The sequence below is a fragment of the Vanellus vanellus genome (assembly GCF_965231255.1).
Source record: "Vanellus vanellus genome assembly, chromosome: 3".
Taxonomy (NCBI): Eukaryota; Metazoa; Chordata; class Aves; order Charadriiformes; family Charadriidae; genus Vanellus; species Vanellus vanellus.
In genome coordinates, this window is record NC_138907.1 from 88,654,635 (window position 1) to 88,798,813 (window position 144,179).

The following is a 144,179-nucleotide window of genomic DNA, read 5'->3' on the forward strand; positions in this document are numbered from 1 at the left end:
AGCTTCACAATTTATGTTATTAGTTAAAGGGAAGAAACAGCCATTAACTAATAATTTTTCTGGTTTAATGTCATTGCCTGCACATTTGGGGATTAAAAGCCACACACCATTGGGGCTTGCTTCTCTTTATTTCCAAATATTTTACCCTCCAAAGGTGTGAAAGTTGGATGGCGTGGGCTTGTCGTGCATTGAGTGAGGTTAGGGGAGGGGAGGCTGCAGGCAGGTGGCAGGGGACAGCTGTGTGGAACACTTGGCTCCACGTCCTCTCACAGATCAGCGAGACATTTGGCTGGTTTGCTGCTCCCTTCCATTTGTCAAGTGTAGTAGCAAGATAAATAGGTGAGGTTCAGGAGAGTGGAGGACTATTCAGCATTCCTGCTGAAACCATCTCACTTTCTGCTGCTTGAAATCCCCGCATACAAACACCACTACACTATAGGTGCCCTAGCTTGGCCTCTGGAGTGAACAACAGTTGGATTTGTTTACCCCCAGTCTTGATGGATGAGAGAATTTTTTGTAACTGTTCCACTGAGATCCTAAGAATTCCAGCTTTGAGTTTTCATCGTTAGGTTTTCCAAGTTCTATGTTTAGGCAGTATAAAGGCCAATAAACGACTCGTCCTCCTTAGCCTCTTAATTTGCCTGGCAACATGTAGAACTAGGCCCTCCCTTAAGTGCAGCAGGAAGTGTTACTGTGTCTGCAATTACAGCAATTGGAAAATACATGACTCCTACCCTCTCTGAGGGTATTTAGAACAAGCCTAACCTAACCTATCTTATATACATTCCTGGATAAAGAGCCTGGTATAGTTATAGGTTCTTGTAATAGGACTTACCCCTTCCTAGCACAGATTTGGTTTATGCAAGTGATTCAATCTTCAGAGCTGCAGGCTATCATTTTCAGTTGTTTTGAATAGGCTGAAGTGCCAATGCAACCAAGTGGGAGCATCTGGATTCTACTGACAGCTGAATGCATGCATGAAGAGCAGCACTTAAATGCCTCAAATAGAAGGAAAGTGAAGTCTGTAATCCTCTCAGTCAACTGAGGAAGTCTGGGAGTTTTTTGGAGGTAAATACAGTCTTTCACAATAAACCAAGTAATCACCGTTCAACTTTTAAGTAGGTTGGGAGGGACACTTTTCTCTAACTGCAGCCCTTTCCTAGGTGATAAGACTGACCTGAAGTCTCCACCCATACTGTTGAAATGCACATGCTGAGACAGTTTATCAATGTATGGCAGACATACATGCTGTTCTGGAGGAAAACACAGCTTTTCCCCTTTGGTTTCTAAGGCTTTTTCTGTGGTTGAAAAACACAGGACACTGACATCAGCATAAACACATTTGCTCCCCAAACCAAATCTCAGGGGAAGTTGAAGCTCAATGCAGCAAGATCTACAGCGCAGTCTTTGAGTGCTAAAGAAAAGACTGGGCTGATTAGGACATACCCATGTCACACTGATACCTGGAATCAGGTGTAGGTTTTTCTTAACAACCTCAGCTTCCTTGGGAATCAGAACTCCAGCAATGGCTATGCTTTTTCCAGCTTTTTGGCACTGTACTTTATTTGTGGCTTTTATTACAGTACGGTGCACTGATCTGTGACTGACTCTAGGCAGAGAAAAGCAGCTCTTTGGTCTATCCTGACCAAATAGGAAGCAGCTGTGAGCCATTCCAGTCCTGTTCCTACACAGGGGGCAGCACTGGTAACCTGCACTTAGGTGTAGGCACTGCTCTGTGCTGGCAGAAGCTGGGATAGTGTGTCCTGGGCTTGCTTACTGCACAGGGTCAACTGGCCAAGAAGGTTCTTTGAAGATCTGTCAGATAAGCAGTGAGTGCTTTAACACTCAGCCAGTAGTTGTTATTTTCACACAGCTGTTTCCTTTGCTTGTGTGTACAGCACAAATCCTCAGCAAAGAGAAAAGTTAGTGTGTGCTTCAAGTGTGGATTTTGCTACCTTCCTCCAATGTGCATGAGTGCCATGTTCTCATTTAGTCTATGCTGACAAGTTCCCCTGACATCAAAAGTTAGCTAGTTCTAATCAACTTCACTAGAAAAAGGGAATTATTTAAACTGTTTGCTTTTGCTCTTCTCAAAGAACAAACATTTGTATCTTCGAAATTATTCTGTCCCTTGCTCTTCCTCCTGATGAGGTTTTTAAGGGAGTTAAGACCAGTTTTGGTTTGAAGAGCACGCAGCAGAGGCTGAACATGAAAGCTTACTGTCTTTTTTAGCATACTGGTTTTATTTATTTTTAAATCTGTAGTTTAGGGATTTGGAAGGCATTTTATAATGATGACTCAAATCCTATCAGCTTATAAGCAAGTTAATAATACTGCTTCATCACTTCTGGAGCTTACACAGCCAGTGTTGTCCTTTTGGCTTGCTAGCCTGAAATATATCAGTATAGTGTTAAATATCACACATCAAAGAAGATTAAAAGTGGCACAACAATACAGTATTTGGAACATGAGCATTAACAGAACAGTACATGGCACAGGGAAGCTGAGTATTAAAAACCAACATTGCTATTCAAGTCTATCCAGGCACTCAGAATATATCTCACAACATTCAGTCATCATTGACTTTGACTCAGTATGCAAAGTTAGCCAGGACTAGTTTAGTGGGAACGCAGCCATTGCACAATGTTACAAAGAACAGGTTTATTAAGATCTCAGTGGCACATTAACAGCCTCCCCATGTCAACCTTGCCACGTGGTCAGTCTTCTGCTTGCTAGGCTTTATGAAGCCTAAGAGTTCCAGTTCAGAAACAGCTCGAATAAAACGAGCACTGGACATTTCAGTAAAGGAAACTGAGTACACTTTTTGTGACACTTACTGATGGAGACACCATTTATGAGGGGAAGATTTCTAAGTCACCGTAAGCACAGATTACACAAAATGTTGTGTTGCACACTAAAATTGTTGCAAATAAGGGCAGAGCATGATTTGCCTACAGAAGCACAAATCTTCAGTCTAATCAGTATTTCTTTTGCTACATGTGTAGCATGTGGCAACAAAGGCACAGTTCCTTTCCCCACTGCTAACAGAAGCTTAAAGCCTGCAAAGATACTAATTTTGTAGTCTCTCAGAAGAATTTACACTTTCATACTCGCTCTTCACTAATGTTTCTTGCTGCTTTCCTGACACACAGCTATATGTCCTTGAGTTAAACAGAGAATTTAGTTTTGTGTTACTTACCGGAGGAGCTTGTAAAAAACGGAAAGGCCTTACACTAAAGGAAAGCTCTGTGTAGTTAGTATTAGAGCATATAAATATTCTTGTAGTTAAGCCTCCTTTTGTACAACTATTAATCTCTTCTCTGTGGCAGCACTACTGTTGTAGCCATGAGTTTTGGTTCTAATGCTCATCCTTTACATATTTCGCAGACCTCACTTAAGAATCAGAACAAAGAGAGAAGTAGAATGGATGTTTTGTGGGAACTAAAATTCTCAACTCTAAGGTATTAGAACTCATGGCTTCTACAGAGACACCACTTTTGTAAGCATTTCATTGCTAATGCTTCCAATCCTCCTTATAATAAACTACTGTCTCTACATCTGCTCTCTAGGTCACAGCTATCCTATTGTCTGTTCCCCAGTAATGCTCTCCCCCTATACAGCAGCTGTACCAACTCTCAGATGATTTAAGCTTCAGCTTGTTTTACAGATTGTTAGTTGTGTTTCAGACCCAAAAAACATCTATGGACAAGAGCTAGCTAGTCTCTTACCACCCCTAGCCCAACTATTTCAGCTGATCTATTTCTGTGATATTTTCAGTACATTAAAAGGCTGTTTAAACTAGTCTTATTTTTCTGGAATTAGTTATCAGTGCATGTGAAGCTGTATTTTAAAAATCCTGGTTCATTAATCCTGTAAGCAATGGAATGTGAAACTTGAGAGAAATGAGAAAGGATACTGGATAATATCATCCACCTGGTCTGAGGAAGCCGCATCTGCATTTGGTCCCTCAACTGCCATCACCACAGTTGAGAAAGCCTAGAAAGGGAAAAGCAGCACGGATTTAACACATTTCATAGACAGACAGAGCTCCATATAAAATGATGAGCTCTGAGCTGATGACTGTCACTCGGGAGGAATGAGATCTTGGAATGGTAACTCCATGAGACTGTCAGTTCAGCAGCAATCAGAAGAGCAAGCAAGGTTACAGATTGCCATGGCAGGAATGCAGAATGAAAGACATTATTATGAACTCATGCGCCTGCATTTTAAATCCCAATACAGTTCTGGTCCCTGACCCATTCTAAGAAAAGATACAGAACTGAACAACATTCTCAAACCAAGACTGCTTAACCATTCTGGAAAAACAAAAGAGAGAAGCTGGCTGTGAATAAACCTGTAAAACTGAAGGACAGCAAGAACCTGGGTAGGATCTTCTGTCCACTTTTATTTCCAATACACAAACAAGGCAGCAGCAAACAAAACATACTCAGAACAAGTAAAAGGAGTGTCCTCTGCCCTGCATGTAGTTGAGCTACAGAATTTCTTGCCAGAGGATGCTGTCCTTGCTAAAAAGTTATATTGGTAATGTAATCCAGGGAGGTTTACAAAATACAGAGAAAACATTCCAGTTTAGGAAACTTTAGAGCTAAAACATGATTGTTTGTTAGCTAGGGAGTATTTGGAGAATGTATCATATTAATGTATGTTCTCTTGTTATACTCTCTTTGCTTTTGGTCACAGCATGAGACAGGGTATCGGGCTAGAAGGACCTTTACTCTTGCCTAGCACAAGCATTCTCTCCAAGAGCCCCCCCACGCTTGCCAAGCAGGAGCACTGGCTTGTTTCCATAGAAGTGTCACAGAATACTTAAAAACAAAGGGGAGGGGGGGGAGAAGGTAATTTTGTGAAGGATAAAATCTGATCTGTGCCAAGCACGATATAGAAGCAGAAGCGAAAGATTTTCACCACAGAGTAATAATGCTGGAAATAAATGATTCACAGGAGTCAGGGGAAGACTCTGTGGGGTAGTGATTGGAGTTACTGTGTGTTCTTGCACAGGAGGGAGTGAGGTGTGCAATGATTTAAGCTGTCAAAAGGGGCACTAAAGAAAAGCAGACATGCAGCAAAAAGATAAATCAGAAGACTGAAAGCAGGTAAAGGCACCGTTTGCATTGTCACATACCTCTAACCAATCGACGAGATTAATCAGTCTGCCACACTCCAAATGAAGCTTATACACAATGCATATGTCAGGCGCTTTATTAGAGATGCTTCCTCCATCACTTTTCAAAGCTTGATTCTGATGAAAAAAAAAAAAACACCGAAGGCAGTAATTTTGATCAGTTTTTAATCTTGAACAATTTTAAGGGCTAGATATAACATTATTTCAGGAAATTCACGTAATAGGCATTTTAAGCAAATGTTTACTGTTTGTGTTTTTAATGGCAAGTTGATGGTAGAAAGAAAAAAAAAAAAAAAACACACAAACAAAACCCATCCCAAAACCCAGGAAAATAAGAAAACATGCCATTAAAAAAAAAAAAAAAACACAAAAGGAAACACCCAGCTACTTCACTCCTGGTCCTTCTACAGTTTTGTGCACTTATGCAGTCTCTAATGAGTGATTGCCTGATTAGGCTTTTCCCCAATTCTTTTGCTAGTTCTATTTACACACCAGAGAGAAATACTCTGTTCTATGGGCTCAGGAAAAGAAACTAGTCATGATTTGCCTCAGACTACACATGTAGAAAACAGAAAAGTGTCCGTTCCCCCCACAGCCCAAAAGGAACGAGGAAGTCTTAGTATAGATCTATCAGATGTACTAAAAAGCCAAATTGCTCCTCTCATTTCAGAGGTTTATCTTTGAAATCTAACAATTATTTCTCCCTGACTTGAAATTCAGCACCTGTAAAGGCAAAAGTCTGATTTCTCACAAACTATTCTGTATGTCAGGAAATTCAGGTCATCAGCACTGAAGCATTTACTTGAGAAGTAAGAAAGCCACTTGGGGCAGAAGCAAAAGTTACTAGAGCTGCAAAAGTTTACAACATTTCATATCAGTTCATGATTTTTTTTTTCCCTGTTTTCAGTTTCACGCACTCTCAGAAGCCAGCTCTCCTAACATGAAACAACCACTGACCATCCCTTTCCGTTCATGGGATCTTTCGCTAAAATGCTTTTACATGCTAGTAAAACATGCAAGTTACTTTTGGGAAGTCTATAAAGCCCTAGCAAGAATACCTTCATAAATAAATGCTTTTCAAGATAGGAAAGAAGGTTGGGCAAAGAACATAGAGATTCTTGAGCAAAGCTATCTTATCTTTCATAGATCTCAATTCCTGCAATTTGTGAGACTCAGATTCAGTTTGGACTCTAGCACTTATGAGACATTTCCCAATTTCCAGAAAGCCTAACAATTTTCAAGTTTATTTATTCTTTACAATGAATACAAAATCTGCAGACATTAGGTTAATGTCTGTCAGTTCAGTCCAGATAGTCTCCAGATAAATTCAGAGTAACATGGCTAAACTTTCAAAATGTTACAATTCAGACATTAATTTACCAGACTATAATTCAGAAGTGTACCATAATAGTTTCAAATACTACTGTGTTACTAACCAGCACGGGTGAAGTTATACCTTCTGGCTGATCTAGTGGCTCACCACTGCACTAATAACCCCACACCTTTCTCTTTTCCCCTCTGCTACTCCACCTAACTCTATGGCTTCTTACCGCTCACCCGTGTGCCAACTCTAGCACTGCTGGACACTTTGCACTGATTTTCTAATAAGGCCAGAACAGTTATCACAACCAAGAGAGGATGGAAATTATAGAGCGCCTGCACTCTCCTGGAACAGGTTCATGTGTAGAAATTAGTATCTAACTGGACCACAGGCAAGTGCTGAGAACAATGCAGTATTACTGACTGGCACTGCAGGGTCTCTGCCAGCATCTGAAAGAATTCGGCCTCACTTGTGATAACTAGGCCAAGCCTTTACAGCACAGCAGGAGCGAGCTGCAGCTGCGTGCGTGGAAACCTCAGCTTCCTGAGGCAGTAGCCCATGTGTTGTCCCCGAGCGGAAATAACTCGACTGACAAGCAGGAAGCTGCCCTAGAACGAGCAGCCAGTCATGAAACCACCTGCACAGCACTGAGGTGCTGGTTCAGAAAGAGAAGAGTATGGGAGTGGGAACAACCCAGAACACTCTTGATGAGGGGTTTCTCTTGCTTGACCCTGCCCCCGGAGGCTAGACAGAGGACAGACTCATACCTTGCTCTGGAATCAATGTTGCTATCTTTCCCAAGGACCAAATATTAGTATCCCCTTTCCCTGATACAAGAGCTTAATTGCAACTCGAGGATTTTAGTTTCATAGCAATCCAAGTATATTCATGGGTAACTGGCCTCATTCCTTGAGATCAATGTGAAAAATCACTCTTCTTACTCAAGGTCAAGAACAAAACTTGCATGACCATCTAAACCCCAGGAAGATCCAAGATCAAATTTCCTTATGCTGACACAATACTAAGCAGTGCCTTGTTGGTATTCCAAGTTACAACTTGTTGAATTTTCAAGGGATCAGTGAAAACAGAATTACACTTTTCTGTGGTGGGGTTTTTTTTTTTTTTTTTTCATTCCAGGATAAGTATTATCCATGGTTCACATTTTGCTCAATAAATAACTGTACTGGATTCCTGTAAGAAATGCATCATATATTAATCATTTGCTGCTAAGGAACGGCTCTAGAGAACTTTGCTCTGGTCATGGCCCAGGAAAGTGCCATGCAGAAGACATGGATACAATTAAGAAAAAATATTTCTTTGACTTACATGGATTAAAATGCTAAGCAAGGTACTCAGCCAATACTGCTGCTGTTAGAAACTATGCCAAACCTTCTCAGAAAACAGCAGAAATATGTTAAAGTATGTCAAAGAACAAAGTGCAGGATGACAGAGGGCTTTAAATCCTGTCAACTCATCAAAGAGAATACTTATTAAACACATCAGCAGCTAGATTTTGCTAGCTCTCCTAATCTATATTTTTACAGGTTTCTAAAAATATAAACCACTGAGGTTCATATTAGGTCTCTTTAATGGTAGCCCACTTGCTAACTACTGTTTTCACAAATAAGCTCTTTAAGTGGTTTTAGAAATAACTTCCGCACACAGCAAAACTGATAACCCTCAGTCCAATAGAGACACAAGGCCACCAAACCCAATACGAATCGGGTTATAGATTTCGAAGACTGATCTTTATCAAGTATGATTCCTGATAAGTGTTGGCTTTGACTCAAGTAACATATAAGCACTCAGATACAGCTACAACCAATGTTTTCTTCAGAACTGTAATCACATTTTTAAGGGAGATGTTAGGGCACGAGGGTCATTCCAAGTAGCATCTATAATCAAGGACAAAACAAAGAAAGGTATGTTCACTCCTTTTCCAAATCCTGCTCTATTTCTTTCTTGTGAATTTGATTTATGAAAGAAGTGGAAACGGGGCTGCTTTTTTTCCTCAAGAAAAGTTATGGGTTAACTAATAGAATCAATGACAGTCCTTTACTTGGACCCAGAAAAGATACAATTTCAACACACAATAGGTATTAAAATAAATGTAAAAAGAAAAACAAAGGGAGTTCTTTAAATATGCTGTATTCAAGCTATTGTTAATGTAATTACCCCACCTGAACAGAGCCTTCACCTTACAACAAGTCTACACGGTGAGGACTAAGCACTAAGCCTGTAAAGAAAGTCTCTGGAAAGAGCCACAGACATGGCATTTTCCCCCATGGACAGTCATCCCATTTGTAATGGAGGACAAAAATGAGATTTCTGCTACATCTACAGGAGAAAGAAGAGATCAGACTAGAGCAGGCTCTGCAAAATGGATTCTCCATATAGAAGTCTTTCCATAATTAGCTGTTTTATTTCAGCCAGCCAGATTCCCTAGCTCTTTGCAAAGTCCCCAGTTGCTTATCAACACTAACTCACTAACTTGCTGGTTCTCTGCAAAACAGCTGAATGTGTGCCAAGCTTCATGAAACAGCAAAACTAAGCCTTACACATCATCCTTATGTGTAGCCTTCAGAAACTATGGCAGCACCAACAAACAACTCACTTGTTTCTTACCTTCAGGTACCAGTATGGGTTATTTAAAGCTGTATGAAGTGCAATCCTCGGGGCAGCATTTAAGTGCTCACGGAGAACACTGGCTGTGTTGAAATACACTATCTCGTGCAGAGTCTTGTGGTCTGCAGGAACAAGGTAATTTCTGAAAAAGCCACATGAGGGATGGGGGAGGGAGGAGAGATACAAGCTTTACCTTAAGGGAAACAACAGAAGTGTACTGCAGTCAGAAACTACAAGAAAGTATGTTTCCCAACCAGTACTGACAAATCTCTGAAAAAACAAGATGAACAGCACTGAAATCAAGTTTTACGCAGGGAAGCAAGTTATTATCAACTCTACATCTAATGGATTTAGCGTAGAACTCTAGCTGGGCCACTGACAAAATAAAAAATAAGGGCAGGAGCTGAAATGCTAATGCCAGTCATATACTCCACAGATCTTGCTTATCTATCTTGAGGCCTCCTGATTAGTCTCTGCTCATCTTTGTTTTCATATTTGAAGCTTTTTTATTGGCAGTCATACTTCTGTTAGCTTCTCTGCCTCCCCCACCCCTCAAGGCTCTATAATTAAATAAGTGTCTTCATCTCTTCCCCCACCCCAAGCCTTTCACATTTTCTGCTACGGAGCTGCCTCCAAAACCTTATCTGCTATGCCTTGCTCACCAAAACAGTTCCCAAAATGGACAGGATAATCACACTTGACATCTATACAGTTTCATAACTAGAACAGATCAGCAAAGATTAGGGTAAAAAATAGCTAAGATAAGTTGGTCAATTCATGTGCCAATTACTTCTACTAATCTAAAAAAAAAAAAAAAAACAAACCCCAAACCCTCTTAATTTCTTTTCCATAGATTATTGTTTTTAGAGCCCTCATCAAAGAAAGAATAGGATGGGAGAAAAAACCAAGTGTGCTTCAAACCGTAGGGACCAAGACACAATTTTGGTAAGATTAACATGTTAGCAAAATTTCTGTTGCAACTTATGGTGCAAACTAATGCAGGAATATAAAACAGGAAAGCTCACCTTACAAGACTGTCTACATAGTCAACAACTTCAAAACGAAGCATTTCAAATTTTGTCAGTTTCTTAGACCGCCTTGATTCCTTCAACTCCAACAAGGTCTTAAAAAAAAAAAAAAAAAAAAAAAAAAAAAAAAGAGTGGTGCATAAAACTACATGGGAGGTAGTTATTCTCTGGAGAACACCATCTATATGTTTAACATGTATAATTAATTTTTGCTGGCATGTCTTCAGTGATAATGTTTGAAAGTGTGATCATGCAGTTATTTATATTTAGGCCAGCGTATACAGTTCTCAAACTGGTAGGAGTTTGGGAAATTCAAAGAAATGTGTGTTAGGCAGAATATGTAAATTACAAGTTAAATAAGAAGAAAGCCCCTAATTTGCATTTTAAAATCCTAGTTTATGACAGATATTTTCTATAATTTTCTATGCATCAGATGGGCCAGACATACATAGTTGATACTTATTCATTAATTTTTAAGAAGAGTTACTTAAACACAACCGTTATGCAAGCCAGGAAAAATTAACCATGCACAGTCACATCTTAAAAGATTCAGTAAAGGAACTAGTCAGTAAAGCCTATGCCGGCCTAACCTTCTGAAGATGATAAAGGTCTGTCTTCTTCTGGAGCTCCTTTTGTGACGATACGGACACATCTTGTTCTTGGAGAGTTTCTGCTACTAGAACAAAACTAGTGTTTGATATGCAGGGTAAGCTTTTCCTGATGACCTCTATAAATGCCCTAACCCAAGCAATCTGATGTGTTCAGCTACTTGTTCGCATAGACCCAAACACAGGCATCTTTTGAGTCTTGCAGCTTGTAAAAGACTGTTAACAAAGGAGTCTGCAGTGCAGCTTAACCAACAGCAATTAAGTAACCAAAGCCCTTATATGAATTTAACTGAAAAAGCAGGTTAAAGAACCTTATATACATTTGGATTAAACACCACATCATAAGGAAGTCTGCTCCTATTTATCTTTCAGTATCTGTTTTCATTTGTTAAATGTTTTGAAATGATTGCAACATCCAGTAAACTGCTCAAAATAAACATGACAGATTTAGTGAGTAATGTTTGCTGATCTGTCCAATTTCTTATCTTACATCACTCTTCTGTATTATAAAAAGAACGAATCACATACTAATAAAGAATATAAGTATTTCCAATTTTTGTGTATGTATTTAAAAAAACAATCCTGAAAAATCTGATGGTTTCATACAATGACAGGAATGACCAGGGAAAATGATACCCATTTGTCAGATTATAAAACAGTTTTAATATAATCTGCAATGGAATGTATGATGGTACACACCCACCTTCTAGTTTCTGAAACTGGGTCAAGAACTCCTTCAACTTCTCTACTGTCTTATCAAACTCCTTTCCAGAAGATGACACAAAAATTTCCACACATTGTTCAAGCATGGTTACCAAATCAGACTTATTCAACATCCTAAAAGACACAATTGTTGGCTGAAGTTGAAACACAGAATGATGAAACAGCTTTCAATGTTCTTAGTTGAAAAAAAGATAAAAAATAATTTGAAAAACTCCTTTTAAAAGAAAACCTCCAAGATTTCCAGCATTCAGTCTTGCAGTACAGACAATTTTTTCCTTGCTGTCGTTAACAGAAACGGATCAACTTGAATAGGTGTTCTTAACATTTTCCTGCAGAACTGACAATGAAAGCTTTTCTGATCATCTGTGAGTCAGATTAAGAAAAAGTATGGTAGGGTTCATAACTCATTCCCATGAATTGTAAATGAAATGGTAAAAAAAAAAAGTCAGATTAGTATGTATTCACCCATCCACACAATCCATTACTGTCTGTGGTTCAGAAGGATTCTCAAATAAAATCGGAATTGCTGTTTTCTGTATTTAATTGCTATAAACCTAACCACCACTATAATCCCGCAATCATTTAGGTTGGAAGGGACCTCTTGAGATCATCCAGCCAAACCTCCAGCTTTGCATTTACTTTTAATTATGTATTAGGGCATTTTATAAATGTCACCAAGCACTGCTCAGTCTCAGAATCTTAATTTAAAAGATATCAAAGCAAATCCTAGCAAATATCCATAAATGAGATCCGGAATTACAGTAATTGAATCGAGCCAGTACCATTACACATGCATGTAACTTCTTTTATCCAGTGTGAGAGGTTCCCGTTGCTAAACACTCTGGTTCTGAACAATCACACATGTGTAATACCCACTGTTACTAGGAGCCCTTCCCAACCTATTCTTGTGGTTTTGCTTTGTCTTATACAAAACCAAAGTGCTAATACAAAACCAGCAAACCAAGATGCTAATATAAAAATACCAAAGGTGTTAATAGTTTAAGGATTTTAGAAAACACAAAACCATAGCTACACAAAAAAAGCGAGCACGACAAAAGAATGAAATTATGGTGATCAGCATGTCAAGGCAGCGAGTGTCCGTATCAGCTACCTAAACAACGAGTAAAAGAGATTTATTTAAGGAAGAATTTAGAAGAGGCTGGGGAAGCTTTATGGATGTCTGGAGGGAGAATTGCAATTTGAGCTCTAGTGTCTAACTGGCAGTTCATGTTAAATGCTTGTAAAGCCTAGAATTTGAAACTTCAGCTTATCCAATTCAGGGTTATGGATTTTTGCAAGTCAGATGTTGCCTTCAGATACACTTCTTTTGTACAGAAAAGCATCAGGAGTTAGCAACAGAAAGGGTGACCTTGACCACACAAAAGGCTAGAAAACATTTTCAAACAGCCTTATAGAATATAATGGGTAAACAAGATAGCCTTCTTCCAGGCCAGACAAAACACCGCAATAATTAAACTCCTAAGATGGAGAGAGGACAACCGAATTTGGAGATCTGTGAACAGGAAAGAACAAATTTACATTAGTAATATTATTCAAAAAGAAGCTGCAAGTTCTAGAAAAACTTATTTATGACAACAATGGGATTACAAGGCTCAAAGAACAGGCAAGAGGATGGTTATCACATATCAGGAAACAGTGAAGGATCCTTTTCAACATTTTGGGCTTGAGATTACTGCAAGATATGCCAGGTATCAGAGAGTAGCGTTAAAATTTTAATTGTTAGGAGACAGGCTTAAAGCAGAGATCTTAAAGATCTCAGATCATCCAAAGACAGTAAATAAATCTGTCTCTAATTATTCAGAGACAAGTTTCAAAAGAGAAGAAAGGAAGCTAGGATGTAGTCTGTAAAAACTTCTGAATGCTGAAGCAGGGAATCATCTGAAGTAGTGATGACAGAGATTGGTCAACAACAAAATGACAACAGTTCCAAAAGGGCAGGACTGTGATAAGCAGTGTATGACGAATGGCATCAATGATTAGCAGACAAAAACAGAGTACAGTATCTAGACAGAAGACAAGAGGTCAGCCAGTCCTCAAAGTTTTGCCACCTAAAAGTTTGACGAGATGTCCCAGCCAGTTAGCTCCTCATAACCAATCTAGTGAGACACTCTCCAACATCTCTTAATCTTATCTTTCTTCTGACTGGATTAATCCGATGCGAACTAAAGCTCACACACTCTCCCTGTCTCCCCATAATATTTTTTAGACTCTGGAAAACTAGATTAAAGTAGAATAACTATTGTCTACATTGCTAAAGTTAGATCACCTGAAACACCATCCTTGGTGAGAGAGCACTCTTAGCAGAAGGGATAAAAGCCAGGACAAGGAAAGGCTGAAGTAGAGAAACAACCAACCAGCCACAAAAGAAACTCAATGCAACAACTGAAACCCCCACACTTAGACATAATTCATGAAGGTCAAAAGAGAGACTTTGGTGCAAATTGAGAAATCAGCTGATCAAAAGCTTTTCTATTTTTTACTTTCTAAATACAAGAAAAAAGATGGACTCCAGAAAAACACTGAAAAGAGTAAAGGATGGGAAAGGGTGAACATAAGGATATCAATGGGTGATGTGGCCCCTGGGAAGACCGAGATGTTAAGGAACAGTGAGTAACTTCTATATCTGAGCAACGGGGGAAAAAAGATTGTGAGTAGAAGGGGAAAGAACACATTTTACCATTTCCTTCTAAAAGACAGCAGCAAGACTATGCAGAAAAAGCAGAGACAAGAGGAAGTATGTGTAAAATGGAAAAGAGAGTTAAAGAAAAAATTAAAAGCTGAAAAAATAATGATCACAGCTAGAATCTCAAGGATTGAAGGAACGGTGATGAAGGAGTTTTGTTAGAAAAATGACAGAATTCCTGGATGAAAGAATTATCTATGAAAGGAATGACCGTGATCACTGTATTTCTATCAGAAGCTCCCACAGTGGGAGCTAGGACCAGAGAAAAAACAGGAGGGAGATGACCAGAGAAGAAGAATAAAAGGGGACCAAACCAGAATGTAATGGCAGCATCAACTCTGAGATAGGAGAAGAGGCAGATGAATTCAGAGTGGAAGAAAGCAAATTAAACACAGGAGGAGAAAAAGGAGAGGAAAAATCGGCCAAGAATTATTCAAGATTACAGAACAGACAGTACAGGAAAGCAGAATGACATATTTATGGGCAAGGGGTGATAGGTGATTGAGTGCTGTCAAGATTCAGGAGAGTCAGAGAAGGATTAAGAAGGACAGACCGTAGAATGAGAAATCAAGCATGTAATCCTTTCAAAGGGATGAGGGTAAAGAACATAGTGCAGTGGCGATAGACAAGAACCACTCAGTATGGAAGGGGTACAGTTTGAAGAGCATGCTTCCTTGTGTACCTGAGCCCAGAAAGTTATCCTCCACCCACCACTGACATGTTTTTTCTATGCAATGTTACTGTCAGACACATCAAACCTCACAAGCTCAGAGGCTCTTGAAGAGGCAGTTACGGTAATGGTGTTGCATCAGCTCTCTGTGCGACAGAACTGATGTATTATTTGAATGAATGCAGCTATCAGGGAACAGCCACTTGCCAGGATAAAGCACATTTAAAAGTCTGTAGCTGCAACATTGCAATTGAAGGGTTTTCTATTAAGAAAATTGGCTTAGATGAGTTTTCCATTTTAAACACTGACAGACACACAAGTGTAGGCTCTCCTAAAGTCCTAAGCTCACAATAACACAAAAAATTAACTCGGTCCCTGTACAAACTGTTAGACAAAGGAGGCAGGGGGAAAGCAGTAAAACAAAACAAAAAAAAAAAAAAAAAGAAAGGCTACTTATTTGGAACAGATTCTAATTCTCACAACAGATTAAAATTTAGGCCAACTAAAATGAATAATTTGGTTGATAATATCTAACACAATCATACTTTAAAAGACAAAACCCAACTGATGTTCTCATTTACACATAGTAATCTCAGTGGTTTCAGCATAATTACTCAGGGTATAAGATATATTAGAACCTGGTAGAGTTTCATGGAAAACGGTAGAAAGACAAAACGAAAACAGCAGTTTATACTTGCAATTATACTTGCAAACAATCCTACAACTAGCTGCGAATAGGTAGAATCTTCAGCTTTAAGTTCCAGAATAACTGATGACTGATACTCTCCACATGTACAATGGAATTAAAACAAAACGGGGAAAAAAAAACAAAAATAATCACCTTGCTAGCTGAAGAGATGACTCATACTCCTCTGTCTCCCACACTTGGTTTTCCAAACATGCACAGTGCAGCTCCCTGATCTGTTATGCAGAAGGTGAAGAAAGGATGAAGTGTTTTACAAACAAAGTAATGCGGAACTCTTACAACAAGCTTTTCAAAGTAATATGTAATTCCTTTGGAGCTTGTTTTGAGAGATGCAGAATGATTGCACAAGAAAAGAGAGCATTTAGTATGTTACAGAATTAAGCTCGTAGTGTTGCTGGAGTCTACATGTTGCTCTGCACCAGGTTTCAAAGAACCAACATTCAGATGAAGATAACTGATGAGAACAGAGAGAAACTCTAATCAAAAGTCCCAGCTAAAACATCTGTTTATTCACTAATACTGGGACAGTTCATGCTGATTTTGTAGTTAGGGACAGATTCTAATAACAGTGTGGAATACATCGAGAACCGACAGACAAGTGCACGTGCACAGAATATATTGCTCTTCTAGTGGAAGAAGAAACTGCTTAGCATGAGAAGGTGGATTTAATGACATTAGAGCAATATAGCTATTAAGAGCAATTATGACTGTTCCCTTACTATCATTTTATTTTGTACAGAAGGTTGCTAAACCTCAAACTCTTCATCTGAATTTGACTAGCAAGCTAATAGGTAGTAGAAGAGTATACATTGTTTGCAATGAATACAAATAATCCCAGATGTGGGATTTCATCAATGTGTGTATTCTTTTGCTGATCTGCGCTTCTGCCATCTCCTGGAAACTCCTTCCTGTTGACTGCCAAGGTATCGTCCACACCACTAAAGAAAACACATGCTTTTGCCCTCTGCCTATAGCAAGAAAACATCTGTCTCCGTTTTAAGAAGTAGGGGGCAAAGCAGCAGAATAGTAAACAAAGACAAAGAATAAATACTTATTCAGATGTCATACTTTGAAACAAAAAAGCCCATGTTTCACTAAAATGGAATAACAGTACATCACCTGCTTGCCCAGAGGATACTTTGGAAGAGAAGATGTGAAAACATGAAGACATCTCAGAACTGAAACATAATTTTCATGGTAAACATGCAAGTCCTCCAGCAACTTCTGTATTATTTCCTACAGTGACAAAATAATTGTTTTATAAGTCATTCTGACATCCATTTAGTTAAAACTCCCATAAGGTACTTAAACTGACTCTGAAGTTTTGACATTGTGGTGTGCTATGATTTAAATCACCAGTGTTAAATTAAGACCACTAAGCAAGAAAGCCATATTTCAACAGTTCACTGGAATCACATTGCCTATTGTTAACTTTAATTTCTCCCTCCATCTCACTAGGGAATTATTATTAATTAGCATTATTATTTTAGCATTTTCAACTATATTTAGCCTTTAGACTTGGTATGTCATCTTGCAAAAATTAGTCTATACACTATACCTTTAATAGGCAAAGAGAAATTAAATAGCTCCTTTTACCCAAATCCTTATTATTTGCATTTTTGTATGACACTTGCATTTAAAAAATGTATTTCTTATATTGTGGGTGGCTGCTGTTTTTATTAGTTATATATATGTAAAAAGACCAGTTCACAGAAAAATAAAGAAATATGCAGTTGCTGCTCCTATGAGCTCTTAATTTGACTTCCTTTTATTCATAGATGGAGAACTGTAGAAAAAAAAATCTTGTATTAAGAAAAATAAATTGTTAACTGCTGCTGCTACTGAATTTACTGGAAGACATCTCATCACTGGCCTCCCATGGAAGCGTATGTAACACTTCTGGAAAACCACAGTCAAAATTTCTGGTAGCAGTATTAAAAGTACTATGGGCTCATTACATTTAAGTTGTGAATCAGAAGATCTTCTCTCAGTTGTCTTCAGTCACAGATAAAGAGGAAAACCCCACAGGATTCTCTACATATTTTATTGCCATTTTGCTGAACTCTGAGCAAACTACTCCAAATGGAAACAGAAAAATAAAACAAGCTACTGAAGTTCCCTAAAGTTAAACTGAAACAAAGGGTATCAAAGATTAAAAAAAAAAAAGCAACACCTTATCTGCAAGTAATATAAGGAATTACTGACACATGGAAAGATTAAGTATCATACCGCACAGACTGAAAATAAGAAAGACACTTATTGCTGCAGAGAGCTTTCTGATGTTAAAAAAGTTAGAGATTATTAAAAACATTAAAGACATTTCGCTCCATAGACTTTTTATCTATTAAAATTTAAGCATCACTGATACGACAATTGTTTAAATGACTTCCAAGACCTTAGGGTAGACACTAAGGTTTGGAGTCTGTATTTTAAAATTTTACATGAGTTTATATTTTAATTCTAAACAGGAACATTAAAAAAAAAAAAAATATCCCCACCACAAAAGAAGCTGAGAAGAAAAAAAGTTCCCTCTAAAGCTGCTACATCAATCTTATTCCCCAAACCCAGAGCATTGTAGCACCTATATTTCCTTCATCTTGTTTCCCAGCTCAAGACTGATGTAGTTAATATACATAAATAGCAATGCAGTAGCACAATATATTTTGCCAAACTAACGGAGTGAAAAGGCATATTCTGTTTTAGAAGAGTTTGAAAACATCATTGGAAGACTATGCAGTGTTATTTCCATAAATATAGATCGTCAAATTCAAATAATTTCAAATGAAATTTGCCATGAAAACTTTCAGAATTGTAATTATAATTACAATGTAATTGTAACATTGCTTTTAAAACTGATTATTTTAAACAGGTGGAACTCTTCCCATAGTTACTAAAAAAAGTGGTAACAACATAGAATATAAATTGCAGCTGACAAAGGGTATTGCAGGTTTAGGTGTTGAACTTTAACAGCAAGTTTACCTGGACCTGAACATGAACTGTAAACTTATATGAAGTAGTACCATAGTGACTTTGAAAGTGTTTCCAAAGTTTGGAATGATATTGTAGATTAGTACGACATACAGAATAAACAGCAGTAGGGCCTTTTCTCCCCAAGTAGACTACACTGCCAGCTTGGCAATGCAGTAATAGTCCTACCCCTACTATAGAGATTAGAACAAGTGCCTTCAATTAAATTTATCAGAAGCATCATATTAACATAAGCACAAGAATTCCAGCTTCTTTCCCAAACTTACAAGGTGAGACTTGTGAAATAAGGGGTATATTATTAAACATATGAAGTTTAAAACATATAATGTTTAAGCTGATAAGTATTCAGCTTTCCATGTAGCAGCCCATTACATGGTCTTTAAACTTTAAAAAAGAAATAGAGTCTCAGCTGCTCATTTCCACTCCTTCCCTCCTCCTGTTGTTTCAACAGAAGCATTTATGCACCTGCAGAGTGAACTGCATTGGGGAAATCAATCTGCAGAAACAACCCAGCAAAACAATTCCCACGTCTTGTCTTTTTTTTTTTGGTCAGGTTACCTTAATTGGATTGTTTCTCTGATTACATTCATTGCACAGCCACACAAGCAGTTGCACTGGCACATCTGCTGAGGCGTGAATAAACATCAAGGGAACAGCAGTAGCTTAAGCTATTTTTGCCACTAAAGACTATGGACCATAAAATCATGTATAAATCAAGTCTTGCCTTGACTAGTGTAATTGCACTGCACTTGCAAACTTGCCTGCTACCAGCCTCTCTTCCAGCCATTACCATTGTTCTTCACACTTGGAAAGTCCTTACAAACCAGGAAGCTCGGCTAGAACAAATTAATTGCTTTATCTCTAGCAGTACCATTTGCCTGACAGGTTAGCTACACTTGAGATGAAGAGTTAGGAGGAGACCTTTACCCTGAGCAGTGCTTCTACTGGGAGTAGTTCAACCGGTGAAAATCACCAAAAGATCTTTGTTGGTGAATTCCTAAAGGGCTCACAATAATAGTGGCCTGACTTTAATCACTTGACGAACCTTCAGATAAACATGTAACATAAATTAAAGTTTTAATCCTGTACGACATCTAGTGTGAATGTATGCCTCAGGACCCAGACTGCCTTACTGAGTTCGATCAGAAACTACACAGAGGGTATGGAGGATTAAGAGCTTATGAAATAACCTCCAAGATTACTTACTTGTTATTCAAACACTTCACTGACTTTCCAAGAAAGTCAGTCTCAATAAGCATTAAAAGATCAGGCCATAAATAAACCTTGTAACCTTCTATTTAAGCAGTTATATTTCTAGACATAGCTAAAAAATGACAGAAGAAAAGTTGTGCAGCTTTGTATAAAGGTATACCTGGAGACCCTAGAGATTTGGAATTTTGACCTATCGATCCTAATTGTCCATTACTGGACATGAAACACAGTACATACTGTATGAAAAATGTTGTATAGAACTATACATCTTAGTCTTGTATTTTATTACGCTCCATAAACTAATATATTGGGAAAGTTATTTTTGCTCTCCAAAGACATTCTTAAATGTTTACCTTTAAATAGCTGTCTGTTGTCAGCAATGCAATCTGTTTTTCTGATTCTTGTCTTTCCACATACCTGATAGCAAGAAAACACAAGAACCTAAAAATTATAATGTGAGGTATGATTGAAGATTATAGAGTTAAAAAATTCAAAAAGTTTCTGCTGCTGTAAGGACTCCTTTGGAAAGATTCAAAAAGGGACAGTCAAATCCAGCAAATTGAAAGACCACTCCAAAACCCTAGAGGTTATGCTCCAAGTAAGCTTAACAAATTAAAAAATGATTTATGGTTATTTATCATAATAGCTTGTTTCTGTATTAAGAACAAGAGAAAAAAGAAGTTCAAGTGATTATGCATCACAGCAGCTGTATTCTCTAGACCAGAAGATTAAGGATTCCTGAAATTATGTAGAACTGTCCTTTCCTTTTGATTGAAAACTGTTTCTATAGCAAAGGTAAATCACGGAGCTACATTTACAGATTCCTTTTATATTTTAAAGCTGACTAAATACAAGATTGTCCAAAAATTTATTTCCCCTTTTACCTTCTAAAAGAGGGCAGTCTTCGAATGTTTTCACACTGATTGTGTGACAAAGAATTTACTCTCTTCTTAGCATCTACCAGTTGGCAACACAGTACACTAAGAGGCTGGGAATAGAAGTGCTCCACAATGCAGAGCTGAAAAACAAAGCAAGAACCAGTGATGTTAACAAAATTCATCCTCCCTGCTATATCTGCCTTTTAATGCTTTGTTACTACTACAGTGCATATACTACAATGGTAGTAATGCTATTCCTTAAAAAAAAAAAAAAGTTAATTACAGTTCATAAATATTCCATAAATCACTACAGGGCACTGATTATTCAGTTTTACATACAGTCACATAATTATCTTTTTTGCTGTACGCGCTATTTATATTCAGTACCTCATCCTTCCCCCCTTATGTAACAACTATAGCTTGTCAAATATTTTCTATTCACTTATGTGAATTACTGCATTCTTTAGGTTACATATTCAGCTCCAATGGTCACAAATAACAAAGAGTATATTTGAAGATATGAAAAGCAACTACAGTACAGAAAGCAAGCTTATCACATGTCCTAATTTCAATTTCTGCTTCATCTACACAAAAATACACTGCTAAGCTCTTACTATGCATACAGAAAAATGTGCTTTATCACTGATTTCGGCTGCGCTAAATGTTTGTAGCATTAGGACCTTGCAGAATAGTAGCATATACTCATCACATCTATTCTTAAAAAAACAAAACAAAACAACAAACCCAAATAGACTACTTCACTAAAAACTTTTAAAACATAAAAAACTGTCAAAAAACGTCAGTGAAAAAGACACTTCCTGTCAGAAAAGTTAACATCCCCCCTAGACATGAGATGATGACGATCCCTTGTATCTATCACTTAGGTAATCCGATACAAAATTGCTTCATCCTCAAATACTTCTAATGCACAATGACACAGCAACACACTGTCAGGGCCAGGACTTGTATTTTCGTATCAGGGCATCAGGGAATCATTAAATTCGGGTGACTCTTTCAAATACGAGGAGTTGAAACCTGTGAAAGCCCATGTGGGTCTGTCTGCAGGAAGAGGTACTATTGCCAGGATATTTCTCCTGGCCACGTGTAATCGTTGAATCTCAGCTATCGAAGAATCTGAGACACTCTAAAGGTATATGGCACTAAAAGGGCATGCTTTACTAACAGGCAAGAAAGAAACAATTTCACAACCTGCATTAAAACAGGTTACAGGGACTGCAAATTCTTCAGAGGACTCTTGTCCACAATTCACAAAAGCTACAAGGAGACTCAGACACAGAAATACATCTAGACATGAAGATCTATATAAGCCAATAAAAATATAATTATCATCCCCTGTATAGACTATTTTTGGCAACCTTTAAGCCTTCGACTTTGTCTCCTGAGAGGGTAAATGTAACTCTCGCATTGCTGCACAGCTGCTTGGAGCACAAGCACCACCTACTCTGAAGTACAAAGTAAGTGACCCTACAGCTCCTGTTTCCCCGAAAAAGTAAGAAGTGTGCATCTAGAACCTGTGCTAGAAGAGTCCAAGCAGGGAAGAGACACTGTTGCAGCCAACTCACACCATGACAAACCAGAGTACAAGGACCTGGTACAGAGGATCAGAGATCGAGAGTCCTGCCAAGGGTTTTAGAAGCTACAAGTTAATCTGTAGCAAAATACAGGTTTTTCTACCCACTAAGGCAGGTTACCCCTTTAAATTTAACCTCTAAATACAGTTTTTTGTGTCAGAGTAAGCTTTTCCACACTTCTTCATACCTGTCCTGCAAGATTTCCCCTAAAACCTTAGCAGTTAAGGTTCTAACTTTAAAACACCCACCTGTTCACAGATCCAAACTGTTTCCAAAGGACATTTTTTCATCCAATTCAGTGACAGCAAGATAAGGACCTAAGAAATCTTTCAGTGCCTAGTGATTACCCTTTGTTTTCACAACCATAATTTGAGTTCTTGTTACTGTTGCCTACCTGAAATCCTTTGATAAAATTCTGGACAGAAAAATCATGGTACAAGAATATGTTGATGAGAACCTGCAGAACTTTTTCACCCAGTTTAAAGGGAAACTGGGCTGTCAGAAGCAGCTAAGGGAGACAAAAAGAAAAAGTAGCCATAGCAGAAATTCTTTCCTGAATTCAACTCAGCAAAATTTATACATGCTATTTGATACAGCATGTGTTAGCATTCAGCTAAATGAGATATTTAATATACTACCAAAAATATTTCTACTAGAACATCCACGCAAAGATATTCAGTTTATTATTTCACCACATTTTTGTAAGTACCTTTCAGTAATATGCAACGTTTGAAGTTAATTTTGCTTAACATTATTTTTGTATTTATTCTTAAAATTACAAACAACAGAACAGACATTGCTGTAACAAGCAGGGATACCACTACTTTCAGCATTTCTGGAAATTCTCCACAAATTGGCATACCAAGAATCACACAGGCACAGCATCTATATGGCTTGACCATTTGGATATCTCTGCTCATTTTTGAGTCAGCAAAAGTCAGGCTGAACTGAGTTTTTCTATGTTTAAAGCTATCTTTTTCTGGAACAAAGTAAAACTCAAACCAAAGCACTACTTTAATGAAGAGGTGGGAATGTCAGAGCGTAAGCGCCCAAATATGTATGCACAGATGTCAGTGCAAATGAAAGATGAAAGCAGGTGTGTGAGTGTGTCTCAGTGTCAGAAGGAAGCTCTCAATATTAAACTACTCTGCAGCTGACTAGGAATATCCTAAATTCACAGCTTTCAGGAACAGATTCCATTTCCAAAGCTTCAGACCAACCTACTTTTAAAGGCCGCACATGTACACCATGCTTGAATACACACACACTCCTCCTATTTAGAAAGGCAATTACCTTGTCAATTATAGTAGACAAGTGCTCCTTAGAGGAAAGGGACTGGAAAAGCTCTATGCACAGCAGAGAGGAAACAGAGCGAGGAAGTAAGCTGTGGATAATCATTGGAGATGTAGCGATTCCAAAAATCAGCACTAGAGGTAATTCATGGATATGCTGACTGGATCATGGGGGGAAGGGAGAAAAAAACATACTAGTTACATTACAGAAAATTATGAAACTAATGCATTATGTTCCTAGTACAACACTGAGCTTAGATGCAGAAAGAGGTAAATTAAAAGATTCGTTGCCAGTAAACCAAAAGAATTTTGATGTGGAGTATAACAAAAAAGAAAGCAAGCGATTTAAAGCCCTGAAGTAGAAAAGCAAATTAAATTATATTTTAGGATTAAAATTTCAGGAAGTGGCATAAAAAGCATCTTTTCAGTTAGAGTATTATACTGGTTCAGTCTTCCCAAAAAGTTATATTCAGAGAATCTTATGACAACTTTTTTTTTCCAAAAAAGTAGAGAAAAAAATAAGAAGAGACATTAAAAAGTCTCAAGAAAATTTACAAGTTTTACACTGTTTAATAAATTTAAAATAACTATGAAACCCCTCTAATGTCCTATGTTCCCATTATACTTAGAAAAGAATCCCAACTTCTCCAGATTCAATCTTCCTCTTCAGATAATTTTTTAGTATATGCTTTGAGAACTGATACACAGGACTGAATGCTGTATTCCTTGTGAGCAGCATACAAATGATAAAAAAAATACAGTGCTTTTAGTGTTATTTCATCATTATTTTCCATTTTTTTTATTAGTTTCAAGGAGATACAAATTCTGCTGTCTTAAATATCTCTAGGTTAAAATTGACAATTTATTCCTTTCCTGTGTTTTCACCACAGCAACTTTTTGACCTTTGTGTTTTAATTGCTATCCCACAATTATTTCATTTCTCTAACTCCCCAAAAGTCATTGCTTGAGACTTAAACATATAAACAATAAAATTCATATATTACTGTCCACTGTTGATAACCTAAAAGAATATCGGAGAGAAAGTAAATCTTGTGATTAACAAATCAGAAGAACCTATCACATTTACCCACTTCACCCTTATTATTAAACATGCTTAAGACTGAAATGGAGAAAATAAGCCTAATCTCTACAATCATCCCAAAGATTTTTTTGAAAGTATTATGCAACCCTGCTGAGCTTCTATTTTACCCATCTTCTACTTGAATCAAGACTATCTTTAGTTACAAGATCATTTGAATCCTCTAAAGCTTTTTTCTGAGGAGACACACAATCTATGAAAAAAAGTGTGTTTGCAAATAGTATATAGACTGGTAGACTTGAACCGCACTTCGTCTACTTTCCACATGCTCATAATTAGGTATTTACACTTGCCACAAAAAGCGAAATAAAACACAACACTTAAACAATTAAAACCTCATTTTCCCCTGCCTTACTCCCTAATTATTTCCAGATAATAGTGCATTTCTGATTTTATTTCTTGAAATGTTCTCCAGAGAACCCATCTGCCTGATCTGAAGTGGAAAAATATTTTTATTGTGGGTCTCTCAGCAAGCAAAATTGCCTAGCCTTGTTTAGAGGGAACATCAGGTACGCATGTACAGTTAATTCAGCTGCAGCAACTGCAGCCCCAGTTTTGTTGCACCTGTAGTTTCAACCTGAGAACTAAGTGTAAGATGCTCTCTTTGGAGAACTGCATAGGCTCTTGATTAGAACGCACAAGGTGATATTAAGGAAGACAGGTTAAGGAAGGACAGAAGCACAGGAGCACCTGCAGTCGTCAGTTACTCATTGCAGATCCTGTCCAACACACAAATTCTCTGGGTAAGTTTTATATAGTCCAATTAGTAAGCTAGTGACCTTTAAGCAGCATTACATCAGTTGTCATACAAAAAATATACTCTGAAAACAATTTTAAAAGTCTACAGAAGAAAGATCTAGGCATCTTAAAAAATTAGCTTCATAATAAAATTCTGTAACAACTAGTACCAATAAATCCTCCCATGTAAAGAATTAAATCAGCCAGCCAGTATCTCAACCCAGCCCTTAGGTACTCTGGCTCAGAGTCCCAAGTTAGATTTAGGATAATTTATCCCCAAAACCTAGCAAATAGGTTTTTGCTCAATCACTCCTGCAAAGAAGCAGCATTAATATTTGATTCCAACTCTCCCTGGTCTCATTGCTACACTTCAAAACAGCTGCAAATAGAAAACGGAGTGGAAGAATTAAACTTCAGGTCATGTTACCTGCTGATGACTATGAAGTCTTGAAGTACTTTTGTGGTGAAGCTTTCCATGTCTTTGAGTATAACTACAACTGGAGGAGATTGCCAGTGTCTAGAAGAGGAAGTTCTTTTTTTTCTTGGAGTTTCAGAATCTGTTTTCTTTAAAGCCATTTGTTATGCATTATTAAAACACAGGAAAATAAAAAGATTGAATCACATCTACGATATCACACTGCTCCAAAGAGACATGACTGACTTTTTGCTAGAGTTTTATTTCACAGAATCACAGAATGGTCAGGGTTGGAAGGGACCTCTGGAGATCATCTAGTCCAACCCCCCCTGCCAGAGCAGGGTCACCTACAGCAGGTTGCACAGGATGGCGTCCAGGCGGATTTTGAATGTCTCCAGAGTGGGAGACTCCACAACCTCTTTGGGCAGCCTGTTCCCGTGCTCTGCCACCCTCAAAGTAAAGAAGTTCCTCCTCATGTTAAGATGGAACTTCCTATGTTCAAGTTTCTGCCTGTTACCTCTTGTCCTTTATTATTAGCATCTAGAATTGGAATTTTTCTTCCTTCCATTTGGCACAGCAGGAAGTACAAAGAATAAACAAATTTTAAAAACCTACATTCCAACAAAGACAGAAATAGCTCTGTGGGACAGAATTGGTGAAATTCTGTTGGGATTGAGGGAGAATATTCAAGTTGTATACGTGGATGTTGCCCATTTCCTGTATCTTTACCCAGTAATAAAAACCGCAGATACTCATTAAACTTATTTAACACACTGCTCTGATGAAGTCTTCAGAAAATTAGTTCTAACTCTTATCATGACAGAAACAAAACTTAAGATTTCATTAGCTTTATTAAATACAAAGATACAAAAACATCTTGAAAGTTGTTTTCTCACTGCTTCTCAATGTAGTGTGGGCTGCAGATGAAATAATGGCACACTAGCACTAATATGGTGCCTTTCCACTGGGTGGCTGTTCTTTCTTAGTTTTGTTGTAATTAACAAAACATCTCAGCACTCCTGGGAGAAAGCATCTGGCATGAAGTTGAAACTGCATTTTAAGCTTCCAATTTCAAGTTCCCAATTAAACATATGATAAAATAGTACTTTTTGTTTGTTTTTCAGAATTCTGACATTCATACCTCATCAGAAACTAACTCCACGTTTTTATGTATGTTACAGATTTATATTCAAATCACCTCAGTCTAAGTTATTTCTCAGTATTAAATGGAAAGCTAACCTTTGGCATTTTTTCACTAAGGCATAGAAACTTGAGTTATTCCATCTCTTTTTTAAAAGCATCTAAAGGTCAGGCATTTTTATAAACTGATGATATATAAAAAAAAAAATTATACCTTTGTTACACTCTCATACCAGTTGATAAGAGAAGACATTGAACAACGTATTCTGCTCTGGGAAACCTGCACACAGTCCTCATCTTCCAGTGAGTCCTCATCTATATAGCAGTTCATCAGCTGCCCCAAGAGCTTCTGCATCAGATTTTTTATGCCTTCACAACACATTTTTCAACACACAGTAAAGACAGTTGGTTATTGGGAAACACTTCTCAAATTCATACTCTAAAAATTACCTGAAGTTATCATTTATTATTTTGCACTTTTCTAATTATTCTCCTTCTCTCTCCAGAATGCACACCTCATGCTCCAGAAAGCTTGAAAGTATTCACGATACGCATGTTGTTAATACAATAAAAATTATCCTATTTATTTGCCTAGATAGCAATGATTCAGGTTAAGAGGTTGGCCCTGCACCTCTCCTGAACTCCAGCCACATGCTATTAATGTCACCTGAAAAAAAATAAGGCAGACAATCCATAGATCTGGGGATGCTACCATAAGCGATTTTAATCTTTTTACTTAAAAAATAAAAAAGGAGCAAGGAGAGTGGGACAAAATATTATTCTACTCTTCCCTCACAGTAATAACGTGGCTGTAAGCATATAAAGAGTAGAATGCATACAAACACTGTCCAATTAAACATGAGGAAAGCCAACCTACAATATCAACATGCAATACCCTTAGCAGCATGCTCTTGACATTTATGCTAAAACTAAGTATTTAAATGTTAATTGTTTTAAACAGAATTGGATACCTCTTAAAATCCAGTGGGCATGACTGCTGTGTTACCATGGGATTGAGCAAATCTTTAGAAAGTCTTCAAGATTCCTCCATCCCATTATTTTTACATTTTGGGACAAAAGCTAGCATTTCTAGTTAACTGACAGCTTATTCAGATTAAGTTATTGCAGTATTTACCTGGGCAATCTTTGGCTTCCAGCAAAGCTATATAAGGAGTAATGTTATTCTGAAGGACTTCTGAGAGACTTCTAAAAGTCAAGTCATGATCTGTAACATTTACACCTAGAAGAAAGACAAATTTTTAAGGGCATTTCTGCTGTGATTCGTGACCATCATAATTGAATAACAAACTGAACACTAGACAAAAACCATAAGATTCCTTCCTTGAATATTTGAGGTATGAATAGCATCACATCATCTATGAGGAAAGATGAAAAACTAGCACAAGATTAGACATACATGTTAATGCTAGCTGATTAAAAGGAACAGGGAATCACTGCAAAGACCCCTCATTTAGTTTGTTTTTTTAGCTATTGTTGTTTTTTTTTGTTTTGTTTTGTTTTTTAAAGAAAGATTTCTCAAGGGTGCAAATCTGCAAGAAGTAGGATTGGTTTTCTAACTTCCCTGCTCATCATACCCTCAGAAGCCAGCCATAGTTATCTAAGGCCTGCAGACAAGAAGATGAAATTCACCTTCAGCTATTTTCTTCGCCCTCTGCTCCTTTTCCAAGATAATGACACTGCTTTCCTACACATAAAGACACGCTGCAAGAACATATATCAGAAATACAGAAGCTGTGTAATTTCACGGTTAGTCATAGAAACCACCAAGTACGTTGGTGGCAGAAACAGGGACAGAATCAAAGCATCTACAGTGCATCAGGAAAAAAAGAAACACTCAAATCATTACCAGCTGCCTAAGACAGACTTTAGGGGAGGTGTTACCTTACTGCACTATTATGCAGGGGGAAGGAGAGAAAGGAGGCGAAGAAGGTTTTATCCTGTTTCCTTCTCCCAGCCCAATCTCTTCTGTTAACATTTCTGAAGCTGACACTGCTCACAGTAATTGCTGGAAGTCAGCAATATATTTTTCTTTAATCTCTGTGTCAGTTTTAAGCAGATGTACGTAACAAATTATATCTTTAAAAAATTACCCAAGACAACAGCTGCAGTAGGGATTTCTCTGGATTTCATCCGACAAGTCCATTCTGTTGTCTTCTCTTGGAACTCAGAATGAGACAGTCTCAAAAAACTTACTAGGTTATCAAATAACTGCTTATTCAAGTCTTCCTGTATTTGCTGTAAACAAACACAGAGAGATTTTATTTATAAAAATCTGGAAACACCAGAGTATGTTCCCTTTCCTGCATAATTTTTAATCCTTAAAATGCCAGGGATTTAAGTAACACTAAGTTTTCCTATAAACACGCGAATTTATTCACTGTGTGGCCAATACAGACATTTCCCATTTTGGAACTTCTAGTCAAATGCCTCAACAATAACTTGGAGCGCAAATGAGCTTATCTGTGTTGTCACACTACAGGGCTTTAAAGAAGAAGAAAAAAAACCCACCATACTGACAAAGCATAAGTGACATAGGAGGAATCATAGAATCATAGAATGGTTTAGGTTGGAAGGGACCTTGAAGATCATAAAGTTCCAACCCCCCTACCATAGGGAGGGACACCTCCCACTAGACCAGGTTGCCTAAGGCCACATCCAGCCTGACCTTGAACACCTCCAGGGATGGGGCCTCAACAATCTCTCTGGGCATAAAACAATATAATTAGTTTCTGGAAGAACATTCATGAAAATTCCTATTATTTCCTTTTGGCTTTCAAACCACCTGTAAATATTTTTCTGAGAAATCTATATGAGAGCAAACATTCACCTCCTCCAAATCTAATTCAGGATGAAAGAAAAAAAAAAAGGAACGCATTAAGTATGTTTTCTAGGAAAAATACTAAACCACGACTCCCACATTTGCTACACAGTCTTTTGCCCTTCAGGATGATTTTCATGCAAGAATATGTATATGCAGGAATATATGGAAAGGTGAGAGAAAGCAGGGGAAGATAAGACTTTTAAAAGGCAGATATATCATGGCAGCATTTTGCATTTCTTTTATTCTGTATGTGCCTTTGACAATCTGTCTCTAATCCAAGATATGCCTGCTGCTAGAACAACAAAAAAACCCCACAACCCTGTACTCTGAAGCTCGGGATATCAATATATACTCTAGAACGTAGATGTTAGAAACAAGATTAAACCCCTGCCCCAGTAAAATCATCATCAAGATTTATTAGCAACAAGAAGTAATACACACAGCAGTGAACTTGATTTTAAATGAAGTGGTAAAGGTCATCTCTAGCAGCATTGATGAGGCAGCTATCAAAGGAGTTAAGGTCACATCTCCAGGAGATTGCATATGATGCCTGCTCAAAAACCCGAGCTCCATTTACATTATACAGAAGAGTTCCTGTTGCTCTCCTGAAAAAATGATACAACAACAAAGTAATCTTACTCTTTTCCCCCTCTACTTATTAAAAAATATGCTTCTGGCCTTTCTGATGTTGATCATGCGCCTGTGAGCTTCCACCTGATAAATTCTATGGCAACTCAGAAGAAACTAACGTGGCATTTTAAAAAGAAGAGTTTACACCATCAGCTTTATAACAGCATTGTAACAGCTCCTGTATTACCAGATGTTCCATAGCAATCCTCCAAGCCTCTGCTTCAGAATCCATCAGATCTTGGGCTTTTTCTGATCATTATTGTACATGTTTTCACTAAGGTGTCCTAACAAAAACCCGAATCCTTAGTTTGCATAGTTACGGTTTATATTATTTCTTCCACCGCGCACTTGAGAAGATGGAATTCAGTCTGCCATAGCACTACACATTTACTTAGCTTTCCTAAAATCCATCAGTCTTTTCTTGTCAAAACAACTTTGTTACTGGCAGTATTTTGGTAGTGTTCCAGAAAGCACACCAGGCTGCTCTGCGTCTCAAGTGACCAACCCATTTACTTGCATGACACTGCTTACTGTGGCAAAGTCATATGAACTGGAAGTTCAGTCCCTGCTACGACACTAGGCTTGGTCATGATTACCTGTTGCGTGGTCTGAAAACCATTATCTGTACATTAGAGCTAAAATTACCATATTACAGCCCTGCACTTAGGCTTTTTGTTTCTAACCTGGATCCTGGTAGTGTAACTGGAATTCCTCACCTGACAGGAAGGGAATGTTTCTGAAAGCCCTTGATGAGATGTATCATAATAAGAACATTTGCAAGGCCACTGCTGACAGCAGGGGTCAAAACCGGGATACTTTGCAATAGTGAAACCAAAAAGGTCCAAAATTCACCTTCCAAAAATGAAGGACAGTTCCTGCAATATTTTTGTCAGCTTTTCATGTTGTGAGAAGCCTGAAAGGATGTCATTGCCAGGCAACATATGGTGCTGCCACAATCGCAGCACAGTTTATGATGGACATACAAAGGCCAAAGTACTTGGAGGTCAAATCTTCTTCATTCTTTAACACCTCAAGTAAATACCAGAGAACTGCAAAAACACCAGCACAAGCACATGGCCTGCCAACAAATTGTCAGGTAGCAGTACCCTTGGCAAAAACTTTGGAGAACATCCTGCTAGGCTCCCTTAGCACACTACCAGAAGCCCTAGAACAAAAAGTTCAAACTAGAAAGCCATGCACTTCACAGGTATTCTGCTATGGATCAGATTTACTATACCAGAGTTTGAAAGTATATAAGAAATAAAATCCTGACTGGATAAAGCCCTCACCTACCTGGTCTGACCTCACAGATGAGGCCACTTTGAGCGGGAGTTCAGACTAGAGACTTTCTAAGATGCCTTCCAACCTGAATTATCACACCATTTTATATAAAAGAACAATCACCACCTCCAAGTTTGCCAACAGTGGGATAGAAGGATGGTAATTCAAAGCTCAATAGGAAAAATATCAGAGATATCCCAGAAACTGGATAAAGAAAATTCTATGTATACCAGCAAAAGTAACTGCAGGCAATCTGCCCTTGGGCAAATTAAACTCTAAGGCAAGGCCCATATCAATTTGTCAACGTAGGATGAACTGTCTTCTATCAGGAGGAAGAAGAACAGGAGAAAGTATTTGGCAAACTGCTAGCATGCTCAAAGAAAACAAGGGTAGGAGATTTAGAACACGATTTTCCAGATGGCAATGACTGCGCTTCTGAGTGGTTAAGGCAGCCTTTCGCTATGATGGGCTGTGCCTGCTGCTCAGGAAGAAATCCTTACAGAGCACTAGGAAAACAAACAACAACGCTTCTTTAACCTGAAAATCCTGCAGCCACTGTTGGCAATGTAGAAGCATTGTCTCAAAAGCCTTGACAACACTGTGCCAAAGAAAGAAGATCCAAGAAAAGGTCTTCCAGAAGTAGCTACAGAATGCCATCTTCCCAATAGTCCACTGTGTAGCTGACAAGGTAGTTTCTGGTGCAGTTGCCAACACTACTGCCACTGCTGGTAGCTAACCCATCAAGCTGAAGCAGCTGGCAGGAAGATGCCAAATATACCTCCACCAACTTCTGTGTGTTCTCTATAATCAGCACCACGATGTAGTGCACTTCTTTGCACAGCCTGGCCGTTTCAAACCATAACGTTTGAAAAGGGTGCTGACTAGTCAAAGCAAGCTGGATCATGGAATAGTAGGAACAGAATTAGAGGAATTTATGAGTTTAGCCCAAGAGTCCAGATTGTAAGCTACATCCAGCTGGCTTCTGCCATACATCCCAAAACAAACTTCGGAAGAAAAATTCTCATAATGTCTAGAGCCCAATAGCAGGCAAAGGAATATGGAACACTTGCCCAGAATCCTTGACACTGAATAGAGGAGGAAATCCCTGCTGTACGGAAGCAATTATTCATGCTACAATACAAGCCAGCTGGCTATAGGGACACAACAACAGCATGCCATCTAACATACAACAATTAGGAGGCCACAGTTCAGTATGAAATTAACTCCCATCCCTACCAGACAACCCCATTGACACTGTCCGTACTAATTCAATAGACTATGCTTGCAGCTGTGTCATTCAGTATCTGACACCCATGCAGTTGTATTCACATAAATCCACTGTGAGTCCTGGGCTGCTATGAACTCTAACACTAAGGTCAAGAGCAGCCTAAAATCCCCAGAGGGCTGGCAAGCACACAACTGAATTGAAGGTAAAAAACAGTAGTATGCCAGGAATTAATAAAAAGGACAATTAGTAAAAAGAGAAGCTTAGAAGCAGCAGCTTGAAGCAGCAAAAGCATGTAGTTCTGTGGTTAGAAGTAATGTGTAATTGATAGATTTATTATTGCTATTTTATATTCTGGACAGGGATTTCAGTCTCAGTCTGTATTTCTGTCCCTTTTATTCCTTTAACTAATTGTCCTTTTAAGCACGTAAAAAACATCATCTCCAGAAACAAAGAAGCAAGCTGTGTTGTTATAAATGCAAAACACTGCTTTAGTATTAGGTACAAGACTCACCTCTGTTTCTGATTTGATCTCATTCCATAAAGACTGACAAGTAACAAATCGCAGTTCAGTATCCTCTGAATCATCGTTTCTTTCTCCAAAATCATTAGCTAGAAAGACAAAAAACAAAGGCAAGCACAAATAAGATTATTAAAGCCAAGCACATTTTATTGAGAAGAAAATAAAGCACCTGCCTGAAACAATAACATCTTAATATACATATATATCTGAGGGAAATGCCTTTTCTCTTTACCAATTAACTAACTGCTGGTATGCAGTAGAATAAGGGAGGGATCAGGCAGAATCTATTATCCAAGTATGCAGGCAAAAGGTAAAGAACTGGATTCCATCTCAATTCCCAGATGAGTTAAAGTCTAAATCAGAGCAATCAGCTTTTATTATTAAAATAAAATAAATAAAAAAAAAAATAATAATCTTTCCCTTGCTTCAGAAAGTTTTGTGGGTCTCTCTCACCTATTAAATATTCAATCCTCCTTCACTACTACAGTCAGATATGAACCATAAAGAATAGATACATGAAAATCCTTTCTGTTCCCCAGGGAAGATATAGCTAAGACAAATTTCCTGAAAATAATAAGGTATACTGGGAAAGGTCTGTCAGGTTACATGAAACATATTTATTTCTTTTTAAAAAATACATTTAATCAACAAAACTATGCAAGCAGAACTTTAAAGCGCAAACCAGACCTATATTTCTGGCTCACCTCTAAATTGCCTCTCACATCTATACATGCTCTTTATGAAATAAAAAAGGAGAATCAGATCCTTTTTGGTAAAACAGTGTCTTGGCACATTGTGTGAATGCATCTGGCTTCCCAAGTGCTGCTCTGCCTCGCAGATGTCAGTACAGAATCTTTCTACCAGCTTCCAACTAAGAAGGAAGGACAGAGCTGGGAGTAAAATGGGAGAGTGAACAGAAACTAGTAGAACTGAGTGAGATTTTTCTCGTTGTTTTTCGTCCTACATTCACACAGTCTACGTTTCCCTTAAAAAAAAAAAAAAAAAGGTGCACAGGCTTGGAACTATTTTTCTACTCCCAGTATACATTTAGCAGGCCTGGTGTAGCTTTAAGGCTGGAAGAACACAAAGACTGAAGATCATGTAAACAGCCAGTGAACTGTTGCTACAAGGTGACATTAAACATAACAATTGATTTTTTCTAAACATACACGTATAAAAAATTTAATTTGTTAGTCATTAATGTCCATTTGGTCACCATTCAATGGAGCATCAGCAGTGGTTTGATTGCTAAAAAAGAACCAGTTGATGAGAGCATTCAATTTCCCAAAGCATTAAAAACACCCCAAACAGCTCTGTAAATGAAGAGCAAGAGGCACCCCTCATCCTCCAGTTTCATTGTCTCCCCTAAACTAACACCTCATTTGTATCCCTAAGAAAAATCACTTAAAATACATAACCCACTCTGATTACACAGGTCTTAGGCTTTTAGTTAAAAGAAAACGCAGCCACCACATTATCGGTAATATTATTTTTACACTACCAAAGGCATAGTATTATTTTTATACTACTAAAACTCAAAACTACAGGTGCAAATAAATGTGCACACAAGGCCTTTTGTAGGGTGCAAGAGTATTATCAATTATCAATGCTGTGAAGTGTCACAACTGAAACTTCACAGGTTTGGAATTCCAAACTGGACAGTACCGTTTATTTTGAACACCATTCTAACCAGCTGCTGTGAGCAGCCAAACTAGCCCACCTCTGTATCTCTTTTAGGGATAGCTCAGTCAAATTTATTTTTCTGTCTCAAAGCATTTGCTAACTAGAACAACATGTTTAGTAGGATTTATCCAAGCATTACTAATCTTGCATAAACTAAACCATAATATCCAGTAAGGTGTAAAATTTAAATGTGGTTTAAGTGCATAGGTCGTGGTTGTTGGTTTATTTATCTTACAATGACTTGGATTCTATTTCCCTGCCTCTCATTCCCTGAGCTACAGATGTTCTAACTCTCACGGAAAAAATAATTTGGGATTAATTTTGAAGCAGGTGTTACAGTAAGTCCCTCTGGTAATGAATGAGCCCATGGTGATTTCCACAAAAATCTGTTCTTAGTACTTTCCCCTCCACTTTCTTAATACAAATTGTCACACCTTTTGACAGCTCTGGTGCTGCCCAAGAAAGTTTAACCTGGGATAAGAACAGTAAGTTTCCTAACTGAGTTGCAAACAGCAACTATTTAAGCAGCATTATTTGTGGCTCCAATAAGAGTCAGTCCTGTTCAGTCTTCCTCAAATGACAAGAAACCTGTATACACAGCATACAGGCTGGAGCAAAGAAAATATATAAACACCAGTGGACAGAAGCCATGGAATCTTCACAAATGGCTTTTCTTTCTTCTTTTTGTCAAGACAAGAATATAATGAGACTTATGAATGGGAAACAATTTCTGACTCCCATAGCTTAGAAGTGGCTCATTCAGACTCTTCAGATAAATAGTTATGGTAACATGGAAAGGAGTTTTCCTGTAACATGGAAAGGAGTTCTCCTGTAAAAAAAGATTTGCAAAGACAAAGATAGCAATATGATCTCAATTGGTGGAGATCAAAAAAAAACATTTACACTAGCCAAAAATTTGCTGGGGTTCCTCTGAAGAAATGAGTTTTCAGCAATATGGACATCAAGGAGCAACAGAAATCCTCACGCAGCTATGACAGAATTCCATCAGATGTGGGGAACTTCCCAGGATTAACCCAAGCATAGTAACATATATCAAAATGCACTAACCTGTTTTCTGAGACACCTTTCTCTTCTTGGGACTTGGTTTAAATACAAAGCAGCCCTAGAGAACAGCAAAAAAAATACAAACTTGAGCATCAATCTGACTGGTGCCTAAAGCCACTTTATTCTCCTTTAATTTCAGTGCTCCATTAAACCAATAATTTGAACTGAACTGCCAGCATCTTAAGGATATCAATTTACATGTTGTCCCTTTATATTCCTGTTTCAAGCTGGAAAACTAGTGGAAGCAGTATCCCACCACATTTGGGGAGGAACTTTTTCACCTTTCCATTATGTTCTTCAATTCAGCCATCAACTAGAACAGCAGCAGATTCTTTAAACTTTTATAACTTATTTAACTTATTTTTTAATTATTTTTAACTTATAACTTTTTCTTTAAACTCATAACCTCCAGCAGTTTTAGAATGAAGAGAAAATAATTCCCTTAAGGCACATTAATGGAGTTCTCAGAACAGTTTCAGTTAAAAACAAAACAAAAGAAAAAAAAAAAAGCAAGAGGCTGGGATGCATAGAAAAGGTGACCCAGAATAATGCAATGATTATTATTAAGTCAGTTACAAAAGTCAATGACACACTGTAGCTACACAGGACAAGTGCATCTCAAGTTGAAAACGTAAAGACGGTTAGAAGCATAATGACAAATGGATTGGAAAAGGTTCAAATAAATAAAAACACTGGCTCCAAGGAAGTCCTCCAGACAGAAGTCATCTCCCAGTCAGATCAGTTCCATCACAAAGGAGGAGGAAATAAAACACGAGTATTAAGCTTTGAATTCCTGAGGATTTCTTTCTTTTTCCTCTAGAAAATCTGAAATTTCTTCCCTCATCACTCACTTCTTTTTGAAGAGTTATAATTTCCTATATATCAGAAATCATATGCATTCCCCAACTCCCACTGCAAGGTTCCTCTGCTACAGCAAGGGGGAAGGAAACACACAAGTGTTCAAGATAGATAAACAAACTGATTTGATCCCATATTTCCCAATGGAGATGCTCATATAAGCAAGGATTGCTGACTGAACTCAACCTACAACAGTTCAGCCACTAGTGTAACAATGACCTGGTGAAAATAAAACTCCAGAGGCATGTTCAATTTTGATTACAGGCACTAGTCTGTTGGGTGACTTTGGACAGGTTATTTCCCTTCTGGTACAAGTAAGAAATTGCAGTAAAACACTGATAACAATATTGTCCTCCTCTGAGAAACGGCCTTAAGAATTGGAGATGCCTTCAGATACTTTCCATTTTACCATGTATATTGGCAACCATCTAAAACCAGCTGGACAGAAGTTGTGGTTATTCTACAGATCCTAAACACTCTGGAACAATTCTACTACAAAAAGCTATGCTACAGCCTTATTTATGCTGCAGTACGCACAATGTGTCAGAACAGTAATTCACAAGAGCACAACTGGAATCAGCCAAACTAACTATAAATCATGTATATAAAAGAAGAAAGTGTCTTAAGTCACACCAAACATAACTATTATTTAATGCTTTACAAGCATTGGATTTCCCTACACCACTGAGTGTAGCAGAGACCAGAATATAAAATGGAAAGAAGTATTACATATAAGACACAGGAGGCAAGGGGTGGTACACCTTTCACTACCTAACTACTTAATGGCAACAGCCATTTTTGAAAGGGAAAACTACTTGTTTTGGATTAAGTTTTAACTCTGTTTGGAAGTACTTCCCTTTACTACTAAAAGTAATAACCTGCAGGGTGACTTCCACACCAAAGGAAATGAAAATTCAGTGAAAAACTATATAAGGGAGAGGAGTCTTATGATGATAAAATGCATCCCTTCCTGCAGTGAACCACTGCTATTGTTCACTATATGATCAAGCCAGACAAGAAGATAAAGGTTAAACGTTCCAACACAACGTTTTAAGTATCACCACCTATCAACGCTCTGGTGAACGCGCTGTCCCTACTGCCAACCCTGACTACAGGCCAGATAAAAGCTTTCAGCCCAGAAATACTAAGGTGATAGTAGATATTTAACATTATAGGTGAGAGACAGGACTTTTATTTTTATTTCTCCATTAAATTAGTTTTGGGGGAAGGCGCAACGAGCGTTTCAAAGTGGCAGCAAGCCATGCCAACAGGCTTTCGCTGGAAGTGGCAATACCTACAGCTGCAACACAGCGTTGCTCAGTTCTTGGTGGGGTTCCCTTCAGGAACAGGACAGGACAGGACAGAGGAGCGAGGTGAGGAGGGCTGACTGTGGCGAGAAGAAAAAGTGCCTTGGGTAAAGCAGGACCGAGTGGGCACCAGGCCACGGATGAAGAAGCCACCGAGGCTCGCGACAGCAAGGGAAGGGACCAGACAAAGGGACCGGGCAACTGGCAGCCTGGGCACAGGGCGTGAGGGAAACGGCGGTGGACGAAGACAGGAAGGGGAGCAGCCGCAGGACGCGAGCGGCAGACAGGGCAACCCTGCAGGCCAGCTCCGCCAGCACCCGCACAACCGCCCTGCTCTCCTCCGGCGGCCCAGCGGGGGCGGCCCCGGGGGAGACCGCTCAGCTCGGACGAAGCCCCCGTCACGCCGGCCTTTCCCGCCGTACGAGCCCCCTCCCTCCCCACCGCTCCGCCCCGGGTCGCCGCGGCAGAGCGGGAGCGAAACCCGGCGGCCGCCACCCCCCGACCCCTTCCCGGTGCGGCAGCTGGAGACCGGCCCCCACCTCCCCCCCCTCACCTTGGAGACGGAGCACGTGCTCATGTCGCCCCTCTGGCGCCACAGGCCCAACGACACCGGACAGGCCGCCCCGCCGCCGCCGGAGCCGCAGGGGGAGGGACCCTCCGGACCGGCCGCCTGGCTCCGGTGAAACGCTATGGCCCGAGGGGCTCGCTTCGCCGCTTTCCACCCTCCCCTGCCCGGTGGGACAACCTTCTGCCTCTGCACACCTCCTACGCGCAAAGGGGGAACCGATGGGCTCTTCCTCCCCCTCCCACCCCCGTCCTGATAATGGTACGGCCCAGCCCGCCCCTGGGCGGGTGGAACGGAGAGGTGAGAGGGTGGGTGGGGGGCGGAGCGGCTGCGACCTTCCGCCTGGCGGCGCCGCCATGGCAGCTTGTTCCTTTCGGAGGAGCATCGCTTCCCAGGTACGCCGCTCCCTCCCGCAGCTTGCTCGGAGGAGGGGCACGCCATGGCTTCCCCATTTGCGCCCTCGCCCCCTCCCCATGCACCCCGCGCCCCCCCTCCGAGCGTCTTAGTGGGTCCGACCCATTGCCAGAGAGGCCCGCGCGGGCTGCCCGGCCCCGCCCCTCGCTGAGGGGAGCCCTTGGCGGGAGGTCTCCGAGGACCGCCGTTCCCCTTAGGGCCCCTGCCGCCACCTGCCGTGCCCAAGGCGTTAACGCAGGTTCCCGTCCCCGTGGGCTATCGGCCCCTGAGCAGTTAATCGGGAGGTTCTTCGCCTTGGCAGGGATCCAGCCGCTCGTAGTTTGTGGGTGAGGCCCTGGCGCGGTATGGGCTTTCTCGTTCGCCGCTTGCTCGGTGGGGGATAAGCTAAATGAGGTGTAGCGGCTAAATAAGTCGATAAAGGCATGCGAAGGTTTGATGGGATCCTTCGGGGGGGGGGGGGGGAGCATTTTGCTTATGCCACTTTGTCCTTTATTTCAAATGTAGCTTTCAAAGGTTTTGGATCTGCCGCCAGAAAATTTAATGAAGTCCATATCTGCAGTACCTGTCTCCAAAAAACGGTAGTGTTTACATTTTACCTTACAATGTTATGTCATGTTTTATTATTTTCTGTTGCGCTTATTATTGCAAGAGTTTAACAGGACTTCAGGGAAGTAGAAATACTGAAAAAACAAACCTAAGCTAATATACCAATACAATTATAAGAAGATACCTAAATCTAATTAAATCACTGTATTTTTCAAGCAAGCTCAAAACAAATATAATTGCTTAAAAAGATGTACAAATTATAGGCAGTGGCTGAATGGTAAATATTTCAGCATTAGTGGTCTGGATGTAAAACTGCTTAGAACCTATGTGAAGTTGTTACGGATTTGTTTTCATTGTCCTGCTTGACAGGTGTAATGATGTTAGCAAGTAGATTACATTTATTCATGAGCATAATTTGTGTTCATTTTGAAATGGTGTGCTCGCCATATCTACCTTCCTATTGCATTAGTTAAAGCAAAGTTAATATTTGGCCTTCTGTTGCAGCTTTCTAAACTTAGTGAACTTCCAGGTATCTCTGACTGATTTATGTTTGCCAAGTAGACTTGTCATATGCAGAGTCAGCATGGATCTGCCAAATCATCCCCATTGTTTCAACAGGGTTTTTTTCTCATTTTCATCTGTTCTTATTTTCAGGCACGTTGCTGATTTCCAGCTTTCCATTGCTTCTGTAACAGAAGACAGTTCTAGTAATTGCTTAGCACAAGATCTTCAAGCTCAGAAGCTAGCTGAAAGGGTATGCTAATGCATTAATCTTGTATATTTGATGACATAACAAACTTGATTAAAGGTGCAACAAGAAATGGTATTCTTTCTCCATGCATCTATTTGGGTCAGAGTAGTTTAATGACTGCACCTACTGTAATTGCATGCAGAATCTTCACAGGGAATTCAAGAAGCAGTTCTAGTTAAGGTTCTTGTGAAATTACTGTTTTCAAAGAGTTTGAGAGTAAATAATATTTGTGAAGTTAGGAGGGCATCTAAAGGGCATGCCATGATCTGTACTGTTGACCAAAACTTGAGGAAAAAATTGAGTATATAGTGGCTTGAAAAAAATAAAGACAGCAAAAGCCAGCAGCAGGATGGCAATAGCGAAATTTAGATTGTGGGTCAGACAGGCCAGATTTTCAAATCCTTAACTGCTTGAAATTGAGTTTTCTTAGAACAGCAGTTTTTTCAGGTGTGTTAATCTGGGAAATGGTAGTAGCTGAGGTGTTAAGACTAACTACAGCATGAAAAAAGCAGCATTCAAAATAAGGTCTACAGAAGTGACACAAACCTTGAAGGAAGGGAAAGACATAAAAATAAAATGGATAAAGTTGAACAAAAGTGGGATGAGAAGGGTGATACTAAGGTTTGAAGGATTGTTTGAGCTGAAAAAAATCCTTAACAATCTGAAAATGTGTTGCTGATGCCGATGAAGAGGAGTATAAAGTGGGAAGTTGTTGCAAAGTTAGTTGCAAAGTGGAGCTACATCCCATAATGAAAGTGCAAAAAATATTCTTCGTCTGCATCAGAAAGAGCAAGCTTGAGAAGGAATCAGTTGGGTTGCTATGTGATCAGGAGTTAAAAAGGACAAATAAAGGCAGTTGTAGTACTACTGAGACACTAAACTATTTCTCCATTTCATTCTTCACTGCTAAGATGTTGAAGAGATCCATATCTTGGATGCATTCTTGTAACAGATGAATATTTTGACTTGGGTGAAAGAAAAACTGATGGTGGCACAGACATACAACCAAAAGTTCTGAAGCAACTTAAAGATCATAGAATGATTTGATTTGGAAGGGACCTTCACAGGTCATCTAGTCCAACCGTCATGCAACAAGCAGGGACATCTTCCAGGTTGCTCAGGTTGTATGTGATCTAGAACCGCAAAATAATTCGGGTTGGAAAGGATCCAGGGAAGTTATCTGTTCCAGTCTCCTCCTCAGTGCAGGTTGTTGAGGATTTTTGGATGAGGTTACTCAGGACTTTTGAAATCATAAAGCTTCCAAGAATTTGACAGCCTGCCTGGGCAATCTGGTCCGATGATTGTAACATCACGGTAACCATTTTTTTTCCCTTGTGTCTAGTCTGTCACTTTAAAAACAGCTGCTATTCCCAGTGGTTAGAAAGCTAGAATTGTGTCTCTCCTTTATTGTTTATGGCTCATTAAATAACCTGGGACACTTAGCCCTACATCTTTACATGGAAGAGCAGAAGAACAGACCGTCAGTGTAAGTCCCCAAACTAGACCATTTGGATTTGAATAGACTAGTGGATTTATTTAGACTGGTCATGTTATCCACAAAGTGGATTTGTTTAGGCTGGTCATGTCATTCACAAAGAAGGTAAGCAGTGTAGAAATTAGTAAAATATGACTACATATCAAAAACTAGCAGACATAAAAATGTAGGCAGTTACCATTTTTTGTCATCATAAACAATTAATGGAGTGCCTCAAGGTTCAACAGTGTGATCTTACTCGCTTCTGAGGAAATAGCTTGCAGTATTTGAAATACAGATATTTAGGTTGGGCAGGAGAGATGGAAATATTTCTTGTTGACTGAAATAGCCTAAATAATAAGGTGAAATGATGCTCAATGAAATGTAATGTGCTGAGAATTGCCTGTCAAAAGGTTAGAACTCTTTTGTTGCTGTGGGCTTTTGATTTCGACTGGCTGGCTGATTCTTGTTTCATCTTTGAACTTCTAGTTCTTTGTGGAGGGGACATTGTGTTGTGGGGTTTTTATGCCTCTGTATAGCATAGTGGCATTCTGGTGCCTTAGGCACAGGGGGAGATCTGGTTACTCAAGAACCACAGGGCCCTTGGAGGAGAGGTTGTTAAAGTTATGGAGAGGCCGGATGAACACTTATAAGAGAGATGAAAGACACAGAGATGACAAATGACAGACTATGTAGAAAAACATTTAGCAGAACAAATGGTATAGAAAAAGAAAGTCCAGCGGGAATTTCTGTTTTCTCTGTGCCCTGTAACATAAGTAAAAAGGACCTTTCATAAAATGAAAAGGTGAGAAATTCAGAGTCAATACAAGAAATATTTTTTCATGTAGCTTGTGAATAAACATTGGAATCTGTTGTTATTGGAGCTTGTGAAGGTTAAAGAACTTCAAGGCTAAGTATGATTTAGTTAGTGTCTAAGCTGGAGACCTAGCATGGGGGTAGAATTTCTTCTTCATGCTGATGAGCTTCAGTAGGAATGTATAACTTGCCTCTCTCAAAGATATTAATGAAGTGATTGTGCCGTCTTTTATGTGCTTTCCATCCCTCTTTTTTTTTTTTTTTTTTTTTTTTTAGACAATTTCTTGGCTATGAAAGACAGCTAGTTTAGTAAGAAACTCTCAAACCTGACAGGTTGACAACCAAAATTCTCAGCCTGTGAAGAGACCAAAATCTGTGTAAAGAGGAGATTAGGGATTGGGTGCCCAAATATTTCTTATGGGTTCAGAATTTTCAAAACATGTGCCTTATGGAAATTGTAAATGAAATTTTTAATAAATTCACGTTTAACATCTTTATTTTGTATCACTGGGTACTGCAGAACATTGTCATTAAAATCAGAAACTTAAAGAAACAGTGGTCTAAAATTTGGGTACTGTGTAAGTTGACAAATGTATCTCAGCTTTTGTGTGTACAAAGAGATCAAGTACTGCACCCAGTCAAAGTAAAACATAGGCTGTACACATCCAGTGTCTGAATTAAAAAATATGTGTGACATTCCAGGCTGAGTTACATTCAGAGCTATTAAGCATGGATTGCAAGTAATAAAATCATCCATTTTCCAACAGGGTTGATTAAATGATCCATTTGTGATTGCTTCAAACCAATAAATAACATCGACCGTTTATAGTGTATTAAATTAATATTTATAATGGATTGAATTACACTTTTCCAATTTATCTGTTTTCACATAGAGTTTCTGTTTTGTTTTGTTCTTTTAGCTAAAATGTGATGCTGTAGTGAGTGAAATCAGTGCTGGTCCAGGAACAGTGAACTTTACGATAAACAGGGAATTATTAGCAAAGGTGAGTATTATATTTCAGATGCACTAAGGTAAAAATAAATTCTTCAACATAAGACTGTAGAACACATTGTTGTCTTAGAAAGGTATTTTCTATGTAAAACTGTCTTTTGTAAGTGCTCCTCGAGGATCCCTGTTGCTGATTTATTATGTAGGCCTAGAATTTGGAATGAATCTCACAAAAGTTTATTCTTATGAAGAAATACATATCTACCATTTACTGATAATCATAACTCCTCTTTTTCCTCTCTCTTTGTGCTTTAAAAGGCAGGCTTGGCATCTGCTTTGAGTTTCTACAGTATACAACTCAAAAGTTTTGATCTTGCTTGTAATGACTCTTGTTTAAAACAGCAAAGGATGATAAAAAAATACCTGAAATAAAAGTATTTGACAGCAGATTTATGATTACATACTTTGTTAAAAAAAAGGGTGAGGGAGGAGGATGTGTTCCTCAAAGTTCAGTGCCTGACTGAAATTAAAAGCTTCGTTTGTTAAATCAGTAACTTAATGAAGGGAAGATACCACTCAGTCTACAAGAATAGTATCTCAGTTGTACTCTCTCTGGATTATTTGCAAGAGCTTCATAAAGATAAGTGGATGACTGGTACTGGTAGACTGGGGACTGAATGAAAGTTTTGCTAAGCCAGTTCAGCTAACTTGTGGAGCAAGCTACGTTGTGGTGGTGTTAATGGCCTTTATCTGTAGGGTTAGCAACTCATGTGGAAAATGATATTGTTGCCTTAGAAAATTAACTACATGTGAATTAGGGGCAAGAAATCAGGTCTTCCCTGATACTGGTGAAGCCTTCTTTCTATCAGGACTTCCAGTGAGTCACTTAGGCTTGTAGTCCTCTTTTCCTGAATGGTAAGACCCTTTCTTCATGTGAATTGCTAATGCTTAGGCATGCCTATCCACCAGTTGCTTTATTTATCACCTAAAAAAAAAATCCCTTTAATTTTTCATTTCATTTATAATCCATCTTGATAAGAACATAACAGCTGACTATTCACTGAAAGAGTCATTTCAGTGATAAAATTTATTCATGGACAGGATTTCACAAAGTACTTCACCTGTGAGGAATCTAGTCAGTTTAATGATTCGAGCAAAACTATGTGTCCGGCCTAGTAGACTTTTGCTGAAAAAAATGGGGAATTAGGACATGTAATTTTGCATTATGTCACTGAGGAGAGAGAAGGAGATAAAACCTAGTTGTGACTTTCACTGATAAGGTGAATAGGTCTATGGCTGGATTTGATGGTTTATGTGTGTGTAGCTTGCCTTCTTAGGTGCCATAATAAGAACACAATTAACTTTTTTTTTCTACAGGCACTGTTTATTTTTTTTTTTTTAACTCAATATTTGTTGGAGAAGAATTTTAAGGTGATTTTTGGAGAGGGTAAAAAGAAAAGCTTCCACTGAATGGAGTGAGATTTCCACTGTAGTTCATGTTGTTAAAGGCCTCTATTGTCTTTGGGAAGTTTGTCCAATACATACAGCTTCACATATTAGCTTTTGTAGTGAATTGGCATCTGTGTGACAAACTGAAGTGTGTAGGGTATGTACAGGGACTTACCTTGCTGTATTGAATGCATTACTGATAATATAGTCAGCATAAGATTCCTCTTCCCACAAACTGTTCAAGCTGTTGAGGAGGTATTTTAAGGCATTTTACACAGTCTTCATACTTTCAAAGTAGACGCGCTTTTGGAGCTAAGTTCTTTTGTCTGTGCCGCTTAAACCACTGGTTGATATTTAAATATGCTGTTAGAGTTATGGATGACCAAATGTTCCATGAGCTGCAGTCTACCTGCAGTGAACTGATGGAGAGGATTCTGCAGTAATTGTTTTATCTCTTAAATTGGCTTTAGTGATAACCATGAAACTAGAACTCCCATACTTCTGTGTGAAATTTCCTGAAGTGAAAGAAATGTGTTCATGTGCAATTCAGGTGGCCTGCATGTGCATGGTAATGCTCATGCAGTCAGAGCTCATGGGATTTCCTGTAGACCCTCAGTCACAAGGAGTGTGTGGGAGGTCTGATGAGTTCCAAAGGGTTGGACCCATGTGATCTAGCTGTGCTGTGCACAGCAGGCATCCCCTGTATTCATACCTTGACAAAAGCCTTGGGTATAGGACAGGACTCTTAGGAATTTCAGAGAAATGGCCGAAAGTGTGCCTGGATAAGATGTATTTGTGGGAAGAGGACACTTTTGAGGAAGCCCAGAGGTATGGTATGTAGCTTTTTTTTATTCATTAAAAAAGAAAAAAAAAGCACCTGTTGAGAACATTTGGCTGCATAGTGAGGTAAATTCTCTAGTCAAGTTTACTGCTCATAAGCTCTCTTACTTTTTCATCCAAATCTATGGTCCAGATCTACAAGGTACTCTTCTTATTTTAAAATGTGTTACCTGAATTAGGAGAGATGAGAGTCCTGGTTAGAACCCCATTTACAGGAGAACTCTCTCATTTTACGTGAGGTCACTGTTCTGCCCACATTCTTGGACTTAGTTTCCTTTCCTGCCCACCGGTTATCCCCAGGTTACTCTCTTGCCCTTTCATGTTATGGACCTAAAGAATGATAAAACCTAGCTTTTCCACTTCCTTTTAAGGCCTATAATTTCTTTAACTTTTTCATTGATCACATGCAGCTTTCAAAAGTTCTAATGGCATTTTCATCTGCATATAAGATCTTATTTGTTTGGCAGACCAGCCACCTAGTTGCTAATGTGAATAAAAGCTGTGAGATCAGATTCTTGTCTGATTGTTAAACAGTTTTCCTGATCACACTTTCTGTCGTTGAAACATATTTTCCTGTCTTTTTTTTTTTCGCCCCTTCCTTGTGGTTTAGACAGTGTTGCAGCAGGTGTTGAAAGATGGCTCAGAGTATGGAGTAAGAAGTGAACTTTTCTCTACAGTGCCTAGACAAAAGGCAGTGATTGAGTTCAGGTAAGATCGTGTGTTGATTCCTTTGAGAAAACAGCCTTGTCTGCTGATTGATATTTTGCTGATTGATATTCATTGCTGTAATGTATGATGCCTGTGAATTTAAACCATATTTACGGTATTATATTCAGCTATATTTGATACTCTGATATATTTGCCAAGTAGAATATAAGTGATGTTCAGGGAATTGAGGCTTTTTCCCAGAATAAATTTTTGTTATTTAAAGGGTTCATGCCTCACATTGCCTTCCACTAAGAGTGCTCTCATTTAGTGCATAATAGCTTTCAGTTTTTAAGTAGGCTTCTTTTATTTTGTTCTCAAGAAACATAATCTGAATTTTCAGCCACTAACTCACTTGTTTTTTCACCTTAATACCTTCCTCCCTAACTTGCTAAAGCAGCCAGGCATTTGTCTTGCTAAATCTTCTCAAGTGCTGGCCCCAAAATTTCTGTCCAGTGGAATTTTGTTTATGGTCACCTGCTCATGGAATGAAAAGTGGCTGACTCAGATCTCTTTATGTATAAATATTTTTGTTCACTTATACTCCCTCTGCAGGCTTCCCTAGTGACGGAAAGTAAGCACTTGGCTTTAATTTGGAGAGTGAATTTTCATAGCTGAACTTCCATTTTATTATCGAGGGTAAACTATTGTGGGTACAGGGTTTTTGTGGAGGCCACTGTTGGTAGAAGAAGATGTGATTTTAATTACTGATTCTTGTACACAAGGTCCTCTGTTCTGGTATGAGATTTATCTCTACTAAAGGTGTGAAGAGAACGATCCATATGTCCAAAACATGTAAAAAGTGAGAAGGTAATGTAAGTCCTTTGTCACTAGAACAGTTGGATTTTGGAAGGTTCTTTGGTGTGGGCTTGTTTCTTTTACCCTGTAACACTGGCTCTTAACAGATATTGGAGGAAAAGTTAGCTGGATAGGAAAATTTGCTGTCTGGAACAGAAGCTAATCAGGGATTTTTTAAAGGGAAAATTGAAAATTGTGGTTTTATTTCAGTTCTTCTGCTATGTGCGTGAGTTGAATTCTTTTGACTTGGTGATCTGACAGTCTTGTACATTGAACAAACATTATTTGTGAAAATTTGTTACAGCTCCCCTAATATTGCCAAAAAGTTTCACATAGGACACTTGCGTTCCACGATAGTAGGTAAGTATGCATTTAACTGCCTCCTAAAAAGGCTGCTTTGCCTTCCTGTTTCACTTGACAGGGGAACACTGCTTTTTACTTGAGTGGAGTGGCTGTCAGACTCGACTTGCTAATTAAAAATCTTTTGCTCATTATGCAGTGAAGAAAAGTGTGATGTGTTGCTGACAGATTTATTAAGTCACATGTAATATAGTTTTATGACTGTGAACGTTAAATAAAGTGGTTCAAAATTGTTCGACAAAGAAACCCAGGGCAGATTTCTTTGAGGTGCTATGAGAGTCCTTTGATTTTTAAATTTCCAATTTGCACTGGACTGCAGAGCAGTCAGTTGTGTTTTGGTGGCTGTCTTGCAAAAAGCGTGCTTTTATATGTTAATTACTTTATGCCAGTATTACTAACACAGTAGTTGTCATTTGTAATGGAATAATTAGTAAGTTTATTGTGCAGTACTCTAGTGGAAAACATTGTTTCTCCTTCTTTTCCCTCTCTCATAATAAAAACTAGTAGGTTATTAGCAGAAGATCCTACATCATCTGTGCAGCTAATAATGTATTAGTTTTTAATTATATTTAATGTATCAGGTATAATTATTAATTAAATAAAGTCAATAATTTTGCCTCTTCATGGACTGATAGTTGCATGAAATTACATATTTATGGCTCTTTTTGTTCCATTTCTGGACCCTTTGCTATAGAAAAAAAAACATTTTCAAAAATAGTTCCGTAGATCAATGTTTGTCCAATAGTAAGATAATGTATTAACTACAGAGGATGGAATTGAAAGTAATTGCAACCTATAATATAGTGTTATAATAACAGAAGAAGAGAAATCTTTCTGCATCCTTTTATGTCAGTAATTAAAAGGTATACTTGAAGCACAGGAAAATAGAAGAAGAGATGCGGGTATTTTGTCTTTGTAATTCTATGGCTGTAGCTAAGCTCAGGAGAAAGATCAAGGGGTTTTGTTGTAATAACAGTTAGAACCAAGATGTGCTTATGTGATGTGGTAAGTGGAGTGTATCAGACACGTAGTGTGTTAGGTGCAGAGCTCAGTACTGCTCCAGCAGTATATAGAGATCCAGGACTCGAGGTTCTCTATTTAAGGACACAGCAGTTTGTGAATTTCAGTATTTGCTTAACCTCCTAGTATGAGGTTGCCTGACTGTAACGGGAATTATGCATACTGCCACATATTTGTGAGAATACAAGAAGACTTTAAAAAGTGGTTTCTATGTTCATACACTTTGCAGTATGTGTGTGCGCATACACGTGTATGTTTTTATCATTTATGGCACCTTGCAAATGCCCAGCCTTTCTTTTCCTGCTCAGAATACTATTGGTTTTAGTTGTGAACTATTTTAGCAAATTCTGTGGATTAGTTCTTCTGATTGCTTTTCCTCTTAATTTTGAATACAAACTGAAAACTGTTCTGTTGGGATAAGAGACTACCTACAACTAAATAATAAATAATACCTTTTTTTTTTCCTTACCAGGGAATTTTATAGCAAACCTCAAAGTTGCACTGGGACATGAAGTAACAAGAATAAATTACCTCGGTGACTGGGGCATGCAGTTTGGTATGTTTTGATACTTGTTTCTCCAGTTCCCTTTTCTACTGTATAATACGGTCCAGGTTTCCAGCTTCAGTTTTTGCAGGCCCATTGGATTCACTCTGGGCTCATAAAGAGTAATATTTGGTTTCCATGCATATAATGTGTAGTTAATCTCTTTAAAATATGACCAAAACAATCCAGACTGATTCATCAGCAGTATGACCTATACTACTGTAGAAGAAATAACAGGAGAAAATTTACCCAACAGTGCCTCTGTCCCTCAGTAGCTCCTTTCACAGATTATGTATGTGTAATTTTTAAAGGACAGTATAAATATTTTCTGAGTGTGCTGGTTATGCTTGTGGAGCTCTCATAGCCGAACAGACTTCTGTTGCTGCCTCCAGACAAAATGCACACATATTACCATAGCTGTTGCATGTCTGCTGTGATACAGTCTTCCTTATTCAGGTTTTGCATGTGTAACAGTTGTGGAAGTGTAAGCTTGCTAACACCTATGCCACACCTGTACATACCAATACAATGATTGTACCAAAATGTATATTTTGAAGTTGGTTGTCTTTGTGTGTGTTGTGGCATTTTCTTTACTGTTTGTGTTGTTGTTTTTTTTTTTTTTTTTTTCATTTTTGTTCCCTCTGGAAAGTAGTTCATTATTCATATTCATAATTAACTTCCACAGCAACTGCATTTTGGCAGACTGAGGCCCGAAGAGCTTGTATCTTTAAAGATATCCCCCCACTTCCCCCAAATATTCAGTTTCCCTTTAAAATGTAGTAAAAGAGAGGTGTGTAGGTGGAGAATGTGCAAGTGGATAGGCCCTAAAAGACTATCAGTCTTACATGCATGTGCATTTGCATACACTCACATACACACTCCTATCTTTTCTGAAATGTCCATCAGATAAATGAGGACTGAAAAATCCTCTCATGTGCAGGCCAGCATGGGTTGATGTTTATTCCCTGACCAGAGATCATTTATGTCCAATTGCTGGATCTGTAAGTATCCCTCTTATATGGCAGTTGACTTGTCCATAGGATTCACAACTTTGTTGATTTCTGTTATTAATCTTGGATTTTAAATTGATCCATATTCTCCTCTCCTTTTCTAATTTCCCACCAAAGCTGATTTTGACATATTCTTAAGCATGTAAAAAATATGGTCATGCCCACTGCTTCATCTTTGAAAGCTGGTACACCTGTGAAAAATATAAAACTCCCCCACATCTTTTGCAGTAGGTTTTGAAAACAGTGTCCATATATTTATTTTTAAATGGAAAACACAAAGTGCAATGTCTGTCAAGTAGTCACTTTTGCTCATTCCAGTCGTTATGCTGCCCCCTTCGGTTTTGCTGGTACCACTGTTTATGGGGACATTAATGAATCAACTTTATGAACAGAGCTGTACTAAAACCTTAGCGTAAATACCCTATTTCTACTCCATTTATGTATTCAGATTCAGCAGCGTAGATAACTAAAATATATTCAGTTTTACCCATTCTCCTTCTAGAGTAAATTCCTGGGTTTTAGTTGAGTAAAACATTCTTATGACTGTGAGAGCAGTAATAGAATATTTTTTCCTCTGTTAAATTATTTCCTCTGCAGCTCATCTTAGAATCATAGAATCAGTGAGGTTGGAAGGGACCTTTAAGATCATCAAGTCCAACCATTAACCTACCCTGATAAAAACACCACCACTCCTAAACCATGTCCCTAAGCACCTCATCTACCCTACCTAATCCTGTTTCTGATCAAGCAGTAGTTTATAGCAGAGATTGGTTTCACTTAGGATTTGTTTCATAGGAGTTGAATACAGAATGAGTTCACCTAAAATTCAATAAATTTCATCATTGCATATTTCATTCATTTTTGCCCCTTAGACATGATTTTATCACTATGTTATTGTATAATGAATGTGGCAATGACAAGCAATGAAATGCAATGTGGTTAAAGGGCTTCTCAACTGACCTCATTCACTCTATATTTGAAGATACTAAATTGTACTGCTAAGTCTGAATATCAGGAATTTTATGTATTTTAATACAAAGTTTCCAGAAGGTATAACGATCACATTGCCTGTTAGTTACATGTGTACCTGTTACCAGCCCACAACTGTTAGAATCATGCTTTTGACCTAGTAGTTCCAACTGTTTCTTTCAAAATGGGTGCTCTCCTCTTTATTTGGGCAGGCTCAGCTCAAATATGTGACAGGTTTTATAACAATATAGTCAGGCTTCACAAAGTTACAGCATAGGAATATTATTATAATGGTGCCTTCTCAGAAGCAGTGCTACAATTAACGATCTGTCAGTATTTCTGTTACAACTGCTATTGTCAGAGGCTTTAAAACATAATAATTGAAAACATATTTTGCTGAAACATGGCAAAGAAGTTCTCAACCTTTAGGCAGTTTTGGGGCAGCTTTCTTAAGGTAATAAAGCTTATGCAGTCACACTGTCTGTCCATCTGTCTTCCTGTCACTCTGCTCTTAAATTTTTAACCCATTGGCCAACTTCAGCCAGATCTGACAAAGAAAAATGTCTCCAAGAGAACAAATGTCTTTTGATATTGTGACAGTTGGCAGCCAAGTAGGGATGGAAATACAATGTAATGCCCTCTGGGAGAGAAAGTTAACTTCTGTGTTTAGCCTTCCGGCTAACCATTCAGCACATCTAAGTCAGAATCAGTCCCAACACATGCTACATCTTGCCAATAATTGGTGAGTGTAACAAGAGCTGGGGATAGTTTGGGGAAGACAGAAACGTGTGGAAGGATGTGTTTGGGTTGAATAAAATCTGGCAGTCTTGCTGGAGGTTGGACTGTGAAACCAGCGTTGAAAAGTGTAATGTGTAGGTACACTAATTTCTAAGAGAGATCGTTAGGAAACCAAGCCCTGATTGCTCATAGAATAAGCTGCCCTTAAATAAACTCCCTTTCAATAGGATTAGACTCTTTATTTCCTAAACCTTAACTTCTTTTTCTTACCTAAGTCTGCCACGTCTTCTATTGTACTGTTTCCAAGAGGGAAGTTCTTGAGACAGTACTATTTGTTTAGTTGCAAAGGGCTTTTCAAAGGGATACCTGCATAGCTCTTCCTCGGATGCTGTCTCACATCAGTCCTGGTCTTTGTCAGCTCAGAGGAAAGAGATGGGCTCAAAAGGAGCCTCAGAAAATCTAAGAGGCTGCAGGGTTAATATTGCTAGATTACTGAAGGAGTTAATGGGCTCTTCTGATTTAGACAAAATATTAGGATTTGGATTACTTGCCCTTTCAGATGAGTTTCAGAAAGTGCTGTACCCAAATTGGATACATGGAAAAAAAGCTGCACATACTCGGCATGCAGCAAAAAGTTCCCTTGAAAATATTGCATGAGTGGTATGTGGAATACCATATTGTGTCCCAGTTTCTGTTTTCCTTGAAATGGTAATACCATTAAGGGAGGAGGCAAAACTAGGGGTTTTGAGCGTGTTCTGTTGCTGAACAGTTTCCACTGTGTGGCTTCTCATTTACAGCTGGTTCCCGTGTAAAAGATAATTTTCTCTATAAGTCCGGAAACACAAATTCCATTTATGAGGAACTGAAAAATCAACATAGTATTTCTTATTAGTTTCTAGCTGTTATAGTTCTGTGGGTTTGGGTTTTTTTGTGTGCAGTGGCTATGCTTTTGATTTGTTTTTGTAGCATGCACCATTATATTGCTTAAAAATGTAAGGCATTTGTTTTATCACATACAGTGTTAAGACTAGACTTGCTTATGAAAGCAACTAAACAAAACAATCTACTCTAGGCTATTGTCTAACTCTGTATTTAATTGTTATTCAAGGTTTATTGGGTGTTGGTTTCCAACGCTTTGGCAACAAAGAAAAGCTAAAATCCAGTCCTTTACAACACCTTTTTGAGGTAAGTTCAGAGAAGACCAACTAGGGACTTCAGAGGACAGTTCATTACTTAGCTGTAAATTTTGTACAGAATGCTGTATCTGCAGGATCGTGATGAGACTCATGTTGGATTTAAACGACCTTGCTTTAAGGACCGGTGCTAGCCTGGGCCATAGCAGCAGAGACAGTTTTCATTAGGCCGTGGCAGCAGAGACAGGTTTCATTACGGTGAAAAATATGCCCCATAAGGGAGGTAATCATATGGATACTTAGGTTGCATTGATTCCTGCTACCACCACATCCAGCTTGACTGATATCAGCTGTCTTAACTGGGCATAGGTGACCACTGACCTCGCTGTGTTAACTGCAGTAGAAATGGAGTCTCACATCTGATGCTGTAGTACGTTGGTTACCAAGGTTGTGAAAAGAAGTAGCAAGTATGGTGTAAAAATCCTCTTGTTGCTAGTATTTTTAGAATACGTAATACTTAATTTCCATTGCTCAATACACAATTCACTGTGATTGGGGAAAAGGATCTTTAAAGTGTTTCTTAGCTAATATGGAGCCTTAGCATGTCACAAATGTAAGGAGGTAAGGAGGAGTGTCTGTCACTTTCCAAAATACTGTTCTGGCTCTGCAGAATGCTATCCTTTCTTCCATGAGTATGAAAGAGCCAGGAGCATTTGAAGGTGCTGTTTCTGCTGACAGGCATTCAGGAAATGCCTTTCAGCAGTAGGGAAGGCTGTTTCATTGCGGGAGGTTGCCCTGTCGGTTGGCCACTATGCCCACCAGCACGGTGCAAGTGCTATAGATTGCATTTCTGTGTGTCAGGGACAAAACTGACTTGGTGGACTGTCCAGGTTAGCAATAAAGATTGAGGTAGTTGAACACGCCTTGTTTTTCCAGGACTAATATGGTTTTGATTGTTGGTTTACTCCATTCAAATATGCCTAATCTGAATTAGTATTTACTTCTTCCTCTTTACTAGTTCCTATGTCACTTCTTGTTTCATACAGTGCAATGAGCCAAAAAGGTTTTCATCAATCTTTTGATACTTGTAAGTGATCTTTGACAACCGTGCTGGGTGTAACACATATATGATACGTGAGAGAATGTGACTTACGTACTTACCTGCACAAATCCAACAACCGTAAGGATAGGTGGACAAAATTTTCTGAATGGCTAATGTTCAAGCCTTCATCCTTTAAAAGAAAATTCTCATGTGTTAATGGGGCTTTGCCAGCATTCTTGTGTGGCACTGTCAAGTTTTCTCTTACTACAAAGCTGAGCTGTGCTTCACCCTCTGAGCTCGGTATGGGAACTATTGCTAATGCTGGTGTTCAGTGTGTCACAGGGTAACTGTTTCACATAAATCTGTTTACTGGCAAAGGAACAAACTGTTTGAATACTTGGATACTCTACAGCTGGGTGCATATTAGGCAGATTGTTTATGTGGCAGAGTAGCTCTGTCTGAATTTGCCAGTTTGCCAAGTAAATTTTGCTCGCTTATTCCCTCATCCCTGAGGCTTGCTCAATAAAATTGATAGATTCTGAACATGGAGGTGTTTTTAAATCAGTCCTACAGCTCTAAGAGACAACAAGAAGTAGTCATATTCTCGTGGTTGTGCATTGCTGCACATTATTTAAATTTATTTATAATTTCAGTCCGTTCTTAGGATTTAAATTTCGAATACTTGAATTTTGCACTGAAGTTTTAAAATACCATCCATTGCAGTAGCATGTAGGCTTTATGACCTTAAAAAAATGACCTTCAAGTGTAGAGAACAGTATGCAGTTGAGCTGCAAAAGGTTCTAAAACAGCAGTTGTTTGAAACCAAATTAGTTTCTCAAATATTTCCAATTTTTAATTGTTTGTTCAGCTGTGTTCCTAGTTTGTATCAAAAACTGAGATGTGTTTCAAAGTGGTGTTTTTTCTGCTGTTTCATGAAACTAATCTTTCCTGTAGTTTGTTTAAAAAGAAAATTTCCACAGCACAGTTTCTGTATAAATAAAAGTATAGACAAATGTACCTTTCCAAACATCTTTGCACCTTCCATTTTGGTCATGAGTCAGATGCAAATATGCCTTTTGCATTATTTTTGCTTTGTAACATCAAAGATTGGGGGAAAGAGAGGTGTTATAATATGTGAAGCTACTGATGGGAGAGCAGGAACGTTGTTTTTGGAAAGGGTTGAATTTTATGTCTACTTTAAATTTCTTTTTTGTGGCAGAAATAAACAAACGTTAATCTTTGAGGCTTGTCAGCACTACTGCCTATTAAAATCTCTAAAAATCTTGGGACATAAAAGGAAGGGGAAAAGTTCAAGAGTTTTGCTGTGGAAGCTTTTTTTTTTTTCAACAGGCAGAACCCATTTGAGCAAGGTATTGTTGGCAAACTCATTGTCTGAACATTGCAGGAGCGAAGTTTTTGTAGTTACTTAATTTTTATCAAGATTGCAGTGATTTGGGGATCAAAACTCCTACAAAGACTTACACAGCTTTAAACTATTTGAGTCTAAATACATAGCGTAACCACTAGTTAATTTAATTATTTTTATGTAGTGCTTTAACTTTTTAAAAATTCTTCCATGGGCTTTCAAGGTGCTACATATGGAAAGCAAGGAGTCATTGTCTGCGTGAATATTCGGCCTTTAGATATAAAGGAATATGTTAATGAACAGGAGAGCCAAGTTTGTTGTACATAGGTAAAGTTGGCTAATACAAGAGTCTATAATGCTTTTAGCAAACTGACAGTGCACGTGTGTGTCTAGTCAGATGCTGACATTCATATGCTTGACTTTAGCCACAGAGAGAGAGCATGTATTAGTATGGGTGCAGAGTACTATAATTAAGTGGCTTTTGGATCAGAACTGGATGGGGGGTAGGTCAAGCTTGTAAAACATCGAGTCTATCTAGAATTTTGCTGCTTCAACTGTCACGTCATTTTTTAGGCAGTGCAATTTTTATAAGTATCTACTTTGTAGTCCTCTGAAGAAAAGTCTCTGGTTTAAAAGTCTGTGATGGTTTCCCTTTCATGCATAAATTAGTTCTTCCATATTCTGCTGCTGCAGTTGTTTCAAGGTTATGAAGAGGACGATAGCAACAGCAGTAAGGAATTATGGCATTAGTCTTGTTTCAAGATAAGCTGCACGTTTTCCTATTGGAGTTTGGACTGCTCATTCATCCTTTAAATGGGAAATGTGTTCCTTTAACACATCTTTAAAATTTTGACATTGCAAACGTCATCTTTAGAGGTATTTGTATTGTTCTTATAGAACTTCATTTTTTTTTTATTGGAGAGGCTTATACTTCTTCAACATTTTCAGTGTCATTATATTTTAGGTGTATGTGCAGATTAACAAAGCAGCAGAAGATGAAAGCACAAAAGAGCTGGCTAAGGATTTCTTTAGAAAACTGGAGGAACATGATGAGCAGACATTGTCACTCTGGAAACAATTTAGAGACTTGAGTATTGAGGAATACATCCGAATTTATAAGGTACAAATCATCCAATGCTTTTTCTGTGTTGTTGGTAAAATGGTCTCTTTTTATTTATCGCTCCATCAATCTAATTGACAGTGCACAGCGTTTTTTCATCCAGGAGACTGCCAAACTGACTTAGGAATAGAGGTTGCTGTAAAGTTGTCATTGCCTTTCCAGTAAACTTTACAGTGTTGTGGGGAACATGTTTCTCAACATGCCAGGTTATGCCCCGTTCTGTTTGGAAAAAGCACAGTAGTTGATTTAACATCCAAGCAGACTGTCGCTTTAGTTGCTGGCACCCTAGATACATTTTATTTAATGAAATCCATATAATTGGCCCCTAGACTAATTCTCCCTTCTCAGAAGCCCTAAAGCTAGGAGTATGGTGCTAAGCAACAAAGCAAATCAGTGTTAGGTAAGTATTGTTTGGTTTTGCTTTATCTTTGAAGTCAGCAACAACCCGCTGAATTTAGCAGTTTCTATGTAATAAATTTTATTAGGAGATAACTCTGTTTTCACATTTCTGATCTAATGTTATAATGCAGAGCTGTGTATGTTGCATGTTAAATTGAATGTAAGAAATTATAGCAGCAGGGGTTTACAATAGTAATCAGTGCATAAGTTACTTGCAGGCTGAGTTGAGCTAATATGCAGCCATCTATTGCATACGGTAATCTCAAGAATGGAGTCAGTGTCCACTGTTTCATGGGAGATGTTTGTGCCACTGACCACAGAATGAATCTTGTGAATTTGGGAAACAGGAGTGAGATACACCTGTCACTGAATCCAGTCTCCTGTATGTAATCTTACTCAAGAACCAACTGAGTCCATCTTGAAACCAACTAGTGTTTTTCTTTCCCACATTCTTGCAATTAAATCCTGGAATGGGTATCCAGTTTTGATAGGCTTAGACATTTTTTTCTAACTTGCAGCACCAAAGAATTTGTGACTTGTTTTATACTATTTCCTTCTACTAGTATTATTCTGTACTTAAAATTGCACTTTGTCATCTCCTTCTTGAAGTATTTGTAGAAATTGGTCATGTCTTCTTTAATCTTTGATTGCAAAGTTAAAAGGGAAGTGGTCTGCCCCTTCCTCAGTAATCCAGATAACCTGGCTGTGCTTTAATTTCTTCCCTGAAATGTATCACTGGATTCATGCCAAGTACATTAAGTGAAACACAGCCTTGATAATTCTCATGCAAAGCTGCCCTGTTAGGGTAAGTGGGTATTGGGCTGTGTATGCAGCTGCATCGTGATGGTCATTCACAGAATCACGGAGTTTCAGAGTTGGAAGGGACCTCTAGAGACCATCTAGTCCAACTCCAGGATTGCCTAGAGCACATTACTCAGGGCTGCATCCAGGCAGGTCTTGAAAATCTCCAGAGAAGGGGACTCCACAACCTCCCTGGGCAGCCTGTGCCAGTGCTCTGTCACCTTAACCGTAAGGAAGTTTTTCCGTGTATTTGAACGGAACTTCCTATGTTCTAACTTGTGCCTATTGCCCCTTGTCCTGTCACTGGCAACCATTGAAAAGAGCCTGGCTCCATCCTCCTTCAACCCACCCTTTAGATACTTGTATGCCATAATAAGGTCTCTCCTCAGCTTTCTCTTCTCCAGGCTAAAGAGTCCCAGCTCTCTCAGCCTTTCCTCATAAGGCAGATGCTCCAATCCCTTAATCATCTTAGTTGCCCTTCGCTGGACTCGCTCCAGCAGTTCCCTGTCCCTCTTGAACTGGGGAGCCCAAAACTGGACACAGTATTCCAGTTGTGGTCTCACCAGTGCAGAGTAGAGGGGGAGAATGACCTCCCTCGACCTACTGGCCACACTCTTCCTTATGCAGCCCAGGATTACATTGGCCTTTTTGGGGACAAGGGCACATTGCTTGTTCGTGGATAATCTATTGTCTACTGGGACCCCCAGATTCTTCTCCTCAGAACTACTTCCCAGCAGGTCCGCCCCTAACCTCTACTGGTGCTTTGCATTCTTCCTCCCCAGGTGCAGGACCTTACACTTGCTTTTGTTGAACCTCATTAGGTTCTTCTCTGCCCAGCTCTCCAGCCTGTCCAGGTCATGCTGGATGGCAGCACGGCCCTCTGGGGTGTCAGCCATCCCACCCAGTTTGGTATCATCAGCGAACTTGCTGAGGATACACTCTGTCCCCTCATCCAGGTCATTAATGAATATATTGAACAAAATTGGACTGAGTATTGACCCCTGGGGGACACCACTGGTTACAGGCCTCCAACTAGACTCTGTGCCGCTGATCACAACCCTCTGAGTTCTGTCACACAGCCAGCTTTCAATCCACCTCGCTGTCACCTCGTCTAGCCCATACTTCCTCAGCTTCCCAGCCTCAAGAACTAGGAGACAGGGAGGGGAAGCAGAATGAGAATGAGGGGAGAGCATCACAATTAAAGAGGAAGAGATCAGTGACCTGCTATGTCGTTTGGATGCACACAAGTCTATGGGACCAGATGGGCTACACCCAAGAGTGCTGAAAGAGTTGGCAGACATGCTCGCCAAACCGTTTTCCATCATTTACAGGAAATCATGGCTAACTGGGGAGGTCCCAATGGACTGGAGGGTGGCAAATGTAACACCCATCTACAAGAAAGGCAAAAAGGAGGATCCAGGTAACTATAGGCCTGTCAGTCTAACCTCGATACCAGGAAAGGTCATGGAGCAGGTCATCTTGAGTGCCATCAAAACCCACATAATGGGCAACCAGGGGATCAGGCCTAGTCAGCATGGGTTTATGGAAGGCAGGTCCTGCCAGATGAACCTGATCTCCTTCTATGACAAGATTACCAGAATATTGGACGAGGGAAAGGCTGTTGATATTGTATACCTGGACTTTCAAAAAGCATTCGATACTGTCCCTCATGCAATTCTCGTGGAAAAACTGGCTTCGCACGGCCTGGATGAGCATACGATCCACTGGATCAAGCACTGGCTGACTGGAAAGTCCCAAAGAGTGGTGCTCGATGGATTTAAATCCAGCTGGCAGCCGGTCACAAGTGGTGTGCCTCAGGGCTCAGTGTTGGAACCATTTCTGTTCAACGTCTTTATCGATGATCTTGATAAGGACATAGGGTGCATCACCAGCAAGTTTGCAGATGACACCAAGTTAAGCAGGAGTGTTGATTCCCAGGAGGATAAGGAAGGTCTACAGAGAGACTTAGATAGATTGGATCACTGGGCCAACATCAATGGCATGAGTTTCAACAAGGGCAAGTGCCAGGTCCTGCACTTGGGCCACAATAACCCCATGCAGCGCTACAGGCTTGGGGAGGTGTGGCTGGAAAGCTGCCTGGCAGAAAGAGACCTGGGGGTTCTAATTGACAAGCGGCTGAATGTGAGCCAGCAGTGTGCCCAGGTGGCCAAGAAAGCCAATGGCATCCTGGCTTGTATTAGAGCTAGCGTGGCCAGCAGAAGTAGGGAGGTGATTGTGCCCCTGTATTCAGCACTGGTGAGGCCACACCTTGAGTATTGTGTCCAGTTTTGGGCACCTCAATACAAGAGAGATATCGAGGTGCTGGAGCGAGTGCAGAGGAGGGCAATAAAACTGGTGAAGGGCCTAGCAGACAAATCATATGAAGAGCGGTTGAAGGAGCTGGGACTGTTCAGTTTGAGGAGGAGGAGGCTGAGGGGAGCCTCAGGGGAACAAGCTTCAAGCTCCAACAGGGTAGGTTTAGACCGAACATTAGGAAAGAATTTTTCACAGGAAGGGTGGTCGGGCATTGGAATAGACTGCCCAGGGAGGTGGTTGAGTCACCATCCCTGGATGTGTTTAAGAGACGTTTAGATGTGGTGTTGGGGGATATGGTGTAGGGGAGAACTTTGTAGAGTAGGGTAGATGGTTGGACTTGATGATCCCAAGGGTCTCTTCCAACCTAGACAATTCTATGATGCTAATGAGGATGTTATGGGAGACAGTGTCAAAAGCCTTGCTAAAGTCAAGGTAGATGACATCCACGACTCTCCCCTCATCCAGCCAACCAGTTATAACATCATAGAAAGCTATCAGATTGGTCGAGCATGATTTACCCTTGGTAAATCCGTGTTGACCACTTCCAATAACTTCCTGTTCCTCAACGTGTTTGGAGATGACATCCAGAATGAGTCGCTCCATTACCTTCCCAGGGACAGAGGTGAGACTAACCAGTCTGTAGTTCCCTGGGTCCTCCTTCTTGCCTTTTTTGAAGATCGGAGTTATGTCAGCCTTCCTCCAGTCCTCAGGCACCTCTCCTGTTCTCCATGACCTTTCAAAGATGATGGAGAGTGATCTAGCAATAACATCTGCCAGTTCTCTCAGCACTCACGGGTGCATCCCGTCAGGGCCCATGGACTTATGAATGTCCAGCTTGGCCAAGTGGTCTCTGACCCGGTCCTTCTCAACTGAGGGAAAATCTTCCTCTCTCCTGACCTTCCCCCTTGCCTCCAGGATATGGGATTTGTGAGGGACAGCTTTAGCAGTGAAGACCAAAGAAAAGAAGGCATTCAGTAACTCTGCCTTCTCTGTGTCTTCCACCACTAGGGCACCTGTCTCATTCACCAGTGGGCCTACATTTTCCTTAGTCTTCCTTTTACTATTGATACACTGAAAGAATCTCTTCTTATTGTCTTTAACTGCAGTGGCCAAGCTGAGTTCTGATTGAGCTTTGGCCCTTCTCATTTTCCCCCTACATAGCTTTGTTATATCTTGATAGTCCTTGTAAGTTGCCAACCCCCTTTTCCAGAGGATGTAAGCTTTCCTTTTTTTCCTGAGGTCCAGCCAAAGCTCTCTATTTAGCCAGGCTGGTCTTCTTCCCTGTCTGCTTGTTTTTCGAGACAAGGGGATGGCCTTCTCCTGTGCTTCTAAGAGCACCTGCTTGAGGTATGCCCAGCCTTCCTGGGCACCTTTGCTCTTCAAAACTGCCTCCCAAGGGACACTCCCGACCATGCTCTTAAACAGGCTAAAGTCTGCCCTACGGAAATCCAAGGTGGCAGTTCTGCTGGCTCCCCGCCTTACTTGATCAAGAATTGAAAATTCTATTATTTCGTGATCACTCTGCCCAAGGCGACCTCCGACCTTTACATCCCCCACAAGACCTTCTCTGTTAACAAACAGTAGGTCCAGTAGGGCTCTTGCCCTAGTTGGTTCCTTCACCAGTTGTGTTAGGAAGTTGTCTTCCACACACTCCAGGAACCTCTGGGACTGTTCCCTCTCTGCTGCATAGTATTTCCAGCAGACGTCTGGGAAGTTGAAGTCCCCCACAAGAACAAGGGCAGATGATCATGAGACCTCTGACAGCTGCTTGTAGAATAATTCATTGGTTTCTACATCCTGATTAGGGGGTCTGTTACAAACTCCCATTACGATGTCTGCCTTGTTGGCCTTCCCCTTAATTCTTATCCATACATGCTCAACACTGTCATTCACACTGTTAAGTTCCAGACATTCAAAACTGCCCCTAACATAGAGGGCCACCCCGCCACCTCTCCTTCCTTGCCTATCCCTTCTGAAAAGTTGGTAGCCATCGATTACAGCACTCCACTTGTGTGTGTCCTTTTCTGTGATGGCAACTATATCATAGTTTCCTTGCTGTACAATGGCCTCCAGCTCCTCCTGTTTATTCCCCATGCTGCATGCATTAGTGTAGATGCACTTCAGCTGGGCTAATTGTCCTGCCACTTTCTTGGGGGGACAAACCCTAATTCACACCTGATCATGCTCGGACACTATTGTAGTTACCAAATTATCACTATCCCTCATGTCTTTGCTGCCACCAATTCACCATCCCCAACCATCACTGAGACAGGCTGCAAGACCTTGCTAACACTTTTACCCAGAAGCACTGGTACGCTGCTCCCAGGCACCACTTTTGTAATCCCGGTTTCATCTCCATCCCCCTTCAAACCTAGTTTAAAGCCTTATGAGTGAGCCCTACTAATTCTTGTCCCAGGATCTTTCTTCCCCTTCAGGTTAGGCTTCCCCCACCTGTTGCCAGCATGCCTGGTTTCCTGTAGATCAGCCCATGATGAAAAAAGCTGAAGTCCTGCCAGATGCACCAGTCTCAGAGCCAGGAGTTAATTTGCTGGCTCCTCCTATTTATCCCCTCATCAACCCCTGCAAATGGTGGGATAGAGGAGAACACTATTTGTGCTCCCGATCCCTTAACCAGCTGTCCCAGGGCCCTAAAGTAATTCTTCATTGCCCTTAGACTTCTGGTACCTACCCCATCACCACCTACCTGAAATATCAGTAGTGGGTAGTAATCTGATGTCTGAACCAGGGAAGGGAGTTTTCTCCATATGTCCTTAATTTTGGCCCTAGGGAGGCAGCTGACTTCCCTGTGGGATGGGTCCGGTCTACATGTAGGGCCCTCTGTTCCCCTCAGAAGGGAGTCACCTGCTACAATTACCTTCCTTTCTTTCTTGGTTGAGGAAGTCCTGAGGCATTGGGGGTGAGTGCCTAGCACTGGGCATCTCACGGGGTGGATCATCCTCAATTGCCTGGTCCTCAATTTCCAAAGCCCCGTATCTATTAAGCAAGGGCAATTGGGATGGTGTGGGGGGCTGTGAGGGGTTTCGCTTGCCTCTCTGAGGAGGGATCTGACTCCACTCCCCCTTATCCCTTGAGTCCTCTCCTGTCTGGTGACAGGAGGGAAGGGGATCATCCACTTCTGATAGAGCCTCTTCCCGCTGCCTTTGCCTCAGGGTATGGCTCCACCAATCGATTTCATTTTCACAGTCTCTAATACTTCTTAACTTTTCTACCTCTTCCTTCAGTTCAACCACCTGCCTGAGCAGATCATTTACTTGATCACACTGTATACAGGCAGTGTCTCTGGCTCCCTGTGAGAGCAGTGCCAGGCTCAGGCATTCGTTGCAGCCCGAGACCTGCACAGCCACATGCTTGCACGGGAGCTCATTCTGAGTTCTCACATTCTTTCTTGCAGCAGCTTTTGACCGTTTTGTGGCCATGTTCTTCTCTTGTGCCAGGAGGTGGTGAATCTCTGCTGTCAGCTTCCCTTAAGCCCTGAGCCCGTGCCCCAGCACACCGATGTTCCTCTGCTTGCGCTTGCCCAGCTTGTGCTCAGCTCAGACGTAGGGCTTTCAGTGACCTACCGTGACCATGATGACTGGTACAGCTAGATCTTTCTCTCCCAGTTCCTTTTCAAACCAGTAAGTATCAAGCTGATGGTCTGACAGCTTTGTTGCCCCCAGTGAAAAACCTTGTCTTTTGTACTATTACATTTCACCTTATCTTGACAGTTAAGGTCATCCTATTTCTCCTAGTTGTACCCTCAGCCTTCCTAGTAATGCTGATTTCTGTACGCTCAGCAATGTTTGTGAGCAGCTCCTGCTTTTTTTTGAATTTCTTTTAACATCCTTTTAAAATAGGATTGGTTTCATGTCCAAGGAACTTCTCTGCAGTCCACTGGTTTCGCTTCCAGTGGAGCAAGTTAGAGACCTTGCTCAGAATTTGTGTACTAATTGCTCTATCCAGTTTACGCCTAATTTCTCATGAATATTATATCCACCACTGTATTCAACTCAGGGAGATTAATTCTAATGCAGAAATCAATTAAATAAAAATCCAAACATGTTTTCCTTTTAACAATGAAGTGACATTTCCTGGAATAGAATTAATCTTTGCATTCTGTCTGACCTGTGACACAGACCTATCATCTGACTTAATTTGAAGAAATTATTAGCCTCAATCTTAACAATGTTACCCTTCTTCGATATTCTTGGAACTTTTCAGCGTCTAGGAGTGCACTTTGATGAATATTCTGGAGAATCATTTTACCAAGAGAAGTCCCAGGAAGTTCTGAAGATGCTGGAGGATAAAGGACTCCTTCAGAAAACAACGTATGAACTCATTCAATCTATTAGTTTAGTTTACTTAACATCTCAGTTGCATGTCAAATGAGGTATGATGAGTGAGGTTTGTATGTAGTCTAAGGGGAAGAGTTTTCTTTAGGTGGTTTTGGTAGCTGTTCTAGTAGAAAACCAACAACATTTGTGCAGTCACAGCTGAAAATTGTTTGCTTTTTCTGTGGCTAGCACGGAAGCCTAGCCATTACAAATTCGGTACAATGACAGTGTTCAACTCCTAATGACCTTTTAGGCTGTTAATTATTTTGGTAGCTAGAGCAGAGTTAGATGAGATCCTTGCCTTGATGAAGGAGCTGCCTGGCTGAACTGGGACAGAAGCTGTAGTTATGGAATGTACCAGTATGTGGGCAGGCAGCTCCCTGGCATCAGTAGTGGTGACAATAAGCTTAAAGGAACAATCCTCAAAAAGACTTAAAGGAGACAGTCATTCAAAGAAAAGAATGAGATTGTTTAGAGCGAGGGGGGTTCCATGGCAAGAGGCCTTTGTTTTGATTCTGACCTCTGTCTTATCTGAACATACCTATATATTAGATCTGGCTTGCACTCACTTCGGTGTTTTCTCTCAACTTACAGAAAAGGGACAGGAATTGTGGATCTTTCGGAAAAGAAAGACCTCTCATCATTTTCCACCGTCATGCGTAGTGATGGGACATCTCTTTATATAACAAGGCAAGTAAGCCCATCTGTGTTTATTGCCATTTATTTTGCCAGTAAACTTTTGTACATGAGTACATTTGTAACTGATAGTACAGATATTGAAGCTTTTTATTTCTGGGATGGAACGCCTTGCTGAATGAGTAATTGTAACTGGAACTAGCAGTGTAGCTACGATCAGATGAAAATGGCTTAGGAAAAACAACTGCTTTTGAATACTTTTCCTCCCCTTAAGAAGTCTGTTGGTAAATGTCCTCTTTCTGTAAATCATACTTTCTCCAGCTACTGACTTTGAAAACAAAGCTAGGATCTCTTCATCTAATAAACAATTGCCAAATAATGAAGGTTTTAGAAAGACCTTTGCTTAAAATGTTTATTGACAGCGTGATGCAGAAAAGAATGGCTTGTTCAGCTGTGTCTTCATTGACTCAGTTGACCACCAGCACTGTAACATCAGTTTTATCACTGTTTTCCTGCCTTCTCGTCAGTATCCTAAAATTCCTCTTGCGTATTTTAATATGGAAGCCTTAACAGTTTCTTTGTGCCAGCAACGTAAATAAATCTGATGTCTAGCTCTCAGGGTAAACTGTGTACAGCTTTTCAGGACAAGAGTGTTAGAGAGGTGCTGTAGTCAATCCTGCACATTAGGGAGCTGCTGAGTCCTGTAGCCAGATCGAGGCAAGGCTGCCACAGCTCCATGCTCACAGGTCCAACCAGTAGTAAGGCTGAGCGGCTGTTACCAGTAGACACACAAACACACATGTGTATATACACACAGCCAACCAAACAGGGCAACACAGACAGAACCATTCAGCACTCAGACAGCACAAATGGCCTCATTTTCTTCCCCTCTGGCTGATTAGGATGAAGATCTATTAGTGTGAAGAAATATACACATACGTGTGTGTGTATATATACACATGTATGTATGTGATATATATTATATATGTAAGTAACATACACATGTATTTTATCTACAGAGTATGTATGCACAATGTGTATCCCTCCAGTAGCTGAGCTTCAACACTGAGTCTGCCCATTAGCTGCCCCCTGGATCCCCAGGTCTCCCCAGTTGCTGGCATGTGGGCATGTGAGCCCCCAAGGCCTATAGCCCCACTTCAGTTTCTGGTACAGACACAGTGGGTTCCTCTGGTAACTGAGCTTAGACCTGTTGTCCATCCAGCAGCTGGCACTGGATCCTCACTCTCCCTGTTGCCTCCTACATAAGGACACATATGTACACTGGTAGGTCTCTCAGTCAACCTCCAGGCCCCATGGTCTCTCCAGCAGTTGGTCTGGAGTCCCTGATGCCAACAGTACAGACTCCTTTGGGTGCCTCGTTTTTGAAGGCACACACTTACCTGGCTTCCAGGGCACTTCACCTACTCACTGGCTAGTTCAGGTTGATATGTGCTCTCAATCATACGTGGATGTGTGTGCCTTCACTCCAGGGTGTTGGCAGCAGAGACACCTTAGCATCTGTGACCCATGATCAGACTCCAGTTGCTTAATTTCACTTACCACCAGTCCCTTCACTTGCTGGCACAACAGATGCATGGCCTATATGAGCTGTAGTCCTCAACTCCAGTTACTGATACTTAGACCTCCAAACAGATGTGCACATAGAAGAGAGATGCCCTCACCCAGGAAAAGATTGAAATGGAGTTTTAATGAGAAGACAGGACAGACTGTGTTGATGAGGTGCAGGGCACAACCAGACAAGCATACTAACCAGCAATCGGTTTACAAGCCACCTGTCCCTTTTATCATCTTCTCCCTCTCTTTTCCTATCTTTGGTTCCTCCCCTAAGCATCCCATAAAAAGTCTTGTGCAAATGCAAAATGCTTTTGCTTTGCATCCCATGTGTCCCATGTCCCTTAGGCAGTAACCTCCCTCAGTCAGAAGGTGGCTTGGAGAGCTGCTCCTGGTGACTCCTGAGGTGGGTTTCAGACTGGGACATGGGGCTGATGGCTTTCCTGTGACAGCCCTGGGAGGGGCTCAAGCAAGTTGTTTCTCTGTACTACTTTGTGTGAAGGAAGATGAGCTTTTGATCATATAACCTAATGCTGAGCACTGGGTTAGTTTTCCTGGAGAGGGTTGTTACTCTCAGGTCTCCCAGTGATTGATTGTCCCAGTAGGCTAACAGAAACCAGACTTACTCAGTGCATGAGAACTGTTTCCTCAGTAATTTTCATAGCTGGTGGTTTAAAAAAAACATTTCAAACACATAATGAACAAAGTATACATGTCTTCTTTTTTGTGTAAGGCGTACATAGATCCCTCTAATCTGGCAGTCGTCTTCCCTCCACAAGAGTAGATTATTTTCCCAAGAGATAAATAATGAGGTATGTTTGAGTGAAAGTGCAAACAGTTTCTCATAATCTTTTTCAGAGATCTTGCTGCTGCTATAGACCGAATGAATAAGCATAGCTGGGATACTATGATTTATGTGGTAAGTAATTTGAGATTCACCAAATGCTTTTGAGCCTGACTCTCACCAATAATCCAGGGGGCCTCTTGCTCCCAGTATGATTTTGGCACATGGTATTTTTGGCAGTAAAATAGGTGCCGTTACTGCCTGGCAACTGTGCCTCACTGTGGCAGTGCTTCTTGGTTTTATTACTGTTCATGACCCACAGAACAGTTGAAAAATCAGCTCTGGAGTTATTCTCTGTTTTAAAAATTCATTACAATTCATTTTAAATGAACTTTTACTCAATTGACATCGTCTTTTCTATATGAATGTTATAATTAATATTTAAACAAATCAAAAAAAGCTGTTAGTATTATAAAGGGTTGTGAAATGTTAATTTAGATATCCGTGTTCTAAAATGAATCTGTCTACTCTAAAGTTCTGATATCTTATCTGAAATGTAAATTTTTATGGCTTTGAATAGCGCCTCAGTTTCATTATGTAGAAATCACACATAAAGTACTGCTTAAACAATCTCGAGCAGTTGTACACAGTGAATCTTTTTATTGTTTCTCGGTTTGATTATTTTGGTCTTTAACAATTCCAGCAATATATCAGTAATAAATAGCAGGATTATCTTCTCACTTAAGTGAAACTATTTTTTGCTTTAGTATTGTCAAGGAGATATCACATGATGCTTTTAAATTTTCTTTCTCCCAGATTTAGAAAAAAACATTTTTAAAACCATGTTCTATCATGTGAAGTCAGTTAATGACCCGTGGAAAAAATCTGCAGGTTTCTGGCATGTTCTTTGTGATGTGTTTGGTAATGCCCATGAATCTTCTCTGGCGCAACTCTTTCAAAAGCCAATATAAGGTTATGATTACCATGATTCAGGGGAGGAATCAGTAAGCATAAAATTAAACACCCAGATAATTTATAGTGCAACTTTTAGTTAAGTCACATTCTTCTTTTTATTTTCAGTCTTCAGGAAGTTTCCACTAACTTGTCATTCCCACAGGTGGTCATAGAACAGTGTTTTTTTTGTTTTGTTTTTTTGGGGGAGGTTACCTCTACTGACTGGAATATAGTAGATGCACTGGCATCAAAGAGCAGTGTGGTTGTGAAAGCGCAATGCATTGGGAGTTAAGGAAGCTTCCTGCCTAGTTCATGTGGGTAGGTAATTATTTGTATTTTTATACCGTGAGGTGGTAGGGAACAAGGCAGGAGGAACAATTAGAAAGAAAGAAAATAAGTGGGTGGGTATTTTGCACAAATGAGGATGGGGGCTGAATGTTAAGCTAATGGAGTGAGCAAGTACAGAAGCAGTAGTCTTGAGCTGACTGGCTGCTCATAGCTGATCTCCAGTAACTGCTCATTTCCTTGCCTGGGCCTCTTTGATCTACTCCTAGTTCAAACAGATTGGCAGCAAAACTGGACTGTGGTGTGATCGATGTGACCATTATAATCAATGTCTCATTCAAATTGGAAATGACAGATTAGCCTGTGTAGTCCTGTTCTCTCAACCTTGCTAAGGTTGCATAGTTTTTGGATAACATGGTTAGTACTTCCACCATTTCTGACCTTCTGAGGGCTGAGAAAGTGGGTCGTAAAACGAGAGGGCGATAACATGAACTGTTAAGAGAGTTTGTGGGACAGCTATCCTGATGAGGGAACTGCCAGCCCTGCTGAGTTTTGCTGCTGTTTTGTGGTGATGTTTTGTAGTGGGTTAGGACTTTATTCAGTGTTACAAGAAGCGGGATGACTTCATGGGTTTAAGTGAGAACACCAATGATTTTAGTCTGTAATTATTAAATGCAAACGTATTTCAGAATCCTGACCTTGTTACGAGAAAATTATTTAGAGGCTCTTGAGTCTTATTCTGTAAGATCATCTTATTTTCATCAGATCAACTTGTTTAAAAGAACATTAAATTGGTATATTACTTGTAATGCTGTAAATCAGTGCATTCACCAATTTGTATTTTAAAAAATCTACTTATTTCGTAAAAATGCCGTGATATAAGCAAAATATTAAAAACATTTTAAAACATCTGACATGTATTATTAAAGAGATGCTAAGATTCCATTGAATGTTGCATTCAAAACGAGATGAAAACACTTTTAAATACGAAGAATTAAATATAATCTACACTGTTAGACTAAAAACTTCTCCCTTAAAGCCAGCCACTTAGACTACATTTGGACACATACAATTTTGGGGTTTTTAAGAAAAAAAACCCTGCCATTCTTCATAATATGAATCTTCTTTTTGAGCATTTGTGTTATTTTTGCCATGCTATGAAAAACAAAGTAGTTTTATGAAATGATAGTGTCTGCAGGTTCATCTTTTTTAACCTACTTACGCATCCATGTTTTGAGTATTTCTATTAGGCGGAGATGAAGTTGTGTGGTACTCCTCGTATTTATTTCCATCATTCTTAACACATTTAGTTTTCATGCAATTTTGATTATCTATATTGTTCAAGCATAATAAGCACTCATTGTTATGCTGCTTGCAGTATCAGACAGCATCCCAAAAACAGGAGTTGATGCTTAGTTTTCAGGTGGCCAGCTGAAGCCTGGAATTCAGCTTGTACTGCTTGATAGGTATTCTTATCTTGGCCTCTCTTTTCATGTTCTTATTTCCATGGGAGTTTAAAGAATTATTAAAAAAAATTTATTAGATTATTTTCTGTTAATGATTTTAAATATTCTTCTGTGTGCTATCTCTGTGTATGTTCATCAAGACAAGTAATTACAAATTTCAGTTGGCTTTTAGTTTAGTTTCAGCTGAAAATTGTGCTTGATGAACACTCACGAAGACTCAAGTTCAGAAGGATTGGAGTCTTTCGTCAGTAAGTATTGTCATGATTTGTCACAGTATCTACTCGCAAAAGACTGCAGTCCTTCAAAGAGGCTTTTAAATGGTGTGATTGTGGTCCAGGTGGTAAGAGGCATGCTGTTGTGCAGACAAAACAAAACCAGTTTCTGTCCTACAATGTATAATCTCTTGTAAAACAGGAGAACAGAGATGAATTCAGACCTAGAGGGAAGCAGAGGAAACAGCAAGGCAGCATAGGCCCGTACAGCGAGCTGGCCTTAATCTAAACTTCATATGTGGGATCTTTTAGTGGAGACATCTGGCTTTGTTACAGGTATAGAGAGCTTCTCACATATGTAAGGTGTGTGGAAAAGAGTTTGGAAGGCCTTGTTTGAAATGATGACCACCGCTGTCCATTTATCAGCCTTGCCTGTGAATCAGCAGAGAGACATGTGATGCATAGGAGTGGCACAGGTTATGAGGAACTGTGAAAGAGGAAGCCGGTGCTTGAGGCTTGATACAATGTTAAGAGTTGAGGAAAAAAAACACAGATAAGCACTTCACTCACTGCTCACTCCCTGTCTTAGATACACCAAACAAATAAGGAAATAGTGGTTATTTGGTTATCACTGCAGTGTTTTTTAAGGAGGGATAAAGGAGCCTTTGAGTGATGTAGTCAAAGCAACTAGGTAGGAAAGTGAACTTCATAGCAACACCTGTAGCTAGAAACACAAACAGAGATCATTGTTAGACATAAAGAAACTTCCATCAGAAACTGTCTTAGTTCATAGGAGAGAGTAATTGGGAGCAGAAGAGAGCAGAAGATGCATTATTAATACGAAAATGTGATCATGTATACTTTTTTTTTCAAATTATGCATCTGACATGATGTAAAGCTCTGGAGACAGAGGTTTAAGAGGTGTTCTATTTCTAGGCCAAAGGAACCTTGAAGTTTGGTGATGTAAAACATGGGAATATAACAAGAGCAGCAAGGTTCTGTGGTGAAAATGGAGGCATTTTCTTTGATGGGCAGGTTGCAGATTATGTGAAGCTAAAGAGCATCAAGGTTTCATTTCAGTTCATGGCTTTGACTTCATGACCTAGGAATAATCATTTTTGAAAAGGTAGATTACTTTTTCTGACAAGATGCAAAATCCCATTGCTATATATTCCAGCTGTTACATTTTTCAAGTCTTGCTGTCTTCATAGATCTTAATTCTGCTTGCAGTGACTTACAGGCACAGTATCTGTGGTGTTGTGTGTTTGTGTGCTAAAAGCTAATCCTTATCAAACTTGTAGTGTTTTCTAACATGCACCAATTCTATTCCCTAGACAGATAAAAGTCAAAATAATCACTTCCAACATTTGTTCCAAATACTGAAGCTCATGGGTTATGACTGGGCAGAAAGGTATGTATTTATGAATCTTAGTTCTATACCTTTTTTCATTTATTTTTTTAAAGAATGGGTAATATGTACACTGGAATTTCAGTGGAGTGTTCTTTTGAAGAGAATCTCCTAAATGTGTCCCACTGCCACACTGTAGCATGTCATGTAGGCATTTTGGATGAAACTAGGCTGCAAGATGTGCTGCTGGTGTGCAACTAAAGAACTCCAGAGTACAAGCAGACATTTGGCCTGTAGGACCCAACTAATGCTAGTTCAATAAGGAGGGAAAAATAAGAAAGCAAAACCCTCAGAATTGTGTGCAATGTGGGCCTCAAGTCCTTGGCACCAACCTTTTCATTCTATACGTCTGCTCCTGTTGGCCTGCTTTATTTGCAAAGGGAGACATGGCCGTGTGTTCAGCATGTGAAAAACAGCCCTGTCTCTCATTTAACAGGTCTTTCATATTTTTTTGACGTAAAAATGGGAGAAACAATCTTTCAGAGACTTTATGGCATTGCTTCTAGGATATTGTGTGATCACATTTGAAATGATTACTTTTTGAAGTATGATATTTTAGCAGAGATTTGAATTTAAGTTTGAATCGTGCTTCAGGCTTGAAATATCTATTGCAGGGAAATGTATCCCCGCTGTTACTCATTGTCATTACCAATCTTGTTAGCAATCTGAGCAAAGGTTAATAATGGATCTGCAGACTAAATCGTATTGCTCTCTGACAGACTGCATGTCTTTTGTGGTTAAATATAGGATTTTAGCCTTCAGGAATATTAGTCTGCCTCCTTTCATGGTGCTTAAAGTTGCACTAAAATTACCTTAGGTTATGGATCCAGAATAATGCTTGGGATTATTGTGAGCAGAAGCAATGAATGTTTTATTATTAGCAATGATTAATTACACTTTTAGTTTAATGTGGCCACAATAGAATTATTATGAGTACCTTTCTAATGTTATTAACAAATCTGTGTTGCCACAGTAATTTGATCTGTCTACATCCTGCCTCTCCTCAATTTATTGCAATTTATTGCACTGAGTCCTCTGTACTAAAGCTAGTAGCAAGAGAGGTTCCCAGGAGCACGCAAATGACCAGGTTATCATAATTCTGATCATAATTTTCCCATTGTATAATAAGTGTGGAGCTTTGGTTGCTGAAATGAGAGCTACTGATTATATCACCAAGCTTCCCACATTGGAGCACTATTTATTCAGCTGTTACTGCTGTTTCCTGGTAAGAATCCAGCTCTGAACAAACACTGCAAACATTTCTCTTGATTAAAATGTAATTTTAGGTCCTGCTGCTTTTCAACACAGGTGCCAGCATGTGTCTTTTGGTCTAGTTCAAGGGATGAAGACTCGGAGAGGAGAAGTAATTTTCCTGGAAGATGTTTTAAATGAAGTTCGCTCAAGGATGTTACAAAACATGGCTTCTGCAAAAAGTTAGCTATTTCAGGTCTTATTAATTTCTTTTCATGTTCTGTGTTGATCAAAAACATGTAGTCTTTTCTACCCTTCACTTTTCCCTGCATCATACTAATTGCAGTGATATGCCCTGATCTGTGCACTTTTTCTATCTCCCATAATATAAACAATGTTAAAATAATCCTTTGCAACTCTGTGAACTTCCCTAAATTACAGAGTTGCAAATTTTAACATCCAGTGAAATTATTTGATCATGCTTTTGCACTTGGAAGGAAGTACCTGCCTTTGGGGGGCAACAGTTGCTTTTTTTCTGGAGGGACAAACTAGTCAATAGTGGGGTTGAGGTTGGAGTTCCAGGGACAGGTGGATTCCATCCAAACAATTCGTACCTCTGACAGTTTTCTCTGGCAAGATTAACTGTAACTTGCCTGCAACTGCTGCCTTGTCATCCTCCCAGCCTCATGACTGTTTCCAGAGTCCTCAGGAGGTCACTGCTCTGCTGAAGGGGTTGTTTACCTGCACCTCGGGCTGTGGCTCTAGAGCTGCTTCCTCTTGACGCAGTAAAGATTCAAGCGGTTCCCAGTGAAATGCTGCCCTCTCTTGTGCTTTCTGGAGTTCAAGTGCTGCATTGAATCAATGAACTGATCAAGTTAAGTAGTGCGCACCTTCCTTGCTCTGCCTCCTCAGCTTTTTTAATCCAGATAATTTTGCTTGTAGAGTGGACAAGGAGAAGGGAGGGCAGGCAGAATGATAGAAGGGTGACCCTCAATGCAAACCAGTTTTACTGCAGAGAGGAATGGAGCTTAGAGCTTCAGTTTAAAGGTCAGTATTGTAGCTCAGTGCAAAGCAAACTTATTTGTATGCTGGACTGAACTGACATGGCAGAGGTATAGACACCAGTTCCATTGCACAAGCAGTAGGCAGAACAGGTAAAAGAAGTAATGTGTTCAGATGACACTGTGGCATTCCCCAGAGCTTGTCCATTAGGTCCTAAATGCTACCTGTGCTTGTAGACATTTTCCCCCTTATGTTTGAATTCCTGCCTTGCTTCCGCTTTTTTAAATTAGAAATCTAACTCATAGCAATGTCTTCAGTGTTTGAAAAGAGTTTGGATACACAGTGGAAGATATTACAAACTTGTGTGTGGCATCAAAATGCCTCACTGTCATTGAAAAGATTTTGGGAGCTGGGCAGCTAACAGCCAATGCTGACTTTAAAAATCATGCCTGTGTGGAGCTGCAGCTGGTTAGTTAAATACCCTTGTATAAGCTTTCTTTGCTATTAACTGTACACAGTTCTGCTATTTAAGTTTCCATTATTGGCATCCTTTTTCTTTCTGCTCATCTCTATGAATCCTGCAGTCCACATAAATCCTCTCTATAATGCCTATTATTTCATTTGGTGCTTTACTTTCTCTTAACTTTGTGTCTCATCAAACATCTAAACAAAAGCTTGACTTCTGAGACAGTTTTGCTGTTTTGAAACAAATCTCAGTTATGAAATGTAATCATGTAATCTAAACATATTTGTCTTTGTGAATGAATAGCCTGTCTGAGACTGGCTACTATGAACTATACCCATGCTTTTCAAGCTCAATCCTTTCTGAATTTTGTAAATAGCAAAGGTGTGAGTAGTGGGAACTACTCGAAGTTGTCTCAGTTGTCTTTGCTGACCTGGCACGAAGAAATAGCAAAGTGAAAGACAGAAATCCAAGTGTACTAAAACTGTTGTGCAAAACTGTGAGCTTAAGTGGTGCCTGAAGAGAACTGAATTCTCTATATTCTGCTGCTAGTGAGAAATCAGCTGGGACAGCAAATCATAAGCTGAACTTTGCAGATTGAATAGATTACATATACATAACATAAAACAACATAAAACCATGCAGTTGGCCCTTGCTAAAGTGGAGCAGATTTGCCTTGTGAAAGACTATGTTGAGAATCCTCCTTTCTTTCCAGTAGAGACAGACAGGAAGAGGAGACCCTGGTAGAGCACACTGTGATCTGACTTTAAAAATAGAAAGCGTTATGTATTTCAAAAGCATCACCTTTTTACTAGGCAAGGTTGTGGGTTCAAACACAAGAAATTGATTTCCCAGAAGATCCAGCATCTAAATTGCTGTTATGTAGGCAAGTTTACTGTACTTGTGATGAACTGAAGCACTGGCTTGGCCCTGTGAACTTCCGTGTGAGACAGGGAATGAAACAGGCCCTTTGGTGAATTTCTGTGCACAGCAGTATGCTGCTTATCTGCTGAAGAATATCTTTTGAGTAGTCAAAAAGCTGGGAATAGCTTTGCAGACATGTCTCTGCAGCTGTTGTGAGGACATTCTCTCTTAGACTCTTCCAGACTAATTAGGTTTTGTAATGATAGACTTAAGTTCAGTCTATTTAGTTAGAGGAGCTTTGGAGAGGTTCTTGTTATTTCTACCCAGCAAGAAGGGCAAATCGTGCCTGATTAATCTAGTGGCCTTCTGTGATAGAGTAACTGCATCAGTGGACAATGCAAGACCTATGGATGTTATCTACCTCGACTTCTGTAAGGCATTTGATATGTTCCCCCTCAACATTCTTACCTCTAAATGGATGGACTGTTAGATGGATAAGGAATTAGCTGGTTGGCCATGTCCAAAGTGTGGTGTGTCAGTGGCTCAACATCCTAGGTGGAAACCAGTAGCAAGTGGTGTCCCTCAAGGGTCCTTGCTGGGACCAATAGTATTTAATATCTTCATCAATGACATGGATTGAGTGCACGCTCAGCAAGTTTGCAGATGACACCAAAGTGAGTGGTGCAGTTGATTTGTTTGAGGGACAGGATGCCATCCAGAGGTACCTGGACAGGCTTGAGGAGTGGGCCTGTGCGAACAGGCCAACTGCAGGGTCATACACCTGGGTCAGGGCAACTCCTGGTATCAATACAGGCTGGGGGATGAAAGGATTCAGAGCAGCCCTGCCAAGAAGGACTTGGGGGTATTGGTGGATGAAAAATTGGATGTGAGCTGGCAATGTGCACTTGCAGCCCTGAAAGCCAATTGTATCCTGGGCTGCATAAAAAGCAGCATGGCCAGCAGGTCAAGAGAGGTCATTCTGCCCCTCTACTCCAGTCTTGTGAAATCCCACCTGGAGCCTTGCCTCCAGCTCTGGAGCCTTGCCTCCAGCTCTGGAGCCCTCGGCACAGGAAAGACATGGACCTGTTGGACCTTTATTGGCATCTCCAAGTCTGAGCAAGGGAGCCATTATGCTATTTCGGACTTACGATTTCTTTTTCTCTGTTTCTCTTCAGCAACCAAAGAGATAGAAGACCCTATGGAGACAGCAGAGAAAGTTGGTCTTGCGGCACTAATAATTCAGGTGAGTCTGAGCTGCGCCCCGAAGTGTTAGCATCTTCTGTGAAAAGTTAAAAATTGAGATGGGGAGCCATACCAAGGTGACATTAATTTATTGTTCCAGGACTTCCGGGGCCTTCTGTCGTCTGATTATCAGTTTAGCTGGGATCGAGCTCTTCAAAGTCGTGGAGATACGGGTGTGTTCTTGCAATACACCCATGCCAGACTTCATAGGTAAGTGGAGTGTTTGTATGCAGAAGTACAGTTTGAAATGTATTTTAACCTTATTAACTTACTGCTTTGTTATGTAGTAGTGTACTCCTTCCCTAAATATGACACATTCACTTTTTTGCGGAAGTGTGAATTTATGATAGGAAGCACTGACACTTCCCAGAAGAGCAAGCCAATTAAAATGAAATTTCCTCCTCATTTCCACAGGGCTAAGCTAACTGTTCATGTACTTTCCCAGTTCTAGGAACAGTCTCTCTGCATGGTTGGTGTCAGTGATGAAGAACGGTGGCCCTAGGATTAAGGAAATAGATGTAAAAACCAAAATGTCCGCACTTGTAAAATATACCAAATCATGAACTTAGATGGGTTTGGCTACCATTGTAGCTAGTGGGTTTTTTTAACATTCTGTTATTTCCCACTGTTGGTAACCAAGGTTAAAAGCAGACCCCTTCCTGTTGACTCAAGTCAAACACCTGACATGTTTAATTATTTTTTTAAAAAGAATTCTAGAAGAGTCCAGTTTGAAAAGTTTTAGCCATTATAGTGATCTTTCAGAGCATTTTTAATGCAGACGTGGATATGTATTTTCATAAAAGCATGTAAGATCCTTCCTGGATCAGGCCAAAGGTCCATACAACCCGGTTTTCTGTGTAAGGCAATGGTAATAGGAGATGATACTCAGGGGAGCATGCAAGCCTTATCCCTTTCTGTAGTCTGTTCCTCTTGTACACCCTTTATCATCTAGGTATTGATGGTACTAGCGTACCATTACTAGGGTATTGACTACCACCAAGCATCAGCTTCTGGACCTGTTGTCCATGCATATCTGTAATCCTGTTGATACCGCATGGTTATGACAAATTTTAATTCTTTTGTCTTGGGTTGAAGTCAGCTGTCTCAGTGTTCCATTCAGCTTGAGCAGAAAATGCCTACCCTTTTTTCTTAAAAAACACAAATGGCTTTTTTTCTTGTTCACTTTTGTTGTTCCTTCTTACATTTTAGTTTAGAACAGATGCATGGGAATGAGCAGCTAACTGACATTAATGTGGCGTGCTTGCAAGAGCCAGATGCCTTCTCTGTTCTTCAGCATCTTCTCAGGTTTGTCTAGTTTTCTTTCCAAGTACCATTTCCCTTAAAATAAACTTCTGGATTTGCTGCCAGCCTGTTGAGCAGGCACCGACTGCACAATCATAAGAGGAAAAATGGCTATTTCAGGCAATGGCTTGTCTGCTGGGTCATATAGATTGTGACAGTAGCCCTCCCTTGAAATCTTCATGGACTTGAGAAGCCATATGAGGGAAAATGCAATATTTGGAATGTAATCTGTGTACATGAGCCTCTTAATTATTTCTTGTCTTCACAAAAATATGCTAAGCTCTATATAAATGCTAGCTGCAGATTTGCTTGATCCCCTGATGCAGCCATCATGACTAGATGCACCCATTATGACCACCACGGGTGGTTATAGCATGGGCAGGGTTACGGGAGGTAAAGGTCAGGTTGTGGGGGGTGAGGGGCACACCATCACAGTCCTCCTTGTTCTGTTTTTGTCATGTGGGAAAGGGAGAGGAGGTGCTCCTGGGAGAGGTGAAATGGAGTATGTGCATGCACATTCAGTAGCTCAGCATCCTTCAGAGCTACTGAACATGCATAACTAATACCTGTTAATAGCAGTAATGTTCTTCATTAATTCAGTCTTAAAGTTGAGCAGTTTCTGTTTTCATTATTTCATAGATGTATAATTAAAATACGGAGGCAGGGGAGTTGTCCATGTTGTGCAGCCTATGATGGAGTTGGAAGTAATTGAGGCGTTCAGAATTCTTAGTGAGAGGTCCTATATAATGCATTGCACAGTGCCAAAGAATTAACTCCTTTGGCCACGCTAAGGCCTTCTTGAGGTCATCTGATTAAAAATTCAGACTTTGAAAAGTCCTGTCAGTCCCAGGTGGCTCCTTCTGGCCTGCAGCTATAGGTTGGAGAATCTTACTGTCAACTGTAATTGCCTCAAGAGGTCTGCCTGCAGTTTATCATATGCTGCTTGCTCCCTTGAGGAATAGCAAGACCAGCTAGCACTCTAAATAAGACCAGTAGTGTCTTACTTATCCAGTGCAATTGTATTTCACAGAAACCTCATGGGTTGTTTCTTGGTTTTTATCAGATTAGTGTGTAGCTGCCTGTCTTATGTGTGAAAGCTGACAGGGTTAATGTATTTCGGGTTGATTTGCAGGGATCACTGCATCCCAGAGATGTCCACTCTCAAACAGAGGTTGTTGCTGCACTGCAGGGCTCGTATTTTTATAGAGCTTCAGGTCTGCTTACTGCAAAAGCCTTTGAGTCTGACCAAGCACCATACAGAATTTCTATGAAACATCTCCTGGGGTCTTTAATTCCAGCAGAAAGCAATATTTAGATTATCCATTAGATCAGGCACTCAGTGGCTAACAAACTCACATTTAAATATCCCATGATTTCAGGAGTAACAATTAGTGTTCAGTCCTCCTTGTGAACTGCCATGAGTAGATGCTTCTCGAAAAGTTTCTATGAGTTGCCAGAAGCCTGCTTCCCATGGCTCTGCTTCTGCTGTTTGAAAAGCTACCAAACATTTCCTCTTAAAATTAGCTGACCAGTTCTGACTACTATTAATTTTTCAGACCAATGAGTAGTAGATTGAAGGTAGCATGTATGTCCCTGCAAAAGTGGACTAACTTAACCGATAAAATAATCTAACAAGTTGTCATAGGCCAACACTTAAATTGCAGCTTCATGAAGCAACAAAGTTGGTATCAGAAGAGGGCCCCTTCATTTGGTACCAACTTTGTTGTTTTATTAATGGCTGTTTGATGGTGCTTGTTAAGTTAATAGTAATTTTTGTATACCTACGTCACTGTTTCTGAGGGGCCAGCAGCTGCTGGTATCTAAGCTGTCCCCAAGACAGTGCAGAGGTTCCCCTGATTTTGCCTCTCTCACATCTGTTGCACAGCGACCGTCCCTGTTTGGACAGTGGCCGCCTGGGGCGTGCTGGCTGAAAAGGGCTGCTGAATGCGCATCTAAGAGATGTTTTTGTAGCTTACCTGCCAAGGGAATGGGGCACACTCCCTCCCTGGTGCTGTAGCTCCTACATGACCACTGAACCCTCATTGTCAGAGCTCACTCCCCAGTTCTCCTGGAGCTTGCCTTTAAAGGAGGATCATCCCAGGGAAGTTCAGCTTGGGCATGCTGGCAGGGATTGGCCTGGGAGCTGAGCAAAGACCAGGAAGTCCACTCCCCACTTTGAATTTGAAATCTGTTCAGCTCCAGAGGTGTTGGTAACTTCTTGCAGGCTGTGAAAAAGAGGATGTGCACAAGTGGACAGCAGAACACATGAAGAAAAAACATGGATCTCCATGGCTCTGCCAAGTTTATTACTGTCTTACACAAGTTGATTTTATTCCAGGATTATGTAAACCCACTTTGTTTTTGTCTTTTCTAATGTTACAAGATTCCCTTTAGCTACTTAAAATTCTAAGCTGCATTTACTAAAGGCAACGTCCTCTAAGGGACTGTTTTGACTGCCTTGGTTATTTAATACATGTTTTTTTGCTCCTAGGGACTTACAATTAATGTTGAAATGTAAAACCAGACATAATGTTCCAGGAGCAAATATAGCTCTTGTGTTCTCTTTGCTATAGCCTGCCTCACTGAGCTCTGCCATCCGCAGCGTTCGCATGATGAGGAGCAGAAGCAATCTCCTTCAATAACAAGTGAACAAGGAAGAAATAATCAATTATGTGCTAATTACATGGCTTATGTCTGGTTTAGAAGATTAGATTTGTCAATTTTGCAGTTGCGGTTATGTGTTTGTTCTGACTTAAGCAAGTCTGATGAGCCTTACATCTGAGTACACCTTCCTACCACTTTAACACCAAGCAATCCTTTTCTTTCTTCACAGGTATGATGAGGTCCTATACAGATCTTCTCAGGATCTGCAACCCAAGCACATTGTCAGCTACCTCCTCACACTTAGGTAAGGTGATTGCTGACACTGGCATCCATCTCCGGTAAGAACAGGTCTTCCTGAGCTGGCTCTGCAGCCCTCACATCTGCTCTGCTTTGAAGAGTAAAAATAGTGGGAAGATGTAAATTTGTGGGATGATTTCTGTGGAACAGGAAAGGTATAAAGTAGGATGGCAAATAAGATAATAAATAGTAGAGATCAAGGTTGGAACCAGGAACAAAGGAGCCAGGAGCCCACTCAGAAACTAATTGCTTTCAGGAAAAAAGAATCACTTGGCTGTAACCCAGTGTCTGAATCCAAAACCATACTAACTGTATTTTAAAGAGCAGACTTGAGCTGATAATATGCTCTCCAGTCTCAAAATTTCAGCTAGGGAACTTTGTCAAACCCCTTTTAACCACTGATCTCAGCCTAAGTGGTGAGATGGACACAGCGTATTATTACTGTAAGTCATACTGTGTGTGTGACCTCCATAGGGAGGGTCCCCATAGAGCCCTGTCTGATTTAACAGCACAGTGAAACACTGGAGTAGACTTGCTGGAGGAAGCTGTGGACCCTGTGTGGGGAAGGCTTTAACAAGTTAAGGAAAATTGCATGAGTCATCATGCACCTTGGGAATGACAGTGCAGGCTCTCAAAGGTCTTTCTAGACCAGTTTGTTGTTTTTTTTTTTTTCTGGGGTGGGGGGAGAGAATGGAGAGATTGTTTTGGTGTTTTGGGTTTTTTTGTTTTTTTTTTTAAAGCATTAAGTTGTTGATGGTATGCCCTGACAACATGCAGGCTACAGAAAACCATGCCAACCCTCAGCTGGGTGAAAGAGGCAGGTGGAAATAAGTTTCTGGAATGCTGCAGTTGTGGCTCTTCCAGTTCTGCTGCTTTCTGTAGCCCATAGCGCTGCTCTTGTCAGGAGACTTGCTCGTTCTCACTATTCTCACCCTGTTTTCCATTTCAGCCATCTCGCAGCCGTGGCGCATAAAACTCTTCCTGTGAAAGGTAGTGCCCCTGAACTAGCCCAGGTATGGCACAGCATGGTTACGTGGCTGGATTCTGCATAGGGCATCCCAGAAGAATGATCCATTAGGGCTTTGCCAACCCAGCTGTGTAACCACTCGGCAAATATGCCCCCGCAGGCTAATGAGCAGACAGACAGGCTCTCCCATGGGCGGCACTGCTTTGGAATGGCAGGCGTTGCTGTTCACAGCTGTGCCTTCGAGAAAGGGCTGCTCTGCTTGATCTTGTGGAGCACGGAATGCTCCGTAAGGACAACTGCTCCAAGCCCAGTCAAACCTCTTTCCTTCTTGTCACCTCTGAACTTTTTAAAAGAAAACATTTGAGCATTTAACTTGCTGGTTAATTTCTGATGGTTACCTTTAGCGGTTATGTGGAAGACAGAGAATTAGGAGGTAACTGAAACTCTCTCCTCCCTCTTGCCACCTACATACCCCAAGTTGTCTGTACTGCCTTTTCCAGCTAAAGCACTTAGGCTGGCAACGGTTATTGTGCAGTTCCAAATAGATGAAAATTATTTTCTACTGATTTCCCAGGCAATGTTTGACCCCCTCACTAATTACACTGCCTTCCTTATTTTTTCTTTCATGTATTTCAAAAGCAGTTACCTATCTCATTTTGGTAGGAAATCACATTTAAGTGTTGAGCTGTATTGCGGTGGAAAAAATTTCAGTGGAGTTGATGGATCTGCACTCTGTAGTTGAGCTTAGATGCTAGTATTCCTGCCTTTGAAGATAGTTCCATGTATTCTTGGGAAGAACAACTAAGACAGCCCAAGCTACAAGGAAAATTTCAGTTCCTTATCCTTTAAAAAAATATTTCTAAATATCTTACACTGTGACAGCTTTCAGGAATTATTTTTTTTGGAGCAAGGTTGATAGAGCCCTTCCCAAACAGCCAGATGTGTAATTGCTAAGACATTGACAAGGAAAACTGAACTTTTCAAAGCAGCCTATAGTTGCTCCACACACTCTAACCCAGGCACAGTGAGAGAAGGGATTCCAGCAGTATCCTCAGGCTGTAACAGCCTATGGTGCATGAAAGATTTTCACTTTGTAGTCATTGCCAGCTCTTTTGCAGGCATCTCCTCTGGTTACTGTGCCCTGAGGGTACTAGACTGGACTTTCCAGCTGCCCTTTGTTGACAAAACTGGCCCTCTGTTGACACTGGTGTGAATTCTGCCAACATTGGTGTGTTATTCAGTGCTCAGATTGTGTCTGAATCCCAGTGCCCTGTATGGGGACAGAGGATGTGCACAGTATTCTCACCTCTGACAGGCTGCTCCTACCTGCTGTCCTGAGAACTAGTAGCAATACTGTAAACTGACGGCTATTCTTGTTTTCCAGGCAAGGCTCTGTCTCTTTCAAGCTGCACGCTTGGTTCTAGCCAACGGAATGAAACTTCTTGGCATTACACCTGTAACTCAAATGTAATGAGGCTGTATGCAACGTAAAGCCACATCTCTTAGTAAAAGGATTTTTTTTTAAGAGAACATAAATACTGTATTTGTCCTGTATGTCATTGCTAATGCAGTCTGGAAAGTCGCCATCTGCTCTTGCAGGTTTGTTTGCTCCATCTTACTGACCACAGAAGGGCATGCATGGCACAGCCCTTTGGGCGAGGCCAGGGTTGTCGCAATCGCTTTCTCCCAGACGCTTGGTAGTAGTGTACTTAAGACACTAGCATACCAGGTATTTCCCATAAAATAGAACTGTTTTGTATTTACCTTTGTAAATATAACATCCTTTTGGTAGAGGAAGTGGTGTTACCTGTGCCGCCCTAAGCAATCAGATTTCTCCCCTTCTGCAGTTGCCATTGTGTACTTAGGCCTACTGGTACAACAGCTACAGGGACACTGTATACTGTGACAGAGTTAGTCAGACCATGCCAGGGAATTTTTTCCTGCGTGTTGTACTGCACTCCCCCTTCAGTAACATTAGCCAAGACCCACTGCCAACTCTGTTACATCCTGTTCCTCACCCATTCCTCTGTCATGTTGCTGTGATGACCAGGGAGAAGAGGGTTTGTTGCCCAGTTGGTGGAACAGGAACTGTGGTGCTCCCTCAGCACTGTACACAGGGCCAGACGTGGCAGGTGCTGCTTGGCACCCTGGAGCCATCACACTGCTGAAGAGAGGTGCAGTGTCATGAGTGAGGTAGTGCAGGTGGCTGCTCCGGCCTCTGAAATGCCTGACAATACCTGCCGCCACCACAGCCTTGACCCACCAGAGCAGCACTATGGTGACGCACTGTTTAAATGCACAGAACAGTTGGCAAAAGGCAGAGTAGAGCACCCTCTCCCACTGGAACAGAATTTACACGTTTGTTACCACTGTGTTTAACATGCCCCACTTTCAAGTAAGACCCAGCTGGTTAACTCATGTCTGAAGGAAGCTAACCAGGTTATAAACTTGGTCACATTTTTGACCCAGCTTTGAATGTAAATGAGTTGCCCAAAGCACCAAAGTCAGCTTTCCCTCAATGTAGAATTGCAGTTTCTGGAAGTGTTGCATTGAGCGAGGCCTTAGAAAATGAGGGAGGAGGTTGAAATACAGTTAGCACTCAAATTAAATCAAAGCCTAATGTGAATTATGGCAACTCTTTTCAAGCATCACTCTGTTAGGCACAGAAAGTTTTAAAGATAAAATGTACAGATAAAAATCTTCTAGTTCAACACTTTGAGTTGACTCATTCATACTTAAGTCAGTGATACAAGAAGACATATAAACCTTCCCCCGTACAACTGGGGTTTGACAAAACATATAGACTAGAATAGAAGAAGATCCCTCTACCAGCTACAGCGGGTATAAAAAAACATTCGAAAAGTGAAATAAAATCTGCAACCTAGAGAAACACCAGTCTTTCATTCCAACTTTTTAAACCAAAGAGCAAGTGCTGCTTCTTATCACTTCTAGGTAAGTGATGCCTGACGCACCATTACTCCTGGTGGAGTTCTGTCAGGACACCCAAGACTTGATTGCATGGAGGGAGAAAAATACTATTAAGTCATCATAAAAACACTGGAGAAGTACTCTGTTCATCTCATATGTATCACCTACAAGAGAAACTTCTTGTTGTTGATCAAACTGCAATTGCTATCTAGTTTAAGAGAAAATGCTGGCAGTAATTGCTCTTCTTAATATCTTTTTATGAAGCATTTGGGCATTTCTGCCCTCAAAGGGCAAGACAGTTTATCAAATACACAAAGAACCGATTTCCCCTCCATTATGTACATTATATACAGTTGAGTATTCAGTTCCTTCATTCTACTTTCTCTGTAAATGGGACTCTTTGTTGTCCGATGTGAATGAAGAACACCTTGAATAAAATGCCTGTCCAGCTCCTCAGCTGTAGCGTAGCCTCAGCATCAGCCACTGGAAACTTCACATGTAAAACATAACTAACTTCTGCTTTTAGTCTATCACACTTAAACCGTTTCATGTCTAGCTTAAGGCCAATTTTTAAAAAATGCATTTTTTTTTTTGGAAGTCCATTTTTTGTCTTGTCTGTCCATTTTTATGGACAACGTCACACGGTAGCAAGTCTCTCTTTTGAGCTCTTAGTCTCTGCTGGCTGGATTTTTGTGGTGTCTTGTCGAGGTAATCCATAGAGGTAAATAGAAATACACACCAGTAGAGCACCCAGGGAGAAGGCAACAGCTGAAAGGAGACAAAATAATTTAAATAAACACCTCCATATAAGAAGAAACCTCCAGAAGACTAAGCTATATAAGTTACGATGATATCTGAATGACAGCATTAAAGTTACTCAAAACTAAACAGGACAACAAGCTGTTAATAAATCACAGAATCTAGACATCCTCTGTCACTGAGAACTCTTGAGTGTTTACAATCGCCCCACCATTTCAAGTAGTCTCATATCGGCAAGAATGTGGTGATGGTAAGAAAAGCGAGCTGGAAACGTCTGCTGTAGTTCCAGATGGCATCTGACAGGCTTCCGTTACAATAAACTTAACAATAAAGACACAGTGGATGGGATAAAGTAGCCTGTGATAAAACACTTTGTTTGCCTTTCCACTTCTAGACAGGGTTAAGAAATACTATTAATGAGGCTTTCACAGAAAGATCACCAGTCCAGGTTTGATTTATGTCAAGCATCAAGAAAATGTGCCCAAGTGAGTTTTTAACCTAGCTGTGTTTTTCATTGCTTGCTTTAAGGTGCTCTTTTTCAGCCAAATACTGATGATTTTCTCCTTAAGTTTCTCCTTTCCTGAAGTTTCATCTCACTAATGCCACCTCAGAAAGCTAGTTTTTCCACCATCACACCATACCATCCTTGGATTATGTTAGGAAAGTAAAAAATACTCAAAACTAAATAGTGAAGGACTGAGCAGGAGCTACCGGGTACAGCATCAGACACAGAATTGAATCCTTTGTAATTGCAGAACAGCCCAAAGCAATCTGCTGTTTCCTCTCAAAAATATTCACTGCATCAGTCATGACCCCAGCTGCTGTTTGACTCACTCTCGTGTGGCGTTGGCCACAGCAAATAGGGAAGGTAAAAGTTAATGCAGCAGCGGGTGTAACTTAAGAGATGCGTAAAGCCCTTGCAGAAACAGCTGAGGAATTTATTTGGCATTGGCTGTACTAAAACCAACAAGAAATGATAACTTATCAACAGCAGTCTCAGGCAAACAGCTATATCCACACTAAACTGCATCAGAAAGCGATTCACAAATAAAGCTGTACAAACTCATAAGCTGTTTAAATTGGAAAGAACCTTTCCGTTTGAGGTTGTAGGATGCCTCTGAAAGAACAAACCGTGAATGCCTTTGAAAGCAGAGGATCATCAGGCTCCCTACGTACCACAACAGGGATGATACATTAGTGCATAGGAGTCCTGGAGTTAAAACCGGAAACATTCAAAGGAGACATAAATGATCACTTTGGTACAAACTGCGTACAGCCTGCGAGCCTGGAGGGAAACACGTGTGTACGGTCAAATCAAAGGCAAAAAGGCACTTACTTATTTGGAGGCCAAAGAGGATGACTGATGCCACAGTAGAAAGAACAATGGCTGCCGCTGCAGAAAAGCCTTTCATAATGTTATCTGTGTATTTAACGACGACTGAAGTGTAGAGGCCACCTACACTGGCGAGAACTAGAAAGCAGATAACATGTTTCTGTAAGTAAAAGTGCAGTAGGTTACTCCTGAAACAATGCATTTTACTCCACTTGTGTACTCCTTGTTTGGGCTACGTCATCCCAATTAGTGATTTAATGCAACATTCAGCAAAATGGGATGTCTACATGGCATCTAGTAGCTTAGCTAGGACACATTTAAAGATGATCTACTCACTACTGAATCATTTAGACTGCTGTTTCAGCACAATTTTAAATTGAACAAGTGAATACTTTCCAAGAGAATGATACTTTTAAAAAAAACACACCTCAAGACACTGTAAGGAACAGTGGGTCAGAGTGAATTTGTAGCTTTATGCAATCGGTTATATCATAGTTAAAAAAAGCAAAACAATGTAACAAGACCCCAAAACCACAAGATACTTACAGATGACAAACCAGACGTAGTATGTATAGCCATAGAAAAAGCCTTTCTCAAGAACTTGGGCTCCATCTGACATGTACACACCAAATAAAGTCACCACAATCCCAGATAAGTACATCTGAATATTCCTCACCCACAAGGAAGTATCTGAACTCTTTAAGACTTTCTCAAAATAAACGCCTAAAAAAAAAAAAAAAGACAAAAAAACCAACATGGTTTCAGTGATATGAAGCATCATCCTTAATGATTCACGGTTCATAGTGTTTTAAAGCCAGACAAGACTACTGGAATCATCTCATCCTACAGACTGTTACTTTTCACAGAAGTTCCCAAAGCAGAAGGCTCAAAAATACATCCTGCTGATGTGTGTCTTCCTGGACAGGATCATTTTAATGGGTACATAACATCAGAAATAGATTCTATTTCTCTACAGTTGTTTTAATAATGAACCTTATCGACAATTGGAACTACTCCTCATTTCTGTTTGATACACCTGGCTTCTGTCCTTTCACCTCACCACCTGGTATTTTATCCCCAAGACAATATTTATTTTAGCATGATGTAGAATTTTTTTTTCCCCTCCACTGGGATACATAGCAGTAAAAAATTAAAAACAGGGGTGGGAACTGTATTACCTCAATATATTACCTCAGTACTGAGACTGAAAATTCCTTGGAAGCCTTGCGCTTGCAGAATACTTGGCAGAGCAGCAACGTTCTGAAACCACAGCTTCAGGGGATTACAAGAGCGAATCAAAACTTGATGCCTTCTGCTAATTGAAACTACAGATTGGTTTTGAGGAAGTGGAATTCATTTTAATCTAAAGCTCTTGTTCACAGTGCCATGCTGATGAGCATTATTTTTATGCTTTGCATTACTGAAATTCCCCAAATACTTTTTCATTATTGTTCTCAGACAGTGTATGCCAGACTAAAAAAGGCCGACATTTGACAAGGCCATCACTAGTTGCCTTTTTCACTGTCTTTCCCACACCAGGACTCTGCTAATCTCTGGAATTTCCTCTGCATTTCAAAACATAGACAACAGTTTGCAGGACTTGGATCTTCTCAGCCAATTCTATGACTTTCTGGTGTGAGTCCTACTGATTAAATGCATATTGCTGATTAATGTCACCCAAGATCTTTCATACAATATAAGAAAAGTATATGGAGCTGACAAAGACAGCACAGAGAAAAGACCTGTGGGTTAGAAGCCCTAGGCACACACTCCTCCTCCTGAAATCACAGAGTTAGCTTCAAGGAAAGTCTTGCTACTCTTTTATTCATGAAAAATGCAATTTATAATTTAATACAGTATATGGAATATTTATGGTGAATAAATTAGAGAACAGATTTCTATTTCAGGGGTTCAAATAATGAGTTTCCATGTTTGTTGTTATCTCATGCGAATATACATTTTTAAAGTCTAAACAACAATATCAACAAAAAAAGTCTTGTTGATGACTGCAGTGCTTAAAAGAACCCACAGTAATCAATCTCGAGTTCTCTGCCCACTGAGAAGACCCACAGAGCACAACCAGATGTAATCAATGTACCAGAAATCCCGCTTGAGTATGAAGCATACTTGTAAACTTTATAACTTGTTGTAAAACAAGTAAGCCAATGAAATTATGCTTTCAAATTCCTGAAAATGCCTAAAAATCACTCCACTAGGCAGGATGAAGGAAAGAATGGGTGCTCTTTAGAAATTACTCTTCAGTACTGTTTCAAGTCACAAAGGATCTGCAATTATATATTTGTCCAATGCTTTTGTAAGCATTGTTGGGCCCTCGGATATTTGGAAATTATCACAGGATCAGCAGTTTGAAGAAAAAACTTTTTTCCAACTCTGAGGGACAAAAACACATTATTTTTTTTACTTTGCTGGAATAATATAAAACACTTAACACAGTCAGTCCAGAAATTGGTTTAATGCCAAAATAACTTCTTTGTGTGGGTGGGGGAAGGAAGAAGAGGAAAAGAGTTTGAATAGGATTTATGTTTTCAACATGTAAGGCCCCAAGGGCACAAGGAGCTCCGCAGACGAAGTACTCTGTCCTCCCAGCTGTCTCAAAAACACCCGAGCTGCAATCCTTTTGCAGGAGAAGAAAGCCATATGTGGCCAAATCCTCTAGAGCTGCCTGCTCAGCCCTTTCAATGGTGTAAATTTGCAGACCATTAGAAGAACAGCTATCTCCCCCCGTTATGCGAGAAAGCTGGAGAGTTTTAGGAGACTCTGAAGGCTTCACTATGAATGCTGTATTTTGTCTCATGGCTTGGGAGCATCTATTGGAATGAGTAAATTTATAACCTCCCAGGAAAAGTTGACTGAGCTCTGCACAGTCTTGTTTAGTATTTCTGCTTCAAAGTGCCCATTTCACTGAGAAGACACCAAACAGGAATGACATCCTCCTCCCTTTTTCCCCCTGCCAGCCAGAATGTTTTCCAAGAGCAGCAAGCATGTGTGCACAGGACAAGATTATTATTGCAGGATTGTATGGTACTACAGGTGGGTGATAGTACCTTGTTTTCTTATGGGGAGCAAGGGAGGGGGGAAGATTCCGGTTTACAGACAGGAAAATATGCCCCTGTGAGCCAAATCTCAAATTAAATAGTAATTTGCATTTCCTTATTTCTTAGCACCAGCTCACTTGTCCTCCAGAGAAAAACTACTCCAAGGGGAAATGCTGTTTCTAAAAAAAAAAAACTAAAACAACACAAACAAAACAACACCACCACCCAAAAAATCCACCCCCACAACCAAAAAACCTTCATGGAGTTTATCTAGGCTTCCTGCTACTCACCTTCCTCTCTGACTTACTTATGCTCCCTCTGTATCTCAGTTCAATCTACCACCTACAGGACTATGGTAAAGTGCATTTTGGGGCTGAGCTAGCGCAAGAATTGAGTAAGGAGCTCAGTTCCCCATATAAAAAGATGCAAGTATTTCACGTGATCACCAGAAGGGAGCTATTTACTGTGAAGCCAGCTTTATAAAATTGATGTACGTTAATTAATTGTACGAGTGAGCCATTGTGAATGTTCCCCACAGTATTATTCTAAGCATTTAAAAGACACTTCCACTGGCAAACCGGCCTTCTAAGTTGCATCATGTAAAACCAATAGTATGTGGTCCCAGTCATTTGCTTGACCACTGGATTAATCATCTGTCATAATCCCTGAAAGTAGAAGGTAATTATGAGCAGGGGGGATAAAGTCCTTTTTTATCTTATAATCAAAGACAGTTAACTAATGTAGAATGTTCTGTTTTAAACATCATGAGTTCTCCAGTCCTTTTGATGTGACCTGTGTACGGAAATAATACTATACCTGCAAATCCTGAACATAATACAGCAACAGCAATGGCTCCAAACCCTAGCCATGGATTCTGCTCCACCTGCAACATCAACCGTTATTGTAAAAAGAATGCAACGCTTCAGTAATTTACAATAATCAATTCCAGAGCTACTTCGTTAAGTACAGCATTTCATTACAGTATAAAATGTACTTGTTTAGCTAGAGCTGCCCTTCAGATTGGCTCAGTGGAGCTGTGTGGCGTTTCACTTTCCATGTGTACTCTTACCAACCCCTGCAGTACTCAGAGGCACTGTCTACTGGGCTGTGACCAGTCTTCCCAGCGGCATGACCTGCCCTTCCCACTAATGCCACTGACCAGCAACTAACACCTAAGAAACAGAAGACACTTGTTTCTTCCTAGAACAAGCTTAGGTCAGTGCCTCTGAAGGGTGTGTTTAAATGACATACCCACACCCATGAGGCATTGGAGTTTCACTCTTAATTCCGTCAAGGGCTTTGATTCCAAGTTCTCTGCTCCAACAACTACAATGCTGCGAGGGCCAACTGCAGGAAACAATATATTACTCAGATACTCCTATGATGGTGCAGTAGACTGATTATGACGACTGTGGTAATTTATACTAATTGTAGCAATCAGGTGCCTTTCCAACAAGTGAGACCGGAGTAATACCGCAAGCCTGCCTGAACTGGTATACAATAAATGTGAAAGCAAACGATCAAACTAGTGTTTATGTTGTAGGTGAAGCGTCCGGAAATAGAAAACGGGCAGTGCTATATGGAATGTAAGAGACCTTCCCTTAATCCCAGCTGCTGCAAAGCAAAATCCAAAGTATAAGGCAGTTTATTCTTCATCGTGAAGTGGCAAAATGTAGAGTCTTACCTGTACTTTGGTAGCCTGAGCAGGCTTCCACTGAACAAGGGTAACACCACCACACAGCATGAAGACAGAGAACCACTGCAACTTACTAAGGGTACGGTTTAGCATTAAGACTGTACACAAAGCTGTACAAGGGATCTTCAGTTGGTATGTCACCTAAAGAAGATGGGAATAGAAGCACAGAAGATGAGGGTTTATAAACGCCTCTGAAAGAAGAAAATAAAATAGAGACTTCAACTACAGAATGACAAATAAAATTTTATATTCGTTGGTTTCCTACAGATCCTTGGGTTTGTACCATCGCCAACTACAACAAAGTGAATTTGAAGTGACTCTAGCAGTGAGTGAGTTAGCTCAGAAAACCAGCACTCTACAACAGAGCATATACTCTGAATATAACAAAGCATCATTTGGCTTTTAACACTGAGGCTAAAGACAGTACTGTGTGCTCGGCAGACAGACACCTAGCATGTGTGTCTCATGAAACAGCAAAGATAAATGTATTTACAGATCAGTCACCAACAAAAACATGTATTACCTGGTAGACTGCTGCATCCAAGTTACTAAGAGCCACAAATGCCATATTGTTTTGGAGAGCATACACCAAAGATGGAACGCTTAATTTTAGCAATTCTGTAGGGCTTCCAAATACATTTTCTTTTAACGATGTTATTAACCTTGCCAGACTTCCAGTTTCTCTGCAAAATAAAATATTAATATAACTGAGGGCTCTCTTAAACTGGTATTTGAAAACAGAAATCAAATCAATGAATCCTTTGGGAAGGCTGAAAATTTGTTCTCAACAATCAGTTGTACCTTCTGCTCACTGAAGAAAAATTAACTGGGAAAAAACAGTGAGGTTTTCAACAAGTCAAAACCCCTGAAGGTGAAGACGACGTTCTGGAATCAGGAGGCTAGATGCATTAATGTGTAATAAATTAAACAACACAATTAAACACGAACACTGTAAACAGTGGAATAAGTTGCTAATTATACAGGCAGTGGCACAGAAGGCTGTTGTCATGTGTGTGGTATCCCCCCCCCCTTTTTTTCTTTTGCGATTAATATTTGTGTGTGATGTCAAATGCCCATGATTTTCCAGATCCCCTGTAAAGTGGACCTCAGAGTACAGCCAAAAAAAATTGTACCCTTGCACACTACTGAGCTGGAAACACCTCTCATTCCTCAGCCAGCCCTGGGTTCCTCTTCTTGCTTGCGTTGCGGAAGACGCTGGACCGGCACCAGCACACATGTGAGGAAGTCTGGCGGGCGTGTGGCAGCTCCCTGTCGCCTCGCATCTTCACACATCTCCTTCACATAATTAAAGCGTGCATGAGAGCAGGCAATGGGGAAGAACATGTTGGTTCTTGTTGCTATCTGCTTTTGTGGCTTGCTCCTCAGCTTATTAAAGCTGACCTCTGCATTGCTAGTTCTCCCTTATCATTTGTACATCAATCTGACATTTCTTGATTACTTGTCGCTGCTACTCAAGTCCTTCAATTTCCTTCCCAGCTCTCCTCAAGTCCCGTGCTCCCCCTTTCCATTCTCTTCTCACTTGGCCGCTGACAGATACCAACATCCAAAATCACTCCTGTTCCCTCCCACAGGCCTCTCTACTTGCAACCTGTATTGCTCTTGAATTTAACACTCCTTTTGCTTTCCTTACACATGCATATGACAAATGGCTCACATCCTTCTCAGCGCTCCATATTTCACCCATGTCCCAACTTCTTTCTTATTCACAAATGTACATCATCTACCTTGCCCCAAACAATTTGGTAAAGCAATTACCAAAATTAGCAATCTCTGTGCCCCGGGCTCCTTCATTACCTACCTTGTTCCTGCATATTTTCTGTTCCTGATCAACCCCTGACTCTCTGCTCCAGGTTCTTAAAACTTTTCCTCCCCAGAGATTTATGGACTCCATCCTCTGAATTATCCACCCAAGCTCCTCTCCTCCCTTTCCTTCCTCCCTGCCTGGCACCAAGCATATACCTCCTTTTCTCCTTTTTTTTTTTTTTTTTTTTTCATTTGTAGTGAGAGCAGTCTTTATAGAGGCAGCTGCAAGGGATTTTTTGTCATTTTCCCATAACAGAGAGAGTGCACAAAAAACCAGTCAGGGGCAGTACAGCTACCAAGCAGAGGCACGTATGGTTTCCCATACTCTTGTTGTACAAGTAAGGTCACATGCAAAGCTCTTTCCTAACTTAAGGGGATTCCCAGTGACACCGAGAATGTCACATTGGTGCCTTTTGCAAGGCATGTCTGGCCACAAGGAACAACCATTGACATGAAAACCAAGAGACAAGTAGCACTTAAAGTGAAGTTTGCAATACAAGGAAAGGGAAAGAGTTCGTGCTACAGCTTGCCATGGTTAATTACACTAGATACAGAACTGCATAAAATGATAAGTGACCTAAAACGGGAGATTACTAGAAAACTGGCAAATTTTGCTGATCATTATGCTCAAGTATACGTGATATCCAAAAGCAAACTTTCAATAGTTGCCACAAAGAGATAGACAGAGGTCCTAAAAGAACAAATTCTACCACAACAGCAAGAAATGGGCTTTGGAAGAATCCAGAATATGAAGATTCCTTCAAGAAAGGATGTAGCACAGGGAAGCTGAGAGGAAAGACAGCAGACTGACAGCCTCCCTACTTCAGATGCTCAAGTGCAGCTGAAGTTCTAGCTTTTAGCAGCAATCTGGGGTTACAGAAACTAATATTTTCTGATCACACATCCTTTCAGCTTTGATCCCTCAAGTTAACACAGACAGTAAAATGTCTGTCTGTAACACTGTTTGGGAAAATTTCTGAGTAGGAACATTACAATTTTATATAAATCAGCAAAAGATGGCTTACAGTCCAGCTTTCATCTATGCCACTATTTTAAAGACTCAAACCATCACAAATAATCCATGCTGACATTTTGAACCTATTCCAAAGCATACAAAAATAGAAAATATGCAGAAAGGACACACCTGAACATTGTGGTGTTTACAAAGCAGTTTCAGTTTAGGACTCTCAAACTCTAACCCACTCTAAAACGACTCTTCCACAGCATGACTAGCCGACCACATCCTCAAATGTATCTGTACTTCAGCATCTCAGAATCTGAGGTTAGAAGCTGGGATTTGTTTTCACAATACCAATTAGCATTCCATACTTACTTAGCCAAGATGCCCACGCTCAAGAACAACTTGATAACTTCAGTAATGCACACAGCTGTCGTTGAAAAGTAGAGTTCTGTCTCCACTGTCCTTGTGTACCGCAATGCGACCGTGTATGTTGCAGCAACCAGGGTCATCACTGTGAGGCAGTACAACTTGAACAGTAAGCTGACGTTTTCTGAAAGAAAACAAAGACGATGATTGTCGACTCAGCCTGCCCTTCATTTCAATTTAAGAACTGAAACAGGACATCTTCCAGACAGGACTGTATCAAATACTACCATGGCAGCATACAATGTTGTGAAACACTTGCTATAAAAAGTTTAAGTTATTTTCTCAAAGAAGCTTGTATAGGAGCTCCAGGTGGTTGAAAATAAGACGTCCTCTTGCCCTCATAATCATCTTTCAGTCTAGAAAAACTAATCATAGACTAATACTTATCTAATACCAATCAAAAGTATCTCTGTGCTTTCCTGCTCTTTAGCTGACAGTGCTCGCTCTGAAACAGCAGCTGATCCTCTCCACGTTGTATACTGGAGTCTGACACAAAGAACGTTGCCAGACTAGTAAAAGCAAAGAGAGAGGAAAAGTTCAGTATCAGCAAAGAAGGGAATGAATCTAGCAAATATTAATAAATAAGGCAGCATTTCCTTCAGCCTTATTTTCCACCTGAGTTAGTAAGAGAAGAGAGTCTTGCTCAGAACAGTGATGGGACTTCACACAAAGAGCTTGCTTAAAAAAATTCTGACTGTAGAGAACACAAAGGTTACACCTCTTCAATGAAATTAAACTACAGAAGGACTATGTATCATCTGTGTTATCCTCTCTACCTTGCCAGCTCCTATCCTCCTACAACAGTAGCAATTCTTGTAACAGTTTTGCCCTGGACCAACTACTATCCTCCACAATTTGGGAGTTTGCCTGTTCCGTATCTACTGGCGAAAGGCAGTTTTTCATACAGCCGTCCTCCTCCTCTAAGGCCTGAGCGTTTCATCAGGTGGACGTGTCCACGCCAGTTCATTCCCACGTCAGAGAACGGCTAAGCCTGCACCCGTACCAGCAAAGAGAACAGAGCATGACTCCAGACAGGACTTCTCTGCATGAAAGCAGGACCTATAACATCAGCAAGTGTCTGGTGTCTACAAAAAACATTTTTCAAACCGGTGAATTATTCTTTGTTATATATGGCATCTGATGGATGGATGTTGGTCATTCAGCAGCATCTTTTGGGCCATTATCTGTCGTGTTCTGAATATCCTAAAGAAATGTACTTTAATTGGCATAAGTTTATGTTCCTCTGCTGATTAGGGAATGAGCTAACAGATAAGCTCCAGGCAGATTTGTAATAACTTTGTTCATTTAATATGGGAATGAATTGCTGAATCCGGTGCAACTGATGTTTTGGTTCATTTTTCTTTCAAGCCAGTGATGTCTTCTATTGCATAACATTTCTGCAAGGTACAGTTAATACCTCCTGCTGCTGCAATCATTTAAATTAGCTACTTCCTTACAGATAAAAATCTTACCCACGTCAGTAACCACTTTTAAAAGGTAGAGCAAATTAGTTTTTGGACTAACAATGCTTAAAAGAGACTTACAAACTGTAATCCATTTTTAAATTAAGTTTGGATTGCGGGGAAGGTGGGGGGGGTGGGAATCCAAGGGCATGACAATCAGGAAATAAAGTTAACCCAGTCCAGTTTTTACAAAAGTGTATTTCTTAATATCGTTTCTGTCAGCGCTAAAATGTCATTAACTTTTAGACATTAAGATTTTAAATCTATGTGCTACCAAACCAAAACTAAATTTAACACTTGCCTATATTAACTACTCTTAAAAGAATGAATAAATAAATGCTCCAATCTGGCAACAGTTTGCAAACTTGGGTAAATCAAACGCAGCAGGACATGATAATGAATCTGGTAACTATACTAGATAGTCCTAGTTCTAACTCCTTATGTTAAAAACTATCTGTAGTTAGGTTTCAGCCAGAGTATTTCTCCAGTCCGGCTCACGTGTCCGCATCAGTACCAGTGCGGCTCTGGGGGCAGAAGGAAAGCATAGTTGGGGCACACATCTCTTCTGCTGATAAGCCTGAACTTACACCAGCTTAAAACAAACAAACAAAAAAACCCCAAAACAAAACAGCTGAAAGAAGCTGTTGTTTCTCTCCCAGAGTTTCTTTCACGGGCTTCAGTAAATCTCACTCGAATGAAACGATTTCCAGCAAAAGGGACCAGACAGGCCAAAAGCCTCAGGATACAAACGCCGACCTCCTACGCGTCTCCGCAGCTCACCTCACCGCCCCGCCAGGGCTCTTTTAAATGGCAGCCCAAGGCCAAGCCTGGCTGTACCTCAAGCGAGGCACAGCCCAGCGGCCTGCCAAAGGCAGCCGGGGCGGCGGGCACCTCACACCCCCCTCACACTCCCGCCCCCGGCCCTTCTGCTCCTGAGGGTCCCCTTCCTTCCCGCCCCGCCGCACCAGACAGCTGCCAAGAGCCGAGCGGCCCTGTGCAAGGCCCGCCGTGGGGAGAGGCGGCGGGGGGGGGACGGGACGGGACGGGACGGGACGGGGTGGAGAGGCGTTGCCTTCCTGCAGTGTTTAAGCCCACCTGGCTTGCCCGGGGGCTCTGGCACCTCTGCACGCACCCCGAGGGGCCGGTGGTGTTTTTAGGGACGCTTGCGGCACCCGCGGGGGGCTACCGAGGAGCGGGGGTGGGTGGTGGTGCCCGTGTGCGCTGACGACGTGGGCCTCACGGCCTCGGGGCGAAGCCCCCTAAACGCTGCTCCACGTTCAGACGCCCCCAGAGCGGGAACCAGAGACAGAGGCGCCACCGCTGCGGAGACGGCTGCGAGTGGTCCCACACAGCGGAGAAGCGGCGGTGCCGGTCACAGAGGGCGGGAAGGCGGGGCGGGGGGGGTGGGTGGGAGGGGGGAAGAGCCCCTCCCCGGCGCGGCCCCGCGCCCCCTAACAGGCCCCTCCATTCCCCCCCGCGTCCGCGGTGGTGGCGCCCGGTGCCGCAGCCCCCCGGCGAGGAGGACAGTTCCACTCCCCCTGAAGCGGGGGAGACAGGGGGCCGCGCTTCGTCTTGAGGGGCCTTCTCCGGCCGTACCTCCCTCCGAAACGCCATGGTACCCCTCTAACTAACCCGCGCCGCCTCGCCTCGCTCCGCGCCGCCGCCCTCACCTTTCGGAGCCGACATCGTGCCCGCAGAAGGCGCCGACAGCGCCGGGCCGGAGCCGTCCGCCGTGCCCCGCCGCTCCTCCCATTACACCATAGAGAGCGGCGCGGCCGCCTAGAGCGCCCCGCCTCCCTCGTTTCACCATAGAGGCGGAGGTCCGTCTCTCCTCGCCGCGGGAGGCGGGGAGCGGCGGCGGAGCCCCGGTGGTGCCTGCTCCTCCTGCCGGTCTGCGGGAGCCGGTAACTCTCGGGCTTTACCGATTTTAACCCGTAAATAAGACAAAAAGGGGGAGCTCGGCGGTGTGTCCGAACGGCCGCGGCGCCGCAGGAGGGTGCCTTAGCCCGGCCTCCGGCCCGGCCGCCCGTCAGCGGGGGCGGCGGCCGTGAGAGGCCCCGCCGCGGAGGCCGAGGCGGTGAGAGTGTGAAAGCGGAGCGGTGCTTTAAACTATGCAGCAGCACAGACGGGCGGTTTTAATGACTGTATCGATGCGTGCAAATTATCGAGTAAAGCTTAAGGAGTTCACGTCACGTAGGCTGCAGCCTGCGCATGTGCTGCTGGCTGTGCGCCCGCCTTGTGCCCCGCAAGCGGCGAAACCCAGAGAGGAAAAAGCCCCCAAACCAGCTGTAAACGCAACGGCGCCGGTGTGCTGCAATAGCCGCAGAGCCTGATAGTGGCAAGCGCTGTGTCACCGTGTCACCGAGCCCCCGCCTAGTGCGCGGTCTCGCCATGGTGAGTGCGCTCACCGGTGCGCCAGAGCAACACAAGAACCGGATTCTAATAAAGAAAATATCAAATTCAATTGGGCGTCAACTGAACGATGTCTTCTCTTTCCCATCAATAAAGCCGTTTTGAAAAGTAACTTTTTCCCCCGCCCCCCGTGAACTGTTTTATGGGTAGCAAACACGCGGGAATCTCACGTGTATTGCTCATTGCCAGGACTGACCTCTTGGGTACTGACGTGGATCTGCAGTGCCAAAACTGAAATGCAGATTGCAATTGTATTCCCCAGTATTTTACAATACTGCAGTAGCTTCTCCAAATGGAAAAGAGTAAGCGGGATAAAAGGGATTGTCACTCATCAGTTTTCTTTTAAATAAATGTGTTTGTGTATTCTTAAAATACCACTTTGTTGGTTCAAAGTAAGAACTTTAACATAAAAGGTTTAAAGCAAATGACGATAAAAATACATGGAGATGGCAGCAACAGAAAGTATTTCATTAAGCAGCAACAGGGTGTTTTCTCTGAATAGAAAAAGCTGCAGCTGGTAACAGCATTCGTGTCTTCATTAATAAATCTAAAAATCGGTGCCAGCTCATCATTGAAAAACAGAGAGGAGCAGCACATCTGGCTACTACAGATTAGTTTCTTACAAAAGGGAAAATCACCTAGTGGAAACTGCTTTATCTAACTTTTTTTCTGGGCTCTTCTCCTAGTCCTTTTGTTGTGTAATGCCTTGTAGTTTGGTCCCAGTTGTACAACTTCAAAAAGCGAAGCCTTGGAGACAGCTAAACGGAAGGAGAATGCTGCCCTGCACAGCACCACAGACAAATCAGCCAGCAGCTTGAATCTTCAAGCTTCATTATCACAAGTTGGTATAACAATGACCCAGGAACCCACGCTGCACCCGACCAAAAAAGAGACATAGAAACCTTAGCACACCCCGTACAATCACAGTTGCGCACCTGGACACTCTGCAGATAGTAACTTGAACTCTTTGTTGTTGTGAAAAGTATCTGTTTTAAAGTGCTCCCTACTTACATTTGAGATGTTTCATCTTAAAGCTCAAACGATTCAGGTCTTCACAAACAGAAAAACTAGCTGCAGTTGCATTGATCAGACCTGGCACATCTTTCCCTGCCACAATGAAATAAAGCTAAAATCCTTTTCCTGTTGTACTTCAGTTTTTCAAACACAAGTGAAACAGAACAAGGTGCCCTGAAGTCAAGTTCCTACAGTTTCCAGTGTGCTCACCTGCACGCTGTTTAGCCAATGAATACAGAAATTACTAGAGACCTGAAAGGCTGCCAGATCCATCGGAGATGGACTCCCTCCTCTCGACCTCCCTGCCTTGAACTACACTGGTAATGCCTATTACCCCACAAACACTTGGGTTAACGACAGCACGAATGGACAGGCCCAGACTGATTTCATGTTGCTCTTTCTACTGTCTTGACAGTTCTGCTGTCAGGGTGGAGCTGTGACATTTGGGTGACTCCCTTGGGGTCAGTTTTATTTCACAGCAGTGGGAGTGATGCCTCCGTAGGAGCTGCAGCATTGGCTCTGTATCTCATAAAAGCTATTTGTCTTACATTATCCTCTTCGTGTACCAACGACATGGCTCTTAAGGACAATGTTTCAGCAAGCAATCATTGTATTAAAACCTCAAGAGAATCCCAGAACACACACTACACATTTAAATGTTAGTTTAAGTTAAAATTTTTGGGAACATCTTGATTCTAAATTGCTGTTTAAAATCTGGGTGTTTCAGGGTTATAATTTCTGTCACTTAATGCCAGTCAGCAGCCCCAACAGATAAGGTAAATGAAAGAAATCAACTGCTCCTGGAATCAACAGACACAGTAAAATCTTTTGTATTTTAATTCAGATATATGCAGGGATTTGTATATATACATTCAATATGTATCTTTAGATTTCTCATTTTCACTTAGGTTTCATCTACTGCTCTTGTTAAGTCTACTTTGACCATATGAGTAGTAGGTGATGATCCTCCTCGGAGACCTTCCAAGAAAACCTGTGGTCTGGGTACATTGCTTGAGTTGTCACGCTTGGTCTGGGTGCTCACGTCTTTTGGCAAGTACACTTGGGTGGAGTTCTCTCTTCTCATATGGCTGAGATCAGTCTGCATGGCATGAGTTAATTTGCGGCGCAAATTGGCCTAAAAACACAAAAAGAATCACATTAAGGAAAATTTTGTTTGAATGTTTTAGCACTATCGTGTACATAGCTGCATTTATATATTTTAGATCTATGGGCTTCACAAACCTGGAACATGGCCCACGTGACCCTACTGTGAATACATGGTCGCAACTGTGATTCAGTAACTCCTGAACTAACAGGATGTGTGAACGGCACTGTATGTAGCCCACACCATTTTAAGTCAGCCTCTTACTGCTTCTGTATTTTCCTTTGGTCACTGTGCTTCAAATTTTCTTAAATACTGAAGCCTTTGTTTTGTTAGAATAAAATGTTGTTTTCATGGTAAGCTCTTCCAGTGCTTGAAACTAATTTCAATCAATCTGAATGTAATGGCAGGGGGATAAATCTCTTTGAGCATCTGCAACTTAAACCAAGTTTGAGAATCCTGAATATTGTAGATAACCAAACTACAGGATCAAGCCTTTGTCTGGTTTCTACCAAATGTGATGAGGTTTGGAGGTTGGTGTCACAGAGTGTCAGATAAGGAAAAAATACCTTCTTTCCAGACATTGCACATTAGCCCCTTGGCAAGGGGAAAAAGTTAAGGTAATTTATGATTAAAGCTCCGTTTAATCACAGAAACTGCTATAATTACAACAACAAAACCACTTCTCACAGTGTTAATATTACAAAGTCAGCACTTGAAACAACAAAATGTTCCTTATTCCTTCTATGTCAGCAATGATGTAAAACACTGTAAATCATATGACATAACGTTGTCATTGAAATATACAAAATCCAGTGTCATGTGGTGGGATCCAGACCCCTACCTGTGAGACCGGTGGACAGTGGACTGTCCCTGGAGTCCAGTCCAGTCAGCAGAGACTGGAGTCAGTGGAAGCTGGAGAGTGATTAAGTTGGCCAAATTTGGTGTTCATATCAGGGTCAGCCAAAATACTCTCCAGACTCCACTAGCTAGGTCTCTCTCAACTGGAATGGGAGTTGAAGCACCTGTATGTAGACACATTTTAATCGATAGTTGAATCTTATGCACAGTGTCATCATGGAAAATACAGAAAAGAACAATAAGGAATTTACAGAAGAGATGGCACGGAAAGAAAGACTATATTTTAGTCTTTTTTTTTCCCCGAGGGTTTTGCTGAGAATTAAAACATGAGCAGGCGTGAGGTCCTGTTTCTCTAAGTTTGTCCCTCTTGAGAACTGAATGAATGCTATTGCAAGGAACTATGCTTGTACAGAGAAACATATGTGAGCTGAAAATTGTATGTCTCACATCAAACAGGTGTTCTAATGAAGTTACATTTTAACACTTCATATCACTACAAGTTTTCTGGCTAAGTATGGACAACAGAAAAATACCCTAAGGCATCTGAGCTCATCCTCTAACAAAACCTGCAAGTCTGTCCAATGGCCCCCTTAAAGTATCAAATTCACAGATGCACTGGTAAGCTATTTGTGTTATTTTAGCACTTTGATTCTAAATGTTGTATCACTTCCATATTACAAATTCAGCATAGTCACTGCAGACAAAACACTTTTGCATGCATGTGGGGTTTTTTGTTTCAGCTTGGCATTACTAATCTCCCATATGGACAGTTGAGGATAAAACACCCTTAGTACTTTAAAGTACGTTCTCTAAATATTTCAAACTAATGAGCTACAAATTTGCTTGTGACTGGTCTTCATGCTCAGCTCTTAGTAAACATCCACCTTTGCTCATGCTAAAGATAAACCACTGACCACATCTTACATTTATTTATGTGCTTTTGTCCATTACAGAAGCAAAGGAGGCTTTTAGCTAGGCCTCTTGTAAACCTCCTTGGTTTCTTTATATACCTCAGTAACAACTATTACTTACAATTCTTTATAAGCCAGTTAACACTGGCAAGAGTTCTCAGTCCAAAATTTTGGTTTCCTTTTATAATGTTGGAGATTTCATGGCAAAGAGAACAACAGAGGAAACAGGCTGCACAGCAGACCATAGGCCTCCATAGTGCATCTGTTCACAGAAAAAAAATAATCAACCCTGCAGTGTTCTGTGTCCAGTTGATACTGGTAACTGCAAAATTCCCTGTACTCACAAGTTCATTTTGACTGAATCGTGACGATCAGGTGCTATACCTTGACAACTGCACGTGCTGGCAAACCACAGAAAGAAGCTTGTAAAATATATACTTATATATACTTACGTACTTATTACTTAAAGAAGGCAACCGAAAATTTTTGAATGAATAGACTTAGCAGTGGAAGCACTGCTCAAAAAACTGGGGAAAAATATGGGAAAAGTGGGAGAATAAGAAAGTCTAGAAATAAGGAAAGCAAATACCTGGAAAAAATATTGAGCCAGTTGTAAGGGAAGTGTGCAGCTTTGAATAAGGTTAGATTTATGTTGCAAGGAACAAAAGCTTACAATAACTTACTCTGAACTTTGTTATCCAACAATCAAAATATGGTCATAACAATACAAACCAATTTTATTGCTTTTCTTCTCAGTTCCCATTCATTCCATTCATAGGATGTCACAATAGTTGGAGGCAAGATATGAGTATCAGTTTGAGTGCTACTGTCACATTTTGTGGTTGGTTTCATCAAACATTTGTCTGCATTTCTGGCCTGGATGAAAAAAAAAAAAAAACAAAACAAAACCAAGCAAGGCATTAATGCAAAGAATACAGACATCTAAGAAAAATAGCATATAGATACGCTACGTTTTAAAAGCAAATAGAAACCTGCAAACCACAAATAGATTATGATTTTTACATTCAACTATATTTTTGTTCCCCCTGTCTCTGCTAACAAGAAGAAACCATTAAGTATTTGATGTATTTAATTTCTGACAGAAAACCCTTTAGGCAGAGGCCACAGCTGATTTTCAGAGTCTCACATCCTGAGAGAGTGCTTTATCATTGGATTTTAGCAAAAAGGGATCCTATCACCACCACCACCAGCATTTTATGATGCAGGCACCTCAATTTATCTTTATGAATGGACTAAAAATCACAAATCATAATTGGGAGAAGTGGTTACATCTCTGCCAGAGCCAGGATATAAACTACCCCTTTCTCCCTAAGGGCCAGCTCAAGACTACGTTCTTTCCATTGCTAGGGACCTAGAATTCACAATGTATCACAGAGACTGTCTAGGAATCCAAATCAAGTCTTTGGATTTCACATGGTAGCACTGTTGTATTTATTATTAATGAGTCCCCTTTTGTTTTGTAATATATTCCATAATTCCTGTCCCCAGATATCACTACGCTCTCGTCCAGCACATTCTGATGAACTGCTGAGCTAAAGCTCCAGTTAATATGGTATGTGGTGTATCTTCTATTGCATCTATTTATTGTCCCTTTAAGCTGCTTTTTCAAAAATGAGGAAAAGAAACATCAGACACAGGATCTTCCTACGCTACAGATGAACAGCTTTTACCTCTGCCACAATCCTTTGGCTCTAAATATTTTCCTATGAAGAGATAAGGTGAGAACAGCATTAAGGGAAAATGTTTCTTATCAACACCCTGAAGACCTGGAAAAGATGGACCTTCAGACATTCTGTATGATAGGCAGGTGATACTTCTCTTCTAAAGATGGGTATCATCTGTTCTCTTTATGTTCTAGAAAGGACAGACCAACCAGTGACCCAACAGCTGTTCAGCCAGAGGCATGGGCAACACGTACCTGTGCATACGGAGCAAGGTATTCAAACTGATGACAAAGCTCAAGCAGCTGAATTAGCTCTGCATGTTCCTTTGCTTTTTCTACATTCAGTTGAATGAACTTATCTGGATCTTGAGCAAAGATGTATGCAGCTTCTTTGGAACTGAAAACATAACATCTCCCCTTGTGCTTCAAAATTCCAATAGCAGGATTTCCTAAAAAAAACCAAAGCAAACCTCACAAAATGAAATAATGAACAGTATGATATCCAATACAAAAGGCATTTGTAATCAAGATTCTGTGTTTCCTTCAAGTCAGTTTCAATTCCCTTTTTTTCTGAAATCAGAATAAATCTCTGAAAGTAAGCTTTTTTAAATACAGAAAACTCTATTTTGTTAGGTCACTACAACTGCTTTTGATCACATCCAGCATGCCTTAGTGCATGTCTGTCAGAAAAGCAACAGATAAAATACCTATAGAAAAAGCATAAGAAAACAGCCCATATGCACAAATGTTTCCCCTATAAACTCCTGCAAATGTTTGACTGAAGATCAGCAGTCCATTTACACCAAAGGGCATAACACTGGAATTATCTGAAGAAGCAGATGAAGCAGCTGAGAAGGTGGAAATACATTAACAGAGAAAATGAAATGTCAATAAAGGCCAAATAACTTACAGAGGAAAACATAAACTGAGCTCAAGGACAGTGGCAGGCTCTACTTCAGCTGTCACTGCCCAGGAAAGACCTAGAATCATTATATACAGTGCCTTGAAAATATTAAATGGCACTACTCAGTGGCAATCAAAAAAGCAAAAAGAATGCCAGAAATTTTTAGGATGCAAACAAAGGGGGAGAAAAAACCCAACATTATAAGAACCTGAATGCTATGTCTGTAATACTACATTTTGTTCCTACTCAACAGAATAAGAAAAAGCAAAAATGAAGGGTGTTGGGAGAGATCAGAGGCTTGGAATACCTTTCACAGAAGGAAGGATTAAAGAAAGAGGCCACTTCAGCATTAAAAAGAAGCAACTGAAGAGAAATAATATGATACGAGGTTACAAAACCATTAATTGTGTGCAATATAAAATTACTATTTGCTAATTTTCCTAATAGAAAGACTATCAGGTCTTTGATGAAATTATCAAGCCAGAGCTTAAAACCATCTCAAGAAGAGGTACCTTTTCATGGTATATGTAATTGTAATTGTGGGACTCTTGACAGTAAGAATATCCCATGGCAAACTCTAAATGGATTCAAAAAGCAATTAGATAAATGAAAAACGTCTATCGAAGATTATTCAACAGAAGGGTACAGACACTGCTAGAAGGGGGAAGGATATAATTAAGGAAGGATCATTCCTACTTGATTTCTCATAATCTTCAAGTGTTCATGACTGACCACATCCAGGAATTGGAGACAGGGCTAGAGAGACCTTCAGTCCAACCCAGGACAGCTGTTCTTGTATGCAATACTAAATAAGTGTAAGTAATTTGCATTGCCGTTAAAATATCTATTTTTAATACTGCCAAGTAATGGTAATATTTTCCTCCCAAACTCCCGTAGGTTTAAAAAAATTCTATGTTGATAAGTTCTATAAAGGACAGGGAGACAGAAAACATGAACTGATGGGGTAGCTGAAATAAAGCTTGCTTTCAAGACAAATAACCCTAAAAGAGACAAAAAAAAAAAAGCTATGATTAGTTGACTTAATCAAGTGCACTTTTGCATTCTTTTCAGAAAAGATTTTTGTTACTTTATACCCACCTGTTTAAAAATACATATGATGTAGGCATGAATGGGTGTGTTTGCAACAGACAGATACACAAAATAGAAGGAAAGACCATTTTCCTATGCCTGTATTAAAACATGTTAACAACAACAAACAAACCTGCATTTAGCTGCAGTGTAGGTTATACAGATGCACATATAGCAGGAGGAAACATTTATCCATCCCATCTTGCTTCTGCCTCTGCTTGCTCATGCCTGCTTTCTTTTGAAGCCCTCCTATCTTCTATTTAGGGCAGTTTGTTTGGGTATTTTTAAAAGAAAAATACTTCAACAGGGGAAGTAAGTTATATCTGGGGTGAAAATTACAAACATGAAAATACAGTACTCCAGCCCTGACATAAGAGGACGCATTCAGCACGTCTTTGCATTTTCACTAGTACTTGTGTACAGATAAAGCAAGGAAAAGATCTAACTACAAAAGCATACCTGGGAGAGTGAGGCCTTTCACACCAATGGCATGTGCACAGAAACCATGGTACTGGATTAGCAACTGATCAAAATTATCCGTAGTCTCTGGAAAAAGCCATTCTTGGTTCTTGAAATCAGAAACATTCACTCTGGTTCCTAAGAAAAGGTTTAACAAAGGAAGGATTTCAGTAACAAAACGTCAGATGTTTAAAATAAAATAATGCTACAGGATGACCGGATTACTGTGGTCTTCACAGGATGACCTGCAGTGCCAAGATCCCAAGAGCCAAACTTTAGCCCTGCCTTAGGAGAGATCCTATTGAAAAATTAGTCCTGCAGGAGCCTTCTTTAGTAGCATTAGTTTTCTTTGGAAACAGGGGACAACAACAGGAAGGTAATACCTTATTCTATTTTGTTTTCACCCACTCATGCATTACAAATCCCTTGGGGTGCAACTTGGTTACTAGGGAAACCATCTTACAAACAAATACTTCTGGTAACTAAAGTATCATTAGATTAGCTTTTTTACTTCCCTCCCCCCCATTTCAGAAGCTCTGAAAGGTATAAAAAGACATAAACAAACTTAAGAAATGTAAAAAAAAAAAAAATGTAGAAATATTCTTCTGTGATTGTTCTGCCATTTTCATAAGGTATGTTTGTATCTAGTAGTTATATTTTAATTTTATGCATAAAAGCCCAAACTACACTACATGAGAAATAAATCCACACACTACAAGGCTCATTTCAATTTACTGTGTAAATTCTGATTAGTAGCACCTGCTGTAAATAAAATTCAAACCACAAAATCTTGGAAAATGAAGGAAAACAGAAAAGTAATAACTTTCAGTACCCATCGTTTCTTTTATCCTTTCCTCGTCACTTTTTACAGTCACTCCTTCCAGAAGAGATGTTAGCACTTCCTCAGGAAAAAGCTCTGATTGAATTTCCGAGAACTGTTGCAGATTGTTAGTCACATTTGTGAGGAAGCTTAGCAGTAGTATCTCATCCTGAAAGCCGCTCCAGAGGTTAGAAAGCGCGACAAAGAGAGGCTAGAAAACAAAGAAAATTATCTGAAATCCAGGATTGGTTTACCTCTGCAGCGTAACTCGAATGCTGTGCACAACAATCCCTGCTATGAACAAAGTGGGGCTGATCTCCAAGGCCTTCAGCACCTGGGAATTCCAAGGGAACTCCTGGGATTTGTAAGAGGAGCTCCCATCATGTATGCCCAAAGCACATATGTCCAGCATGTATGCCCATAGGCCAGAATGGTACTTTTCTACATTTTACTCCAAATGGTACCACAGCCCTGAGGCCATCATGAGTCAAATGGTGTCCAGTCCTCTTCAGAATGGTACAGGGTTCAAGACAAAACTGGAAGCTGTCATTCCCAGCAGTGATGCTGACATACAGGTGTACACACATACAGAATGTCCTGGTTTGAGGTAAAACAGAATTAATTTTCTTTTCAGTAATTTTACTTTTCAGTTAAGCCTCTTCTAACCATGACATAGAAGAAACCTACAAGCTTTGAGTATAAATGCTGATTTCAGCGACAGTGACATAAAATGTGCCCTGTTACATCTAAACATACAGAGCATTTACAGGAAAAGATTCAACAAACCTGAAATGTACGCTGACAACATTATATTTTATGCATGTTAACAACATTATTATAAGAAGAGCCAACAGAGTCAGCTCTGGAATCCATCTGCATCACTAACGGTGTGGAAATGTTATGGTTACAAAAAAGGAAGAAACTAAAGGAGAGACAACAACATCAAAATCATCCTTAGTAGAATAAACAAAGCATATTAATGAAATCTACTATGGTTCCTAAAACAAATGTTTACGACATATATAGGACTTATCCTACAGTTTTTAGATGGCAGAATGTTCCGCTTCTCTACATTCCTGTAGGATCCAGCCTCTCAGCAACTAGGCAAAACCAAGAACTGTTTAAATGGTGCAGTAACAGGGAAATCTCTACCTGAAAAAGACCTGAAATCAAAAGACATTGCATATTCTGTCTTCCACAGAGAAGAAAAAAACAACTAACCAACCCGAAGAGAATAGAAAATCTAGGAAGGACTGCTTCTAGGGAAAAGGGTAAGGTATCAGTCACTTAAGCCCCACAAAAAAGAAAACTGCTTTGAGCAGCTGGAAGAGAGGGGAAAATGTTCTCCAAATAAGAACATCTGGCTTATAAAATCACAAGCACACATAACCTGAAGTGTCAGATCACACACGAGATGTACCCTGGTCAAAGTGCCGGTCCCATGAGTTTCCAGCTCAGATGCCCTTACAGGAAATGTAAAAAATACTCCTGAGTAGGTAGTGAGGGCATGATCTTCCTTCCTCCCTCCTCACATTAGACTTTATTTTGCTTTCTGATTATTGGTTTAGAAGGATGAAATATAACCTAACATATGTATGAACTGCATGGTAGTTCAACAGCTAACTACAAGGAATTAAAATGATAGACATATCACAAAAAATAATGAGCTCTTCCATGAAAAGAGAATTAAATGAAGCTGGCTTTCAACATATTTCTCTCCCATTTCCTTTATGCCTTGCCATCATAATAATCCCAGGTTTTCACTGGGTCACCAAGCACCCTACTTCACGATACCCACAGTTCACATCACTCATTCCCTCTCCCTCCAGCACCTCCCTCCCACGTCCTGTAGCTCCCAGCTAAGGGTGAGACAGTACAGAACATCGACTGTGCAGAGGTATGTAGCTGCTCACTGGCCAGACAGCACACAACCCAGCACCCAACTGTGGCATTCCCATTTCATACTTGATCTTAGGAGGGCTCTAACTGTGTCCCTCTTGTTGTGAAAAAACAAGCAACTCTTGAAGAAAATAACATGTTTTGAGATCTCTAGACTGACAAATTTGACTGGAACTGGCCAACAGGTTCAGAAGCCATTGGGAGGGGCACAGAGCCTGAAACCCCCATTACAGAAACCTGATTTCTTTAGAAAAATTGTATCAAGGAGTCATGCTGCAACTACAGGAATTGCTCTCTGAAGCGACTTAAAAAGAATCACACTCTGATGTGCAATGATCTGTCATCATTGCGTTCTTAATATTTCTACAAAGAACAGGAGGGAGTATTGACACAAAACAGGAAAAAAATCACTGTAAAACTAGAAATACTGAAAAATTACTCAAGACACTTATAGTAAAATACTATTTAATTCCTTCCCACCATTTTTGTACCTTGCTTTTAACTTGAGATCAAGTCTTTTAGTTTTGTTGCCCCTTCAAAAATCACAGATGACGTTATAATAGAAAATAATGCAGCCTTTTTCTTAACACAAACTATGCAAAAATACACAGGCAAAGTCTTTTGTAATACTTTAGTATTTTTTTATAATCAAATAAAAACAGGTTTTCCATTCAAAATACTTACAAAAACTTCTTTGGTATCTATGGAAACCTTATTCTGCACTGTGTTTTTCAACTGGTCCATTGTTGCTGCAAACTCCACATTCATCTTTTCAACTTCTTGAGCACTTCTAATTGCATCAGACTGGAAAGAGAACTTACTTCAGATAAGAAGTATGGCAGTCAAAAAATCAATTTACTTAGCATTTAGTATTTAGTAATAAGTATTTACTCAGACATCTTCATTCAACTATTTTCTGACAACTGTATTAAGGAACGAAATTCACCCTAACTTTCCACAAAATACATTTTTCCTTAAGTGTTCAGGTGTAAAACCAGGTGCTTCTCTCAAACGTATACTAGTAATTTTTATAGAAAACCTCTCCATTTTTATAATGAAGAGAACCGAAAAAAAAAAAAGGTAAAAGAAATATTTTTCCAAGCTTTATGATATACAGGAAAAACTAATAAAACCCTGCAGTTTTGCAACAGACAAATGAAAAGATCTTCATAAACAAAGTAAGTTTCAAGAATTTAAATTGTATTCTTCAAAGACTTCTGATGACTCCATATGTTTTGGGGGTGTTTGCAGACTAAAATTGAAATGATTTATGGATTGAACAAGGAGATATTTTTCTTTCATGCCTTTTGGGGCAGAGTGGGTATCAGTATGCAAAGAAGAAAAAAGTTCTACTTTTTCAGTCCTTCGTTAATGAACTTAACCACAAACGGAAACCTCCAGCAATGAAATGGAAGCACGGTCAAACTGCAGCAAACAATTAATCCATTTTGTTTTCTACCTGACAATAACCAAACCTAGCAAGTTAGGTACAAAGTTCAGCATGACAGATGATGTAGCTCCTCATATATTGAGATAAAATTAATTTATTTCTGAATAATTTTTCTTATATTTCTGTCTTGATGATCTTAAAGGTCCCTTCCAACCTCAGCAATTCTATGATTCTACAAGTAGGTAACTTGAATACATTCCATCTGCAATAAAAACCCACAGGATATAACATCATGGTATCTCACCAGAAGGATGCAAAGGAAGGCCTCATATTGTCTCACGTTGAACAGTGCTTCTTTTAATTTAAAAGAACTAAGCTGTGCGTATCTATGTTGGTCTTCTTGCATGGATTCCAACAGGGCTGTGTACTGGTGGGCTAGTCTACGGCACATATTAAGACCTTCATCGACAGTCTGTGTAGCTGACAGAATGGCTTCATTCAGAATGGCTGGCACTGTTTATATAAAATAAAATAAATGTGAGATACATATAAAAAGAATTATTTAAATCATTAGCAAAAGATTACAGTGCAGTATTCAAGCAAAGTAGACTTCCAATAAAATTTCTAAACTTTGTCCTTATATTCATGGATTTCCAAATGCTTGCATACTCGATTCAACCACTGTATCCTTCTAGTCAAGTGGTTCCAAACAGAATTATACGTGAGGAAATATCCCAGGCAAGTTGAGGACTGTGAGAAAACTTGCTTTATAGTAGGTGCAGTTCAGTTGATACCACTGAAATGGGTTTCCTGAGAAACTTCAGGAAATCTGCACATTTTTCAGTGCTCTGTTTCCTCTAAAATTGGGCTGCAGACTTTTCTTACAAAGAAGTCTGAGCTACAATACTACATGCATATTCACAAAACCACTTCCACTGATGAGGATTCAAAATGCAAAAGAGTTTTGAGAACATGTTAAGAATCAGAAGAGGTTACTCTAAATTATCAGAATACAGATAATGCACCAGCAACTTTTATCACTTCTCATTACACATATGCAACAGAAAATTGTAATTGGATTGACAGTGTTCTTTCAATATTTTAATTAAGTGCCTTTAAAGGTAAACATTACATATTTAATTCACTTAATGGCAAGGGATCAGGGAACAAGTTATCATAAGGTAAATTAGTGCATTAAGTTAATACATGTAATTGTTCCACATCAACCACAAAGGGCTACCTCTTAGCTAAAACGTAGTAGCCTACATGGAAACCTATAATTAAATACCAAATACGTATTTTTCCTTCAGGTTTACAGACCCTGAGTCAAAGCTGCTTATCTGGAGAGATGGGATATTATTGGAGCTGCTCCAGTGAAGGTGGCCACAAGAATTAATTTGGAATACACAGCCCAAATGCAGTTTGTCTACTTACAGTTATCAATGCTGCTGCCTCCTTTCCCGCACTCCTTGTTGTACAACCGAATTCCTGTGACTAGCATGGCAAGATTTTTCAGCTGTTGCTCTTTTTTCTTCTTACTGAGCGAGATGAAAGTAATCATCTCTGTCTGAGGGAATACACTCTGCAGGGCAGCTATAAGCATTACAAAGGGTGAGAAAACCCTCAGTATGAGGGAAGAGAAAAGAAAGCCATTAAACAAGCAAAAATACCCTCTCCTGAACAACTGCAAAAAGTAGGAAATCCAAAAAGTAGGAAAGCTTAGAGTTCAAGGCTGAGCAGTGACAGTTTGGGTAGTAAGCATTTATCACAGTTTCCCACATCTGTATCTGAGGATCAGCAAAGAGAAGGTGAAATTTCATTTTTCAATAAGAAAAGCCCAGTTTCACAGCTGTGAATTTACTGACCTGTTACCTCCCTGACAACCTCAATATCTGTTGGGGATCCCAGGCCAGAGCTCAGCAGCACATAGCTAACAATCGTTCGATACACACTCTCCATTTCTGCTTGTACACGAGGATGACTATCTGTGATACCTCTAACCACAGGAGCCAGCTTTCCCTCCAGAACACAATGCTGCTCACTGAGTAATTCAGCTAGGAAAGAAGGACAGTTAGTAAGTGCTATCTAAATTCTTTGGAATTTGGCTTATACAGCGAGTACAATTCATTTCCACAGTCACAGCACCAACTTAAGGTTTCTGAAGCACAGATATGTGGAAGAGATGTTCAAGGTACCATACCGTCATAATTAACAACAATGAAGTTGAACATTAACATAATTAGCATAATTAACATCAGTCAGTAGAGTCCAGAGAACTATTCAGGCCAAATTAAGCAGCAAGTCTGTGGGTCTCTGGACTCCTCTGACTGCAGTAGGACCTAACAAACAAACACACACACTTCATACACACCTGAAGTTACACGCCCAAATCTGAACACTACCCTGGATCTCAGAATCTTACTGGACTTATTGAGCTTATTGAGTCCAGAAGACTTTGGAGCAGCTTCCTAGTGTTGCTAATTTTTGGGTTTAATCCATGCTAACAAGAAAATATTTTCATGACCTCCTTGCACAGAAATGTTTATTTTTTATCTATTCCTGTTCTGTCTTCTGTGTCCCAGCCAGCCCTCACTGTCCCATTGAGATCTGAAGTTACAGTTACAGCAGGGAGATTTTCCCCATCTCATTTTTCTTCCACATTCCCATTCTCAGACCGTATGAAGTTACCACTGATGAGACCAAAACATACTTGGTCAAAACCATAACTGATTGTTCAAGATTACTCATATCAATTAGGGATATTAATAAAAGATCACATTTTCCTTCAGATACATTTATGCAGTTCTGTGTACTGGTTCTATTTCAGATACACAGGTGCAGCGCAAGTTTTTCTTGCTGAAGGCAGTTACCCACCGCACCTGAAAGCATCATTGTTCTCAAGTGTTCTAATACATTACATTCAGTAAATCTCTCAGACAGGATGAGATGAGTGTACTCTCAAATCTAATGTACATTTTTTCCCTGCTATATCCATACTGAAATACCATACTCCTATATAGTACATTTCTCCAGGGATTTTTATTTTGCTTTGCTGCCAGCAGTCATTTAACAGGAGTCATTATTAGCCCTACAGAGAGAGATATTAAAACCTAAGCTCAGCATCAAGTTCTTCTATGAAAACATATTTGAAAATACCTCGGTTTGCATAGTTCACATCAAAGTAAACTTGCATCTTAATTGTGCTCAGGGATGGGTTTGTTGTGTCAAGCAGTCTGGTAACACAGAGCTAAGAAGAGAGACAGAGAAGTGAGTTCTTTGTCATTACTGGGTAAACATCTGAACCAACAGTAACTATTTCACAACAGCAATAGAGCCCCTTTGCTACCATTCTCTCTATATAAGGCATTTATAAGTATAAGGCATTTATTTACATGAGGAAACAGTCCACTTCAGCTACAGAACCATGTGAATAAAGTAGCATTAAAAATTTGAAAATGGTATTTTAGTTACAGGAACAGGTAACAAATAATGCTATAGTTGGAGCCTTAGTCTCAACATCATGTCAGAATTACCTGGATAAGATTTTGCACATCTTTTTTTGTAAGGATTCGATCCACATTAAAGTAGTTTCTTGGATCTAAAACAACAGCTTTCACCTAGAGATTGCCAAAAGAAAGCTATTAATTTACATCTCAACATACACTCTTTGCAACTAACCTTTTATTTTCTGAAAAATATCAGATGCAGTCAATATTTTGTTAACTATTCTTTTTTTCCATTTCCATCTTTGATAATGAAACAAAGTTAATTCATTTCACATGTTGCCAGTTTCAATCTCAGTTCCCGGACATAAGTGGAAAAAAATATATTCGTGATGCACACTTTGAAGAGAAGTAATTAAATATAGCTCTTTTAAAAATTTCCTGGAAAAAATATTTTTCTTAGTAAAATTTCATAAAAATCCATCACAGTTGCTTATGAACTTCTCAGTTGGTGTTATATGTATCATATAAATGTTTACCATTTGGATAAAAAATTAATGGTGTTCCGCATACAGGGAAATATGTGCATGTTTACAACCAGCATGCATGCTGGGTATCTTGCCAGCCACTTGTACAAGTTTTTTACTCATCAAAATGTTCATACCTAATTGATTAATACTCCTTTTTCATGCCTAATTGATTAATAGCACTTTTGAGCCCCATGCATTTTCTAAAGCCACAGTGTCACCTTTAGGAAAAAAAAAAGGGCAGACTAGCAGTACTGCTGTGAACCATTTACATTCATATACAAGTTTATCAAGAGCTGATTTTGTTCTTAACGCCATCAATAAACAACCTAGCTCCATCTTTCTTCAGATAGACCTTTGCAGATGCATTCAGACTATATTATAGGATATAATAGGATAGGATAATAGGATACTTATAGTTGTCTACCAAGGACAACGCTGAGATTGATTCCATTTCATTTTTAGTTTGAGTGGGATCCAAGCCTACTCCTTCAAATATTGAGCCTGTTTACACTACCTGGCCCTGCCTAAAGAGAGAAACAAACAAAAGAATCCATCACAATAGAGGGAGGAAGTAAACATCAAAGAATAAATAAAGCTGCTGCAATAAACATTCACCTATGCGTCACGCCTTTTTGTTCATTCAAGAGAGTGGAAAGAAATGTTATTAAAACTTGGGAACACTTCTCTTTTTCACTTTATCTGCCTGTAGACGAAAACTAAGGGAGAACTCTGAGTCAGAGTTCCCAGGACTTGGGACCTGCAGCCTTTTCAGGGCCTTATATTCGCATAGATAGCACTGCAGAGGAATTAATACTTTTTCAGAAACCGACATATTTCCAAAGTTCAAGTGACCCCTGAAAGCCTCGGCTGCTGCCATCCCAGCCTGGGCAGGGAAGTTTGTTGGCTTTTAAGGCCAAAGGAATGATGGATGTCCTTGCTTCACGTCATTCAGTCCAAGCCGTGTCCATCAGCGATGTCGGGGGAACTATTCACCGTGTGTAAAATGGAGCCCCTCCCTCACGAAAGCCTTAAAACCAGTGTGGATTGCTAAGATATAGGCACCCAGGTTTGAAACTTCTGGTCTATATGCTATCTATACATATAGTCCCCAGTCTAGTGGGAGGTGTCCCTGTCTACGGCAGGGGGGTTGGGACTAGATGATCTCCAAGGTCTCTTCCAACCTAAACCATTCCATGATTCTATGATATTTATCTTAATGTTCTATGGACGACAGCAGAATTTGAACGTGATTAGAAAAACACTTAGATGAAATAATAATAAAAAAACCAACCCTAAACATTTAATTTGCACTTACCATGAACGCCACCAAGGTTTCAGAAAGGGTTTGTCCCTGGGCGGCGCATTCTTGGCCGATTTTGCGAATGATTTTCTTGAGGAGACTTTCGGTCTGGTCGTAAGACATACTGGGCAAACACACACGTTAACGGGATTAACATTTACGTAAGATTTCGGGTGCGTTTTTCAACGTTTTTCCTCGCGCGGCGAAGCCCCCCCCCCACCGCCCCTCACTCTGGTACCGCCGGTCTGGGGCCGCCCGCCCCGCCTCGGCCCCACCGCTGCTCGGGGCACCCCCCTCCTGAACCCGCAGCGCTCCCGCCGCCCCCAAAACGTTCCTCTCTCCCCTGCGCCCACCTCCCAGCCCCGGTCCCCTCCCGCCCCGGTCCGGTCCGACCCGGTCTGGCCCCCGCCGGCGGCAAAGGGCGAGCGCGGCCCGCAGGCGGGCCCAGCCGCCGGCCGTTGCCATGGGGACGCGGCGCGGCCCGGCCTCGGGGGCCGGCGGGGGGAGCGGTGTGGGTGCAGGTATGGGTGGATGGATGTGCGTGTGTGTAGGTACAGGTCTGCGTACGCAAAACACCACTTTACTTACCATGCGTGGAGAAATACATGCTTATATAGAGTATATATGTGTACATGCAAAACATATATACATGTATGTCTGCATATAAACCAAATCATAGAATCATAGAATCAGTGAGGTTGGAAGGGACCTTTAAGATCATCAAGTCCAACCATTAACCTACCCTGATAAAAACACCACCACTTCTAAACCATGTCCCTAAGCACCTCATCTACCCTTTTCTTAAACACCTCCAGGGATGGTGAATCCACCACCTCTCTGGGCAGCTTATTCCAATGTTTAATAACCCTTTCAGTGAAAAAATGCTTCCTAATATCCAATCTAAACCTGCCCTGACATAACTTGAACCCATTTCCTCTTGTCCTATCACTTGTCACCAGGGAGAAGAGGTCAGCTCCCATCTCTCTAAAACCTCCTTTCAGGTAGTTGTAGAGGGTGATAATGTAGAGGGTGAAATGTATGTAGAGACATAGGAATATGTGTCTATGTGCATAAAAAACATATATATGGATGTCTATTGCTATATATAGGTATGCATAAATATACATATGTATGTCTAAACATGCATACATGGCATACGTAGGTATATGTACCTAAATATAGACTTATATATACAATACATATGTATAGGACTAGGCAAAATGTGTATATGTATGTATGTGTATATGCAAAACATATACATGGGATATGTAAGTCTGGATATATACACACAAACATGTATGTATACATATAAAGCAAAGAAGCACACATATATGCTCTATACATGTATCTATACATGTATCTGTATATGTACATGTATACATATATCATACACAAATACCTTCGAAAGAAGCTTGTGAGGGTAGGAGGAGGCAGGAAGAGCAGCAAGCACAGCTTCATAGAATCACAGAATCACAGAATGGTTGGAGTTGGAAGGGAACTTAAAGACCATCTAGTTCCAACCCCCCCGCCACCGGCAGAGACACCTCCCACTAGACCAGGTTGCTCAAAGCCCCTTCCAACCTGGCCTTGAACACTTCCAGGGATGGACTTTATGATTTATTTCTGTGTACATTCTCGATTGTACTTACAGCTCCTGGGGCTGGAGCTGCTGGCGGTGGCAGGGCAGCCTGGCAGAGGCAGTGTGGCAGGCAGAGAAGCTCCCCTGGAGCCAGCAGACTCCTTCCTTCCTCTCCAACAGGGTGGACCTCTGCTTCCACTGCTTTTCCTCCATGGTGGGTGCCTGGGTGGCCAGCCAGTCCCTCAACGGCCAGCCAGTCCCTCAGTGCCAGGGCGCAGGCATAGGCCAGCATCATGCCCTGCACCAGCTGCCACCACGCGGTCCATGAGCACCAGAGATCATCCACAGCTTTAGAGATCCGGTTGTTGTCCAGGTCACTGTAGACCACCTTCCTCCATGGTGGTCCACTTCCCCTGCTACATCCTCCTTGGATGTTGGAGTTGTCCTTCACGCCCAAAGAAGCTGCCTCCAGAGGCTGCAGGCAGTGGAGCCCCTCCTGATCTCCATGCTGATGGGACGGTCCCTCATGAGGGACCCCACTGCCACACTTCCCATCCCTCCAGAGCCAGGCCACTGGCCCCCCTGTCCCAGCACCAAAGCAGCCAGGCGATGAGCCACTCGCTTGGCTGGCGGGTGAAATCTTTCCGCACCTCTCACACCTTGTCTGGGCTGCCCTGCTCCCCTCCTCCCTCACGAACAGGAGAAGCTTCCGCTGCTTCTCCCCAGGGGTAGCTGACAGCCGTGTCTCTGTGGTAGCCAACAGCCAGGTCTGTGTTTCACCACCATGTCTGTTTGTAAGTGTTTGGATGCAGAGTCCCGCTTGCCCCCGTGAGGCTGCTGGAAGAGGGCCTGGTAGGTGCAGCCCAGGCCCCAGCTCAGCGCCAGGAGCTGCTGGCTCTTCTCAGCATAGATGAGACAACCAGCCTTCAGGTGCTCCACCACCTCGGCAGGCTTTCACACTTCTTCCGGCACGAGCTCCCACACTATTGGGGGCAAAAACTGCTGCAGGCACCTGCCCAATCTCCCCCCCCCCCTTTCCCCCCCAGGAATCGGCTGCTCTGGGGCGCATCCCTCCACCTTATCCCTGGAGGCATCGCTGAGGCCTGAAGTGGGACTGCTGCGTTGGGGGTCCAAGGTGGTGGCAACGGGTGGTGGGGGAGCACAGGGGTGCTGTCATTACCCTCATCAGCAGTGAGCAGTTTCCAAACCAAGGTGATGGCACACAGCAGTGTGAGCATCCCTATTGCACAGAGATGCTTGAGAAGCTGGGGAGAAGAGGAGGAAGGTGCGATCGATGATTGCCTCCACAAGATGGTCCCCAGAGCAGTGGGATGGCAGCACTGAAGGACCCAAACAGCAGGGTCAAGGCCACTTTTATCATGGGTACTCCTGGGCAAAACACAGCAAACAGCAAAGGCTGAAAACAGCCATTAGCGATCTCTGCCAAGTAATCACCACACAGCTCTAAATTCAGTCTAACATGCTCTGATCAAATCTGTCGTTATCTCAACCGTCTCCTCAAGCCCCACTTTGGGTGTCAAAAAGGGCAGTGGTGGGTTGACCCCAACCACCAGCAAAGGACCCACACAGGTGCTTGCTCACTCCCAATCCCTGCAGTGGGGCTGGGGAAAAGATAGGAAGGGCAGAAGCAAGAAAACTTGTGAATTGAGATATAGGCAGTTTAAAAAGCAAAGAAAAGAGAAAAAAAAAAACAAACAAACAAGCAACTCAAAGGCAATCACCCACCAGCTCCCACAAGCAGATGGATGCCCAGTCTCTGAGTAATGGCCACCTTGGAAGACAGAAGTCCCAAAGCCAAAGCTTCTTCCTCTACCTTAGTTTTTGTAGCTGAGCATGATGTTATAAGGCACGGAGTATCTATTTGGCCAGTTCAGGCCAGCTGTCATGGCTCTGTCCCCTTCCAGCTTCTTGCCTGCCCTCAGCCCAGTTGCTGCTGGGGCAGAGTGGGAAAAAGAAAACCTTGAGGCTGTGCAAGCAGAGAGACGAAACACCTGTGTGTTATCAACAACTGTTTTAGCCACAAATCCAAAGCACAGCTTCACAGGTGTTGCTATGAAGAAAGTTAACTCCATCCCAGGTGGACTGAGTGCAGATAAATACATATACACCTATAAATGCATACAATATTTAGATATACGCACCTATATATATACACAAAACGTGTGTGTGGTACACAGTGGAGGCAGAGGTGGCACAGACGAGGCAACTTCCCTTGGCAACACAAGCAAGAAAGACAAGTTTTCTTTCAGGTCTTGTGCTTGCTGCTGGAGGTGGCAGTTCCCCCGGGTGCAGCAGGGTTACAGCCCACAAGCAGCAGCCCAGTGAGCCCCGAGTTCATCCTCAGCCCTTGCACGTGCCAGGGAGCAGTACCTTGCTGTAACTAGTTCAGTTAGTCAATACTCAATTAATTCAAGCTTTTCCATGTCAGATAGAGGAAAGAGTAAGAGCACGTTAATTAAATTTAAATGCCACATCCCTGAAAGGCAATCAGGTAAACTCAAAAGCACAGGGAATACAGGGATAAGACCTGACAAGTTACACCAGTTTTCAACTGATTTAATTTTTTCCCTTTGGTTTAAGGTGTCAGACAGAGAGCACTCTGCTGAGAATTGCGATGAGATGGAGATCATAATTTTGTTCCTCTGTGGCCTCAAGCCAAGTCACTCTTACCGGTAAAATTAAGATGATACTAAGCTACCTGGCAAGTAGTTGCAGGATTACATCCACATTTGCAGTGAGTGTACAAAGGTACAGTGCAATGAGTTCCAGCATCATCTGTGGGAAATGCTTTGGGAAGGTCTGTTGAGCAGGCATCAAAATAATCCTGCAAAGGACATTGTGAAGTCTTAGGTTTCACTCTAGTGGCACAGCTAATGGGGCTTCTTAATATGTCTTCTGCGTTCTCATTTAAAAAAAAAATCAGTACCCTTAAGCTCAGTAATTATAGCAAGACATTTATCTAGAGAACAAAAATCTACAGAACTGCTTTTTCCACAAACTGCAGGAGGAGAAGCTTTCATGGCCCTTCCCAGAGCAGAAGTGTGTCACTGTTAGTGAGTTTAGGGTCATGTAGATTCCCCGCTGCGCTTCCCGATAAATTGCAAAAAACACCAGCTCTTCTGCAGTTGCAGGTGGGGAGGACCAAGGGGAGAAGATGACTATTGTTCTGGGGATTAAAAAAAAAAAGAGAAGGTGCCACTACCAGGTTTCTCTCTGCAAGAGCAAATTTCAAAACTCAGGGCTTGGTGCTCAAAGCAGTGACAGTAACACTTTCTCCTGAAAAAATTATCAGCTAAAGGTGGGTGGTTTTAGAGTTTAACCAAACATTATCTGCAGTAGAGATGGTGGTAGAATTTGCAATTGAACAGCTACAGAAAGCCATTTCCCACCCCATCACGGTCAGAGTCTATGGCTAACACATTCACCGCCTTACACAAATACTTTCAGAGAGAGCAGGAAACCATAGGTAGGGTTTGTCCAGGTTTTTATCACATATGCAGAGCCTGTATAATTGTGCAGTTTTGGCTTGAAAATTTAAAGATATTATGGAATGTTATGGAATAAGGGGTGGAATGTCCTGGTTTGAGGTAAAACAGAACCAATTTTGTTCAGTAACTTCGCTTCTGAGCTGGGCCTCTTCTAACTACTGAAATTAACTGCATGTTGTGCAGACAGTGTTCACTCTCTCAGAGTGATAAGACCAATTGTTTATAGCTGATGCCCAGGCATGGTGTGCAGAGAGGCTCTTGCTTATACTTATTGCCATAACACCCAAGGCCAACCAACTTTGTTAGTTGCCACGTTGGAGGGTCAGAAGCGGAAAAGCATAGTGGGGTCCCACCTGCAGGAAGGAGCGGACAGGACAGGTGACCCAAAACTGACCAACAGGGTATTCCATCCCATCTGCCTCATGCTCAGTATAAAAGCTGAGGGATCAAAGGGTCACTCTCCTCTTACTTCAATGACTGACATCTGAGGAGGACTCTGTTCATCTGCCTGTAATCCCGATCCTGAATCCACATCCGGAATCCAGTACCCGTCTGTCACTGAGTCCAGCCTGGGACTGCCCCAGTGCCAGCCGGTGATGTGATTGTCAACTCAGGAGCTTGATATGGTTTTGTATATATTTTTCATTATTTCTTTTTATTTTATTATTAATATCTTATTAAAGTAGTTTAGTTTCTTCTAAACTCATAGGTCTCTTTTTCCTCCTCTGCCTCTCTCTTTGAAGAGGGGTAGAGGGGAGCATCTGTTGGTCCCATCTGGGGTCCCTCAGGTCCCCAGTAGTGGATTTTGGCCTAAAGCACGACAGACTTTTAAAATACAATTTAAAGACTGTTTCAATAAATTCACTTTCCTTCTGGTAACTGTGGCCATGTCCACATCTGCAAGTAGCTCAACCTCTGCAGAACAAAGTAGTTGGCACTGAGGACTGGACGGCCACAGTACATGTACTTCAGTGGTTGTTACTTCAGACTAGCTTTAGTCTGGTCCCAGCAACTAGTGGTATGTTTGGGGCTGGAGTGCATTAGGGACACTCCTGGAGCACACCTTCAAGTTTAATTTCACCCGAAAGGAATCTGGTTCACATGCTCAAAGCCCATTCCACTATGCAAACCGAAGCACAGCTGGTGAGGACTATCAAGAGATTCTCTCCGTAAACACACTCTTGATGCTAAATAAAAAAACCCACACGTACATGGACACACACACCTCATCTGAGGTAGCAATATTTGCAGTCATGTTATTTGCTTGAATATTTCCTGGAGGAATAGTAAGATATAAGAACATCTTACTTCAGTTCAAGTAACTGAAATTCTTTGATAAACTCAATTTTGCTGTTGTCAGTAGGACACCTGCAAGTCAAACAGCATTTGATTCCGAAGACAAAACATCGGGAATAAATATTACGAGTGACTATATTGCAGTGTTTCTGCATTCCTTTTGCAGAAGATAACATTATATGAAACTTCTGAAAAGCTATCCACAGTGCTAGCTCCCACCCATTAATCCCAGTAGGATACACATACAACTTTTAGGCTGCAGGTCAGAAGCAAAGAACAATATATCTGCAGCTTAGCTTACTGAGAATTTAAATTATTGTTTTAAGCCTTTCAGTGGTATTAACCTGTATTTTAGACAGTACTAGAATTGAAAAGTTACAAACTGCTAGCAGAGGAAGGAAGGAAGGGAGGGAGGGAGGAAGAGAGGGAGGAAGGGAGGAAAGAAGGAAGGAAGAAAGGAAGGAAGGAAGGAAGGAAGGAAGGAAGGAAGGAAGGAAGGAAGGAAGGAAGGAAGGAAGGAAAGGGAAGGACAGCCAATTATATATTTTCCAAAGAAAATCGCAGTTTCAGGGGAGTTTTGCATTTAATTTGTTGGTAAGTTACTGAAGACTTCAGGTCACAAAACACTATTTTATTATCATAGGAGTTGAATTTGTGCCCTAGAATTAGTATTAACTTTAAGTGTTAAACATAGTTTCTGGAAACAGAAACCTGGTTTATCCAGTGTTCTTGTAACTAGAATTAAAGAACCTTCTTATTCCCTCAAAAATTCTTAGTACACAGCTTTTCAGAGTCACCGCCATACTAACTTGAAAGACAGATAAACTATTCCCCCTAGTGGTGTGCGTAAGCCATTGAGGTCTAATAAAACTGATAATAAAAAGATTCTTGGCTTTGTGATATAAGGATTTTAAATATTAGTTTGAAGAGGCATTAAAAAGGACATGGTAGTTTTTAAATTGCTATAAAGGTTGACACCCTAGTGCTTTCTTCAAGGGAAATCATATCACCTGTTTGGTGAGTTTGCTATCGCATTTGACTGGCTGTCACGTTTAGAAAGTCATCTCTTTCTGCAGCTATATCCAGAATCAGGATTTACTCAATAGGCTGCTCCAGCCTGAGCACATCCCTTCATTTTGCCAGTGTGGGAACCAAGTTGCAGCAGGGTGCTCTTACACTGCGGAGCTGGAGGGGAAACAACCCAGAACCAGCGACGTGACTCAGCAGGTGAATTTAGGACACAGCCTGAGCTCTTGGCAGTCACATGAGGCAAACGGAGAGCTTGCACCTCGGAAGACATGACTGCCAGGATGGCAAGAAGTGTTGTCTTATGAAGCTTCACCCATTGCATCAACCCATTGCCTTGTGCCCACTGGAGAGGCCGGGCTGAGGAGGAGTCTGTCTGAGCTCCACTAGTCATGAACACCAAGGGATTCTGCAATGATTACTCCTCCAGTCATTCTCACTTGTCATTCATCTGAAAGAGACACTAATCAAGTTGACCTTACAGCTCAGATAGCCTCTCTCTGTGCTTAGGCCTTGTCTGACCCGGTGGCCTGCTAGTGATCAAGCATCATCCCCCTGGCTCGGGTCTTCTGCCGTCAGAAACAATGCAAGGCACAATTAAACCTCCTTGAAGATGACACACTTAAGTGCAGGGTTTTACAGTTGACAATGCAGGATCCAAGCAGAAGTTGAGTTAGTGTCCCTTTCCTCATCTCTGAAGTTAAAACATAAGCCATGCAATGCAGATTTTTGTTTGCACCATTTCAGGGTCTCAAACCTACCTTGTACCTTGATCCAGAGACTAATGTTCACTTGATTACACTTTATTCTTCCCAAGGAACAGGGCAAGGAAAGCCTGTATTCACACAAGAATGAAAAGTCTGTCTCTTTCAAGAGGGAAATACACTCAGTCTATCTGGCTTCTGTTATTTCTGAAGAGTCGCACAGAAGTCTCACAGTCAGAAATGCACATTTTGAGGGCAGACATGTCCGGCTGCCTTCTTCAGTTTGTCTGTTAGTGCACAACAGAACTGATTTCCAAACCTGAGAATGTTTTGGTGTCCCCTTGTGCAAGATTTTTTATTCTCTCTTCCTCCTCAAACCTGCACATCAGCAACCAGAGGCCTCTGTCCTCATGCTGCCTTACATGGAGCACCACATGGTGCCGGCAGTCAGTGCTGACTGGCTCAGCTTTAAGGACATATTTGCACAAAAGCGTGAAGCACTATTTTAAGTTTCCAGGACTTTTCTACATAAATGGTAAGTATATATCCATTTCAGGCTCATTGGGGCACAGTGCAGACTAATGGTTCACATGTAAGGAAATCCCAGGTGACATCTGTAGCAATTGTTTAAGGTATTGTTAAGGGTTTGAGCCTCCCTTCTAGAATATGGTAAAGGAACGTTAGACTGCTCTTCTGTTTTCTTCTCCCAGCTCCATCATTTTTCTGCAGTAAAGAAGGGATGTCTGGGTATGCTAGCACAGTATCTCCCCCTAATTCCCACTATATCAAAATGTCACTACAAGATGAGGGTACCTAGCAGGGAGCTGAGACTTACTCATCGTACGGGGAACTCGGATCAGGGAGGCTGACAGTTGTTCCCAGGAGGAAAGTGTCGCCAAGGCAGCAAGATTTTGCTGGACAAAGAAGTGCAATTTGGCTTTTAACTTAGAAACAAAAAAGTTCATTCACAGATAACACGGCACAAAAGGTTTACCCTTCATTTGAGCATTTCTGGGAAAAAACCCAGAAGTGTAGAAACCCAGAAACAAACACACTATTGTTAGTCTGGATCCCTTAGCAAGCACAATGGATGCACTGTATTTGCCAGGTTACAGAAAAGGGTGCAGAGCAAAATTATTTGTCCTTCAAACCTTGAGAGCTCTGGCATTCACTGTGCAGAGGGAGTGGAGAGATTCCAGACATACCATCATTGAGTGCCTCAACTGGAAACTCCTGCAAAAGATGCATTATTCAGCTGTATTCAGATGAATCACTACCTAAGGCTCCTAAACAATATTAACATTACATTAACATTTCAAAGGCATTAATAAAAATAACACAGATCAAGAGCTTTTCCCATTAATCATCCCTCTAAAAAAATCCACTGAAAATTAGACCCAGGATTTATCATATACTACTTGATATAGATCAAGTAGTTCTCATATATTCCTGCTGAGTTGTTTCAAAAGAGCTGCAGTTTGCCCAGAAGCACACACTGCTATTTCATGGGTTATCTAGATATTAACTAGTCCTTATGTCTATACAGAGGATAATAATTCAGAAACATTAATGTTCTTTTTACAGGAGACCACATTCTTGTGCAATGCTAAGATGAATCATTACAACAGTCCCAAATCCCACGAGTATACAAAAGAAAAAAAAAAAGTGATGCAAAAAAAAGTGATGCAGTAATTTTCCTACATGTAGGAAACAACTGCTGGGCAGCGCCCCACACTGATGGGATCCATCAGGAGATCTAGGACTGAGGACTTCCTTCTCAGTTCACATTATAGGAACTCCTTCCAAAGTTATGGAAACACAACTATCCAGTATGCAGATAAAGGAAAGAATCTTATAGGAAATATGCTGCAATGGCTCTGACTCCGTTAGTGGAGAAGAAAAAAATGTACTAATAACAGGAATGTGATTATTCCACAGTTTGTAAATTAACTTCTCACTCAGCTTACTTTTATCCAGCTACAGACTTCTCACTAGTGTACAAAGATGCTCTTCATTCATCTGTCAGAAAGTAAGGGAATGATCAGTGAATCAGACAGGGAGGGCAAGAGGATTATTATCCACACTACTCCAAGAGCCCTCCCTGCAGTGTTTTCCCCATGTCAAGAAATAAGCTGGGAACCAAATGGATACCCTTGCAGTTATGTATACATTTGCAAATCCTTCTTCAAAATTCTGAGTTTTGTTGCCCAAAAGCAATTCTATTCCCAGTGCAGCTTCTGTCCCCTAGAGCAGCTATTAAGGCTTAAGATCCTGTCGATTTGTGCTGAATACTTAGCAGAATAACTGTAGAGAGCTGTGCCTGTCTGTAGTGATCTTCAAAAGCAGTACTAAGGACTGGAAAAAAGTGGTATTTTAACATCATGGGATGCCTCTTAGAAAACCAGAAGGATTGCTGAGTTAGCACCTCTTCTTACCTTTTAGTTTATAAATGAATTCTAAGACTTTTCTACAGAAACGTAGCACTGGCCAGCTGTGACTGTTTTTTCAATCTGGCATGTCAGCTAATCTTGGTAATAGAAATGAAAACAATACTTAGATATAAAACCAATTTGTGAAATTACAAGTACAGAAAACACGTGATGTAGAAGTAACCATTTAACCATAGACATAAAATGTGACTGAAAAGGACTTAGAGATGGTCGCTGGTTTTGACTGGGATAGAGTTAATTTTCTTTATAGTAGCTAGTATGGGACTATGTTTTGGATTGGTGCTGAAAAGTGTTGATAACACACAGATGTTTTTGTTATTGCTGCAGTGCTTACATAGAGTCAAGGACTTTTCTGCTTCTCACACATGGGAAGCAGTGAATGAATTCCTTGTTTTGCTTTCCTTGTGCATGCGGCTTTTGCTTTACCTGTTAAACTGCCTTTATCTCAACCCACAAGTTTTCTCAGTTTTACTTTCCTGATTCTCTCCCCCATCCCAACTGGGAGGAGTGAGTGGCTGTGTAATGCTTAGTTGCTGGCTGGGTTTAAACCATGACAGTCCATCTTGCTGAAACAAGGACAGGAGTATTGTTCCTTGGCATGCACAAACATTTGAGAAAGATATATTGTTTTGCTTTGAATCAAAGGCATCTAAGAAATTTTGAAATTCCTTTGCTAGGACAGTTTACCATGCTGACTCCCTCTGACCTCCCATTCAGCTCCTTCCCATGACAAGGGGGCAACTGAAGTGAAACTGGAGATTTCTTCAAGTCTTTATCAAGGTGTAAGCTGGAGGCCATTCAGACATACAGACTGACTCCAGTGTATAACCACGGCACAGAGCTCAGGGGGATTTTGAGAAGAGAATACCTATCCTTTACAGTTTTGGGGCGGTTAGAAACAGGTCTGCTGGCAGGTCATTTTGAGCACAGGAAGTCTTAATGGCAGATTAGAAGAGTTTTAAATATTTATAGATGCTCTCATGTGCCAAGGTGACACATTTCTTTACAGAGAAATAGAATGTGAAGCAACAGCTTCCATAAAGCTCTCGTTGTGGGCAGCTCTTTCCAGTTGGTCATTTGCAACATCTAGGACTACTTGGAAAAAGCAAAAGGAAGATCCCTACATTCACATTGAGTTCTTGCTGCCAAAGCTGTCCCAGTTGCTTCCTCTGGCACTTCCTTAGTAACAGCTCCATGTGGAAATATTGGGATGCAAAAGACATGACCATCAGCCATGAGTATGACCTGCTCTCCTGTACTGTCCGAGGTAGTCATCATTTCAAGAGAGTCACCAGGCAATGCGGCAACGCCCTCATCCTGAAGAAGACCACACTTCTATACAACCACCCTGTTTCTTTTTCAATGCTGTGTCATTGTAATCAGAATTTCTTCTAGTGATATCTGTACTGGCCTAGGAGGAAGACTGTTAACAAGTTACACACATCTTGACATGCATATATGGATACCTGCACATGAGGGAGGTAGCAAGCTAATAGCTGTCTTGGTCTGAAGCATCAAGCAAGAAGAGCAGAGAGCTGTAAGAAACATATTTAAGCCCAGAGCAGCCTAACTGACATCTCCAAGAGTTCCCAGTAGGTATTTAAATGTCTTTTACCAAGATAACTGGTTATAGTTGGCTGCATTAGAAACACAGACTTCATATACCTGACTTGGGCCTCTACTGACTGCAGCCTTCCTTATATCTTTGCAGAGCTCACTCACTGGTGGGAAAATCACCTGTCCTGATTTGCATTCCTGTTTTTGCCTTTCAGACTCTAAGTCTTACCTTGTAGCCCAAATTTTCAATCCAAGCCCAAGCAACAATGAACTCCTCTGGCCACCCAGACATGGACCAAGAGAAAGTGTGGCCAGCATTTGGCCTCTCAGGAGAAGTGCCCTTGCTGTCTTCTAAGCCAGGGGGATGTCAAGAGGGAAGTGAATTATTTTCACTCCCGCTGGAGCCAAGCAATCCTTTCAAGGTTGAACTCCGTATAGTTTATTCCCTTTTCAGAATCCTTAGCTTTTGCGAGTCTTGTGACTCCTGAAACAGCTACTTACATCCTGCTTTCAGGGAGTTATAAGGCCTTTCACCTACCTAGATGAGTATCCCACACCAGTACTGCAAATTGTGGGCTTTCTGCATGTGACAGAAGAGGTATTATAGATAATCCACTTGATTTTTCCCTCTACTATGGAATATTAGGCTCTGCTATAGAAGACAATTTAGATTTGTTGTCAGGTGGTCTTTTGAGCTTACACCCTTAAACACAATACTTATGTAAAAAAAACCCCTCACAATAGTTTCTGTTACAACTTGATTTTCTTTGAGTAGCTGAACCCTCATTTTGTTCCATTTGAAAACTGAACAGGATTATCTCACTGAAACAAATTTTGAACAAGCTAACCATAAAGCATAATGCTCTCTCTTCAACCAGGTTTCTTTATACTATTCTTTGTGGGTAGTTCTAGTTTAATACATGTGCAACTTCATGTTATATCAATCTTAAGCCACCCAATAATGGACAAAGGATACTCGTTCTTAGAAATAGTTAAGCTGGGTCATCTTGGTGATCATCTGGGTATGATCAGCTTTGTAGGACATACAAGGAAGTTCTTGTTTTGCTTTTCTTCTGTGGCTTTAGTTAGCTTTCTGTGGGCTTTATCTCTAGTCTGGCTTTGTTCACCTTTTTGAAATTCATTTAATTCTTTCCACTTGCGTGTCACCATATTGCTGATGTTTAAGCAGTGGTGATCTTGAAATGCCGCTCCTAGCTCAATTTAATGTAGTTTCTCTATTCTTAAACAAGTATAGTTCCTTTAGTCTCTCAATTATCAACTTAATCTGATTGTAAAATTCTTGTTCTATAGTGTTTGAAGGACTGACTCATTTGTGTTGATAAAAGACACATCACGTTAGCTGTCTTTAAGCTTGCACACACCAGTCAAACTTCCAGAGATTTTAACCTACAGCTTCACTGGAAGCTATAACCTAAAGACAATTTAGGACTTAAACTTAACTGTGAAACTTCAGGATTCACAACCTCTTTTCAAAGTTCAATTAGGGACAGAATTCATTTAAAATGTAAGTGGCCTCTAGGTTGAGGTTTAAAAAACAACACATGTTAAGTATTGACACAAGTATACTTCAAAAAGACAGAACCCAGGATTGAGCTTTGACCTACATGATCAAAGCAGTAACTTACAGATTTGTAAAAACGGACACTGAGCAAAGCAAGAATTTTCATGCCAGTTCTAAGCCTGGTGGCTGCACTTGACACAATTCTTTATTTCAGAAGACCTTCAACCCCTCCATCCAGCAATACTGTTCTGCAAAAGGACTCCCCCTTTTAATTCACACTGAAGAATATCCTCTTCCTCCTAGAGTAAGAGTTTTTGAAGGAAGACCACACTGGCGTTAAAGCTTATTCCTAAGCTTTGTGGATGACCGTGAATGCACAAACTGCTCTCAAAAGTAGCTGTGAAACTCTAGCAGGATGCTTTGATGAAAGGTCACTGGTCATTTCTTTGACCTCTTTCTTATGCTGGAGGCTACACAGCATTCTAGATAATGGACAACTAAATGGGTAAATAAATATAGAATATCAAAAGAAAGTATATAAGTTTACAGCCTGCTAAAATCTGTATCCTCTCTATATCAGACTTCTTCTAGAAGTGCCTGAAAAACACCTACAATGCAAAAATTCCCCAAAACCTTGAGTTAATAACTAAATATCAATGGACATACCTGGCAGTAAACCTGTTTATGTCCAAATCAAGTAGAACCTACCCAAGCCACACCTTAAAATATGAGCAGCAGATCAAACATTTACACAATACCAGACTGGAATGTTATTGTGCTCAGGGCAGGCATGAAATAGCCTCTTGCTTTGTTCCTGCAATGCACCCCCTACTTCTAATGAAGACAGATATTCCTAGCACCCACATCTGTGGGGTGAGGCAGTCATCGGACTACTTTGCTTGTAAAAAATTCCCTGGTAACTCAGAGCAGCCTTGCAATGAGTGGCAGAAGGGGCTTCTGACCAGCATGTGAAGGAAAAAGCTGTTTCCATGTCCCATGGAAGACCTGGGACTAACGAGAGACCTGCAGCTAAAGGAAAGATGTTTCCCTCTTATCTGTACTGACCATAGCAACGTGAACATTTCCACCATTTGGAGCCAAGAAGAGAAGAAGAAAATACAACAGGTGAGAAAAATGGGCTATGCATACAGCTTGGGGTGTGTGTGTGTGAGGGTGAAATAAAGCTGAGAGATGGCGGTATATACATATACATATACATATATATGCATATTGTAATTCCTCAAAGATGCTAGTTTGCCAGCTTTCACTCATTTCTGTGCTGGTTCTGGTTTCCTTGACTCTGACTCCAGTAGATTAGTCAAATCCATTGAAATACTTAAAAAAATATGTCGTGGTGCCTCCCCTTTGCACACATACTGTGTGCGCACATATAGTGACACCACATGACAGTCACTTCCAGGGGGAGGGAGAAAGAAAGTGCTGTGAAATATTCTTTGAGAAGTTCCTGCCGCCAGCATACATTCAAGAAAGTGGCTCTTAAATTGTTGTCTATCCTTTTGACAGTCTCAGCAGGCTCACCACTTCTCTGGTCCACACACATCAGATTCATTAAGATAGCTTGCAAGGAAAGGGGAAAGGTGAAGAGTTCTGCCAGCCTCAGTAAAAAGTCACACTGATACCAGTTGACATCCAGCTATTCCAGCACATTCTGGTTAGTAGCATTCCTGAAAGACTTTTTACAGGAAGAAGAATTCCAACTATTAAAAGATAATTCACTGAAAGGTGCTGTAAGAGCATTAGTGCCAGGAGTTGTGGAAGGAGATCTGTAGCACCACTGGGAGCCTTGCTAATAGTGACAAATCCGAACAGCATGTTTGAACTCAGACATTCCTTAATGCCATAAATTGGATTTACCAAAACACTTTGTGTCCAAGAGGAAAGAGGCCCAACAGGAACATATTGAGAACCAAGAAAAAGCCACCACCTAACACCAGCTGCCATTCTCCCTGCGGGGTTGTAATGGTTCTTGCTGTTCCCCTGGGCTTTAGACAATAACATATCTCTCAGGTTTTCCAGCCTGCTTCCTGTGCCAGCATTTGGGCGAGAACAGATCAGTAGATTGCAGAAGCATAGATCTTTTCATTCGAAGTAAGGCTGCAAGGCAGCTAAAATAAGATGTATACTGATTTTACACTCAGGGTTACAGTTTCAAAAAGCCATTTTCTTAACTAGAGGAAAAGAAAGATATGCAGTTTTAGTATTCTCAAAGGAAAAATAATTTTAGTAAAGAAAAAAAAAGCAAGCAGCAGGGGCTTTAGAATCTTACAGGGCTTGTAGCATTGAACCCATATTATTCACTTCCAAATGAACTCAGTTCTTTCAAGCAGTCTTTCAACACCATGAATATCGTCTTCCACTGCCAGACTTTCAAAACCCACTCCAAGTCACTTAACATATTGCTGCTTAGATAGAACCAAGCACAGGAACAGATGAAACTAAGGCTTTCAGACTTTTACAGTATTAGAAGCTTTTTGTTTAGGAGGATCTTTGAACAGTGTACATTCCAACATCTTAACCTTGGATTTAAAGCTAAAAAGACTGGGGGCACGTACTGAAAGAGCTCTGCTGGTGTGGTGTTAATCCCAGAATCCCAGAATCCCAGGTTATTTTCCTTCTGAATGGAATAAAAGAAAGTTTTGCTGTCTTTTTGGCAGCTTCCCAGGAATCCTCTGGCAAGATCATAGTGGTCCAGCGTCATATTATGAAAGGAATCCAACTCCTCATTGTCCTCGGTGAAAGCCCTGCAGAAGATGGTCTCTACGGAGCTCAGTTCAGAAAGAGCATGTGTCAGCTTGCACAGCATAGACACAGATCAAGGTCTCAGTCACATGGGTGCACCTCTAATTGACCAGTAATAATTTCAGTGAATTACAGTTCATGTCCCATATGCAGCAGACTGGGTGGCTGGTGGTTTCTGCAACATTGCAAGGTTTCCAGCAAAGTCAGCCAGGAACTCTCCAGTATCCTGCCAATACAGCCCCCTTTGGCAGCAGAATTAAAAGCATAAGAACTTTTCCTTGGCAGTAAAGTTAATAATCCCAAGATTTCACTTACAAAGCTCAGCTTACTGAACTGAACCGAGTATTACAGCCTTATCCAAGTCATGCTTTGAAACACAGTTTCATTCACATGGTTTGTGAGATGGCATGGGAAGTTTCTGCTCTTGACTACAGCAATCAGTTTCATCTAACGTGGTTTGTAACAGAAGAAAGGATCAGTCCAATTTGTGACGATCAGATTTCTCTCATTAACAAATAGAATATTCCAAACCATTTAGGAGTCTTTATCCAGGAAAGGTCAGCAAGTCTTCTATAGAGCACTACCTGTTTAATAACCAAGGGATGGATCTTATTGAATGTATGTATATTCTTGAATGATACCCAGTTTCCATTCTCAATTATCCATAGACAAATTACTACTGATATTTAATCAGTCCTTAAATAATTAATAATAATAAGTAATTAATATAAGCCAGTTACAAGAATAATGGTTTAACAGTTATTTTCTGATATTGATTAAACACATTAAGAAATGGGCGATGCAGCTATTTTTTATTTCCTTGAACTGCCTCCTCTTCCTCATCACAGTGATGGCATCTGTTGTCTTTGCTTTCTCGTTCTTCTTCGTTAGCACAAGGATGTAATGTTTGGGTTAAATATATTTATAGATGAAAGTCAGAAGTCAAACACATTTACAGTTTGTTTTCTTTTCTGTTGTGGAATCTATGATTTGCCCTGTAAAGAAACACAGCTCAGGTAGCTAACTTTAAACCTACACTCGTCCAAGTTATTAGTCACAAACGATCAGTAATGTGACTTCTAGTTTCTAGTGGAGAAACAGGTTTTGCAAAAAAACCCAAACAACTCTAAACAAAACAGAGTCAATCTCAGCGGTGAAAGAGTTTAGGGAAAGCCTAACACAAATGTTACAGCAGTGGCCAGCTCCTCCTCTGCATTCCCCACATGACTGTTGATAATGCATTAAGCATGCCAGCAAGCATTTACCTTGTTCTCTATTGAATCAAGAGCAAAGGTCGTGTTTTATAACAAAAGATCTACCTATATCTGTGTTGCCTAGACTCTCAACTCTCCCCTTTCAAAGAGGAGTCAGGTCCCTGATCCAGTTCATAGCACCACAGCAAATGGCTGGGCCAGAATAAAAGAACAGGGTGGGGAGGAAAATACTTTAATCCGATTTTACTATGGGACACTTCATTCTGTGAAAATGTGGCCTTACTTGAAGGTAATGATAATGTCTGTTTAGCAAGGTGAGGGTACTTTTATTACCTGATTCAGAAAGTGAAGGGGAACAATCTGTTTTCAACATGTAGCTCCAAGTCCACAGTAACTTTCCAGTTTAAATGAAGAAACCCTCCTTTTGTACAAATGGGGAAGAGTCTGTACTAAGAGTTACCCCCAACGGTTCCTGTCTTTAATGCTGCCTTGTAGGCCTGCAGTACCTTGAAGAACATTGACACTTGAGCTTCAGGGCTGACCCAGCCGGCGTTGAGATACTAGCCTTGCCAATGCTGGAAATGTTTCAAGTCTAGTTTAGTACTTTTGACATACCTGAGACACATGCACTCTGGATCTTTTGGGTTAGCAAGTTTGCAGGCCTCAGGTATTTTCTGACACCTTCCTGTAGTGTTTGCAAGCAACTCTTCATAAAGGTCCTTTTCATAAATGCCATAAGATACGCTTTCCATTTTCTAGGACTGCTCATCTTCAGATGACTTGCACATGTTCAACCATGGCAGCTCCTACTATAACCAGGCAAGAGCCTCCACAAGTTTCTGCTATGGATTTTTCATACTTTTTCTGCTGAAGTACCAGGTGAGCTGTATAAATGGTTCATTTCTAACTCATTATCTTGTACCCATGTGTGTTATTATAAAGATTGTAAAGCAACTTTAGTCATAAAGTGCCTTAAATACTGTGAGCCGGTGCCTCAAAAGAAAAAGTGCTCCTTTTTTTATCTAGCTAAACAAGAATTGAGAGAACATGGGCTTTGAGAGCACAGTTACTCAAAATCTTCTGTGTTGGTTCTACTTAACAACAAGCTAATGAAAAGACTTGAAAAAGCATTATGATTTCTCTTTGCAGTACCTTTTCAGTGTTATACCTTCCTCTTCCTCAAATACAAAGGGCTCTTCTCTTGTGTATTACATTTCATGGGCAAATTTGATTTAAAATAAAATTAGTTTCACTAATTTCACATTCTCATAACCATGCACTCATAAGCAAGAATATGTTTGTATCCAAGTGATCTGACCAGGATTCACTGAGGTGACATAGAGGACAAAGGAACATACCTACCACGTCCTCACCGTATCTCCTGGGTTAGAAGTCAGTTTAAAAGGAATGGGGCACAAGCACAGCAGTAATCCATTTGCTTGAACACCCATTACTTGCACCATCTAAGAACAGTTCTGTTTGAATTCATGTTTTATGAAAACCTGTTGAACAACCCTGAATTAAGCTTTGAATATGGAAAATAGGGTTAGGGAGATCTTCTAGCTAGCTTACTTTAGTTAACAAGTGTTGGCATCTTGATTCCTCCATCCTTGCAGCCGGTGGAAGTCACAAGGCAGAAACAGCAAGTATTTGGCAGTCAGAAGTAAGATGTTAGACCTTAGAGGAAAAGGTTTAGGACGTTCAAGAGACACTTTCCAAGGCTACTTAAAGCTATGTCTGTAGACAACAGCTTATGTAGACAATTTATCAAGTCAGGCTGGGAACATAAGAGAATGTGTAGCCCGCTGAACAGTGTTTTGAGACTTGACTCCTCAGTCATTTTCTCATGACAGTCAACTCTAAAGTTTTAATGCAATTAAATGTTCTAGTCCAGGTAACCTTTCTAAGAATTCATCTCCTGTAATGACAATGACCTTTATTTCAAAAGTCTCCAAATTTCATTCATATATACAAAGGGGGTGTTTATGATACAACAGTATACAGAAAAGGTTTCCTCAAAATGTAATAAAGGATACATCCAAGTAGAAATTATTATTGCTATTGGGAATGTCCTTCATAACTGAGAAATGAGATGCAACACCTGAAGAGACACCAAATGCGAATGGTGAGGTTGTTCAGCTAGAAGCAGGAGTGAAGAAAATTTTTTATGGGTGAGATGGAACCATCTATTCACTTGACCCAGAAATAAGCATTTCTTGCAGACAGACAGATTTAGCATTTTAAAGGGAATGTCACAGAAGGACTTCAGGTCCTCACTAGAATAGCTAAGTGTCTCAGCATAAGATTCCTACTGATATAATGAAATTGTAAGGTTCTTCAAGGTGAAGTTTAAGGCTGAAGGTCCAGGTCCGTGACTTTTAAATCCATATTGAAAATCAGAACTGGGTATAAATCAGGGTGATAAATCTCATTCTAAAGAGGGACTATCAGAAACATATCAAAGATGGTTAACACCTTAGGTACAGAGTCAAAGTAGCTCAGATGCTCGCCTCAGAGTTAAACTATTCTTTTCCAAAACCTAATACTTGCAGTACTTGGCAGGTAAGAAAAAAAAAAAAAAACAAACCTACATCAAGCAGGAATCATTGTGGGATGCCATAGGCAGCACTGGGAAGCGGCTGCAGCTTTTGCGTCTAACAGCATTAGTACCCAGAGCTCTGCAACTAAACTGGCATTAGCAGTGTAAGTTCCTGAGAAACTACAAGAGAAGACAGAATGAAATGGAGCTCAACTTTGGCCAGCAATATTCCATTAAGTGTGGCTTAAGTTTTCAAAAAAACAAACCAAAAGTGCTTGTGCCCTTTGGAAAGTTTATTAGAGAAAGGAGGAATGTAATCTTATGAGCAAAATAATGGAAAAATATGGGGCTCAGACACCTTGATGGGCAGGATTTTTCTCTAGTCACTCAAGTTTTAGGACAAGCATAACAGGGGGCTGCCGTTGTATATTGGAAAAGTCCAAGTATGCAAAATAAAGGCAAGATCCAGTAATAAGAACGAGACAGCCATACTCTTAGAAGTCAAACCAAAGTGCTAGAGATAGTTTTAATAACAGCAAGACAAACTGTTGACAATCAGTGAGAAGAAAAGCCAAGATTTGGGCAGGCCATGCCACAGTTAGGGCATTAACTTGGACTTAGTTTACTAGCTGTTATTAGTCAAGCTGTTTACCTAACTCTTGGTTTGCTCACTGGCCCAAAGAAAGCTAAGATGACCTGTTAACTGCTAGTCCCAGTAAACTGCAATGGAGGAGGCACAGGTTTCCTCACTCCCCAGGATGTTTCTATCCTTGTTGGCCCATTCTTCCTTCTAGGATTTGTCTTTCCCTCTGGTCACTGCTGACGCGTCCCCAAGCAAACCCCTACCTAGATACGCCCAAAACACCCATATACTGTACCTATTAGCCAATATTAATGCCAGTTGTTCCAGCATCTGCACCTCCCACCAGTCACTCAATGCATTTTGCGATTAGTCACTCATATTCCTTTACTCAGTTTGTATTTTAACTAGCAGCAAACATAACCCTGAACTGTTGTTAATTAAGCCCAGCAAAGGAAATCACATCAGTAACTTAAATCACAATTACTGTGTGGGTACACTACATCCACGCATAGACAGAGTTTATTCGTTCTGCAGTCTGTTGCCCGTGAGGCGCTGCTGTTCCTTAATTGCCTCACACGCACAGACAGTGTGCACTCACATTCCAAATGCTACCAGCATCATTAGTTCCTTTCACACTTCATTTCTCCATGCCAGGCATTCAGAGATTTCACGATCTGCATATCCTCCTTTTAAGACATCACAGATCTCTTCTGCAGACCTTTGAGGGACTAACGAGCAAGATGTCTCTAGTTTATTAATTAGCTACTTATCAGCCGTACTCCACAGCTCCCTACTAGTTCAGCTGCTCAGCTACAGTAATTAGACAACCCACTTTTCAGTCTTTATAGCATTGCCTTAGACAGAAAGTTTCACTGTTCCTGAGACTATGATACTTTCTGGCAATTTTAGACATCTCCTGAATGACTAATAGAAAAATCCTTCTTTCTGTATTATTCGTTGCAGCACTACAGCTTCCCATTCTAGTTTTTGTCTCATGCACTCCGCCGGCAATATGTGCCATCACTGGCACCCTAGCATCCAGATGTTATCTGAAAGCTTCTTTATTTGCATCATTCAGACAAACAGTCAAAAAGCATGTATTCACACTCTCCATGATTCAGAGTGCAAGTAAAGTGGGTAGTGTTACTTTTCATGCTGCTTCTCAAACAGAAACAAAATCAAGCCAACAAACATATGCTGCCTCTGCTTCATGCAATGAAAGGCTTGCTTGTCTGTCTGAACTCCCAATTTTTATTAGCTACCAATAGTTCATGTGCTCACACCTTTCATTAGTTAAGTGTCTGGCATGCAGAAACTTACAGAATATGAAAAATGGCCTTTTTTTCAGCTTGCCAATCAACCATAATGAATATTGTGCAGTGAGTACAACTAGAAAGGAAAAAAAAAATCTCTTAAATCAGGCTTAGTTAGATACTTTATTTTCTAAAACACTTCCTTGAAATACCAAACAGTGTCCGTGGCAAATGGCTCTCCAAGTTCCACAGCAATTCTACTGCTTGCTATCTTGTCTATCCATTTACAGTGCAGAGCTATTCACTTAGGCCAAGCTGTGGCTCCTGTCATCTCTACACAATCAAGCACACAGACTTAAGAGGACATGCTGCTTCTAAGCAGAGCCAACACAACCTCACCTTGACATTTGAAAGCAGTAAACCAAAATGGTTTTCCTTTCCCAAAAGGCCATGAGAAGCAACACCAGTGTCTGACAGACTGCTATATGCTGTGCATGCCCTGGTAAGTCAGTCCACCCCAGAGTGTGCCTGCAGTATATATATCTATAGACACAGCTGACCAGATCTTGAGCCCCTGCTGCCTGTCTCCAAACATGCTCCCAAGGCTGTAGGTCAGGAGGAGTCTGTGAGGTGCACTCACAGGGGCCCTTGGTCTTGTCTGGATGAGTGAGGTACCCAGGACTAAGGTCCACCACAGAGAACACTTACCCCTGTAGACAGCCATGGTCTGTATTAATCACTTCCCCCATATCCCAGATAAAAAGCAGGCTAATTTTGTAAGACAGGGTGACTTCTTTTTTTTTCTGAAACCAATGCTAGTAGTAAGGCATTGCAGAAGTATATGATGATTATATTATATACTTCCCAGTAGAGAAGAACAAAAAGAATCTACTTATCTATCACTGTAAGAGAACCTGAACTGTTTGTTCAGGGAGAATTGAAGCGCTTCATCATCATCTCGGTTTTCTGACATGTAAGATGCAGAATTCGCCCTCATGTTGCCTCATGCACAGACACACATGCAAACAGCATGTCTGGTAGCTGGTCCAGACTTACGACCTTAGCAGCAGCCAACCCTCAGACCTCACAGCCCCTCCAATCACTGGCTTTGACCACCTGATCCCTCAAGTACCCAAATCTCAGACACTCTGGTCTCTCCAGTATCTTAGATTTATGGCCACTCCTTCACTTGGCTCCCATGCCTCTTATCCTGTTTGTCAGCTAGCCTGTCTTGATATTTGCTAGTGATTACACAGACATATGTACCCACATAATATGCACTCCAGTCTCTCCAATTGCTGTCATCCTGAGCCCACAGTTCCTATCACCTGTGGTCCAATTCCAGCTGCTGGCAGGTAGACCTCCATGCATACATATGCACACAGAGAAAGACCTGCACCCAGGAAAAGCTAGAAATGGATTTCAATGAGGAGACAGGACAGCCTGCACTGATCAGGTGCAGGGCATGCTCAGCTATGACCAGACCTTGTTTACATGTAACCAGCCTCTTTTATCCCTTTATCCCTCTCTTTTCCCACTCTTTCTTCCCCAAACTACCTTGATTCCCCTTTCCCCACCTTCAGTTCTTTCCCTAAACTTCCCATAATAAACCTTGGTACAACCCCCATACAATCCCAAGATGCTCTTCCCTGCATCCCATAAGGAGTCCCATACCTCCAGGCTGTATCCACCCTCAGTCTGCAAGGTGCTTCAGAAAGCCCCTCCGGTTGACTCACGGTGATAGGTCTCACTCCCAGTACGCAGGGCTGATGCCCTCCTGGGGTGCCCCGGGAGGGGCTGGATTGGAGGCTCATTCCTCTGACAGGGTTGTTGGGGTTCCCCCAGGTGCCACTGTGCCTCTGGGTCCATGCTGTGCGCTGAGGTGAGCTTTTAATTAGCTAACCCAACAGAGAGCATTCATCAGCTTTAGGCATTTCATGATGCAGCTGCTAGCACTTTAGTTCTAGTGTTTTACTGGTGTAGTTTCAAAAGACATTTATGCTTAATGCACATGTAAATGTTTTCTTTAAAAAATGTTTTATAGAGCTTGTGGAGTATTTCAGACTGCTGAAGAACTTATAAAATGTAAACACAAGCTTCATCTCGGGCTCTGCACAGTTTATGCTTTTGATTAGACAACTGTGAACATGAAGTTTGGGTTCTTTTCATCAGGGAGGGAAATGAGCAGGGAGCATCAGCTCTCCTCAGAAAGAGCTTCCACAATTCAGTGAGGTAAGGTTTTACAGGCATTTAGGTCACAAATAGTGCCAGAGCATGTCAAATATCTGTTCAAAACATTTTATATGAATTAAACTGTTCCACGAGAAACCAGTGACTTCACTTGTCTTTTTACTTCTTAGGCTGGTAGAGTGATGGATATCTGTGACATTATTCTGCTTTTTTGTTTTCGGGGATTGTTTTTGAGCATGAGGAAGAGAAGGCTGCACAGATTGCGCTCTCAAAAATTTCCTTAAACAAGATGTCTATGGAGTTTCTTTCACCATATTACACTATCACATGCAGTAAAGACCAGCTTCTTTACATTCCTCAGCTCACACTCAAGATGCTATACAGTGTTTTCACTTTAACAGGTAACAAATGATATAGACACAAAGTTTTAGTGAATATTAAGCAAATACTGTGAGAAGTCTTATTACACAGCGAAGATAAATCAGATGTTTAGGAAGGCTGAATCTCAGACCCAGTTAATGCATTGGGGCTGGCCTAAAGCCACACAGGCTTCAAGCACATGTGAACAGATAAACTTGAGTCCTTCTACAGGGAAATTATTTTGTGTGCCTGCTGGCACACAGGTTTTGCCCAAAAGCTGTCTCTCAAGCCAAGTGAGTTTTCAGATCACATAACCACTCACTTGCGAGTACTCTACATGGACATACACACTGTTACATAGAATAACTGCCCTATACATCTCAGAACCCAAGCTGCAGGTGTTCAAAGCTTGTGTGTCTTACCCCACACCTGAGCGTTCAGGGGCAGAGCCAACAATCCTCACAGTCCAAGCACTGATGCTTACCCAAGTGACAGATTTTCTGATCAAATTTTCAGATTTTTTCCTTCTCAAGAAGGACTCAGTGGGAAGCTCCTCAAGTGCTACATGTTCCAATTTCTGCCCTAGCATTTGTAAAACAAAAATTAATGCATAATTTCTAAGCTCATCACTTCATTATTTAATATAGCGGATTTTTCTCTGTATCGTTCTAAACACACTCATGTAATTCAATCATCAGAGATTAATTTATTTTTCAGCATCACCTATTTGTAGTTCTGTTTACCCATGGCTGTGAATCTCTCACTTGTAATACTAGTGCTCTTATATTCCTTGTCCTCTGCTTCTTCTGGAGTGTTCTTCTGCTCAAATGTTTTTCTAAATGGCAGAATAAAATCTGCTTGTCCAGGGGACAGGTTAGGAAATGTGGCATCAATATACTTTTGAAAAGCTTGTCTTGTTGCTTGTATTTCAGTTTCCAGGCTGTCCTTCCACTCTGTCATTTGTTCCAGTTTTTGCGTGAGAGTCTTCACCTGTTCTTCTGCTGCTTTCAGTGTGACTGTCACTTTGCGCAGCTCATCAAGATATAGGGTCTTTGCTTCCATGAGATGTTTTTCTGTCTCAATCTGATTCTCTTTTCGTGCAATACTCAGGGCAATATTAATCTCATTACTTTTTTCTTTGTTCAATTGCTCTATACTTTTATGATATAGTTCCTCAGCTAACATACTTTCTTCTTTGAGTTGTTCTAAGTGCTTTCTATTTAAAAAAAGAAAAAGAAGAAAAGATTTGTAGGGAATACCTGTCATTAAAGAATATTTTAAAAACAACTTAAGTCTATTCACATTGTTGTAAAACCTCTCTTGTTCAACTATAAATATATATGAAGTCAGAACTTGATGTAGGACCTCTGAAAAAACAGGGTAAAAGGCGGCCACTGATGACACAGAGAAAGGCAGCTGCAGAAGATTCTATTTCTGCATGTGTTGCATGCAACAATAATTTAATGATGCTTGCTTTCAAATGAAAAATATAAAGGATTACTCTTTCACTCTTCATTCAGGTCTTTCTCTGAGCTAGCACTTAAGTACACACTGATTTTCAAATAGACTTTGAAAAATTCTGCCCCCAAGTAAAAAAGCTGTCTTGAAGTGAAACCTAAGAACCGATTTCTAGAATACAGATTCATCTGTAATTTTGTTTAAGTGGTACTGCGAACATCATTGTGCTAACACGTCAGTAATAAAACATATAATTTATATTATGTAGTCAAAACATTATGGGTGCTATTCACCAGAGTTGGCTCAGGGACATGTGAAGAATGGTGCATCAGGCATCCATTACGGTTACCGAGCCAAATACTTCAATGTAGAGAAAACAATTTCTGCCCTCTGTTATTGCACCCTCCGCTTTGCCGGAGATACTTTTGCAGAACTCTGCTAACATGAGAAGTTAAAGAGACTGGCTAAGTTTATGCAGAATGTGATTTATCTTTGCCAGAAAGGGCATGTTTTAATAGTAAAACTGAACGTATTAAATAATGGATCAAAACTTAAGTCTGACTCTGTTCAGAAAAAAAAAAATCTTGAAAAACCCTGAACATCTTACCTGAACTATCTTTTCCTGGTGAGAATTTAGTGTTATTTTGTTGTTTGTGCTGTCAAAAAATGAAATGTATTCTACTCTTAAGGGAGAGGGGTGTGTTATTATTTTGACATCAAAGCTGTTTAATTCACAGTGCTTAATCTATACGGGTAGAATCTCCTGAGCCTTGCAGATCTCCATAGGAACACATCTTTTTCAGTTTTGCATAGATGTTATGAATGGCACAATAGGCCCCTGAGATCTTTATTTCTGAGGACTCTAAATCACCCATAAAAAGCAAAGCTTTTGGATCCTTGGTTTGCTTTGTGATACTTGCTTTTAGGAACAAAATATGTTTTATTTCTACATGGAGCATCAGCGAGAGAGAGTGAGCCTGCAACTGTTGCTGGTCCCTTGACATTTCCAAATACGTTTTTTTTCTAAAGGGTTTATCTATCTTTTCCTAGAAGACCTGCATCTGAGCAATGCTGATGCAATTCTGGTCATTTTCCTTAGCAGAGAGAGCACGTTTGCCAGCCAAATCAGGGGAAACACTAAGAACACCTGTGCTGTCTGTTGGCTTCCTCCAGGGCTGCCTCCCTCTCCTGTTTCCTGGCTTCGGCCACCGCTTGCATCTTCTCCTGGGCATACTCCATGCGGGCGCACTGAAGTCTGTGAGCCATGCGCTGCTCTGCAGCTTCAGCCTCTCTCTTCTGCTCATCCTCCATGTACTGCTGCATCTCTGCCTTCACTTTCCTCACTTCTTCCTTAAGCAAAGTTAAAAGTAGATGTAAGTAGCAACAACAACTTATTGTTCAGTTGTCTTTAAATGATCCCCAGCAAAGCCAAGCAGAACAAACTTCAGGAAAATATTATGGCGCAATTACAGTGAATTACTGTAGCATCATTTCACATCATCTATGCTTTCTACATAAGGCACAATAAGTTCCCTGATACATTTTCTTCACAAGCTTACATGGCTAGTGGCATGGTTTTAGAGTGAGATGGAGAAGAAGCCTGGTCCTTGGTATGCTTGTGTCCTTGTTTGAGGTAAAACAGAACCAATTTTGTTCAGTAACTTCGCTTCTTAGCTGGGCCTCTTCTAACTACTGAAATTAACTGCATATTTTGAAGACAATGTTCACTCTCTCAGAGTGATGTTTATAGCTGTTGCCCGGGCATGGTGTGCAGAGAGGACCTTGCTTATACTTATTGCTATAACAACCAAGGGCAACCAACTTTGTTATTTGCCCCGTTGGAGGGTCGGAAGCACAAAAGCACAGTGGGGTCCCACCTGCGGGGAGGAGCAGACAGGACAGGTGATCCAA

The 144,179-nt window shown here is 40.7% G+C and overlaps 5 protein-coding genes across 6 annotated transcripts in view; 1 reads left to right on the plus strand and 4 right to left on the minus strand.

Annotated features, from left to right (window-relative positions):
* Window positions 1-2,245: 2,245 nt before the first annotated feature.
* On the minus strand, window positions 2,246-38,949 carry ORC3 (origin recognition complex subunit 3). Of its 2 annotated transcripts, none has more exons than XM_082480845.1 (20): window positions 38,850-38,949; window positions 36,135-36,189; window positions 33,375-33,472; window positions 28,994-29,138; window positions 28,018-28,122; window positions 27,097-27,251; window positions 25,755-25,891; window positions 23,492-23,651; window positions 22,593-22,706; window positions 20,613-20,746; window positions 20,082-20,145; window positions 16,648-16,764; window positions 15,664-15,743; window positions 11,429-11,562; window positions 10,708-10,790; window positions 10,115-10,212; window positions 9,090-9,231; window positions 5,144-5,260; window positions 3,917-3,996; window positions 2,246-2,789 (listed from the first exon to the last, which is right to left on the minus strand). In XM_082480845.1, the coding sequence occupies exons 1-20, from the start codon at window positions 38,871-38,873 to the stop codon at window positions 2,684-2,686; spliced, it is 2,148 nt and encodes a 715-aa protein (XP_082336971.1). In that variant the 5' UTR covers window positions 38,874-38,949; the 3' UTR covers window positions 2,246-2,683. The 2 variants fall into 2 exon arrangements, with proteins under 2 accessions (XP_082336971.1, XP_082336970.1); XM_082480844.1 differs by having other exon boundaries at window positions 10,708-10,793.
* A 261-nt stretch (window positions 38,950-39,210) lies between these two features.
* RARS2 (arginyl-tRNA synthetase 2, mitochondrial) lies at window positions 39,211-83,681 on the plus strand. The gene is made up of 20 exons (XM_082480843.1): window positions 39,211-39,256; window positions 39,780-39,853; window positions 40,476-40,575; window positions 43,783-43,866; window positions 46,711-46,808; window positions 47,908-47,963; window positions 49,456-49,539; window positions 53,353-53,429; window positions 56,750-56,905; window positions 64,643-64,749; window positions 65,350-65,445; window positions 67,822-67,882; window positions 71,999-72,075; window positions 73,381-73,505; window positions 76,768-76,835; window positions 76,935-77,044; window positions 78,044-78,139; window positions 80,970-81,044; window positions 81,987-82,050; window positions 83,389-83,681. The coding sequence occupies exons 1-20, from the start codon at window positions 39,218-39,220 to the stop codon at window positions 83,473-83,475; spliced, it is 1,734 nt and encodes a 577-aa protein (XP_082336969.1). The 5' UTR covers window positions 39,211-39,217; the 3' UTR covers window positions 83,476-83,681.
* A 1,015-nt stretch (window positions 83,682-84,696) lies between these two features.
* SLC35A1 (solute carrier family 35 member A1) lies at window positions 84,697-98,546 on the minus strand. The gene is given in 9 exon segments (XM_082480459.1): window positions 84,697-85,700; window positions 87,028-87,162; window positions 87,571-87,747; window positions 90,897-90,963; window positions 91,765-91,917; window positions 92,300-92,459; window positions 94,934-95,111; window positions 98,121-98,175; window positions 98,177-98,546. Coding segments are annotated over 9 exon segments (1,140 nt in total). The 5' UTR covers window positions 98,261-98,546; the 3' UTR covers window positions 84,697-85,569.
* A 2,234-nt stretch (window positions 98,547-100,780) lies between these two features.
* CFAP206 (cilia and flagella associated protein 206) lies at window positions 100,781-116,391 on the minus strand (the record flags this gene model as incomplete). The annotated part of the gene is made up of 12 exons (XM_082480476.1): window positions 100,781-101,011; window positions 103,483-103,626; window positions 104,690-104,883; window positions 106,887-107,024; window positions 107,719-107,917; window positions 110,290-110,409; window positions 111,300-111,508; window positions 112,430-112,588; window positions 112,861-113,049; window positions 114,152-114,242; window positions 114,529-114,612; window positions 116,284-116,391. 12 exons carry the CDS (start codon window positions 116,389-116,391, stop codon window positions 100,781-100,783), a joined length of 1,866 nt encoding a protein of 621 aa, XP_082336602.1.
* A 25,142-nt stretch (window positions 116,392-141,533) lies between these two features.
* The window catches only part of LOC309669944 (uncharacterized protein C6orf163 homolog), a gene marked incomplete at both ends in the record, with an annotated part of 8,086 nt that continues 5,440 nt past the window's right edge, over window positions 141,534-144,179 (minus strand). The window contains 2 exons of the mRNA XM_082480740.1: window positions 141,534-142,026; window positions 143,416-143,618. Coding sequence (XP_082336866.1) covers window positions 141,534-142,026; window positions 143,416-143,618 — 696 coding nt within the window. The remainder of the gene's footprint in view (window positions 142,027-143,415; window positions 143,619-144,179) is intronic.

Coding starts and splice junctions, on each gene's coding strand:
- ORC3 (XM_082480844.1), bottom strand. CDS start 38,873: ATGAGCACGTGCTCCGTCTCCAAG. Junction 29,139..33,374: donor AGATCAAATCAGAAACAGAG/GTGAGTCTTGTA, acceptor GTTTGTTTACAG/CAAATACAGGAAGACTTGAA. Junction 5,261..9,089: donor ACCCATACTGGTACCTGAAG/GTAAGAAACAAG, acceptor TTTTTTCATCAG/AATCAAGCTTTGAAAAGTGA.
- RARS2 (XM_082480843.1), top strand. CDS start 39,218: ATGGCAGCTTGTTCCTTTCGGAGGAGCATCGCTTCCCAG. Junction 64,750..65,349: donor GGACTCCTTCAGAAAACAAC/GTATGAACTCAT, acceptor CTCAACTTACAG/AAAAGGGACAGGAATTGTGG. Junction 67,883..71,998: donor GGGATACTATGATTTATGTG/GTAAGTAATTTG, acceptor TCTATTCCCTAG/ACAGATAAAAGTCAAAATAA.